Genomic DNA, 144179 nt, shown 5'->3' with positions numbered 1-144179 from the left:
CAACTAGGAGACATAACAGTAATTTTATTGAACTATAAAAAGTTAAGACTGCCACCTAGCTCATTCGGCCTCCTTATATCTTAGAGTAAATACGTCAAGAAGAGAGTTACAGAATTGGCAGAGATGACTGATATGGACTACCAATGGAAAACTAGACTACCATCTACAATGGAAGTAAGTAAGCGTATGTCCAGAATACAGGATCTCATTTAGGTCTTGTCTTAATATTACCATGTCCTGTGATTAATCTCAATGGCGAGCTCTAACAACTCAATCTGGGGAAGACAAATAAAGGTAGAGACTTTTCAGGAATAAAAGTTGTGATTACCACACCAGCTAAAGCAAGAACTATAAGCAGCTAAGGATCTTGCTGAAGGCAAATTAATACAGAACGAGTGGGAGAAGGTAATTATGAACACTAGCTATGACCACATGACCAGTTATAGAACAGAAAGAAAACTGTAACTGTCATGAGTATTTCCTTCTTATGTTATAAATAAATGTGTATTTATATACATGTATTAATTATCTATCTTTGTTTTCTTTCTTCTCTTGTTTCTTTATCATGTAACATAAGATGGGTTATTTTAAATATGTTTTTAAGAGTTTTAGTTTTACATCATATTAAGTTGCAGGGCATCAGGTGAAGATTGAACATCACTTAAAGACGACTTTTCCTGAAGACGGTAGTGGTGTATTTTCAGTTGTATACAGGTTAGTTATATCATATTAGGCAGAATCATTAGCTTCTCCTTATCTTTATTTGTAGATTGTCATTTAAGGAGATGCATATGAGTATCAAGTTGAAAAGGGATGGCCTGGTGATGGTTAATTGTAGGTGTCAACTTGACTGGACAAAGGGATGCCCAAAAGCTGATAAAACATTTTTTTTTTTTCTGTGTTTCTGAAAATGATTAGCATTGAATCAGGAGACTAAGTAAAAACAGTCCACCTTCACCAATGTGGGCAGGCACTATGCCATCTGTTAAAGGCGCAAATATAACAAAATCTCAGAGCAAATTTCCTCTTCTCTTTTCTTGACCTGTGACATCCACCTTATTCCCTTAGACATCAGAGGTGCTCATTCTTCAGCCTGTGGATTCTAAGACTTACAACCCTACCCCCAGTTCTCAGGCCTGTGGCCTCAGATTGGATGACACCATTGTCACTCTTGTTCCTCAGGTCATTGGGATCGAATTACACCAATGGCTTTCCTGGTTCTCCAGTTGGCAGACAGCATGTTATGAAATATTTTGGCCTCTATAATTATGTGAGCCAATTCCTACGATAAATTTTCTCTTCTCTCTCTCTCTCTCTCTCTTTCTCTCTCTCTCTCTCTCTCTCTCTCTCTCTCTCCCTCCCCGCTCCATATTGGTTCTATTTCTCTGGATAATTCTGACTAATATACCTTTGTTGAGGAGAATGTAATGCTCAGGCATATTTCAAAATGATTACTTTCCCCTCGTTCTGTCAGAACCATAAGGAGATTTTTATCTTGTCTTCACAGTCTCTTATTTTATAACAGCCACACTAACAGGGCTGAGGTCATATTCCATTAAGGTTTTAAGTGAATTTTCCTAATAAGTAGTGTTGTGGAGCCTCTTTATTATAACTCTGTTGGCCATTTGTATATATTTTTGGAAAAAAAAATGTCTATACAAGGCTTTTGTCTACTTTTTAATATTTATTTATTTTTTCTTTTTTTCCTATTGAATTGCTATTTGTTTTGAAAAAAAGTATATACACACATGAATGATTTGTATATTTGAGATATTAACTCTTGGTCATATATATTGTTTGCAAACATTTTCTCCTATTCTGTAGGTTGCCTTTTCATTTTTTTATTATTTCTTTTCCTGTCTAGAAGCTTTTAGTTTGATGTAATCCCATCTACTTTTGCTTTCATTGCCTATGGTTTTTGTGTCATATTCAAGAAAACATCACAAAGACCATGTCAAGAAGCTATTTTCATATGTGTTCTAAGAAATTTATAATGTCAAGTGTTACATTTAAGTCTTCAATCAATTTTGTGTAAATGTTTGTATATGGTGTAAGAATTCAATTTCTTTATTTTTGTATGGAGGTCCAGTTTTGCTGATACTATTTGTAGATAAGATTATCTTCTACGCATTATGTATTGTTGGAACCTATGCCAAAGATCGGTTAGTCTTATATTCATGAATTTATTTCTGAGCTCTATATTTTGTTCCATTGGGCTATGTGTTTGTTTTTACACCAGTACTATACTGTTTTGATTACTGTAGCTCTGCAATATAATTTGAAATCAGAATGTATGATACCTCCAGCTTTGTTCTTCTCAATATTGTTTTGGCTATTTGTGGTCTCTTGTGGTTTCATATAAACTTTTGATTATTTTTCAATTTTTATAAAATGTCATTGAGATTTTCATAAGGTTAGCATTGTATCTGTAGATTGTTTTGGGCAGTATGGGCATTTTATGTGTTTCAATCCATGAACACAAAATGGCTTTCTATTTACTTACAACATCTTTAATTTCTGTAATGAATGGCTTGTAGTTTTCATTGTACAATATTTTTATCTCCTTGATTGAAACTATTAATAAATACTGTATTCTTTCTGATGCCATTGTAAACGAGATTGTTTTCTAAATTATCTTTCTGAATAGTTCATTGCTAGTATATATAAACACAACTGATTTTTGCATGTTAATTTTGTGTCCTGAAACTACTAAATTTCTTTGTTTTAACAGGTTTTTATTTTTGGTAGAGATTTTAAGGATTTTCTACATATAAGATATCATTTGCATACAGGGATAATTTTAGTTCTTCTCTTGGAATATGGATTTTTTTTCTGTATCTTATTTCTCTGGCTAGGATTTCCAGTATTATGTTAAATAAAAGTGGGAAGAGTGGTCATCCTTTACTTTGTCCTCATCTGAGAAGAAATATTTTCAGCTTTTTTTCATTACCTATGATATTAGCTGTGGGTTTCTCATTTATGCCCTTTATTATGTTGTGATACATTTCTTCCATATCTAATTTGTTGAAAGATTGTATTATAAAAAGTGTTGATATTTGTCAAATATTATTCCTGCATCTGTGGATATAATCATATGATGGTATTCTTCATTGTAAAAATGTGGTTTATCACACTGATTGTGTATACTGAAACGTTCTTTCACCTCAAGGACAAATCTTACTTGGTAAGTGTGTACAATTCTTTTAATGTGATATTGAACTTGGTTTGCTAGTATTTTTTGATGGTTTTGCATATATATTCATCAGGGACATTGACTTGTATTTTTTGTGTGTGTGGTGTTTTTGTCTGGCTTTTATATGAAGGGAATCCTGAACTTGTAAAATGAGTTTGGAAGCATTCCGCCCTCTTCCATTTTTTGTTAGAATTTGAGAAGGACTGGTGTTAATTATTGTTTAAATGTTTGCTAGAATTCACCTATGAAGCTCTCTGGCCCTTGTGTTTTCCTTGTTGAGAGGTTGTTGATTAGTAACTCAATTTTCTTAAAAGCCATAGTTCTGCTCAGGTTTTTGATCTCTTCATGATTCAGTCTTGGTAGGTTATATGCTTCCTGGAATTTATCCATTTCCTCTACACAATCCAATTTGTTGGTACGTAATTCCTTATAGTAGTCTCTCAGAATCCGTTTTATTTCTGTGGCATCAGTGGCAATGTATCCTGTTTCATTTCTCATTGTAAGAGTATAGTTTAATTGTGGAGGAGGGAAAAGGCAGGAATGACAAATCTTGAAAAATTATTCTAAGAAATATATAGAATAAAATGAGAATAAAGACTTAAAATACTTTACAGAAATGTATTTTGGTTTTATTATATCAACATATATAAAATACTTCTTTATAATATTTTATAGTCTGAAAAATAATATTGAATTTACTATTTTCTAACATTATTAATCCTCTTAAGAAACATGTTATTTGCATTTTTTGCATGGTTTTGGTAATGAAAAATGCGATATTGCCACTCCTCATGTTTCTAGCTGACTTCCACTGACTTTTATTTAGACAAGGATCTTTCAAGTTTTTTTAAAATTTGTCTTTTAGAAAAAAATCTCAAAAGAAGCAAAAATTCAAATAACATCACAAAACTAGAGAAATAAAATCATTGAGGGTAAATCTAACAAAATTAGAGAATCTTACAAAAGACTTACTAGAATATATTAAACTGTGTAAAACACCTTTACTTTTCATCATTGTGATGGTTAGTATTGAGTGTCAACTTGATTGGATTGAAGGATGCAAAGTATTGTTCCTGGGTGTGTCTGTGAGGGTGTTGCCAAAGGAGATGAACATTTGAGTCAGTGGACTGGGAAAGGCAGACTCACCCTCAATCTGGGTGGGCATAATCTAATCAACTGCCAGCACAACCAGAATAAAAAGCAGACTGAAGGATGTGAAAAGGCTTGTCCAGGTGAGTCTTCTGACCTCCATCTTTCTCCTGTGCTGGATGCTTCCTGCTCTTGAACATCAGACTCCAAGTTCTTCAGCTTTGGGACTCTTGGACCTTCGACCACAGATTGAAGGCTGCACTGCTGGCTTCCCTACTTTTTAGGTTTATGGCACTTGGACTGGCTTCCTTGCTCCTTAGCTCGTGGACGGCCTATTGTGGAACTTCACCTTGTGATTGTATGAGTCAATACTCCTTAATAAACTCCCCTTTATATAGACATGTGTCCTATTAGTTCTGTCCCTCTAGAGAACCCTAACAATCATACTATGCTTTTTGGAAATATAACGAGAAAAGTGAATATAAGCCATATTTGTTTCATTTTACGATGAACAGAACAAAAAGTTAAAACTTAACCTATAATTTACAATTGGAGTGCTAATGGGTGGCAACCCATTTTTGAAGGCTTTTAATTGAAATTGTTTTATCAATAAATATATTTTTACTTACAATAAATGACATTTCCTAATTTATACCCCTTTCTTCTTAACATGTGTTGCAGCATTTATTAACTAAGAGTTACTATTGACATTGCTGCTTGACACTAATATTTGATCTTCCATTTTAAGACACAAGTATCATCCTTATAGAGCCAAGGTGCTTGTGTGTTCTTGCCAAGATATTCTAGAATAAATGTTTTGTCATCTTCAATGTATACAAAATTTTTTTTAAATATATAATTCAATTTATAGCTTTTTAAAATAAGTGAATAATTTTTGTATAAGGTTAAAATGCTAATTAAGAGCACATTTATATATCAAATACTGGAATAACTACCAAATATTAATGACTAAGAAATATTTTTTACCTAAAACATTGTTGACTGAAAACTTCAAAACTAATTTTATCTAGTATTCTGAATTTCATTTATTTTATATTATCACACATCTAGCTCATCTATAAGCATTCTGTACCAGATGTCTCCAATTGAATTGAATTGTATATCATTTGTAAAATTAATTCTAAATAATACATACACAAATGACAGATTTTAAGGGTAGAATGGAAGAAAACTTATGTTTATTTGTGTTTTCTTCCTCTGGAGTAAATACAGATAGTGAATAAAACACAGTGAATAAACACCTGAAATAAAACGTTATTTTTTGAGAGCGTAGATATAAATGATGTAATGCAAATCAAACTAAAGTTTCATCCCTTTACCTCTCAGCATATATTGGAAATGAGTGAGATGAAGAAATTATTATGTATCTCTGAAAGGAAATATCAAATGTGTGAATTATTAAATATGAGCAAGATTTACCTCTCATTAAATATTTTCTAAATTTCTCTTGCTAGCATTTTGGTTTTTTGAAATCCTATAATATTTTATTAGAATTTTACAGTTTTAACCACATAATGCCTGCCTTTATGATTGCTCAAGAACATGCCCTATCTGTATTTCAAGAATGAAAGCTTACTTAAAGCAAGGGTCAAGTCTCACACACACTTTTATTTCCAATTTAGTACTTGAATTTTTATAGCATTCTGAAGAAACTATTGTTTTTGCACAAAATTATCTTTTTGATTATTGTAGTTTTATTGTCTTTTGGGTTCTATATTCTATCATCAGGCTTAAAGCAAAAAAGGGACTCTTTCACTTTCACCCTACTGCCCCCCAAAAAGGGAAAAATCAAAGGAAGATGAGAAGCCAACAAAGAAAAACTGTGAAAAAAATAAAGATAAATAAAAATTATATTACTGAGAAATTCTAATATGATATTTAAGCAAAGCTAGTTAAAACAGGACATACAAAAGTGTAGATACTGTCTGATTACATTTTTATGAAACTCTAGTAAAGGCATAACTTATCTATAGCGACAAAAATCAGTTCAGTGTTTACATAAAGGATAAGTATAAACGTAAGGGAATATTTTGGGGTGATACAAATTTTATATATATGATGATTACACAGTGCATATATTTAAAGTGGGTGCGTTTTATTGTAGTAAAATTGCACCTCGATGCATTTTATTTTTTAAACCTAAACAGTCTAAAAATAGTCATAATAAAGTTGCTTATCTGTTTTGGCTCAAGCACAATAAAATTCCAGTGTTGTCATGATTATTTTGAAATAATCACCCTCAAAAGACAATCAATAAAATTAAAGTGACCAAATTTTATCTCTATCAAATACAAAATAATCAACGGAAGTACAAGAGCAGATAGATTGAATAATAGAACAGAGTAAAATACTGAGAATATTGACATGAGAAAAGACAATAATTTGGTAGTAATTATATAGTCCTGAGAAAAAATAAAATATAATCTTAGTCCATTTCTAACACCAAAAGTAAATGCCGAATATATACAAGATTGAACTATTACAAATATAATTAGAGAAGTAACAGCTCTTGCAATGCTAGAATCAGAAACCTTTAAAAGTATGACATGAAAGCAAAATACATTATTAAAAAGTTATAGATTTGAATGTATTAAAAATATAATAAACTTCGGTGATACACCAAACAACACAAGTAAAATGGAAAGCAAACTGCAAAATGGAAGAAAAAGAAGTTCCAGCAATTTGACAGGAAGTTAGTATCTTGAACCACAAGGAATATGTATAAATCAGTTTAAAAAAAAAAAAAAAAAAAAAAAAAAGGAGGGCCTAACATTTCAATACAAAAATTTTCAAAAAGGCAAAAAATACATTGAAGAATGTTTTTATTTTCAAGATGGCTGTCCAGGGATGTTTGATGCCAGTTATCCTCAGAAAGAAGGAACAAAATTACAGGTGAATAATCATGACCCAAATAGAATACGAAGGGGAGACTGCTGGATCCTAGTGGAGAACTCAAGGGAAGAAGTGAAGGCACAAAGAAACAAAGAAGGAAGAGACTGGCAGAGATCATCTAGGAACCATAAGAGACTCGGTATTTCATTGAAAGTATAGGTGCAGATGTTTTTGACTCTTCTCACACCTGTAGCAGACTTCAGGTATCCAAACTGACAGAGAGCTCCTCTGTTCTTGTGAATTCAATCACTGTGGTGGACAGTGATTTGGGAACTTCTTGAAGGCATTACACTGGACTACCCACTTGCACCAGGTTTCTCATCCTGTCTCAGGTTCCAAGCTGCAGTAGCAAGGTGTCGTACTGGGGATGCAGCCATTGAGGAACTATGTCATAACCAGGAAGCCTCAGTTCTCTCAATTCTTTTATCTACACATTACCAGAACCCCTGCAGACATGACCCAGCACTCACTCAGATTGTGGCAGCCACACGAGAGTGACTGGACCCAGGGGAGCTGCAGGGTTTTAGATGACAGGGACTGTTGCTCCTAAGAGAAGGGAGAAAACAGTGCACCAAGGAAGCACCCATTGGGACAAAAGAAAGCAAAGAAGTCACTTTCCTGCAACCAAATTCTTCCCCCTTCTGAGCTGAGAGTGACTGCACCACTTCCAATGGGGACTTAGGCACTGTGCTTAGGTCTGCAAGAAAGGAGTGTGATTCCATCTCAGTGACCCAGTGGCCTCAGTGCTCGGGCTAAGGTATGGAGAGGAAGACTTCTCCACCTTGCTCACCATTGCAGACACAGCCATGTTTGCTACCCAGGGGAAATTGGCATGGACATGCCAGAATATGGCCATTCAAGGGCTATTGGAGTGACTGCATCCCCACTGATAGTGTTCCCACTGAGCACTGGCCTGCACAAAAGGTGAGCCCCCTGCCCCTCTCTTCATGGAGCAGCAGCATTCATTCTTGCAGTGGAGAGCAGGAGACCCACAAAGCTATGTGTTTTGGGCTAAGGGAGAAGGTCCTGTACAAAAGATGTCTCAACAATGAGTCAAGGGTCAGGTGTCTTTCATGGCTTTTGGCAACACTGCAGCCTGGAGATAGACAATGGTGTATGCCCACTCTGAGTGCCTCAAGCACTGGGACATGGTTGTGACAAGGAAGCAGATTACATTCTTACCTGCCAAGGCCATGGAGCTAGAATAGCCACCTCCCTCCCTGTGTGGTGACCTTGGTGCATTACGTCAGGCACTGTCCTTGGTGACCACATCAGGACTGGTACTTGTGCCCGCCATTGGTGTATCTAAGAGTGGGTGTGACAGAAAAACTCCACCCACCTTTGCCCCCCTAAAGGGACTGAGTAGGAAGCTTTGGCCACTGTGCATTCCACAGATTGTCCCATTGCCTGAGGCTACACAGAGCTTCTCTCAGTAAATAATAATCAAGCATATATCCTTCTGTGTCTGGTGCAGCTGGCTCTTACCCATAAACACCACCTACTTGCCTGGAGATTGAACTGCACAACCCAGTACAAAATCTGTTGACACAAATACACAGCAATGCGGAATGAGATAATCTTCCTGAGACCTTCACCAATTTGGCTACGCAGGAGGCAGTGAACATGTTCACAAACCCAGCACAATGCTACTAAAACCAGAATTTGAGGAAGCTAACGCACAAAGGCTATCTATAACCAGGAACCTCATTCAGAGTCTTTCCTTCTGAAATAACCCTGAACCAAAGCCAAACAACGCTACACACATATATTGTAGCCACATCCTCAAGGAGAAAAACAAATCATGTTCAAATGCAAATAAATTCAAACATAATAATAAGAGATAGTTTATCCAGAAGAAAGTTAATCAGAGAAACATTCTGGAAGCATATAAAAAATAAAGTGTTGCAACACCCCCCAAAGAATCAGACCTCTATATGAATGGATACTAAGCAAAATGAAACTTTGAAATAACAGGTAAATAATTCAAAATACGGATTTTAAAGAAACTCCAGGAGATACAAAAACAGTTGGAAACCAACAAAAGAAAAAAAAAATTCAGATACGAAAGAAAAATTTACCAAAGAGCTGGATATTAAAAGACAAACCCAATTTCCAGACATAAAAAAAAAAAAAAAAATTAACTGGGAATTACATAGTCTCACTGAAAGCTTTAAAATACACTACATCAAGAAGAAAGAATCTTAGTGCTTGAAGACAGGTTTTTCTCTTTTTTTTTTTTTTATTATACTTTAAGTTCTAGGGTGCATGTGCATAACGTGCAGGTTTGTTACATATGTATACTTGTGCCATGTTGGCGTGCTGCACCCATCAACTCGTCAGCACCCATCAACTCGTCATTTACATCAGGTATAACTCCCAATGCAATCCCTCCCCCCTCCCGCCTCCCCGTGATAGGCCCCGGTGTGTGATGTTCCCCTTCCCGAGTCCAAGTGATCTCATTGTTCAGTTCCCACCTATGAGTGAGAACATGCGGTGTTTGGTTTTCTGTTCTTGTGATAGTTTGCTAAGAATGATGGTTTCCAGTTGCATCCATGTCCCTACAAAGGACACAAACTCATCCTTTTTTATGGCTGCATAGTATTCCATGGTGTATATGTGCCACATTTTCTTAATCCAGTCTGTCACTGATGGACATTTGGGTTGATTCCAAGTCTTTGCTATTGTGAATAGTGCCGCAATAAACATACATGTGCATGTGGAAGACGGTCTTTCAAAATAACCCAGTCAGACAAAAGAAAAAAAGAATAATAAAAATATAAATGAAACCTTCAAGAGGTGTGGGAATTATGTAAAACATTCAAACCTACAATTCATAGAAATTCCTGAGAGAGAAGAAAAAGTAAAGTGTTTGGAAAACCTATTTGAGGAAGTAATTGAGGCAAACATTCTCATCTTGCTAGTTATTTAGACATCCAGATGCAAGCGGTACAGAGAACTCAAAGAGGATACATTGCCAGACAGACTTCATCAAAACATATAGTCATTGGACGATCCAAAGTTAACATGCAGGAAAAAATACTACATTTACCAAAAGAGAAACATCTAATCACCTATAAAGGAAATTCCACCAGACTATCAGCACACTTTGCAGTAGAAACCTTACAAACCAGAAGAGATTTGGGTTCTATTTTCATACTTCTGAAGAAAAACACTGGCAACCACATATTTTGTATACTGCTAAACTAAGCTTCATAAATGAAAAAGAAACAAAGTGCTTTCCAGACAAAAAGAAATTCTGAGAAAACTTGTCACCACTAGACCAGACCTATAAGAAATGCTGAAGGGAGCTCTAAACATGAAAACAAAATGTCAGTACTTGCTATGTTAGTCTGTTTGTGTCACTATAAAGAAATAACTGAAGCTGAATAATTTACAAAGAAAAAAAGGCTTATTTTGCTCATGGTTAGTTGGAATATTCAAGCATGGCACTAGTATCTTCTCAGCTTCTAGTGAATCTTCAGGAAGATTTTACCCAGGGAAAAGGTAAAGAGGAAGGAGTTGTGTCACATGGCAAGAGTGAGAACAAAGAGAGAGAAGGTTCAAAGCTCTTTTAAATAATCATTTCTCGTGTAAATTAATAGAGTGAGAACTCATTCATTGCTGTGAGGACAGCACCAAGTCATTCATGAGAAGTCCGCCACTATGAACCAAACAGTTCCTACTTGGCCCCACTTCCAAAATTGGGTATCACGTTTCAACATGAAAGTGACACACATCCCAATAATATTATTTGCTATCATAAAAACACTTAGAAGCATAAAGATTATAGTTCTTACAAACAATTACAATTAAGGCTACAAGTCAACTAGGTAACAACATTACAAAAGGAAAAAAAACCATATATATCAATATTAACTTTGAATGTAAATGGATTAAATGTTCCACGTAAAAGATATGGATCAGCAGAATCGAGAGAAAAAGACAGGATGCAACCATATGCTTCTTATAAAAAATTCAACTAACTGAAAAATATACTTACACATTAAAAGTAAAGTGCTTTAAAAAGACATTCCATGCCAAAAGAAAGTGAGCAGGAGTAGCAATACTTATATCAGACAAAACAGACTTCTAATAAACAACAGTGAAAAAACACAAAGAAGACCATCAAGTGGTAAAGGGATCAATTTACCAAGAAGATATAACAATCCTAAATTGATATATATCTAACCCAAGACCATCCAGATTAATAAAACAAATTGTTTTTTTTTTTTTTCTTTTTTTATTATACTTTAAGTTCTGGGATACATGTGCAGAATGTGCAGGTTTGTTACATAGATATACATATGCCATAGTGGTTTGTTGCACCCATCAACCTGTCATCTACATTAGGTATTTCTCCTAATGCTATCCCTCCCCTTGTCCCCCACCCCCTGACATGCCCCGGTATGTGATGTTCCCTCCCTGTGCCCATATGTTCTCACTATTCAACTCCCACTTATGAGTGAGAACGTGTGGTGTTTGGTTTTCTGTTCCTGTGTTAGCTTGCTGAGAATGATGGTTTCCAGCTTCATCCATGTCCCTGCAAAGAACACAAATTCATCCTTTTTTATGACTTTATAGTATTCAATGGTGTATATGCACCACATTTTCTTTATCCAGTCTAACATTGATGGGCAGTTGTGTTGGTTCCAAGTCTTTGCTCTTGTGAATAGTGCTGCAATAAACATATGTGTGTATGTGTCTTTATAGTAGAATGATTTCAAATCTTTTGGATATATACCCAGTAATGGGATTACTGGGTCAAATGGTATTTCTGGTTCTACATTCTTGAGGAATCACCACACTGTCTTCTACAATGGTTGAACTAACTTACACTCCCACCAACAGTGTAAAAGCATTCCTATTTCTCCACATCCTCTCCGGCATCTGTTGTTTCCTGACTTTTTAATGATCAGCAATGTAACTGGTGTGAGGTGGTATCTCATTGTGGTTTTGATTTGCATTTCTCTAATGACCAGTGATGATGAGCTTTTTTTCATATGTTTGTTGGCTGCATACATGTCTTCTTTTGAGAAGTGTCTGTTCAGTTTTCTCCCACTTTTTAATGGGGTTGTTTGTTTTTTTTCTTGTAAATTTGTTTAAGTTCCTTGTAGATTTTGGATATTAGCCCTTTGTCCAATGGATAGATGGCAAAAATGTTACCTCATTCTTTAGGTTGCCTGTTCATCCTGACGAGAGTTTCTTTTGCTGTGCAGGAGCTCTTTAGTTTAATTAGATCCCATTTGTCAATTTTGGCTTTTGCTGCCATTGTTTTTGGTGTTTTAGTCATGAAGTCTTTGCCTATGCCTATGTCCTGAATGGTATTGCCGAGGTTTTCTTCTAGGGTTTTTGTGATTTTAGGTCTTATGTTAATTTAGGTCTGGAGTTAATTTTTTAACTTTAAGTTCAGGGTTAAATGTGCAGATTTCTTATATAGGTAAACTTATGTCATTGGGGTTTGTTGTACAGATTATTTCGTCACCAAGGTATTAAGCCTAGTACCTGTGAGATATTTTTCCTAATCCACTTTTTACTCCCAACCTTCACCTTCTGATAGGACCCAGTGTCTGTTTTTCCCTTTTATGTGTTTATGTCTTCTCATCATTTAGCTCCCACTTATAAGTGAGAACATGCAGTATTTGCTTTTCTGTTCCTGTGTTAGTTTGCTATGGATAATGACCTCCAGCTCCATTCATGTTCCTGCAAAGGACATGATCTCATTTCATTTATGGCTGCATAGTATTTCATGGTGTATATGTACCACATTTTCTTTATTTGGTCTGCAGTTGATGAGCTTTTATGTTGATTTTATGTTTAGTTCTGTGAAGAATATCATTGGTAGTTTGATAGGAATAGCAATGAATCTATAAATTGCTTTGAGCAGTATGGCCATTTTTAAAGATATTGATTATTTCTATCCATGAGCATGGGATGTTTTTCCATTTGTTTGTGTAATGTCTGATTTATTTGAGCAGTGATTGGTAGCTCTCCTTGTAGATATTTTTCACTTTTCTGATTAGCTCTACTGTCAGGTATTTTATTATTCTTATGACAATTGTAAACAAGATTCTGCTCTTGATTGAGATCTCAGCTTGACTGTTGTTGGTGTAAAGAAATGCTAGTGACTTTTGTACATTGATTTTGTGTCCTGAGACTTTGCTGGAGTTGTTTTTCAGATTAAAAAGCTCTTGGGTGAAAACTTTGGGGTTTTCTAGATACAGGATCATATCATCTACAAACAGGGATAGGCTGATTTCCTCTCTTCCTGTTTGAATGCCCTTGATTTCATTTTCTTGCCTGATTCCTCTGTCCAGGGTCTCCAATACTATGTCGAATAGGAGTGCTGAGATAGGGCATCCTTTTCTTTTGCCAGTTTCTAAGGGGAATGCTTTCACTTTTTGCTCATTCAGTATGATATTGGCTGTGTGTTTGTCATAGATGACTCTTGTCATTTTAATGTATATTCCTTCAATACCTAATTTATTGAGAATTTTTAACATAAAGGAACATAGAATTTTATTGACAGTCTTTTCTGCATCTGTCGAGATAATCATGTGGTTTTTGTCTTTAGTTCCATTTATGTGATGAATCACAATTTTTGATTTGCATATGTTGAACCAGCCTTGCACCCCAGGGATAAAGCCTAGTTGATTTTGATGGATAAGATGTTTTTGTGCTGCTGGAATTGGTTTTCTAGTATTTTGTTAAACATTTTTGTATCTATGTTCATCAAAGATATTGACCTGAAGTTTTATTTTCTTGTGTCTCTGTCAGGTTTGGTATCAGGGTGTTGCTGACATCATAGAATTAGTTAAGGAGGAATTCCTCCTCCTTAATTTTGTGGAATAGTTCCAGTAGGAATGGTACCAGCTCTATACATCTGGTAGAATTCAGCTGTGAATCTATCTGGTCCTGAGGTTTTTGTTGGTTGTAGGCTATTTATTACTGCCTTAATTTCAGAACTCATTATTGGTCTTTTCAGAGATTCCGTTTCTTCCTGGCTTTGTCTTGGGAGTGTATTTGTGTCCAAGAATTTATCAATTTATCTAGATTTTTTAGTTAATGTGCACAGAGGTGTTTATAGTATTCTCTGATGGTTGTTTGTATTTCTGTGAGGTCAATGGTGATATCCCCCTTATCGTTTCTGATTGCGTTTATTTGATTCTTCTGGGTTTTTCTTCTATTAGTTTAGCTAGTGGTCTATTTTATTATTTTTTTTCAAAATCAACAGCTCATAGATTTATTTATATTTGAATCTCCTTCAGTTCAACTCTTATTTTGGTTATTGCTTGTCTTCTGATAGCTTTGGGGTTGAGTTTCACTGGGTTCTTTAGTTCTTTTATTTGTGATGTTAGGTTGTTAAATTGAGATCTTTAAAAGTTTTTGATGTGGGCGTTTAGTGCTACAAATTTCCCTCTTTTTTTTTTTTTTTTTTTTTTTTTTTTGATGGAGTCTCATTCGGTTGTCGAGGCTGGAGTGTAGTGGCGTAATGTTGGCTCACCGCAATCTTCACCTCCCAGGTTTGAGTGTTTCTCCTGCTCCAGCCTCCAAAGTAGCTGGGATTACAGGTGCCCATTGCCATGGCCACTACCATCTGTGGTTATTACTTTTTTTAATTTTTAGTAGAGATAGGGTTTTTCCATGTTGGCCAGGCTTGTCTCAAACTCCTGACCTCAGGAGATCCTCCCACCTAGGGCTCCCAAAGTGCTGGGATTACAAACGTGAGCCACCTTGCCGGGCCAGATTTCCATCTTAACACTGACTTAGCTGTTTCCTAGAGGTTCTGGTAGATTGTATCTTTGTTCTTATTAGTTTCAAAGAACTTCTTGATTTCTGCCTTACTTTCATTATTTACCCAAAAGTCATTCAGGAACAAGTTACTCAATTTCCATGTAATTGTATGGTTTTGAGTGAATTTCTTAGTATTGATTTTCAGTTTGATTATGCTGTGGTTCAAGAGGGTAGTTGTTATGATATCAGTTATTTTGCAATCATTGAGGAGGGTTTTATGTCCAATTATTTGATTGATTTTAGAGAATGTGCAATGTGGTGATAAAAAATGCATATTCCATTGTTTGGGGGTGGAAATTTCTGTAAATGTCTCTCAGTTCCATTTGATCAGTGCTGAGTTCAGCTCCTAAATATTTTGTTAATTTTTTGCCTCCATGATCTGTCTAATACTGTCTGTGGGTTGTTAAAGTTTCTCCCTATTATTGCGGGGGCAGGAGTCTCAGTGTCTTTAAAGGTGTTTAAGAACTTGCTTTATAAATCTGGGTGTTCTTGTGTTGGGTACATATATATTTAGAATAGGTAGGCCTTCTTGTTGAATTAAACCCTTTACCATTATGTAATGTCCGCTTTAAAAAAAATCATTGTAGTTTAAAGTCTGAATGAAACAAATGATAGAACTAAGAAAAGAGATAAATATCAATACAATAATAGTGGCAGACTTCAATCCCCACTGACAGCACTAGACAGATTATCAAGACAGAAAATCAACACGGAAATACTGAACTTAAATTGGCCTCTAGACCAAATTGACCTAACATTTACAGAATATTCTACCCAACAACCAAAGAATATACAATCTCCTCACCAGCACATGTAACATTTTCCAAAATAGATTGTATGTTAGGTTACAAAATAAGTCTCAATAAATTTTTAAAAATCAAAATTATATCATCTCATATCATAGAGAAATGAAAGAAGAAATCAATTCCAAGACAAACTTTCAAAACCACACAAATATATTAAAATTTAAAAACTTGGTGCTGAACAATGTTTGAATAAATAAAGTAAGAGGGACATTTTAAAAATTATAACATATAAAAATAGAGAAACACCATATCAAAACCTTGGAGATACAGCCAAAAGCAATGCCAAGAGGGAAGTTTGGAGCATTAAATGCTTATATCAAGAAGACAGAATGATCAGAAATTAATAACAGCATGTCACACCTCAAGGAACTAAAAAAAAAAAAAAAAAGTAGAAACCAAATTCAACGCTAGCAGAGGAAAAGGAATAAATAACAAAGTTCACAGCATCACAGCAGAACTAATTGAACTTGAGACCAAAAAACCATACAAAGTATCAATTAAACTAGTTTATTTTTTGAAGTGATAAACAAAATTAATTAAATGCTAGCTAGATTAAAAATAGAGAAGATTCAAATATGCACAATTAGAAATGAAGAAGATATTACAACTGATACAACAGAAATACGAAATATTATCAGAGGCCAGGCTCAGTGGCTCATGCCTGTAATCCCAGCACTTTGGGAGGCCAAGGCGGGCAGATCACCTGAGGTCAGGAGTTTGAGACCAGCCTGGCCAATGTGGCAAAACGCTGTCTCTATTAAAAAGACAAAAAATAGCCAGATATCATGGTGGGGGTGGGCACCTGTAATTCCAGTTACTCGAGAGGCTGCGACAGGAGAATTATTTGATCCTGGGAGGCAGAGGTGGCAGTGAGCTGAGACCATGACATTGTACTCCAGCCTGGGCGACAGAGCAACACTCCATCTCATATATATATACATATATATGTGTATATACATACACACACACAATGTGTATTATATACATATATGTGTTATATATAATATATTATATATAACACACATATATTATATATAATACACACATATAATGTATATACACATACATTATATATATTATATACATGTATGTGTATATATCTCTATGGTCATGAACTAGAAAATTTAAGGAAACAGCTAAATTCCTGGAACACATAACTTCTCAAGATTGAATCAGTAAGAAATAAAAATTTTCTATAGACTAACAATGAATAGTGGGATTGAATCAGTAATTTAAAAATCTCCCCACAAAAAGGAAGCCCAGGACCAGATGGATTCACAACCTAATTCTACCAGAATTACAAAGAAGAACTGGTACCAATCCCATTGTAACAGTTTCGACAAATTAAGGAGAAGTGAATCCTCCCTAACTAATTATATGCAGCCAGTTTCACTCTGATACCAAAGCCAGGCAAAGAAACAATTAAAGAAAACTGCAGACCACTACTCTTGGTGAAAATAGATGCAAAAATTCTGAACAATACATGAGTAAACCAAATCCAATAGCTCATCAAAAAAAGTAATGCATCACAATCAAGTGGATTTTATCCTAGAGATGTGAGGGTGGTTCAACATATAAAAATCAATAAATGCAGTTCACCACATTAACAGAATTAAGGACAAAAGCCGTATGATCATCTCAATAGATGCAAAAAATCCTTTTATAAAATTCAGCATTACTGCATAATAAAAACACTCAACAAACTATGCATAGAAGAAACATAACCCCAAATAATAAAAACCATATATAATAGACACATAGCCAACATCATAGCAAAAGCTTTCAGCTGTTCTTCTTAGAAATGAAAAAAGAAAAGGATGCTCACTTGCACCACTCCTAATACAACATAGTACTGGAAGTCCTAGCCAGAGCAATCAGTTAAGAGGAAGAAATAAAAGGCATCCAGATTGAAAAGAGAAAGCCTAATTATTTCCGTTTGCTTATCATATGATCTTATACCTAAAAAACTCTAAAGGCTCCATCAAAGTACTCCTAGATTTAATAAATGAATTTAATAACATTTCAGGATACAACATCAATGTACAAAAATTAGTAGCATTTCTATACACCAATACTGATCAAGCTGAGAACCAAATCAAAATGTCAAACCTAATTACAATAGCTCTAAGAAAAAATAAATATCTAGGTATACATTTAATCGAGGAGATAAAAGATTGCTGCAAGGAAAACTGTAAGAAAGTGATGAAAGAAATCCTAAATGACAAAGACAAATGAAAAACAAAATCCCATGCTCATAATTTGAAGGAATCAATCATTAAAATGACCATATTCCCCAAAGCAATTTACAAATGTAATGCCATTCCTATCAAAATACTTATGTCATTTTTCACAGAATTAGTAAAGATCCAAAAATTCATAAGGAAAAAAGCCAGAAAAGCTAAAGCAATTCTAAGCAAAACGAACAAAGCTGGAGGCATCACATTAACTGACCTCAAATTATATTAAAAGGCTATAGTAACCAAAACCACACGGTACTTGTACAATAATGGACACATAGATCAATGGAACAGAATAGACAACCTAGAAATAAAGCCACATACCTAGAGTCTATTGATCCTCAACAAAGTTGACAAAATCACAGAGAAAGGAAAGAACATCCTATTCAATAAATGTTGCTGGGAAAATTGGCTAGCCATACACAGAATAATGAAACCGGATCTGTAAAACAAGGTCTTTTACTTTGTTGATTGTTTCTTTTGATGTGTAAAAACTTTGTATAAGCAGCTAAAAAAATAACATATAAATGAGCTCTAATACATTTGGCAGCAAACTTCTCAGTGGACACCTTAGGGGCCAGAAAAGAGTGAGTCGACATATTCATTGTGCTGAAGGAGGAAAAACAAACTTTCATGCTAGAATAGCACATCCAGCAAAAAATAACCTTCAAACATGAAAGATAAATAAAGACTTTCCTAGACAAGCAATAGCGGAGGGATTTTGTCAACACTGGGCCAGTTCTACCAGAAATGCTAAAGGGAGTTATTTATTCTGAAAGAAAAAATGATCAATAATAAATCATCTCAAGATGTAAAACTCATTAGTAATACTAAGCACACAAACAGATACAGAATATTCTAACACTGTAACTTTGATGTGCAAACTACTCATATCTTGAGTAGGAAGACTAAAAGAAAAACCTATCAAAAGTAATAAGTACAATAACTTTATGAGATAATAGTATAAAAATTATAAATAGAGATAACAAAATGTCAAGAAGTGGGGGGATGGTGATGTTAAAGTTTAAAATTTTTAATTTTTTTTTTGCTTTGTAAATTTTTTTGTGTGATTCAAATTAAGTTGTCATCAGTTTAAAATATTTGGTTGTTAAATATTATAGGAGAGCCTCATGGTAACCTCAAATCAATAATCTACAATGGATACACAAAAAAGCAAAAAATTAAAACATACTACTAGAAAATCACTTCACACAAAGAAGAAATATTGATATATTCTGTGAATTTAGTCCATCACTAAATTTTTGTGATTGACATATGCTGATGTGCATTACTATAGTTTAATCATTTTAATTGTTTTACAATATTGCACTATATTACTTTACCACAATTTCTTCATCTATTCCATTTTGGTAGATATTTGGGGGTTTGCTAGTTTTTACTTTTGGCTTTTTGTTATATATTTCTTCTTGAGCACCTGTACAAATGCCACCTGAGACATAAGTAGAAGTAACATTTTTAGGGCATGTACATATTCAACATTACTAAAAAAAAAAAGTTTTTCTAAAGGTCTATACCAACTTAAACTCTCAACTGAAGCATATGATAATTTTATCTACCATAGAAAAGCAGACAATTAGTGTCTTTGTTTAGTCTTATTCTTGTTTGTTCAGTGTTAATGTTTGTTTAATGTTAGTTTCATATTAGTATCTTTGCTCAAACTTAGTGTTATGGGCTAAATTATGTACCCTTGAAATTTATGAGCTAAATTATACACCCTTGGATGTTGAAGTGCTAACCCCCAACACCTCATAATGTGACTGTATCTGGACATAGGGTCTTTAATAAGAAAATTCAGATAAAATGAAGTCATATGGATGAACTGTTATCTAATATGACAGGTATCCTTATAAGAAGAGGAAATTAGAACATATATAACACACAGAAGAATGACTATGTAAGGGCACAGTGAGAAGACCACCACCTGCAAGCCAGAGAGGCCTCAGAAGAAACCAAATGTGCCAATAACTTGATCTTGGACTTCTCACTTTCTGAATTGTAAGATAATAAAATCAAGCTATTCTGAGCCACCTAGTCTGCAGTATTTTTTATGGCAGCCTCAGCAAATTAGTACACTTAGTGTTGTCTGAATTTTTTATTTTCATTATTCTAATGAATGTGAAATGGTGTCTGATTTTAATTTGTATTTTCTTTCTGACTAATATAGTTGAGCATGTTTTCAAATGTTTATTGAACACATATGTCTCTGCTTATGTAGGAAGCCCTTTTGTCACTTTTGTGTATTGCTTTATTGGTAGATTACTCATCTTTACCTATTGGTTTGTAGGGGTTTTTTTGTAATTATCTCAAAACATATTCTGAAAAGTAAGCCTTTGTCAAATGATATGTATGATAAATATGTTTTCCCTGATGATTTCCCTGTCATGGAATGCCTTTCCACTTTCTTTGTCACTTGCACCTTTTTATCGTGTGTAAAATATCTAGTCATAGAAATATCATCATGCCTTTTTCTAAAAGTTTTCAAGGACTATTCTTCTATGTTGAAGTACTTAATATATCTATAGTTGTATTCTGTGGAGGTATAAAATAAGAATTCAGTTAATTTTTTTTTTCTGTGTAGATAACCACTCATTCCAACACCAACACCACATATTAGTTTTTATACAGGTGTTGATTAAATTCTGCACTATTTTCCTGCATTTATTTATTTGCCAGTAGAATACGATCCTATTACTATGGCCTTATCATGGGCCTTAGATGAGCCTTAATAATGTCTTGATAGCTGATAGGACAAGTAGAAATAGTCCCTTTACTGTGCTGTTATTGAAGAATAGCATTGCTACTCCTAGACCTTGGCTCTCTTAAGAGAGTTAAATAATCTGTAAAATTCCACTAAAAATACTAAAAATCTTGTTCAAATTTTGATTTGAATTGCCCCAAAACACAAATCAATATAATAATAGACTTCTTTGACATATAGTCTATTTTATTCATGAACATAATGTATCTTTTTATTTAGTTCTTTTAATATTCTAAATAATTTACATTATTTTCTATGTAAATATATTATAAATCTCAAAATTTTAACATATATATGCGATTTTGTTGGTATTAAAGATTGAGGCTTTTAATGTTTTTTGTTGTAAAAAATTGCAATTACCTTTTAAAAAATTACACTGTCTCTGTTCATTCTACCAAACACTTTGTAAGTATTTATCAAAGTCAATAGAAACGATCATATAATCTGGAAGGCAGGTCACTTGCAATTATTTTTTTCCTAATCTTTATCACTTTAAATTTTCCTACTTCATTTAATTGTTTTGACTGAATATATGTTCTTCTTTAAGGGGAATAAAATATGTGTGGTGAGGGGCATTCTATATTCAATTAAGATTTGGAAATTCTGTGTTAAACAAATGAAAATATTCCAGGCAAATTTTCTAAAGATTATTTCAAAAGATAATTCTTTTAGAAACAACAGATTTTAACCTGCTCTCTCCTCCACCCTTGGAGAGGCATATTAAAGCTTCTGGGAAGTCAAGCAGAGAAATACAAATATTTAACTATATTTGGCTTATTATTTACCAAACTTACATGACCATGACATCCTGTCTATGTCTATGGAATCTATTACTGTTTCACCCAGTTATATTTCACTGAACAAAGTTTGGAAATGCTCTAAATAGCAAAACACTTATTGAACTTACAAGGTCAGATAACCTGTCTCTACCACAGTAATGAAGGAAATAATTTCTAATCTATGATGCTGAGAAGAAAGTCCTTGTGAGCCCTATAGTGCTGTAATGTGAGATGTTGGTTCCATATTAACTGTATGACTGGATGATCTCTGGAAATGGGGAAAATAAATTAGATATGCTGTTCTGCAGGACCTTGAAAATGTAGGGAGAATTTTGAAAGGCGAGCATTTGAATATTCCTTTATGATTATTAAACATGTCTAAAATAATTGATACTAGGTGGTATGATCACAACTCAGACTTCTGTGATTGCTTCCTACATAACAATAAACAAAACATTCTTCTACATTAGCAAATTTACATTTAAAAATTGATATAATTTCTTGATCACTTAAGTGGCAAATTGTGATAAAATTCAGGCAAATTGTCATTAAAATTTTGCACAACAATTTTTAACTGGCTACCTAATGGTTAGTCAATAAAGTTTAGTGCACATTAGTATGTCTCTAAATTTTGTTTAGCTTTAATTAGTATGTTTCTAAATTTAGGCTTAGTTTCCAATGTGAAGATACATGGCGCTAATCTTTTGGAAAGCTGTAGAATGGTGAAATATAAGGCTTTCCAATGCAGAAAAGTAAGAAAATCTTCTGCCTAGTATTAATAATTTTCTATTCAATTCTGGAAACTCTACTTATTACTAGTTAAAATATATACTACCCATGAAGGACTTAAAGCCCAATGTTCTGTTATGTTTTGCCTAACTTTTAGATAGCAGCATTCCATATTGGTTAAGAAAAAAAAATGTAGACTGTTTTGGCCACTGGGAGAAAAGTTTGAGGACAGATACAATGCAAAATTCTTGTTCTGACAGGAAGGCATTGATTCATTCCTGATACTTTCTATATAAGTCCAGCTATGAACTCTGAAATAATGTAAAAACCAAACAGAGAAGAATGACACAAATGGTAAGCAGAAGGAATAACGGTTTGGTGCTTAAGGATAAAAATAACAAAACTGAATTAAGGACCCAGCCACAATAAGTGGCTTGGCCTTGGCAGCTTTGGGGTCACAATAGGCCTAACATGTTCCTCCCTGACAAAGAGACACTGAGGTAAATAGTGGGATCATTCAGAAACTAACATGCTACAACAAGTACTAAACCCGGGAAATACTACCTGTTACTCTAAGGCAAGGAGGTTTCCACCACAGTGAGAGTCTCACCGGAGAAGCCTCTTTCCTCACAAGCTGTAGACTTTCTTTCACATCAAGAGATACTAAGGCAGCCTAACCTGGTGAAATCAGTTGAGTTCTCTCAGGCAACATCAGCAAAGACCACAGGGAGCCGGAGTACCATCAAATCAACCAAACAGATCAAAATAACACTGCCGATGTCTGAAAACTAAGCTGTCACTGGAATTACATCCCACATATGTAAACTCGGGCCTTTATGCTAAATGTGACTGTTAAAATTGAAACAAATAAGAACCGGGGGTTTTTTACATAATAGACACAATTTCCAATGTATAATTGAAAAAAACCTATTATACCAATAAATACAAAAATCACAAATTTAATGAAAAAAGACAACTGACAACAATATTAAGATGAATCAAATGTTGGAATTATCTGACAAATATTTTGAAATAGCCATAATAAGAATGCTTCAACAATTAATGACAAATTTTCTTTAAACAAGCCAAAACATTAGAAAATATCTACAAAGAAATAGAAGTTACAAAAAAGAATAAAATGAAAAATATAAAAGTAAAATATTATAAGTGAAGTTTAAAATAAATTAAAGAATAACAACAACCAAAAATACCTAATTGTGCCCTGAATGGGCACAATAACATAGTAGAGATGACAGAAGATAAAATCAATAACCTTGGAAACAGGTCAGAAGAATTGACCTGAAGAACTCAGGAGACTTAGACTAAGGAAAAAATAAGAAGGACCATCAACAACTTGTATGACAATAACAAAGCACCTAACATTCATATAATTAGAATCCTGGAAGGAGAGTAGATAAAAGGAGAATTGCAAAAAACATGTGAAGAAATACTTAGCTGGAAATTCTCAGTTTTGAAACAAACAACCAACAACAAAAAACCATACAGATTCACAGAGCTTAGCAACACCTAAATAATGTAAGCTCACAGAAGTACACATCAAGAAATATTAGATTAAATCTCTGAAAACTAAAGATGAAAATAAATTGAAAGCAGCAAAGACGAATTACACATTAACTACAGGGGAAGAAAACACTTCAACTAAGCATGGATTTTTTAGCTGAAACTGATTTTTTTAATGCTGAGAGAAAATAATTAAAACTCTGAAATCTAAATATGATAAAACTAAGTAAAGGGAAATAAATAATTCTCATATAAAGAAAACTAAAACAGTTTGTCACTAGCACACGTATCCTTAAAGATGGGCTAAAGAATAATCTTCAGACAGGACGTTATTTTAAAAAAAGTACTCTTGTAGCATCATGCAAGAGGAGGAAACAATGGAAAGAGAAAAAAAATTGACATACAGGCATGGTTGCAGGCATCTGTAATCCCAGCTACTCAGGAGGTTGTGTCAGGAGAATCGCTTGAACCTGAGAGTCAGAGGTTGCAGTGAGCCAAGATTATGTCCCCTGCACTTCAGCATGGGCAACAGAAACTCTGTCTCAAAAAAAAAAAAAAAAAAAAAAATTGGCACAAAAATATTTTTTCCTTATAAGTTATATAAAATTTATTTTTTTCTGAAAAATCATAACATGATCTAATGTTATGAAAATAATCATTAAAAGTGAGACAATAAAAGGAACTTAAATAAAAGTAAGGTTTTCACACTTCAGGTGAAGAAATAAAATATTTATGTTAGTAGACTGTAATAAGTTACATGTATAATTCAATACCTAGAACAATGACTAAAAAAAGTATATACTAACTTATTTGCTTAGGAATTCTATATAAAATAATGTTGGGATCCTCAAAAATATTCAAGCAAGCCCAAGACAATTAAGACAAGGTAAAATTGAAATGAAAAACAGAGGTAACATAAAACAAAAAATTAAGTGGCAAACTAAAACACTAACACATCAATAATTACCTTAAATATAAAAGATCTAAATTTACTAAACAAAAGACATAAAGTACTAAAATTAAAAATGTCTTCTCTATGAAAGACACTGTTAATATAATCAAAGGAGAACCCACAGATTAAAAGAAAATATTTACAAAGTATATATCAAGTAAAAAAGTTATATTCAAAATATACAATCCTTACAACTGAATAATATAAAACTAAACAACTTAAATACAAATGAGCAAAACACATAAAAATCAGTATTGTTTCTCTACACTAACAACAAGCCAAAAAGGAAATTAAGAAAATAATTCCGTTTACAATAGCATCAAAAAGAATGTAATATTTAGCAATAAACTTCATCGAGAAAGCAAAAAACTTGTCCACTGAAAACTACAAAATATGGTGGAAAGAAATTAAAGAAAACAAATAAATGGAAAAAATCCATATACATGGATTGGGAGGATTAATATTGCTAAGATGTCAATACTACCCACTTCCTATCAAAATCTCAATGATGTTTTTCGACAAAATAAAAAAAAATTGATCCTAAAATGCATATGTAGCCACAATCAACCCACAATAGAAAAAACAATTTTTAACAAGAACAAAGTTAGAGGTGTCATGTTTCCTAATTTTAAAACTTACTACAAATTTACTGTAATCAAAACAACATGATACTGGCATAAGGACAGGCATGTAAACCAGCAAAATAGTACATAAAAAGTCCAGAAACAAATCTTAGGCTTATAGTCAAATTAGTTTTGACAAGATTACCAAGATCATTCAATTAAGAAAAGAATAGTCATTTTAACAAATGGTGCTAGGAAAACAGTATCCACATTTGAAAGAATGAAATTGGACTCCTACACTACACCATATATGAAAGTTGATTTAAAATGTGTAATGGATAAGAGGCCAGACAAGCCTGCAATCCCAGCACTTCAGGAGGCCATGGCGGGTAGATCACTTGAGCCCAGGAGTTTAAGACCAGCTTGGGCCACACGGCTAAACCCTGCCTTTACAAAATTACAAAAGTTAGCCAGACACAGTGGCACATCCCTGTGGTTCCAGCTACTGGGGAGGCTGAGGTGGGAGGATTACTTGAACCCAGGAGTCGAGGTGGCAATGAGCCTTGATGATGCCACTGCACTTCAGCCTGGGCAACAGAGTGAGACCCTATCTCAAAACAGACAACAATAACAACAACAACAACAAAAATGGGTCAGAGACCCAAATGTAGCAGCTAAAACTATGAAACTCTTAGAAGAAAATACAGGGAAAAAAACTTCACGGTATTGGATCTGACAGTTATATTGGATATGGCACAAAAAACACAACAACAAGTTAAGTTGGACTTAATCAAAATTTAAAACTTTGAACATCAAAGGAAAGTATCAACTAAGTAAAAAGGCAACCCAGAAAAACGGTGAAAATATTTGCAAATCATATATATATAAAATAAGAGATTAATATTCAGAATATATAAAGAATTACCACAACTCCACAAAAACTAAACATTTCAGCTCAAAAATAAATAAAGGATTTAAATAGACATTTATCTAAAAAAGATACAAGATAACCAATAAGCACATGAAATGATGTTCAACATCACTAATCATTAGCGTGTAAATCAAAATCACAATGAAATATTATTTCATATCTATTAGGATAAACATTATTAAAATATATAAAACCTAGAAAATAATAAGTGTTGCTGTTGATGTGGAGAAATTGCACCACAATGCATTGCTGGTGGGAATGTAAAATGGTGTAGCCATTGAGAAAAACAGTATGGAAGTTCCTCAAATTAGTATACATAAAATTACCATATGCACCATCAATTCAAATTCTGATTATATATCCAAAACAATTGAAAGTAGCAACTCAGAGAATTGTATGCCTATGTGCACTGCAGCATGACTCACAATTTCTAGAAGGTGAAAATAACCCAAGTATTTACCAACAAATGAATGAATAAACAAAATGTTACATACACATAATAGAATATTATTCAACCTCAAAACGAATAAAGTTTTAATACATGTTACAAATGAATAAACCTTAAAAAAAAAAAAGTGAAATAATCCACACACAAAACAGCAAATATTCTATGATTCCACTAAAATGAAATATCCAGAAAAGGCAAACTCATACAGACTAAAGGTACAATGGTCATTGCCAGGGACTGAAAGGAGGGGGCAATAGGGTTATTGCTTAATGGGTATGGATTTTCTGTTTGGGTTCTTAAAAGTATTTTCAAAATAGATAGTAATGATAGCTATACGGCATTAGTAATATAATCATTGTCACTAAATTTTACCCTTAAAAATCATTAAAATGCCACATTTTGTTATGTGCATTTTCCAAAATAAAAATAAATTTTTAAAATTTATAAACCCTATACTCTAGTTCACATAATCATGTCCACAGGGGTACATGTTATTAATTTGGATATTGCTGTACATATATAGTGAAATCAAACAATTAAATAAATGGATGTCATAGCATGGGAGCAAGGGTTTTCACTGAATAGAAGATTACAGAAAAACAAGGTGATGATCCATTTTGTAACAAATTGGAATTGGAAACATCAATATGAACTCATGTTTAGCTTGATATAGAAAAAACATGGAGACATATGGAAATATAAATAGACATGTGTATATACAACGGTTAGCATATCCACCCATTATCTTGTTCTGTGTCTTAGTCCATTCCAGATGCTATAACAAAATACCATAGGCTGGGTGGCTTATAAACAATAGAAATTTATTTCTCACCATTCTGAAAGCTAGTGAGTCTAAGATCAAGGCACCAGAAGATTCAGTGTCTAGTGAGGGCTCTTTTCTCATAAATAACCTTCTTTTCAGTCTAATCCACATGGCAGAAGTGGCAAAGGGTCTCTCTCAGATTTCTTTTATAAGGGCATTGATCCTCTTCATGAGGGCTCTGTCCCAATCACCTAATTATTCTAAAGTTTCCTCCTTCTAATAGCATTACCTTGGGGGTGAAGATTTCAACAAATAAATTTCAGAGGGGCATAAACATTCAGTCCATAGCAATCTGCCACCAAAAAAGGCCTAGAGTCAATAAAATTCCAGTAGCAATTAGCATACATGTCACTTAAATTTTATTTTTTAATACATTCCTCAAGAAAAAAAAAAAAAAAAAAACAAGGAAACTTGGAAAAATGACTGAATTTAGGGCTTGGGCAGGAAATATAGAACACGAGCTTGCAGCATCAAGTAGTGCCAAAATGTAAACAAGTGCTTTACAAAGTCTATGAAAAGTCTATGGATGCAGGTATGTCAAGGACACAAACACCAATTGAAAAGTTTCTGATTGCCAAAATAGTAACAATTAGAGCAACAAGAGAAAGTAGTATTGGATTAGATCTCAAGTATAATATAAATAGACAATTTTCCATACTGAAATACATGAAGTATTGAATAAATCAATAAATGTGGATGAAGGACAAGTTTTAATTGCAGAATTCCAAAAAAAATTATGCAGATGTAACTTCCCACTCCTTAAGCCACATAGTAACTTTCTAACAAAAAGGAACAGAATGAAAGAGTAGAAAAATGCAAAATCAAAGAGTAATTTTACAGACAGGAAACCTGACATACATTATCTCAGCCAAGTGATTAAGTCAATATTAACAGTCATAAATCTCATTGATAGTATTTATTTTTGATATGATGTGGTGAAGTGTAACATCATCTCCATGGAATTCCTCCCAACAACTCATAATCCCCAGTCTTATTATAATAAAAATATCAAATTCCAATATTGGAACATCCTACAAAATACCCGATAAATACTTCTGAAAATTGCCAAGGTCCTCAAAACCAAGAAAAGTCCAAGAAACTGCCACAGCCAAAAGCTACCTAAGGAGACATGGCAAACAAAGCAATATTATATCCTGGATGAGATCCTGAAGCACAAAAAAAGACATCAGGTAAAAATGAAGGAAATCTAAACTATGGACTTTAGTTCATAACAAGAAGTCAATATTAGCTCATTTAGTTTAACAAATACACTAATGTAAATTATTAATTATAAAAAATGGGTCTGGGATATATAGAGATTATATGCTCTATCTGCTCAATTTTTCTGTAAGCCTAAAACAATTTTAAAAAATGAAATCTATCAAAAAGAACAAACACAGAGATTGGTAAAGTAATTTTTAAGAAACAACCAAATACATGCTTTTTAAAAAATTATTTCAAATTTAATAACATAGAAAATTTAAAGAGAAAGAGGAACATATATACAACACTTTACCTACTAACATCAGAATACACATATTTTTAAGTGACCATGAAGCATTCACCAACACAGAAGATATTTTGGGCCATAAAACTGAAGTCAACAAATTTAAGAAAAAGTTATAAAGATTTGTTTATTTGATCATAATGGTATCAAACTAGAAATCAATACCAGAAAGACAAAAGAAAATATTTAAACACTTGAGGATACTAAATGACACATTTCTAAATAATTCATCTCTCAAAGAGGAAATTACAAAGAAAAAAATATATAGGGGTGTGTGTGATTTCAATGAAAATACAACATACTAAAACTTGATATATGTAGCTAAATCCATGTTGACAGGGAAATTTATCTTACTGAATGCTTATATTAGAAAAATAGGAAAGTTCTTAAGTCAATAGTCTAAGTTCTAAGTTACTACCTCAAGAAAGTAGAAAATGGAAAGCAAAGTAGGCAGTATAAGCAGAAAGAATGAAATAATAATAATATGCACAGAAATCAAGGCAAATAACAACCAGAAAATAATGAAGCAAATAAATATAGTTATTTTTATATTAATAATATTTAGAAACTTCTATCAAGGCTGATAAAAACAGAGAAGATCCAAACCACCAACACCATAAACGAAAATAAAGAGAGAAGTCACAAACCACCAACATCATGAAGGAAATGAGGAATATTGTAACAGTTCCTGAATAAAATAATAATTAGAAAACACTAAAATTAATTTGTACTCATAAATTCAAGACCACCTTTGTACTTGTGAATTCAAGACCATGACTAACAAAACAAGACCAAATACATAACAATATTCATTCTACAACCATTAAAGAAAGTGAATTAATAAGTATAATGTTCCTGAAAAGTTCGTCTTTAGCACCAGGTGATTCTACTTTTTCAAATGTTTCAACTAAACATTTATAGGAGAATTCATTTCAACTTTAAGTAATCTTTTCCAGAGAAAGTAATAGAAAGAAACATTTCATTTTATGAGATACATACTATCCTGATACTAAAACCAGACAAAAACTATACAAAAATGAAAAATTTAAGATTAATATGCCTTATGAATATAGACACAAAAACCTTTAACAAAATATTAGTGAATGAAGTACAACAATACACAGAGTTAACACAATGACTGAAAAATTTATTTCAGTTAGACAAGGCTGGGTAAACAGTCAAGAATCATTCTACATAATAAATCTTATCAACAGTTTAAGGAAGAAGAAAACTCATGTGTATCAGGGGAACCCACCCCCAATATTTCAACGTAGGTTCTTTCTGTTTTCCATAAGTGTTAGCTGGCTGAGAAATAAAGAGAGGCAGTATAAAGAGAAGAATTTTACAGCTGGGCCACCGGGGCTGACATCACATATCAGAAGGACTGTGATGCCCACCTGATCCTCAAACCAGCAAGTTTTTTATTAAGTGTTTCAAAAGGGGAGGGGGTGTAAGAACAGGGAGTAGGTACAAAGATCACATGCTTCAAAAAGCAAAAAGCAGAACTACTAGTAAGGGTCTAACAAAGATCACATGCTTCTGAGGCAACAGGGCAAAGGGTAAAAGCAGAACTTCTGATAAGGGTCTATGTTCAACAGTGCACATATTGTCTTGATAAACATCTTAAATAACAGAAAATAGGATTTGAGAGCAGAGAACCGGTCTGACCACAAATCTACCAAGGCAGAATTTTTTCCCACCCTAGTAAGTCTGAGGGTAGTGCAGGAGACCAGGGTGTATCTCAGTCCTTATCTGAACCACATAAGACAGACATTCCCAGAGTGGCCATTTATAGACCTCCCATCAGGAATGCATTCCTTTCCCAGGGTATTAATATTAATATTCCTTGCTAAGAAAATAATTTAGCAATATCTTCTCTACATGCACGTCCATTTATAGGCTCTCCACAAGAAGAAAAATATGGGTCTTTTTGCCCGACCCTGCAGGCAGTCAGACCTTTTGGTTGTCTTCCCTTGTTCCCTAAAAATTGCTGTTATTCTGTTCTTTTTCAAGGTGCATTGATTTCATATTGTTCAAACACACATGTTTTACAATAAATTTGTACAGTTAACACAGTTATCACAGTGGTCCTGAGGTGACATACATCCTTAGCTTACAAAGATAACAGGATTAAGAGATTAAAGTAAAGACAGGAATATGAAATTATAAAAGTATTATTTGGGAACTAATAAATGTCCATGAAATTTTCACAATTTATGTTCCTCTGCCATGGCACCAGCCGGTCCCTCCATTCGGGGTCCCTGACTTCCTGCAACACAAGCAATATATAAATTGGTACAAAAAGGTATTTTATGTAACTCAACACAATTCATAACACAAAGAAACAAACACTCAGCAAGTTAGAATTAGAGAGAAAACTTACACATCTTGATACAGAGCATCTACAAATGCTAACATCATTGAAGCATCATATTTATTAGAGCTAACATCATACTTAATTGTGAAAGGCTGAATACTTTCAGGGAAAAGGCAAGGATGTCCATTCTCATAACTCGTTTTCAACATAATATTAGAACATTTGGCAAAAGTAATAGGAAAATGAATAATAATAATAGATATACAAACTGGAAAAAAAAGAAATTTTTATTTGCATATGCATGATTGTAGATGCAGGGAAGTTCAACAAGTCCACCAAAGAAAAGTTTAAAAATTACTAGAACTAGTAATTGAGTGTAGCAACACTGCAGCATACATGATTACTACACAATAAATAACTGCATTTCTATATACCAATAGTGACCACATGAAAATCATCTTTAAAACTGAAATATCATTTATAATCTATCCAAAAATATTAAATACTTAGGTGGAGACTTAGCAAAACACGTAACTGTTTTTCATGCTGACAGTTACAAAATGCTGATAAAATGACATAAAGAATTAAATAAATGACAAGACATACCATGTCTATAAAATGGAAGACTCAGCATGCTAAATATGTCAATTTGACACCCTAAATGATTTATAAGTATTTTCCAGGAAAAATTCTAGCAAGATTTTTTTTTGTTTTTTGTTTGTTTGTTTTTATGTGTGTGCTTTAAAAAAAATCTTACTCTAATATTTATATCAAGAAAGTGATTCCAGAAGAAATGATGGAGTTAAGTCCTTCAAAAATCTGTTTCTCCATAAAAACTAAAACAAGAGCACTGGAAAAAAATGGTCAAAGTCAACTACTCAGAATTCTGTAAATTAACCAAAGGCTAGCAACATCCAAGGGACACTAACTCAATAGAAACACCTACAACTCAATAAGGGGAGCAAGCTTTATGGCATTTTTACTCTCCCTATTTCTATTCCACTTTCCCCAGTTCCATGGTGGCCTTGAAAACCAACAGTCCCACAAATAGCTAGCAGCCTAAGAGCAACTGAAAATAGTAGAAAATGTTTGAAGCATGCAAAAGCATCATTTCTGAAGAACTGTCATTATTTGACCTGTTTGGCAGTATACATAATGCCTCAATTTCAGAGCTTGTCTTTATTTGGCCTAATATCTCATTCAATGGAAATAGTCTTTCTTCCAAGGGAGTTCGTCAGAAACAATTAATAAAAATGGTTTAACATCCCAGTATTTTGAGATACAGATAACAGTTGGGGCAAAAAGAATGAAAAAAAAAAAAAAAAAAACTTAAAAAGAAAAGCTGAGAAATCAAGATTTACATTAGGGGCTTTGAAATATTCTGACATATATATGGGAATCCAGAAGGACACACAGACATAAGACTGTGTGTATACACAGAAAAGGAAACAGAAAATCCTCAACTTTCACCTCTATGTTGCCTTGAGACTCTGTGTAAGTAGAAAGTGAAGGAAAAGGCAGAGCTCCCAACTATACAACAGAATGTCAAAGTTATGGTAAAATATGAATGCTGAGTGCTCAGGGTTAGGCGATTATTGATTCAAAATTTTTACTGAAATGTCTCTTTAATCATTAGCAGGACTCTAAGCTACCTGATGAGAAAGCTTAGTGGTCACATGCAACAAAGAATGCAGATTGTCTTCAACCATTTGCACAGGAAGGATATGAACAGACATTTCTCAAAAGAAGACATTTACGCAGCCAACAAATATATGAATAAAAGCTCATCATCACTGGTCATTAGAGAAATGCAAATCAAAACCACAATGAGATGCCATCTCACACCAGTTAGAATGACGATCATTAAAAAGTCAGGAAACAACAGTTGCTGGAGAGGATGTGGAGAAATAGGAATGCTTTTACACTGTTGGTGGGAGTGTGAATTAGTTCAACCATTGTGGAAGACAGTGTGGCAATTCCTCAATGATTTAGAACCAGAAATACCATTTGACCCAGAAATCCCATTACTGGGTATATACCCGAAGGATTATAAATCAGTCTACTGTAAACACACATGCACACATTTGTTTATTGCAGCACTTTTCACAATAGCAAAGACTTGGAACCAACCCAAATGTCCATCAATGATAGACTGGATTAAGAAAATATGACACATACATACTATGGAATACTATGCAGTCAAAAAAAATAGGAGGAGTTCATGTCCTTTGCAGGGACATGGTTGAAGTTGGAAACCATCATTCTTAGCAAACTACCACAGGAAGAGAAAACCAAACACCACATGTTCTTGCTCATAAGTGAGAGTTGAATAATGAGAACATATGGACACAGGGAGGGGAACATCACCCACTGGGGCCTGTTGGGGGGTTGGGGGCTAGGACGGGGATAGCATTGGGCAAAATACCTAATGTAGATGACAGATTGATGGATGTCGCAAACCACCATGGCACGTGTATACCTATGTAACAAACCTACACTTTCTGCACATGTAAGCCAGAACTTAAAGTATAATAATAATAATAATAATAATAATAATAATAAAGCTTTAGTCTGGGTGGCTTTTAAAAAACAGAAATGTATTTTTCACAGCTCTGGAGGCTGGGAAGTCCAAATCAAGGTACAAACAGATTTAGTGTCTAATGAGGGACCATTTTTCTTCATAGATGGCAACTTCTTTCTGTGTCCTCCCGTGATAGAAAGGGCCAAAACGCTTGCCAGGATCTCCTTCATAATATCACTATTTTTTTTCATCAGCATTCCACCTTCATGACCTAATTATGACCTAATATTTCAAAGATCCCACCTCCTAACATCATTGCATTGGTGATTAGCTTGCAACACACGCATTTGATGGGGGGTAGGAGGGACACAAACTTTCAAACCATAGCACAGACCTTAATGGATTAATTTAGGAAAGTCACAAAGACATAAACAGCAGCAGCTGCAACAAAAGCAATAATAACAAATTGCAGCAACACCAAACACCATACCTAGGTAAAAAGAATGAAACTGGAGGAATCATATTACCTCACTTCAAATTATACCACAGATCTATATTAACAAAAACAACATGGTACTGGCATGAAAAACACACAGACCAATGGAACAGAATAGAGAACCCCAAAACAAGTCCACACACCTACAGCAAACTCATTTTTTGAGAAAGATGCCAAAAACATACACTGTGGAAACAGAATTATCTTCAATAAATAGTCCTGGAAAAATTGGATATTCATATGCAGAAGAATGATACTAGACCCCTATTTCTCACCACATACAGCAATTGAATCACAATAGATTAAAGACTTACATTTAAGATTGAACCATTAAATTATCATAAGAAAACATTGGAAAAAAAATCTGTGCTACTATATGATCCAGCAATTCCATTGCTGGATATGTACCAAGAGAAAGAAAATCATTATATCAAAGAAATATCTGCACTCCTATGTTTCTCAGAAAACTAAAAATTGAGCTACGTTATGATCCAATAATCACACTACTTAGTATATACCCCCAAATTGGAAATCAGTGTATAAGAGAGACATCCACAGGCCTATGTTTGTTGCAGCATTGTCTACAATAGCTAAGAGTTGGAAGCAACCTAAGTGTCCATCAATAGATTAATGAACAAAATATGTGCTGTAATACACAATGGAATAGTATTCAGCCATAAAAAAGAATGAAATTCAGTCATTTGCAACGACATGAATGGAACTGGAGATCATTACATTAAGCGAAATAAGCCAGGTACAGAAAGACAAACATTGCATGCTCCCACTTATTTATGGGATCTAAAAATAAATACCATTGAGATCATGGTCATAGAGAGAAGAAAGATAGTTACTGGAGACTGGGAAGAGTTGCAGGGGTTTGAGGAAAAGGTGAGGATGGTTAATGAGTACAAAAAAGAGTAAATAAGACCCACTATTTGATAGCACAGTAGTGTGACTATAGTCAATAAAAATTGTATATTTTAGGATGAAGCTGGAAACTGTCATTCTCAGCAAACTATCGCAAGGACAATAAACCAAACACTGCTTGTTCTCACTCATAGGTGGGAATTGAACAATGAGAACACTTGGACACAGGAAGGGGAGCATCACACACTGGGGCCTGTCTGGGGTAGGAGGTGGGGGGAGGGATAGCATTAGGAGATATACCTAATGTAAATGACGAGTTAATGGGTGCAGCACACCAACATGGCACATGTATACATATGTAACAAACCTGCACACTGTGCACATGTACCCTAGAACTTAAAGTATAATAATAATAAAAAAAGAATAACTTAAAGAATGTAATTGGATTGTCTATAACTCATAAATGTTTGAGAGGATAGTTACCCCATTCTTCATGATACGCTTATTTCACATTGCATGTCTTTATTGAAACATATCACATACCCTATAAATATATACATGTACTATGTACCTACAAACTTTTTAGAAAATAATAATTTTAAAAAATAATGGTATTGGAAAATGATATATGAAGGATCTCTTTTTTTTTTTTCTAGCTTGGCCTGATTATTAGGTAAAGTTCTGAGTTTTCTTTCATGTTGTATTTTTAGGGGGTGAGGGGGTTGGAGAGACACTATAATTTACAAATAGTAAAATATACCCTCTTCACTATAGAGTTCTATGATTGCTGACAAATATATTCAATCATATAGCCATCAGAAAAGTCAAGATACATATTTGTTCCATTACCCTAATACATTTTATTTTGCTCTTTGTAATCAATTCTTACCCCCAGTACCTGACAACCACCCATCAGGTTTCTCTTCCTATTGTTTCATCTATGGAAGAATGTCATATTAATGAAATTATATATAATATACACTTTTAATGCATGTTTTTGTTTTACAGAATACATTCGAGATTCATCCATGTTGTTGAGTAAGTATTCATAGTTGATTCCTTAATTGTCGAGTAGTATTCTGTTGTATAGATAGATGTACTGTTGTCTGCTTATTCATTAACCCATTAAGGAGAATTTTGTTTTTTTCTATTTTCTGGCAATTATGAATATAGCAATTGTAAAAATTCTTGTACAGTTTGTTTTTCATGTGTGAACTTAAAATCTTATTTCACTTGGGAAATCACCTAGCAGTAAGATTACAAGGTAACATATTAAGTGTATGATTAATGTTCTGAGTAATTACTAAACATTTTTCTCAAGTAGCAATATAATCTTGCTTTCCCACCAACAATATATGAGAGATCCAGTTGTTCTGTATCTTCATCAACGCTTGGTATGTCATTTAGAAAAATGTTTTTGCCATTGTAATGCATGTTTGGAGAAATCTCATGTTTTTTCCCTGGCAATTCCCTGATAAGTAACGGGGTTAATTTTTCACATTCTCACTTGCCATATGAATATTTAATTTATTCAAGTTTTCATTGATACGTATTGTCCTTTTTTGAAAAATTGTTGTTTACTCAATATTGAGATTTGAATGTCCTTTATACATTCTGGTTATATGTCCTTTATCAGATATATAATCTGAAAATTTCTCCCAGAAAAAGTGTGACTTTTCTTTCCATTATTAAAAGTGTATTTGAAAGAGCAGAAGTTTTCAATTTGGATACTGTTCAATTTACCTAGGTTTATTCTTCTGTGAAAGTGCTTTTTGTAAAATATGCAATATATATATTTTTGTAACCCCAAGAGGTAAACATTTTCTCTTATATTTTCACCTTGAATTTGTCTAGTTTGCAGTTTTATATTTAGGTCAATGAAACATTATGAGCCAGTTTTTGTATATAATGCATTTTTATTAAGTTTTATTTTTATTGGTACTAGAGCAACTAAACTTCCATAGGAAAAAAATATGAACCTTGAACTAAACCTTACTCCTCATGTAAAAATCCATTCAAAATAGATTATGGACCTAAATGTAAAACACACACCTGAAAACTTTTATTAAAATCATAGTAGAATATCTTTGGGCCCCATGGCTAGTCAAAGTGTTCTTAGATTTTATAACAAATCCAAATCCATAAAACATTGCTACATTGGACATAACTAAAATCAAAACTAAAAACATTTGCTCTTTGAAAGTCCATGTGAAGAAGAAAAGACAAGGAACAGACTGGGAAAAAATATTTGCAAACCACATATCCAAAAACAGCAGCAACAAACTTGTATCTAGAACCTATAAAGTACTAATAGCACAATATTAAATAAATAACCCAATCATAAAATGGGTTAATAATCTGAATATACACTTCTCCAAAGAGGCTCACTATATAGTATTATAAACACACAAAAGTATTTTCAACATCATTAACCGTTATTGCCACCAATTCTCTTTACCATAATAAAAGCTTCCAAAGCTCAAGTTAATGTTCAGATAGCTCCTAAAACAATTGTTTGAAACATCATAGTTAAAATCTTTTAAAGCTGGCAAATTAAATATTGTAAGTGTACAAAAAATATTCAGAATATAGTCCAGAGTGGCTGATCATTAACACTGCTAAGTTTGAAAAATTAAATTTCTGTGAAGCTCCATTACTTTGGTTTTCTTAATATCATCAGATATTCAATGTGTCTTCATTTGAAGAATTGAAGCCTATCTCCTACTTAATTAGAATTTTTAAGCAAGAAGTAGTAGAATAAATATTTTTATAAACTTGATAACTTAGAGCAATTTTAAAAATAAAACATTTCTATATATTCTGCATCCAGCTTCTCCTATAACTAGCATCTTATATTAGAAAAATAGATTTGTTATAATTAACAAACTAGCATTGATATCTTATTAACTAAAGTCCATATTTATGCACATTTTCTTAATTTTTACTTTATGTCCTTTTCCTATCTTAGATTCCTAAACATAATACCACACTATATTTAGTAGTCATGTCTCCTTTGGCTCCATGCAGCTATGATGGTTTCCCAGATTTTCCGTTTCTGTTCTGATGACTTTGACAGTTTTGAGGAGTTCAGGTTATTTTGTAGAATGTTCTTACATTGCAATTTCTTTGATGTTTTTCTCATTAGACTGGGATAATTGATATTTGGTTGCAAGATCACAGAGATTAAATGCCTTTCTCATAGCATATCAAGAATATATGCTATCAATATGACTTTTTAATGTTGATATTAATCACTTGGCTATGGTAGTTTGTCAAGTTCCTCCACTGTAGTTCCTTTTTTTAATTCCTTCATAATGTGTATGTTTTGGAAGAAAGTCACAATGTAAAGACCACATCTAAGAAACTTAGAGATGAGCTCTGCTTCCTTAAGGTGAAAATATCTTAACGAATTATTTGTAATTCTTCTGCAGAGGAGATTTGTCTATTCTCCCATATTTATCTATTTAGTCATTCATTTTTAATATCTGTATGGACTTGTAAATATTTATTTTATAATTTTAGCTATAATACAATACTACTATATTCATTTTGTTTGGTCTATCATCAATATGATGTTCTTTGTAAGTTTTCCTATCTGCCTTATTAGATAAAGGATGTTTCCCTCTGAGATGATTTGGATCTGTGTCCTCATCCAATCGCACATTGAAATGTAATCCCTATTGTTGGAGATGGGAAATGTGGAAGGTGTTTGGATCATGAAAATGTGTATCCCTCATGAACAACTTAGCACCATCCCCTCAGTGATGAGTGAGTTCCCACAAGATCTGGTTATTTAAAACTCTGCAGGATTTCCCATTCTCTCTTTGGCTCTAGCTCAAGTCATGTGATGTGCCAGCTCCCACTTTGCCTTCCACCATGAATAAAGGCTCCCAGAGGCCTCACCAGAAGTCCAGCAGATGCCAGCACCATGCTTCTTGCACAGCCTGCAGAGCTGTTAGCCAATTAAATTTATTTTCTTTACAATTTATCCAGTCTTGGGCATTTCTTTACAGCAATGCAAGACTGGGCTAACACACCTTCTATTCCTGATTTTTGAGTTTTTAGTAATAAACGGATATTAAATTTTGTAAAATGAATTTAATATATAGAGATATGATTTTTCATATTTAGCCTGCTAACAAGATAAATTACATTGATTGACTTATGAATGTAAAACCATACTTGCATTCCTATAATGAATCAGTTGTGGTATATTACTCTTTTTATATCTTACCATTTTTGAATTGCTAATACTTTAAAGGATTTTTGTATGTACTCTATGTTCATAAGATATGCTGGTAGTTTTTTTTAACCCTAAGTGTTATTTAGAGCTATATTCTCTATTTCATAAATAGTTGGGGTTTTATGGCCACATTTCAGTTACTGATTTCTAAAGTAGATCTGTTACGGTCTGACAATGTACTTTACATAATTTCTAGCATTTTCAACTTGCAAATGTTTATTTTATGGCCTATACTGTGATGTGTCTTCATGAGTGTTCCATCATGATGAGTGTTCCATCTGCACATGAGAAGAATGTGTGTTCTTATGATGCTGCACAGAATATTCTATAATGTAAATTTGTTGATAGTGCTGTTCAATTTATCTTTAGCCTTATCATTTTCTGCCTGCTCTATTTGTCATTTACTGACAAGGGAGTGTCAAATTATGCAACTGTAATAGGATATTTGTCTATATCTCCTTTCAGTTCTATAAATTTCTGCACATATTTTGATGCTGTTTTTTTAGGTGCACATCCTTTTATGATTATGTCGGCTTTGATAATTGATCCTTTTTTCATTATTTAATGTTTCTTTTACTCCTCATACTCTTTTTTGTTCTGAAGATTGCTTTGTCTGAAATTAATAGAGGTAATTCAGCTTCTTTATATGCTTTATGTTTGCATGATATATCTTTCTTCATCATTTTATTTAACTTCTATAAGTCTTTACATTTAAATTGGGTTTCTTTTACACAGCATATAATTAGGTATTATATTTTTTGTTTCGTTTTCTTGATATGGGTGTTTGGTCCTTAATCTAATCTATAATTTATTATTTTTATGCCATTTAATTAACAAATGTGCATTTTTGTCTTTATTACATATGTATGTCCCCATAAACAAATATTCTATTAATTTGTGTGTTTTAAGTTTTATATGTTGCTTCCTACTCTAAGTACCCTTTTGAAGCTTTGCTTTTCACTTAACATTATCTTTTCTATATTTATCCCTCTTGATACAAGTAAATCATCTGAATTCATTTCTAATATTATATACTATTTTCTTATAAAAATAAGCTATCTCTAAGTCATCCATTTTCCTACTGGCAGAAAGTTAATTTATTTACACTTTATTTGATGATATAAACAAGTGCTAAAGTAAATAATTTTCTTCATATGTTTCCTGGGGTATATAAAATAGAACATATCTGATATAGACATTGAGAGTTGAAATTGTCTGGTCATGAAATACTCACATTTTTAATCTCACAAAATATTGCTAAATGGCTCCCCAAAGTGATCATACCAATTAAAACTCTAATAAGTGTTGTTTGGGAGTGTTCCTAACTCTACATCTTTCCCTACACTCGTGTTTATCAGTTGATCATTCTTCCCAAATTTCTTTTTTTTCTTTTAATTCAACTTTTTATTAGATACAGGGCACACATGTGCAGATATTTTACCTGGTTATATTGCACCCAGGTAGTGACATGTTACCCATTAGATAGTTTTTCAACCTAGCTCCTTCTTCCCACCGTCCCCCTCTAGTAGTCCACAGTGTCTGTTGTTCCCTTGTTTGAGTCCTTGTGTGCTCAATATTTAGCTACCACTTATAACTGAGAAAATGTGTTACATATACACCATGAAATACTTCACAGCTATAGAAAAAAATAAAAGCATGTCCTTTGCAACAACATGGATAGAAGTGGAGGCCATAATCCTCAGTGAATTAACACACAGGAACAGAAAGCCAATTTCTGATTTTCACTGGTGTATTTAGACTATTCAGGTATAAAGCGATTCCAAACATGTTTGGAATAAAGTATATACACTATCTTTTTTTTTTTTTTTTTTTTTTTTTTGAGATGGAGTTTCACTCTTGCTGCCCAGGCTGCAGTGCAATGGCATGATCTTGGCTCACCACAACCTCTGCCTCCCAGGTTCAAGCAATTCTCCTGCCTCAGCCTCCCGAATAGCTGGGATTACAGGCATATGCCACCATGTCTGGCTAATTTTGTATTTTTAGTAGAGACAGGGTTTCTCCATGTTGGTCAGGCTGGTCTTGAACTCCTGACCTCAGGTGATCTACCTGCCTCAGCCTCCCAAAGTGCTGGGATTATAAACGTGAGCCACCACGCCCAGCCTATTATCTTTATGCTTTGTATTAACTACATTTGCTCTTTCTTTGTTTTAAATGTTTCCTTCTCTGGCTCTCTCTGCTATTTATTGAGCATTTATTATGTCATTTTTTTCTATACTGACATATCATTTATACTTCCTTTTCATCTTTTTTAGTGGTTTCCTGAGGGTTTACTATATACAGTTTTAAACAATCTAAGTTCCTCTTTAAATAATACTATTTCATTCCAATATAGTGCAGGTAATTTATGATATTCTTAATTCCTCTCTCCTCTCTTCTAACACAGTCATTATTCATTTTATTTAAACATATGCTATAAATACTCAATACATTGTTATTATTATTGCTTTAAAATTTTCATTATCTTTTGGGAAATTAAGGAAAACATAAAAGACATTTTACCTTTATTTATTTGTTGTGCTCTACTCTTCCATCTTTTTGTGTATTCTCAATTTTTCTGACCTATATAAATTTCTTTCTGTGAAGAACTTCCTTTAACAATTTTTGTAGGGCTAGTCCACTAGCAATATATATACATATAAATATAAATATGTATTATATGTATATATAATATAAATATATATAAATATGTATATATATTTTTTTTTTGAGAAAGGCTTTTTTTTTTTTTTCAATCTTAAAGTACATGTTTAGCTGGGTATAGAATTTTTGATTGGCAGAATTTTTTTTTTTTAATTTTAAAGATTTTATGCCATTATTTTGCTGTTGACATAATATCTGATAAGACGTCTTTGACAATTTTTATCTATTTTTTGGTATGTGTGATAATTAATTTTACGTGTCAGTTTGGATGCTTCTTTGTGCCCAAATATTTGGTAACAGATTATTCCAGGTATTTTTATGAGGATTATTTTCCATCAGATTAGCATATAAATTAGTCAACTTTGAGCAAAACAGATTTCGCTCTGTAATCTGGGTGGGTCTCATCCAGTCAGTTAAGAACTGAATAGAACAAAAGTACTGACTTCCCCCAAGCAAAGAGTAATTCTGCCAGTAGATATCCTTTGGATTTGAACTACAATGTTGGTTCCTTCCTGGAATTTTATTCTGATGGCCTTCAGACTTGAACTACCTTATTTGTTCTTCTTTGGGTCTCCAATCTGCCAATCCATCCTGTAGATTTTGGATTTGCCAGCTCCCATATAATAATGTGAGCCAATTTCTTAAAATAAACTTCTGTATCTCTCTCTCTACACAGAGAGAAAAATAGAGCCTATTGGTTCTATTGCTTGTATTTTTCAGGAGAATCCTGACTAATACAGTGTGTATCTTTTCTTGGTGTTCTCTGAGCTTCTTAGATTGGTGTATTGGTGCCTGTCACTAATTTAACATTTTTCAACTACTATTTCCCAAATTTTTATTTCATTTTGTTTTGTCTTTTCCGTCTAGTATTACAATTTTGCAGATATTTTCCCAGAGTTCTTGAATGTTCTGTTCTATTTTTGTCATTTTTTAATTCAATTTCAGTTTGAAAAATTTCTATTGACCTGTCTTCAAATTTACTGACATTGTATTTAGCTGTGTTGGGTATACTGATGAACCTATGGAGATCATTCTTCGTTTTTGTTGCTGTATGTTTTTAAAAAATAATTTCTAACATTTTCTTTTTATAATTGTCATCTCTCCTCTTATATGACCCTACTGGTTTTGCATGTCCTGTACCTTTTTCATTAGAGATTTTGACAAGGTAATTAATAATAATCATTTTAAATTTCCTCTCTGATAATTCCAACATCCATGTCATAAGTGAGTCTGTGTCTCTTTAATACTTTATCTTCTGGCTATGTGTTCTTTGTTTATTTGTTTGCTTCTTGCCTTTTGGGCATGTCTTAGAACTTTTTGTTGAACGCTGAAGATATCATATATGTTAGTAGATGTTTGGTATACATGTTAATCTGGCCAAGAGTTGTGTTATGTTTGATGTTTGTTGTAGCTATGGACACTGGAAGCTTCATATGTCTCTAGTAATCATGTTTTTTTCTCTCATCTTGAATTTTGGGCTTCCTAGAAAGTTTTATCTATTTATTTTTTCTTTTAGCTCTTTCAGTTGTAATCCACTGTGACCATTATTGGAGGCATTACTAGTATGGTGATAATATAGGAAAGGAGGATATAAGGCATTCTCTAGTTTTTATTTTTTATTTTCAGGCTTTGAAATGCATAGTAAGCTGTATTTCAGAGCTGTGACTTTTGTAATTCGTGTTTCTTTTTTTTCTTTAGGGGTAGACTTTTTTTCACCCTGCCGCCTAATTCCTTCTCTAGCGGCAATAAAGAATCTCAGTGTTCCCAGTGTATGTTATTAAAGTTGTCTTCTCTATAGATTCAGGCTTTTTTATCTCTTAGGTGAGACACTGTTTGGGTAGGATAAAATTTCCTTCACCCAACTGAAATGGGATTTTACTGGTGCCCTCTGACAATGTCCAGCCCCCCTAGGGATTAATCCTTTTGTTCTGAAAGGAAACCTTCATCTTCCCTTGGTAGAGTCACAAAGGGAGCACTCTTAGGATTTTTCTAAATCCACTCTATGAAAGCCTGGTGGAGTTTCTGTAGGAAAGCCTACAGAAATGAGGGGTATTCCTATGACTGCAGCCTCCAGAAGCTAGCCCACATTTGGGCACCATAAATTCATCAAAATTTCTGGTTTAACATTCTTACTGACTTCTAGGGTGTCTGGCAGTGTCTGCTCCAGATAAGAAAATGCTCACATACTTTGTCCTTCTGAAAATAACTGTTTCTAAATATTTCAAGGAAATCTAGTAACTTCTGTTCTCTGATGAGTCCAAAGGTGTCAATTGATTTTCAGTTTTTCCAGCTTTTCCTTGTTAAAAATGAAAGTGACAATTCTAAGCTCTTATGTGTCTTAGCTAATCTATCTTAGATTTCTGAAGTATCCAAACATGTTATTAGCAATGATATGGAAGGGAAGTTCTGGGAAAGGAATGGCATGATCCCTTTAAATTATATGGAAGGGGGGAAGGGTGTGGTCCCTGGCTAGGACTCCACACCCAGACCTGCGGCCACTGACCTACATGAGGACAGGCATTTTTGTTTTCCTGTCCAAATGTTGCATTTCCCAAGACCACCCTGGCCTTCCACACCCCCATCCTGTGCCTGTAAAAGCCCCAAGATGCTAGCAGGAAGACACACAGGTAGCTGGATGTCAAGAGGAGCCCATCAGCAGAGGAACACATGGGTGGCTGGATGTCGAGACGAACACCCTGAACATGTCGGCAGGCCCCCGACCAACAGAACAACACAGAGTTTGGCTGGGGCAGTTGAAGGAGAGCCCAGGCCTCCAAGTGGCCTGACTCTAAGGGAAAATCTTCTCCCTTCTGGCTCCCCCATCTGCTGAGAGCTACTTCCATTCAATAAAACCTTGAACTCATTCTCCAAGCCCATATGTGATCCAATTCTTCTGGCACATAAAGGCAAGAACCCTGGGATACAGAAAACCCTCTGTGCCTGTGATAAGGCAGGGGTCTAATTGATCTAACACAGCCATCTATGGATGGTTAAACTAAAAGAGCACCCTGTAACACACACCCACTGGGACTTCAGCTGTAAACATTCACCCCTAGACACTGCCATGGGTCTCCCTGCCCATCTGTATGCTCCCCTGAAGGTTTGAGCAACAGAGCACTGAAGAAGCAAGCCACATCCCCATGTCATGCCCTGCAAGAGGGACAAGGGAACTTTTCCCATTTCAGCAACATCATTTATAGATGCTCATACATGATATATATGTGATATATAATATATAATATATATAATGTTGCAAATTATAAAATATATAAAATATATGTAATTACATTAAGTAAAATTTCCTGACAAATATTTAAAATTCAGATAATAGAAAGCATCCTTGTCTTTTTCCTAAATATAGTATATTTTCACCATTTCTCAGATAAGAATTTTGTTGGCTGTTGGTTAGTTATTCACCTCAAGAGAGTTTAAAGTTCACAGTAGGCAGAATTTTCTATAGTCTTAGTAGGGCTGCCCATCTCTGAGGATTGACATCATTTTCAACATGATTTACGCAGCTAGCATAGACATCCACTTGCTTTTTGTAATGTAGTCCTTCCTTAGGATGAACATCACATCAACCTCTTAGAAAATATAGGGGCTAACTCAGAGTTCCTACTCATGGAGAGACCCTAAAATTATACTAATAATTAGAATAATTATTCATCTCCATGTAAGTGACAATAGAGAGAATTATCTTTATGACTCTTGTCCTTGCTTACTTTGATGATCACGAGTGCGCTAAGACTTCAAATTTTTCTATCATAAAATGGATCAATTCTTATCTTCACATGGCAGTGTATATACTATAATATGTACCAATTTTCAATCTATTCTCAATGCCTTAAATCCTCTCACTGTGCTCTCTAATGGAAAAAATGCCTCAATGTTTTCCTGGATGTCTCCATTACCTTCTTAAATTTTCTGGATGTCTCCAGAGGACAGTGTTTCTCCCAGGAGCTAAGTGAAAGAGATTCTATTATCTCACATTCTATGAACTAGTGGGCCTGAGAATACATTGTCTTAGTTTTTTCTTGCCAATTCTGGACCATTTCTTCCCTTCTAATTTACAAAAAGAAAAAATATCCTTTGGATTGCATGCCATAGTATACTATATATTATATAGATTGATATGTTGCGAGAAGTCAAGGATCCCAAATGGAGGGGCTGGTTGAAGCTGCGGCAGCAGAACATAAATTGTGATGATTTCATGGACATTTATTAGTTCCCCAAATTAATACTTTTATAATTTCTTACGTCTGTCTTTACTGCAACCTCTGAACATAAATTGTGACCATTTCATGGAAATTTATCACTTCCCCAATCAATACTCTTGTGATTTCCTATGCCTGTCTTTACTTTAATCTCTTAATCCCATCATCTTCGTAAACTGAGGATGAATGTGGCCTCAGGACCCTGTGATGATTGCGTTAACTGCACAAATTGTTTGTAGAGCATGTGTATTTGAACAATTTGAAATCTGGGCACCTTAAGAACAGGATAACAGCGATTTTCAGGGAACAAGGGAGATAACTTTAAAGTCTGACTGTCTGTGGTCTGCACAGAACAGAGCCATATTCCTCTTATTACCAAAAATGGGTAAGATAAATATCGCTCAATTCTTTCCCCAGTAAGGAATATTAATAATTAACAGCCTTAGGAAAAGAATGCATTCCCAGAGGAGGTCTCTGAATGGCTGCTCTGGAAGTGTCTGCCTTTATGCAGATGTAGATAGGGATGAAACACACCCTAGTCTCCTGCAGTGCCCCCAGGCTTGCTAGGATTAGGAAATTCCAGCCTGGTGAATTCTAGTCAGACCAGTTCTCTGCTCTTGAACCCTGACAATGCATGCACAGCAGGACATGGAAGTTCATTAGTGATTCTAGTTTCACCCTGACCTCCTGATCTCACCATGACCTCCTGCCTTGTGATCTTTTGTTGCCCTTAAAGCATGTGATCTCTGTGACCCACACCCTATTCATGCACTCCCTCCCCTTTGAAAATTACTAATAAAAACTTGCTGGTTTTATGGCTCAGGGAGTATTACAGAACCTGCTGACATGCGAGTTCTTCCCAGGACACACAGCTTTAAAATTTCTCTCTTTTGTACTCTTTCCCTTTATTTCTCAGAGCAGCCAACACTTAGGGAAAATAGAAAAGAACCTATGTGAATTATCAGGGGCAAATTTTCCCCAATAGTTATAGTATTACATTTGTATTAGTCTGTTCTCATACTGCTGTAAAGATACTACCCAAAACTGGGTAATCTATAAAGAAAAGGGGTTTAATTGATTCACAGTTTTGCATGACTGGGGATGCCTCAGGAAACTTACAATCATGGTGGAAGGGGAAGCAAGCACCTTCTTCATAAGTCGGCAGGAGAGAGAAGAGTGAGTGAAGGAGGAACTTGCCAAACACTAATAAAGCCATGGGATCTTGTGAGTACTCACTGCCATGAGAACAGCATGGGAGAAACCACCTCCATGATCCAATCACCTCCCACCAGGGTCCTCCCTCAACACCTGGGGATTACAATTCAAGATGAGATTTGGGTGAAGATGCATGAGCTAACTGTATCACTATCTCTTATATTTTTATTTATACACAGGCTAATTATTTACATTTCTTCCTTCAGAACTTTACATCTGACTTAATTTATCTCCAACACCACTCTTGTCAGTTGTCAGGAATGTTAAAATTAAAAAAAAAAAAAAATCGCTCAAACTGTTCTCTCAGTTTCTTGACTTCATTAGTGTCAGTGATCTTGTCTTTTGCCCCACCTGTGACACCTCCACCTATGATCACAGACATTATTATTTTCATTAATCACATTTACAAAATCTCAATTTCAATAATTATATTCACTAGTCATAACATCCTATATTTCTAGGTCATATCCTCCAGCATTCCTTTCCAACAATTATTTGATTCTATTGGAATCAAACTTATTTACATTACCACCTTATCACTTTTCAATGTTTTCTGCATGTTATTATTTTCCCTTATTACCCACTTTGGAGTTCATGTTCTTTCATTGCAGTCTCTGTCTTGCATGTACGAGCCACTTACCTGTTTGTTTCTCTCTTGCTTACACTTTTTATCTCTCTATTGTAGTTACCTGGCAGACCCTCAACTTTAGCTAATCTAACTCTCTACTTAGTCTATACCTATAACAAAAATAACAGGTATGGAAAAAGAAAACAAACAAACAAAGAAATAACAATAAGAAACTCAAGCTGAAAGATCTCAAGTTAATTTATGACCAAAGAAATAAAGTGAATTTTCTTTTTTTTTTTTTTTTTTGAGACGGAGTCTCTCTGTGTCGCCCAGGCTGGAGTGCAGTGGCCGGATCTCAGCTCACTGCAAGCTCTGCCTCCCGGGTTTTTACGCCACTCTCCTGCCTCAGCCTCCCGAGTAGCCGGGACTACAGGCGCCCGCCACCTCGCCCGGCTAGTTTTTTATATTTTTTAGTAGAGACGGGGTTTCACCGTGTTAGCCAGGATGGTCTCAAACTCCTGACCTCGTGATCCGCCCGTCTCGGCCTCCCAAAGTGCTGGGATTACAGGCTTGAGCCACCACGCCCGGCCTTAAAGTGAATTTTCCTGCTGCTTAGCAATCATACTATCTGTCCTGAGTTAAATTCACTTGTTCTTCAAGACAAACATGGGGTGTATAAAAACTAAACTAACATGTCCAAATAGGTATCATTGAGTATCTAGGTTATATGTGAACCTGTAAATTCTAGTTGGCAGAATAACTATCAGTTAATTTTAAATTTATAAATGTTCATATAGAGTGTTCATGTCACAGAGCAGATGTCAAACCCGTGGTTTAACACTTCCTGGAGATTTTCGTAGCATATTGCCATTGATGGTTGAAATCAGACATTTTTCATCTGCTTCCAGTTTCCTATAACTTGTAAATTATAGATTGTACAAACACAACTTCTTAATGCACTTCCACAATAAAAAAAAAAAAAAAAAAGCATGCATTGTGATACTGAGGATCTGCTTGATTACAACTGAGGAGTGTCCAATCAAAGCTTTGAACAGACTGACTAATCCTGCACTATGTAGGATGCGCATTAATAATTTGTAATTAATGATGGAAGTGAGACAGTCTAATACTGTTGTAAACCAAAGGTGTTAAAGCCTTCTTGTAGCTTTGCATCAAAGTTAAAGGATTCCATCATCAAATCCATATTTGTTACCCCTGTCAGAAAGGTTCTCCATGGGGGAGGTGGCCAAGATGGCCAACTAGAAGAAGCTAGTGTGCATGGCTCTCATGGAGAGAAAAGGAAGGGCTGAGTAAATACAGCATTTTCAACTGAAACATCCAGGCATGCGCATAAGGACTAATCAAGAAAACAACTTGACCCATGAAAAATGGAGAAATCAAAGAAGGATGAAGGCCCACCCAGGAGCGACATGGAGCCAAGTAACCTCCCCGACCCAAGGAAGTGGTGAGTGAAAGTGTGACCACAGGAACCCATGCTTCTTCCACAGATCGTTGCAACCTTTGGGTCAGGAGATTCCCCTCATGAACCAACTCCACCAGGACCTTCAATCTGACACACAGAGCTATGTGGAGTCTCAGCTGAGCAGCTGGTCAGGCACGTGCTGAGACCCTGGAGCCTTAGATACTCTGGCTTTCTGGGCTTCCCAGAAAAATTGCCTGCAATTCCAGCAAAGTGAAAGGTTAGACCCCTGTATATATCCCTAGGAAAGAGGCTGAATCCAGGGAGCTGAGCAGTGACTGTCCGCTGGTCCCACTAACAAGACACCTCACAGAATAAAACTCTGGCTTGGAATTTCAGCCAGCCACTGATAGTAATATTGCAACTGGGATGGAGCTCCTGGGGGTAGGGGTGGACCACCCTCTTTGCTGTTTGGGAGACTTAGCCGTTCCACCCTGTGGGCTTTGGAGAGTCCAAGCTAACCAGGAACAGGAGGGATCCTACAGCACATCACAACTGCTCTACGAAAATACAGCCAGACTGACTTTTTAAGAAGGTCCTCTATCCCATTCCTTTTCAGTGTACAGGACTCCCAACTGGGGTCTTTAGCCACCCCCACTGGTGTTCTCCAGTTGACAGAGATTTGAAGCCTCTCTGGAATGGAGCTCCCAGAGGGAGGGGTGAGCTGCCTTTTGTGCTGTTTGGGCGACTTAGCTATTCTGGCCTTTGAACTTTGGAGAGTCCAAGGTGACCAAGGACTGAAGCGGACCCCCTGCACAGCACAACTGCCTTATGAAAACGTGGCCAGGCTGCTTTTTTAAGCAGTTCCCCAATTCTGTTTCTCATCATCAGTGGGGCCTCCCAACCGGGATCTCCAGCTATCCCTACCAGTGTTTTTTGGCTGACAGGCGTTTCAAACTCTCCGGGGATGGAGCTCCCAGAGGAAGGGTGAGCCGCCATTTTCGTTGTTTGTGTTACTTAGCTATTCCAACCTTTGGGCTTTGGAGTGTCTACGGTGACTGGGGACTGAAGTGGACACCCAGTACAGCTGCTCTACCAAAACATGACCCGACTGCTTTTTCAAGCTGGTCTGCCAATCCTGTTCCTCCTCACTGGGTGGAAACTCCCAACCAGGGTCTCTAGCTACCTTCTACAGGTGTGTTCAGGCCAAAAACAGGTCCGGTGGGGAAGGCTGCCATCTTTGCTGTTACACTGCCTTCACTGGTGACACCTCCAGGTATTGGAAAATCTAAGGTGACTAGGGACTGGAGTGAGACCCCAGCATACTGCAGCAGCCCAATGGAAAAGTGACCAGACTTAAGTGGGTGCTTGGTCCCACATCTCCTCACTGGTGAGGTCCTCCATGCCTGGGCCTCCAGCCACCCCCACCAGAACTACTGAGCCAGTAGCAGCTGAGAAACTTCCTGGACAGAGCCTCCAGGGGCAACTGAAAACCTCTCTGCCATGGCCTCTGGAGTGAAATGGACCTTTCTACCCTCAGACTAACAAAGGAGCAAAGATCCTAGGTCCTTTATTCATACCTCCAATGCACTACGGTTAACCCAAGGAGAGGAAGCCAGTCCAGGTCCCACAGGTCCCACACTTGTGTGTGTGTGTGTGTGTGTGTGTGTGTGTGCGTGTGCATGTATGTGTATACACAAATACACACACACACACAAAGACACACACACAAACACACAACGTGGAAAGATTAAATAAAACTAAATTAACTATTACATCACTTGCTATCACTTTTTAACGAGAAATTTGAATTGTATTCTCTTAATTTCTAAATATACATTAATATCAACCATATATAGTTAATATATATAATATATAATAATATAATTTTAAAGTTAATATATAATTTTAAAATACATTACTAAAATACATATTTTGTATTAAAATGCATATTATTGTATTGTAATAAAAATATACATTGTTATTAACTATACGTGTGTGTGTGTTTGTATATATATGTGTGCTGGATTTCTCAGTGTCTATTATTTCCATATTTTTTCCATGTGCATCCACTGCTTAACTCCCACTTAAAGGTGAGATTATGCAGTATTTGTTTTCCTGTTACTGAGTTATTTCATTTAGGTTAATGGCCTCCCGCTCCATCCACGTTGCTACAAAGACAGTATTATTTTTTATAGCTGCATGGGATTTCATGCTGTATATATACCACATTTTCTTTACACAATCAACCATAGATTGACACTTAGGTTGATTCCATGACTTTGTTATTGTGAATAGGACTGCCATAAACATATGAATGCAGATGTCTTTTTGGTAGAATGATTTCTCTTCCTTTGGAGAGAGAAGCAGCAGTGGGGTTGCTGGGTCAAATGGCAGTTCTGTTTGTAGTTCTTTGAGAAATCTGGATACTGATTACCTTAGGGGTTGAACTAATTTACAGTCCAAGTAATGGTAAATAAGTGTCCCTTTTTCTCTACATCCTCATCAACATATTTTATTTTTTGAGTATTTAATAATAGCCATTCTGACTCTTATGAGATGGATTTCATTGTGGTTTTAATTTGCTCATATATGATGATTTGTAATATTGAGCCTTTTTTCATATATTTGTTGACTCGCTATATGCCTTCTTTGAGAAGTGTCTGTTCATGTCCTTGCTCACTATTTGATGAGATTATTCGTTTCTTAGTGATGATTTGTTTAAATTCTTTATAGATTATAAATATTAGTCATTTATCAGATGCATAGTTTGCAAATATTTTTTTCCATGCTGTAGGTTATCTATTTAGTCTGTTGTTAGTGTCTTTTGCTGTGCAGAAGCTCTTTTATTTAATTTTAATTTGTATATATCTACTTTTGCTGCACTGGCCTCTGATGCATTAGTCATAAATTCTTAACCTAGGCCAATGTCCAGAAGACGTTTTCCTAGGTTTTCTTCCAGAACTTTTTGATAATCCAGTCTAAAATATAAACTTTTACTCCATCTTGAGCTAATTTTTCTATTCGGTGGGAGATAATCGTCCAGTTTCATTATTCTACGTTTAGCTAGCCTGTTCTTCCTGAGGCATTTATTGAATAGGATGTCCTTTCCCCAATGTTTACTTTTGTTTACTTTGTCAAGAATCTGTTAGTGTCTGGTTTCTTTTTCTATTCTATTGATTTACGTGTCTATTTTTGTGCCTGTGCAGTGCTGTTTGGGTTACTATCTCCTTGTAGCGAAGTTTGCAGTCAGGTAATGTGATGTTTCCAGCTTTGTTCTTATTGCTTAGGATTGCTTTGGCTATTTTGGGCCTTTTTTTGTTTCCATATGAATTTTAGAACTGTTTTTGTCTAACTCTGTGAAAAACAATGTTGGTATTTTCATAAGAATTGTATTGAATCTGTAGAATGCTTTGGGGTGTATATTCATTTTAATGATACTGATTCTATTCATGGGCATAGTATGTTCTTTCATCTGTGTCATCCACAACTTATTTCATCAGCATATTATAGTTTTCCTTGTATAGATCTTTCACCTTCTTGGTTAAACGTATTCCTATATATTTTTGTGGCTATTTTAAATACGATTGATTTATTGATTTGGTGCTTAAATTGAACATTGTTGGTGTATAGAAATGCAACTAGTATTTGTGCATTAATATTGTATCCTAAAACTTTGTTGAAGTTGTTTATCAGATGTGAAAGTCTTCTGGAGCAATCTTCGGATTTTCCAGATATAAGATCATCTGATCAGCAAGCAGAGATAATTTGATTTTCTCTTTTCCAACTTGGATGTCGTTTGTTTTCCTGCCTAGTCTCTCTGGGAAGGACTTTCAGTACTATCTTGAATAAAAGTGATGAGAGTGGACATCCCTGTCTTATACTAGTTCTTAGGAGGAATGCTTTCAATTTTTCCTCATTAAGTATGATGTTGGCTGAGGGTTGTCATACATGGCTGTTACTAATTTGGAATATATTCATTTGATGCCTACGTTGTTGAGGGTTTTTATCATAAAGGGATACTGAATTTTATCTGCAACTATTGAGATGATCATGTGCTTTTTGTTATTTCTGAATATGTTGTAAATAACACATTTTCATATGTGGAACCATCATTGCATTTCTGGGATAAACACCACTTGATCATGATAAATTATTTTTTTTGTGTGCTGGTAGATACTGTTTACTAGTATTTGGTTGTGAATTTTGTGTCTATGTTCATCAAGAATATTGACCTAGGCCGGGCGCGGTGGCTCAAGCCTGTAATCCCAGCACTTTGGGAGGCCGAGACGGGAGGATCACGAGGTCAGGAGATTGAGACCATCCTGGCTAACACAGTGAAACCCCGTCTCTACTAAAAAATACAAAAAAACTAGCCGGGCGAGGTGGCCTGCGCCTGTAGTCCCAGCTACTCGGGAGCCCGAGGCAGGAGAATGGCGGGAACCCGGGAGGCGGAGCTTGCAATGAGCTGAGATCCGGCCACTGCACTCCAGCCTGGGCGACAGAGCGACTCCGTCTCAAAAAAAAAAAAAGAATATTGACCTAAAGTTTACTTTTGTGTTGAGTTCTTGCTAGATTTTGGTGTCAGAATAATACTTGTTTCATAGAATGAGTTAGGGAGGAATCTCAACTCCTTTATTTTTTGTAATAGTTTTAGTAACATTCATATCAGATTTTGTTGTACTTCTGGTAGAATTTAGCTCTCGATCCATATGGTCCTGGGCTTTGTTTGGTAGATGTTTTATCATTGATTCAATTTTTCAATTTCATAATTCATTATTGGCATAGAAGATTCCTGGAAACATGCAAACTTCCAACATTGAACCAGGAAGAAATAGAAATCTATGTCTAATCTATTTCTTCCTGGTTCAATCTTGGAAGGTTGCATGTTTCCAGGAATTTTTCCATTTTCTCTAGGCTCTCTAGTTTGTGCATGTAGAGATGTTCACAGTAATCTTTGATGGTGTTTTGTATTGCTGTGGTATCAGTTGTTACATCACCTTTATTATTTCTAATTGTGCTCATTTGAGTTGCTTTTCTTAATCTAGCTAGCTGTCTATCAATTTTGTTTATACTTTCAAAAACACAAACTTGTCATTTTGTTGATCCTTTGTATTATTTGTCCTCAATTTCATTTAGCTCTAGTATGATTTTTGTTATTTTTTTCTTCTGTTGTCCTTGGGTTTGAATTGTTTTTGTTGTTCTAGTGCCTTGAGGTGTGATATTAGGTTGTTAACTTGAAATATTTTATCTTTTTGAAATACAAGTTTAGTTTTATAAACTTTTCTTTTAATACTACTTTTGCTGCATTTGAGAAGTTTTGGTATGCAGTGTCTATATTTTCATTCGTTTCAAAAATTTTGATTTTTGCCTGAATTTTATTGTTTACCCAAAGTCATTCAAAAACAAGTTGCTTATTTTCCTTGTTCTTGTATGGTTTTGAGGATTCCTCTTGGTATAGATTCCTAGATTTATTCCACTGTGGTCTGAGGATGTAGTTGATCTGATATAGTGATAGATTTTTTTAAAGTATATTGAAACTTGCTTTATGGCCAAGTATATGATTAGTTTTGGGGAATTAATCTGTGAATTTTCATCTGTGCGTGAAATCTGTAAATTGACTATATTTCATGCACAGGTTAGAAAAAAGTATATTGTGCCATTGTTGGATGAAATATTCTGATTTATCTATTAGTTTCACTTGGTCAAGAGTACAGTTCAAGACCAGAGTTTGTTACTTTTCTGCATCAAATATTTTTCTACTGCTGCCAATGAAGTATTGAAGTCCCCTCTATTATTTTATGAATGTCTATCTCTTTCCTTAGTTATATTAGTATTTGTTTTATAAATCTGGCTTATTTGGTGTTGGGTGCATATATATTTAGAATAGATAAACCTTCTTGTTGAATTGAACCCTGTATCATTACAGAGTGCCTTTTTTGTCTATCTTTACTGTTGTTTGTTTAAAGTCTGGCTTATGTGGTGTGATACAAGAATAGCAACCTTGCTCTGTTTTGTTTTCCATGTATGCGAAATATATTTCTTCACTCATTTACTGTGAGTCTGTGGATGTCATGACACTTTAAGTAGGTCTCTTAAAGGCAACATATGGTTGGGTCTTGTGTGTGTGTGTTCTTTTAATCCAATTTGTCATTCTGTATCTTTTAGTGGAACATTTAAGCTATTTACATTAAAGGATAAAATTGATATGTGAGGTTTTGTTACTGTTATAATGTTGTTAGCTAGTTGTTAGCTAGTTGCTGTAGTCTCAATTGTGTAATTACTTTATAGGATCTGTGAAGTTTATACTTACATGTGCTTTTCGATAGAAGTATGATCTTTTTATTTCCATGCTGAGAACACATTTGAGCATTTCTAAGTGCAGTCTAGTGGTGGCATGGTGACAAAGTGTTTCAGTGTTTCCTTGTATGGGAAATACTTTTTTTCTGCTTTATTTATGAAGCTTTGTTTGGCAGGGTATGAAAATTGGGGCTGGCATTTCTGTTTCTTTAAGAAGGCTCAAAATAGAACAACACTCTCTTCTGGTTTCTGTGGAGAAATCTGTTGTCAGTCTGATGGGATTATCTTTGCATGAGATTTGTCCCCTTCTCTATCTGCTTTATGATTTTTTTCAGTAAGTTTGACCATGGATAGTCTGGATGACTATATGTCTTGGTGATATTCATCTTGTGTAGTATCTTGCAGTTATTCTCTGAATTTTTTGTATCTGGATGTTTATCTCTCTAGCAATATTAGGATAATATTACTAAATTGTTTTCCCAAATATGTTTTCCAAATTGCTTACTTTTTGTTCTTCTCTCCCAAGAATGCATATAAATCATAGGTTTGGTCACATCACATCATTTCATATTTCTCAAAGGCTTTGTTCATTTTTAAAAATTATTTTAAAAATATTTTCTGATTGGATTAATTTGCAAGACCAGTTTTCAAATTCTGGAATTCTTCTGTTTGATCTAGTCAACTTTTGAAGGTTTCAATTCTATTTGAATTTTCTTTAATTTTTTAATTCCAAAAGTTCTATATTTTTAACATAGCTATCTCATCTTCCTTATCCTGAATCATTTCTCTGTTTTTTTGTTGTTTGTTTGTTTGCTTGTTTCTTTTTAACGTTCTATTTCATCTCCTTGAGCTTCAATATAATCCATATTTTGGATTCCTTAGCTCTCATTTCAGAATTTTCATTTTGTTTAGGATCTATTGTGAGATAGATAGTCCAATCTGCTGGAGATGTTGAAACAGTCTGTCTTTTTGTACTGCCAGAGTTCTTGCAATGATTTTTTTTTCCTCCTCTGAAGCAGTGTCACTTCTCAGTTTTGTGTTTGCTATCATTTGGATGGGACCTTTTTATTATTTATTCTTTTTTCCCTTGAGGTTATTACTGTGGTGTATCTTGTGTAAAATCTTTTGGTTTTATTTCTGGATGCTTTCAAGGTGCACAGGCTTTGCATTGATTCCTTGGTTGTGGATAGCTCTTTTGCAGTATTTTTCTCAAATGCATCTTGTCGTAGCAATGCATTGAACATATGATCTATCTCCTGTGGGTCTGAGAATGCAGAAATCTCAGGAAGCTTATATCATACACTGACACTATATCCTTTCAGTAGTAAGTTTTGTATTTGGCAGTGAAGCTTACTCTCCAGTACAGTAAATGGAGCTTTAGAGTAAGAGCCAGCTCGCTCTCTCGTAGCTTGATAATAAGCATGAGCATCTACCTTCCCGGGGAGCACTGAGGGGGAGATCATGTTGGAGTGCACTAAAGTCTCCAGGATAGGAATAAGAGGGTAAAGTCTACACCAGCTTCTCATCCTGGGCAGGCAGAAGCACAATCTGTTTCCCTTAATAGGGCTAATGACCTTCAATTCATATGGATACTGTTCTTTGGCTCCGAGTTGAAGTGTGACTAGAGTCTGAGAAGTTCCCCTCTGGCAGCGACCATCAAAACAAACTCGAGGCAGAGATGCATCCCTCAGTCCAGCACAGAAAGCTCTGTGACTCGTCTGCCTGCTGTTGCCAGGATTTTGTTGCTCTGTGTAGAAAGAGGAAGATGGGCCTCATCTTTTGTGCATGCCCACTCAGTATGGTCTTACTTGCAATGGGAGTGCAACCACTGTATAAAGCAATGGGAAGGTTGTCTCCAAGTAGACTCACATCAAACCCCAGTGTGACAGCCTCTACTGTGTCTGTGACAGTGGATGAGGCAGCACAAAATTATCCGTTCTCCACGTCTGTTCCCAGTCACTGGTGCTGCCACCCTCAATGATCGGTGTTTTGTTTACATTTCCTTTGTCCCAAGATGGCGTTGATGGTTTATGCTCTCCCCGCTCCATAGGGGTGGCCCCTGCTGAAGGCCATTATGCAGGGATTATGCAGCTCCTCAGAGACTCGGCAGTCTCCTCTCATTGCCAAAGTCAGAGCAAGTCTTGGGGTATGTTTGCAGGATATCTGGTGATGCAGTGATATAAGCACTGAGGTTCCCTAGACAAAACAGTGGCTCATATTGGGTACACAAGCAGTATGTCTCTGACCATCTCGGTTCAGCCCTGAGAAGACTGTGGGTGCATTTGTGTGAACTGACCGCACAGTGCTCTATCCCTGGCAATTTCTCAAAGAGCCACCAAAAGCATTGCCCAGCGTAACTAAGACAGAAGGCCTGACAGTGGTCAGCAGATTGTTGCAGGCATGAGGAAAGTACAGAAGCACCCCAACCTGTCCTTTTCATGGGGCTCTGAGTTCTTTGGGGGATTAATTTTGCAATATACTTGCTGTTTTCCTTTTAGGGACACCAGCTGTTTCCCCTGGGCCCTCAAAGAGATCCAGGCCTTCTTTCCTCAGCTATCCATTCAATCATGGCTGTTGATTTGTAACTTTGATTTTTCTGAGGAGACCTGGAATCTGACATCCCTAATCAGACATCTTGAAAAACAAACAAACAAACAAAACAAACCTGTTACATGTTAGAAGAACAGTTTTTCCAATTAAAGTAACTAAAGTATTCTTAATTGCCAGTTTTCATATTATTTCTTTCAGAGCTTTGAATATTTCATACCATTCTTTCCTTCAGAGTTTCTGTTAAGAAATCCATTGATAGTATTCAGGACTCTCTTGTATGTCATGCAGTTCTTCCCTCTGGATCTGGATTTTTTATCCAAATCTCTGGATTTTTTTTAATCCCAAAATTTTTACTCCTTCAGTGCTGGGCAGAGTCTACACCCATGAACTCAGCAGGAAGCAGTTATAGAAGACACATCTCCATCCTTTTGCAAACCCCTTGAGTTTAAAAACAAGTATCTAATCTCTGAGTAGGAAATGAGGTAGAAGGCAGGATTTTACTCTGAATCAGACTGAAGACTGGCTGAAACGGGGAAGAGGCACTCAAAGCATATCTTCATAAGACTTGCCCGCCAGTGCCATGTCAATTTGCCATTGCCATGGCAACACCCGGAAGTTACATCTCCACTCCATGGGAATGACCTTGAAATTATCAACGGTTTTGTAGAAAATTCTGAATAACCCACCCTTAATTTGCATGTGATTAAAAGTTGGTATAAATATAACTGCAGAGCTGCCCCTGAGCTGCTGTTCTCATTCCACTGCCTGTGGTGTAGATCTGCTCTGCAGGAGCAGTCATGGAGCTGTAACACTGCCACCCTAATGAAGTTGTTTTCTTTACCACTGGCTCACTCTTGAATTATTTTTTAAGTGAAGCCAAGAATTTTTCCATTCGAATCCCCAACTTTTTGGCTCACCTGCCTTACTTCACTATAACAAAGCACTAAAAACTGGGTAGCTTAAAGGACTATAATGCATTTTTTTCACAGTTCTAGAGGTTAGAAGTGCAAGATCAAACTATTGGCAGAACTGCTTTCTGCTGACTACTGTGAGAAAGAATTTGTTTCATGACTCTTGCCTAACTTATGATGGTTTACTGTTGATCATTGGTGGCTCTTCACTTGTAGAAGCATCACTCATATCTCTGCCTTTATCATCACATGAAATTCTCCTTGTGTGTTATCTAGGCCCAAATATTTTTATAAAGGACCCCAATCATGTTGGATTAGGCTATCAACCTACTCCATTATAACCTCATCATAACTAGTTACATTGTTAATCATTGTGTTTACAAATAAGGCCACATTTGGAGGTACTGGGAGCTGGGACTCCAACATAAAAATGTTGGAATAATTCAATTAATAAACAGGCTATTTAATTACTTCATAAAAAGAAATGATAGCCATGTATATTGCTAAGAATGAAATAATTATCCTTATTGTTCTTGAAAAAATATGTTTCCTCTACTATTGTGCAATCAAAGTAACTATTATCTCTTTTATCTTTGTTTTATGTCAGAAAGAAATTATCTCCTTAGCATCAGATTAATGAATGTCAACATTATATTTTACAATAAATGATTGACAAGGAGTTCAAATACATAGTTTGAGAAATGGTATAACTGAACAGCTGTATTTTTCAGAAACTATAATGAATAAAAGAAAACAATCATTTATAAAAAAAAATTGTTCTATATTACATCCAGAATCTATTAGTAACTTAAACAACCCAACAAGCAGAAAACAAATAAGTCCATTAAAAAATGGGCAGAGCACATCAACAAATGATTCTCAAAAGAGCACATACAAATGGCCAACAAACATAAAAATACGCTCATCATTGCTAATCATCAGAAGAATGCAAGCTGAAACCACAGTGAGATACTGTTTCACAACAGTCAGAATAGCTTTTACTGAAAAATAAAAGTAAATAAATAAATAAAGATGTTGGCTTGGCTGCAGAGAAAAGGGAACACTTATACACTATTGGTGAGAATTTAAATTAGTTCAGTCACTCTGGAAAGCCATTTGGAGATATCTCAATGAACTGAGGGTTGAACTACCGTTCAACCCAGCAATCCCACACCTGGTGTATACCCAAAGTAAAATCCATCATCCTACTAAAAAGACACATGTATCCATATGTTCATCATAGTGGTATTCACAGTTTACAAAGGACATGAAATCATCCTAGTTGCCCATAAATGGTGAATTAGAAAAGGAAAATATGGTATATATACATCATGAAATACTATGCAGCCATAAAGAAGAAATAAGTTATGTCCTTTGCAGAAACATAGATACAGCTAGAAACCATGATCTTAAGTGAACTAATGTAGAAACAGAAAACTAAATGCCACAAGTTCTCACTTATAAGTAGAAGCTAAACTTTGGACACACACAATCATAAAAATGGGAACCATAGACGCTGGAGATTTCAAGAAGATAGAGGGAGGAAATCAGATAAATGTTGAGAAAAACTACCTATTGGGTACCATGCTCACTACCTCAGTAATGGAATAATTTGTACTCCAAAGCACAGCATCCGACAATATACCATTGTAATAAAGCTTCACAAATACCCCTAATTCTAAAACAAAAGTTGTAAAAATATTAAAATTATGAAATCTATTCTTTTAGCAACAAAAAGGTAAAAATATTTTAAATAAAAACAAGTTAAAATCCAAACTCAAAAGACTTAAAGTAGTTGAATGGATATTTTAAAAACAAACAAACAAACCTATGTGCTGTCTAAAAAATCCTTACGTGAGATATAGGGACTTAGGCTGAAAGAGGAGGAATAGAAAAAGATATTCTATACAAATATAAATAAAAGAAACGAGAGTGGCAATACTTATATTAGACAAAATAGACTATAATTCAAACACTGTAACAAGAGACACAGAAGGACATATAATGATGAATTCCTCAGGAAGGCCCAACAATTATAAACATGTATGTACATCTATTCAGAGGAACAAAAAATATCAAACAGACAGAATAAAGATATAAATAAACTGCAATACAATAATAATTGAAAACTTCAATACCCCACTTTTAATAACAAATACACGATCCAGATAGAAAATAAAGAAATAACAGACTTCAAATCATTAAAGACCAAATGGACCTATCAGCCAATCAAAACATTACATCCAACAGCAGAAAAATTCACATTCTCAAAATGTCTTAACAAATTTTAAAATAATGAAATCATACTAAGTATCTTTTTCTCCACAATGGAATTAAAGCAGAAATCCATAAGAGAAGGAAAATTAGAATACTCAAAATATGAGGAAATTAAACACATAATTCTGAACAATCAATGGGTCAAAGAAGAAATAAAAAGAGAAATCAGAATACCTTAAGATAAATTAAAATGTAGATACGTAATACCAAATCTCCTGGGATACAGCAAAAGCAGTACTAAATGGGAAGTTTGTTGTGGTAAATGCCTACATTAATAAAGAAGACTGCCTCTGATCCAGGAGTCTTGTAAAAAATAAAAAAGGAAGATCAAAAATTAACAATCTAACTTGATACCTCAAAAACAACAATAACAAAATAAGTCAGAAGTTAGCAGAAGAAAGAAAATAATATCTAAAACAATAATAATAATAATAATAATGAAATAAAAATTAGAACAAATCAATGAAACAGAGTTTTTTTTTTAAATCAACAAAATTGACAAACATTTAACTAGACTAAGGAGAAAAGAGATAAGACTAAAATTAATAAAATTAGAAATAAAAAGAAGATATTATAATTGTTACCACAGAAATAAAAAAGAATCACAAATATTGGTATGAGCAATTATACAATAAGAAATTAGATAACTTAGAAGAAATGGAGAAATTTCTAGAAACATACAACCTACTAAGACTGAATTCTTAAGAAATCAAAAACCTGAAATGACCAGTGACAAATAAGGAAATTTAATTAGTAATCAAATACCTCCCAACAACAACAAAACAACCTCAAGACCAGATGACTTCATGGATGAATTTTATCAAACATTTAAAGAATATATAAAACCAATCATACTCAAATTCTTCCAAAAAATTTAAAAGGAGGGAACACTTTCAAACTCATTTTATAAGTCCAGCATTATTCTAATATCAAAGTCAGACAAAGACACTACAAGAAAAGTAAGCTTCAGACCAATATTTCTGATGAACATATATGCAAAAACCCTGAAGAAAATACAAGCAAAGCAAATTTAATAACATATTTAAAAATGTACACTGTGACCAAGTAGAATTTATCCCTGGGTTGCAAGGATGGTTAAACATACAGGAGGACATTAATGTGATACATCACATTAGCAGAATGAAGGATAAAAACCTCATACACATCTCGATAAATGCAAAAAAGTGTTTGACAACATTCAGCACACTTGCATCACAAAACTTAACAAACTACATATAAAAGAAATTTATATAAATGTAGGAAAGGCCATATGTGACAGGCTCTCAGCTAACATCATACTTAATGTTTAAAAACTGAATGCTTTTCCTCTAAGATCAGACACATGACGAGGATGCATACTCTTGCCACTTCCATTTAGCATAGCACTGTAAGTTTTAACCAGAGCAATCAGGCAATAAATAGAATGAAAAGCCATCCAATTTGGGAGGAAAGAAGTAAAATATTCCCATTTGCAGATGATATGATCTTATATGTATGTAGAAAACCTGAAGATTCCACTAAAAAGACTACAGAACAAATTCAGTAAGGTTGCAGGACCTAACATCTACATACAAAAGTTAGTTGCATTTTATACACTAACAGTAAGTTATTTGTAAGAGAAATTATTAAAATAATCCCATTTATAGTAGTGTCAAAATATTTGTGTATGAACTTAAACAAGGAGGTGAAAGATTTTGAGACAGTCAGGTGGGAAGGTGTGGCTGGAGAAACTCCAACCAGCCTGCCCACTGAGGTGGAGTCTTGGAATTTCACCACTTTGGCAGCAGGGAGGAGCCTGGCCCCTCCTCTTCCAGTGTGGAAACTGAGATTCAAATGGCCTGGCTAGAAGCACTCTAGCAGGCACTCCGGCCTTGTGACATTCCCTATTTCCCCCTTTTCTTCCTTTTCACCCAATAAAACCCTGCTTTACTCATCCTTCAAACCGTCTGCAAACCTAAAATTCTGTGGCCATGGGACAAGCAAGGACCCTATCTTTAGCTGAACTAAGGAAAAGTCTTGCAATATTTTTGGTGCACAATGTGGGTGCTCGAGAAGCAGCGCGTCAACGGGGACTCAAAATCTCTCACTGTGGTTTTTCAGCCTTTTCATCCTTGGATTTCTGAGCTTACGGAGAACTGCACCCCCACACCCTGTTGCTCCTGGGGGTCAGCCAGCCGCTCCCCACTCCAGGCCGTGGCTGGGTCACATGGCCCAAGGGTCCCACGCAGCTGGCTGTGCTGGTTCCCAGCCTCAGGGCTGCCTCAACCTTCCACTTCCCCAGCCAAGAGGTTTTACTTCTCCATCAGACAGTAATTAAACTTTTCTCCCTGGTGGAGGAACCAGTTGCATAAGGGTAAGAGGTTCTTCCCCAGGCATTTTAAAACTGGTTTTCTTTCCTCTTCTCCATTCCGCCCGCAGTTAAGTTTATTATTATTATTTTTTTTCTTTTAGGATGCATTTTACCAGGCCATACCCCACTCCCCACTCCCAACCCCACCAACTATCACTGTGTGTATTCTCTGCAAAGTCTTCCTTGTGAAATCAATGCTTCATCTTGTTTTACATGGGGAGGTCATGGCTTGTAACTCCAGTGGCAAGGCTTTGTTTAGCAATCCTGCCTTAGGAAGTAAGTTTCTTTCTGGTTTGATATCCACATGTTTTCCCAGCCCTGTCTCTTAGAGGCCCCCACCCAGCAACTAGGTTTTCTTCCGCCTGTGTGTGTACTCTGTGTGATACCTGTAAAAAGAGATATCTAACTAATTTGGCCTAAAGAAAGACAAACGCTTGGATCTAATATTTTTTACAGGGAAGTTAAAAGCTGGAACCTTTCAGTTCATGTAATTTTAATCTTAGAGAAACAAAAACAGCCCTAAAGATTATTGGTAAAATGCAGGTCAGATGCAAGATTTGCTCAGTGTTTTGAGGTTACAAACTGCTTTTTGGGTTTTAGGAACTATTTGACTTGCTGGCTTCACGATTGGTAAGGCCTGGAGACATATGGAATTAACCACGCCCTTAACTAAGAAGGCAAACCTTGGCTGCAGTTAGCACACAATTAAAGCAACTTACCAAGTTTTACCTTAAAGTTAAAACTTGCTAGGAGTTAATTGAAACTACTAGAAATAGATTTACATGCAAGTTGGCTAAGAACAATAAAATGTATTTTTTAGTAAAAGGTTATAAGAAGGCATGGAAATGTAAACTTTTGCCTTGGGTTAAAGAACTGTTTTGAGTTAAATTAGGAAAAAGCCGAAGGTTTAAAGAAGTGGTGGAAGAATTGTGGGAATTAATCTTGCCAAAGAATTTCTCTGTGTGAACACATTGACTAAATTCAAAAAAGGGTATTACATGGTTTTTCTGTAAATTGAGCATTAAAATAAAAGCATAACAAGGTTTTCCTAAGGTGCTAATCTGTTCTTTGGCAAAGTTTGTAAAGGGTTATGAAAGGTTTTTCCTTCTTTAAAATTTCTGAGTCATTTTATCAAAATAAATAACTTACAGTAATCTGGAATTCTATTTCTTAACATCAAGTGTTTTAAACTTCGAAAATTTAACAGCCTTCCCTAAATCAAACTTGAGTCACACAATTGTATTCTGTGGCACCTGGCTTTTTGGATACTTCAGAGGGCCCCTGAAGTGCCCAGAAAAGAGAGGTAAACAGGATTATTTGACACATTTAAGTACACGGGATGGCCAAAATGATGCTCAATCTTCTTTAGGTTATATCTTGGTGAATAATGCTAATATATGTTTCAAAAATGTATGGCATTTCTAAAATTCTAATGTCTGAGTATATGCTATTGAAAGGTGAAGCAAGCTGGGCTTCTGGGTCGGTTGGGGACTTGGAGAACTTTTGTGTCTAGCTAAAGGATTATAAATGCACCAATCAGCACTCTATGTCTAGCTAAAGGAATATAAACACACCAATCAGCACTCTGTAAAAGTGCACCAATCAGCACTCTATAAAATGGACCAGTCGGCACTCTGTAAAATGGACCAATCAGCAGGATGTGAGTGAGGCCAAATAAAAGAATAAAAGCTGGCCACCAGAACCAGCAACAGCAACCCACTTGGGTCCCCTTCCACTCTGTGGAAGCTTTGTTCTTTTGCTCCTCATAATAAATCTTGTTGCTGCTCACTCTTTGGGTCTGCCCTACGTTTATGAGCTGTAACACTCACTGTGAAGGTCTGCGGCTTCACTACTGAAGTCAGCCAGACCACGAACCCACTGAAAGGAAAAAACTCTGGACACATCTGAACATCTGAAGGAACCAACTTTGGACACACCATCTTTAAGAACTGTAACACTCACCACAAGTGTCCACGGCTTCATTCTTGAAGTCAGCGAGACCAAGCACCCACTGGAGGGAACCAATTCCGGACACACTATCAGTCATAATTAGGGTTTTTATGTTAAGTTATTGTAAACCACGGAGATAACCAAACTTTTTTTCAATCGTGTATGTAACTGTAACTAGCCAGGCATTTTGCTATTCACAGACAATTGTTGTTTTAATTTTTTTCAAAGATGATTTCTAATGAGCTATAGAACTATAAAAGGTGCTCTCAAGTACAGGCTTCTGGTAACTTCTAAATCATAATATTGGAATAAAGGAAAATGTACAGGACTCAAGAAGAACTGAAATGTTCATGAATATTGAGCAAAACAAGAGTTAACTAAATGGACTGAACACAGAAAGCTGAAGAAACCTTTTGGATATTTGGTTTGAATATTGCTGAGCCTTGTTTGGTTTTTCATAGTGAAGGAAGCTTATTTTGAACTATTTACAACCTTTAATAATTGAGTAAGATATACTCCTATGAGCAAAATTTGAAGCATGTTTGTTACTCTCTGCCTGGTTACTCTAAAATTTAGAAACTCTTTCTGAGTATTCCTAACTTATGGCAATATAATTGCATCAGTGCACTAAGAATTCATTTTTCTTTTGGAACAGAACACAATTCGAGAAAGTGATCATTTTACGAAGTCTTAGATTGGAAGTGTATGCTTCCCTTTAAACAGTCAAGCTCAACTTACAGAGTCAATAGAAGCCCAATGGGGAAACTGGCCTCATACTCTTTTCTACACAGTCCTTGTAGAGGGTTCCTGACTTGTTATCAGTAAAGAATGCTAGTTTCCAACAGGTTTAGGAGCTCCAAGTTTATCTTGGAACCTTAAGAGGTGAGGATCACCCTACTTACAGGTATTTGAAGATACAAACCCATGGTTGGGCTTGGCTTTAAAAGCTCTTATTTGAGATTCCTTGTGGAGGAGAATTCAATCAAAGCTAATCCAAAAGGCCTATGTAGAAATAATTATTCTTGCTGCATTTTATGCAAATAATCAGACGAAGTATAAGACTAAAGTCTATTTAAATAACTCAGTCCTATGATCATTTGTGTCTTAACAAAAATGAGGACTGGAGAGAGAGACATTATGTTCCAAAACTTATCATACATTTGTCACTAAATTCTAAACTCATTAGCTGTTTTTAAGTTTTTGCCTACATTTTAGATTAACGCTGCTTGTTCCTGTGAACCTATCAGCAATCTCCAGCTGCAGCTCAGAAAGAACAAAAGGGATGGGTAGTGTACAAATCGGTGTCAATATTCTAGTTCTGAGCAATTATCCTGCAAATTTTGCCAGGTGATAGACTAAATAGGGAATAAATAGGGTGTCCATCACCTACAGGTTTCCTTCTGGGAAAGTAAAACCAAGGAAGCTAACAAAAGCCAAGCACCATGTACCCAAATCCGAGCAAGCATAACTATAGCTATCAGTTATCTGAGTGTGTCAAAAGACATTCTTTCCTTTCTCTTGTTGGGGGAGGATTCAGTTCCACAGTTTTACCGTAGCGTTTAGCTTATCATAAGGAGTCCATGCAACCACCACCCACCCCCTGACGCCCCCACCCCAAGATATATTTTTGTCCCAGACTCAATTCCAAGCTTCGGGTCAAAGCCCTAGGAAAGAAAATTGGACCTGAGGGATCCAGAGGCAAATGACCGAAGAGATTACAAGGCACAGTGCAGGTGAGTGTGGCTGGTTCCTGCTGATGAAGCCCACCCCAAACTTCCTGTTTTATGAATAAAAACCATGTTAATACACATGGCATAAATGAGGTCTAGGGAACTCTAAGGCTATTGACAGTAGGTTGGAAAGGGACACAGGTGAGAGTGGATAATTCTTATTCTCTAGGTCTCCCTGCTTCTTGGGTGCAAGTCTCATTGACATCTATGGCAGCACCTGCCAAGGTCACTGGAACTTGGGGATACAAGGACAAAAGAGGGAAAGAGGACACTCTTCTCTCCCTCCCTCATTTACCCCCGGGTATCTGCTAGGAAGAGAAGGGAACCAGGCATGCCTGCTCCCCTCTTTCTAGATAGGTAGCTGTTCATCTTCAGTCTGTACCCTTTCAAATGCATCGTGAGCCCGTGTGGCTCCTTTAAAAAAATGCCATCTTTTTATTCCTTTCTCCTCCTCAGTCCTCTCTTCACTGATAGATAATTGTTTCTCCATACTATGGTAAGCTCCCTTCAGATGCATCCTCCAAATTGGAAAGAGTTAATTTCCCAAACATTAAACTGATTGGATTAAGATTGGGCCCAGGTGAAGGGAACCCAGAAGCCTAACATGCCAGCAAAATGGTAGTTGTTTTTTTTTTTTTAATTTTTTTTTTAACCAGTAGGGCTTTTGGCCTCCCTCTCCTTGTGCAAACTGGTAAAAGGCTTCAAGATCTTTCAGCTATCCTTACCCCTTCTCTTGTTTTGTTTTGATACGTGTTTTCTAATAACCTGGTTCATCTGTTCTTGCCTTCAGGACATCACACTCAAAACAGTCATGCAACCTGAGCCTCTGACAATGGGATCAGTTTGTCATTCTGCTGGGATCCTTTAGATAGGCCTTTGAAGGAGCTCTGACTACCATTTCCCCCAAACAGCACCCTCTGTCAGCTGGAAGCAGTTAAGATCATCTTTGTCTTTATTCCTAATCTAAGGGCAGTTAGATGCACTTCTTTAGAGGGGGAAATGAGACAACCAGTTGGAAAGGAGTTCCTGGAGAAACTCCAGCTAGCCTTCCCACTGAGGTGGAACCTCAGGAATTTCATGACATTAGCAGCAGGGAGGAACTTGGCCCTTTCTCTTCCTGTGTGGAAACTGAGATTCAAATGGCCAGGTGGGAAGCACTCTAGCAGGGACCCTGGCCTTGTGAGAGTCCCTGTTTCCCCCTTTTCTTCCTTTTCACCGAATAAAACCCTGCTTTACTCACCCTTCAAATTGTCTAAGAGCCTAAATTTTCATGGCCGTGGGACAGACAAGGACCTCGTCTTTAGCTGAACTAAGGAAAAGTTCTGCAACAACTTGTACACCAAAATCTATAAAACATTGATTAAAGAAACTAAGGTAGACACCAATAGAAAAAGATCCCATTTCCATAGATTGACAGAATTAATATTGATAAAATATGCATACTTCCAAAAGCAATCTACGGATTCAATGCAATCCCCATAAATATCCCAATGAAATTTTTTACATAAATAGAGAAGAATCCTAAAATTCAAATGTAACCATAAAAGTCTGTAGATAGTCAAAACAATCTTGAGAAAGAAAGAAATCTGGAGGTATCACACTTTGTCATTTCAAAATATAGAACAAAATTACTATAGTTACAACTGTGTGGTACTGTGTGGCATTGTGTGGTACTGTGTGGTATTGTGTGGTACTGTGTGGTACTGGCATAAAAATAGACATATAGTCCAATGGAAGAGAATAGGCAGCCAAGAAATAAACTCATGTAAATACAGTTTCCTGACATTTCACAAGGGTGCCAAGGTTACCTAATCAGGAAAAAGTCACTGTATTCAACAAATTCTGTTGATAAAATCATATTTACATGCAGAAGAATGCAATTGAATACTTTTTATTATACCATATACAAAAGTGCACTCAAATGAATTAAAAATCTAAACAAAAAACTAGAAACTATAAAGCTATGGTTTTACAGAAAACATTGGGAAGAAAAATGTAGAGAAAACAGCAGATTCGGAGCCACTTCAGTTCTTGCCTCTTCAGAAGAAAGAATTCAACTGAGGAGCATAAAGCAGAAAAAAAGACTGAGTCAAGTTCCAGAGCAGAAGTGGAAGTTTATTTAAAAGGGCCTTAGAACAGGAAAGAAAGGAAGATGCACTTGGAAGAGACCCAAGTGGGCATGTGGAGGGAAAAGAGAAAGTCAAGTGCCCTGTTCAACTGTGATCCTAGGAATTCTATAAGTTCCCCTTTTTCACATGATTCTTCCGTTAGGGTGGGCTTCCCACATGCCCAGTACTTTCCTTACTCTTTGGAATTGAGCGTGCGCAGTGTGTTAAGGGAATTATGAGCCTGTCCATCTGAGGTCTTCTTCCCCTTTCTGGTGGAATGTGCCCCCAGAAGATCATACTTCACCATTTTTGTCTCTTAATGCTCTTGCCCAGGAAGTTGCTTCTCCCTTGGGCCTGCATTCAATTAACATTTTGATATTAACAGGTTTGGACCATCAGGAAATGACCTTCCTCTGGCACTACCAAATTAAAGAGGCAATGCAATAATTTCCAGACCACCACCTGACAGGAGAGGGGGAGAGCCCTCTCCTGCCCCACTCATGCCTAACTATCTGTAGCAATGTCACTAATTATCAGAGAAATGCAAATCAAAATCACAACCAGATACCGTCTCATACCTCTTAGGATGACTATTATCAAAAAAATACCAAAATATATCAAGTGTTGTTGAGGTTGTAGAGAAGTGGGAACACTTGCACACTGTTGGTGGGAATATAAAATGTTGTTTCTGATATGAATAGTAGTTTGAAATTTCATAAAAAGCAAATATAATGAAACAACCATATGATACAGCAATCCTAGTTCTGGATACATATCCAAAAGTACTGAAATCAGTATCTTAAGGTTATATCTGCACTTCCAGGTTAATTGCAGCATTATTTACAATAACTGATGTATAGAAACAACCTAAATGTCTATCATCAGATGACTGGAAAAATAAAACATAATATATATGTACATTTCAGCATTAAAAAAGAAATTCTGCCATATGTGGCAACATGGTGACCCTGGAGGGCATCATACTAAGTAAAACAAGTCATCTACAGAGGGATAAATACTGCATGGTTCTTTTTTCACTTATATTTGCAATCTAAAATAAACTTATAGAAGCAGAGAGTAGAATGGTGGTTGCCAGAGGCTGGGGAGAAGAAAGATAGGGAGTCCTTATTTAATGGCAATAATGTTTGCTATGCAAGGTAAATAAGTTCTATAGATCTGCTCCAAAACATAGTGCCTACAGTAAACAATACTGTATTTTACACTTAAAACAGTTCTTAAGAGGGTAGTTTTCATGTTATGTTCTTCCCACACGTGTGCACGTGCACACACATATGTACACACAAACAAGAAACATGAGGAAACTTGGGGAGGTGATGAAGACTTTTATTATCTTAATTGTTGTGATGGTTTAATGGGTGTATGTATATGTTCAAACTCATCTATTTATATAAATTAAATATATGAAGTTTTTGGAAATCAATTATAACTCAATAAAGCTGTTAAAACAAACAAACCAACCCTAGGTGATGCCATGAGATAAAAAAGAAGTGATATTGCTCTGACAACATAGGAGCTCTGTGATGGCTTTGGGAAAAAAAAAAAAAAAAAAAAAAAAGCCTTTGCAAAAAATGTCCAGTAATTGACAATTTTCCCTGCTATATTCCTTCTGAAGCAGTTATGCCTGTGTCAATGTCTGTGCAACTTTCAGAAGCTTGTAATTTCACTTACATTTTGTCTCCATCATTTTGAGGAAGCAGAAATAATCACATGCAGCAGCAGGAGTGCTGTGGAAAGTATAATGTAACCTATCATCACAATAGGAAAACAACTAAAAGAGAATTGCAAATGAAGTTTTGCGCGCTCTCTCTCTCTCTCTATATATATATATATACACACACACACATATATGCATTAGATATAGCTATATATAGTTATGTAATACCCCATTACATAAGAAAAAACCATGTATTTTTGTATTACTAGGGTAAATAAGCTAAGAAGAAACAATGAATAGAAGGAAGGAAGGAAGAAAGGAGGAAGAGAAAAAGAAAAGAAATGAGAAACAGAAGAATGCAGCCAAAAGAGTCTAAGATGTCAACAGAGTCAAACTATCAGATCCTTTTTCAAGGTTTATGGACATTTACAAGGTGACTGATAAGGTGGGTTCATTGCGTCAAGAGTTAGTAGAAGAAAAACTCTTTAACTGACTCCTCCATTAAGCCTATTCTAAACCATTCTTTCACTGGTAACAAATAACAAGGGACAAACTCTAGACCATTTTGACCCATAAGGCTGTGCTTTGGCCAGAGATCGGGGCAGGTATAATTAGAAATTCCAAATCTCTTTCAATACATTTTTCCCTCATGTCAACTATTTTAGAATTTCAATGAATAGCTCTATGTTTAAATTTCAAATCCCACAGCACTGCTTTAATAGAATCATCTTGCAAAAAGTTAATCCCATTCTTCCCTTTACTTGTCAAGTGTAATTATACAGTTTCTCTAAACAGAGAAAATTACTATGCATGTGGTCTGTCAATTTCAGGGAAACAGTGAGCTCAATTACTCTTGTATAATAATTTATTTGCAACTACTCTTCATTATGTAGCCCTTATCAAACATATTTTTAAAAATGGTTATTTGAACTCCTTTTCAATGACCCCTTCCCATAAATTAAAAAGAACTTTAACCTAATTTTAAATTAAATGATGAGGTAAAGCTTTTAATCTCTTTATTTAAAAAAAGTAGTCTAGAGGGCCATAATCTTTTTGCACATTACCGTGACAGTTGGACAAATGTACTGCTATTATATACTACAGTTTTCATAGTAAAGAGGACAGTAACAGTAACCTGACAAGGAGTCATTACAAACAAGGTGATTTGGCTAGTGATTCCTCATCACTTTTTAATTGATAATTTAAAATGTTCTGGTCTCTGGGCTCAGTTCAAAAGTGGAAAAGGCCAAATCTCAATGCGTGAGCGCAAAGAAAGGCACATATGAGTTTAATGAGAAACAAATTGCAAGGCAGTCAGGAATATACAAGTGAACTCAAAACAGGTTATTCCTCTTGTAAAATGGTATAGTGGAAAGAGATTTTCTTAAATCTAACCAAATGTAGGATGGGACTCCCTCACTGCATTCTGAGGAACTACGGAATTCAGCTTATGTTTCACTTGACAACTGGTAAAGAAGAGGGAAGGGAGTGGAAATACTATCTCCTCCCACCCCGCATCAATTGTTGGCAAGATAGAACCAACTAGGAATGTTGAGTTACTAAGTTAAGCAACAGCAGGACGACACTATTTTCCTTAAAGCCGAAGGGGAAAAAGGAGAGTATAGTATAGTAATATCAAAGCCCAACAGGAGTCAGATTGTAGTGAACAACTGTAAAGCAATGAGCAATTTAAAGGATAGCATCTCCTGTTAAAAAATGTAATATGGAGGCAACAATGGAGCAGGTAAAAAAATACTGTGGTATAATAAAAAATATATTTGGTCTTTGTTTCTGGTTTTAGGAGCTCCTTTCTCTCTGTGCTTAACCTATGGGGTTACTGCCCCACAGGGTACTGCCACTAACAGAAGTTAGTGATAGAATTGAATTGAATTTTCAAACACTAGATTGGTATTGGAGAATTGCAGAAATGGTGTCGAAAAAATACCTATATTTGTTGTCAGAATAAAATCATATATTTGGTGTCAGAATTGATGTCAGAAAACATTTAAAAAAACCCTCATGGCCTCTTTTTTCTCATTATCTTATCTCTTGCTTCTGTCTTCCTCTGGCTTAACACAACTGGGAACAAGACCAGCAAGGTAGCCCAGGTAGGATATTCTGACGTGGATGTTGCAGGAAAGAAATATATCATTTCTTCTCATGTTAGGTTTGTGACTGAGGCTCCTTTACTAAAGGGCAAACTAACATGAGAAAAAGCTATAAATATATTTGATATAAGTTTTACATGACACAGGAATCCTTAGAAATAAAGACCCAAAGAAACAGGTAAACCTGTTGAAGAGTGATGAAGAGTGGACAGTCATGAAGAAATACAATTGGAGCCTGTGGGGTTTTAGAGACAAGAGAGAAAATGCCATGGTTGGCGAACTGAAAGATGTTAAATGTGAAGAATACAGAATACAGAGGGTATTGGTGGGGACAGTGACAAGTGAAGAGATTGAACATATAAATGATGCAAAGATTATTAAGAAGCCTATAGAACTTGTTATAGAATTTAGATTTAATCATGAGAATAATCAAAAGTCATGGAGGAGTTTTTAGTAGATGTAGTAATAATCACATTTGCCTTTTAATTTGTCAAAATTTCATTTTTTTCTTTTTTGTTTTCTTATTTTATTATTTTAACAAATATCAATAAATGTCAATTGATAAACTACTATGTGCCAGACACTAGGTGCTGAGAATACAGTGTCAAACTAAGCTTTAGAGGATGAATTATAGGGAGCAACACAAACAAAAAGACTAGTTGTGAGGTCATTCCAATAGCCCAGTTGAGGTTTGTTAGTGGCTGATAGGATGACGTTTCTGGAAATATAGAAAAGTTAAAGGTTCTTCATGGTATTCAGGAGATATGTTTAAAAGAAATTGGTAAGTGATTGGTTGAGAAAGATGATGATGGAGAAGGAGAACTTAAGAATGGCTTCCAGGTTTCTGGTTTTACTAGATAGATGTAGACTGGTATCTTTCATTGAGATGGAGTGTTGGAGTATAAAAAAATTTAGTTTTAACATCTTGAATTTAAAATGCAGATCAGACATGTAAGAGAAGGTTAAGTGGCTCTAAAAATATACAGATCGAAAGCTTGAAAAACATCTCTTTCCAGCTAGTAATTTCTAATAATGTTACAGTTTCTTTTTAATCTTTGGAAACTGTCTCTCCGGACATTGTAGCTCAAATTGGTTAGGTTTACCATGCCTAGCACACCTAACAAATTATGTGGTATGTGCCACTAGTTGTATTGCATTAGTTTCTATCTTCATCAGAATCCTCTTACACCATTAGAGGTATGGATGAAAAGGGGGATTTCACTTATGTTGACACTGTATTTGATGTGACATAATGATGCCTCTATTTAATTCTAGTATTCTTCTAAACAATGGAATAGGATGCCGTACCCTAAGAGAACTGACATTAATTTCCTAAGCACTTCCAAAATATCATCATTGCTCTTAAATAGTGTACAGTTCCAGGAGACCTGGAATATAATAATTATTATATTCTATAGAATTCATGTTTTAGCGTAAAACACTAATTTTAATTTAGATTTAATTTTTATATATTAATTCACTTATTTTTCTTTATATTATTTGATCACCATTGGAAAAAGAATTCTTCACATCTGTTTTATTTAGCTACAAAATGTTGGGATTATTCTGAAAATTCTTGAATTATATCTTTACCATAACCATAACGCTAGCATTCATTATCTGAGCTGCAAAAATAAAATATTAGTATCTGCTTGATAAGTGAAAAGAAGAATGTTTAATGTTAGAACTTAAAAGGGTTGGAAATCTAAATTTTATTGGTTGCCTTGTTCCAGGAACTTCTGACGTGCCATTTCATTAAATCCTCACAACAAGCCTGAAAAGTAGTTTCCCTGTCCCTTTTACCAATGGGGAAACTATTTCAGGCTACATTCCTGATGACTCCCACTTGGTGAATCTATGGACACTTTAGTAGTTATTCCAATTTCAAAAGTCTATTGTAGCAGAAACTATCTGTTCTGTTTCCACAGCCTGACTTCCAGCATCAAACACCTGCATTTTGTCAGATGGCTGCCTCTTGCTAGTAGAACCCATTTTGTCCACGTGCATGGCTGACCAGAAGCACCTGGGAATGAATATTTTCTATTGCAACTTTGTTAAATGAAACATATCTTTTCTTTTCTTTTCTTTTCTTTTTTTTTTTTTTTTTTTTTTGAGACGGAGTCTCGCTCTGTCACCCAGGCTGGAGTGCAGTGGCAGGAGCTCAGCTCACTGCAAGCTCCGCCTCTGGGGTTTACACCATTCTCCTGCCTCAGCCTCCCAAGTAGCTGGGACTACAGGTGCCCGCCACCTCGCCTGGCTAGTTTTTTGTATTTTTTAGTAGAGACGGGGTTTCACCGTGTTAGCCAAGATGGTCTCGATCTCCTGACGTTGTGATCCGCCCGTCTCTGCCTCCCGAAGCATATCTTTTCTTATGAGATAGCAGCATATAACTGATATCTTGGTAGTACTTCATTTCCAACAAATCAGCTTTTTTTTTTTTTTTTTTTTTTCCTTTTTAGTTCTTCTTTACAGATGAGGTAAGAAAACTAAATATTACTTGAAACTTTAGGGAAAATGAGTGATACAAAAAGAGAAGTGATAAAGAAAATAACTGATTATGATTATTTAAAAACAAGTTTATAAAACTTGGCCAAGTGCTCATGTACTTAAAATTTTTAAATGTAAATTTCAATGTCAATTTAAAATTTAAATTTTAAATATAAATTAAATTTAAAAATGTAATTCATGGAAAAAGTAAAAAACTGGCTTATTATGAATTATTAAATAAGAATGTCTGTGGATTTTTTAAAGATATCTCTGGGATTGAGCTTTTTGCAAGCAAAATTTAATACATGCTTTGCTTTAACTTTTGAAGAAGTTAAAAAGTCACCAGATTCTGGCCGGGCGCGGTGGCTCACACCTGTAATCCCAGTACTTTGGGAGGCCTAGGCGGGCGGATCACGAGGTCAGGAGATTGAGACCATCCTGGCTAACACGGTGAAACCCGGTCTCTACTAAAAAATACAAAAAATTAGCCAGGCGTGGTGGTAGTCCCAGCTACTAGGGAGGCTGAGGCAGGAGAATGGTGTGAACCTATGAGGCGGAGCTTGCAGTGAGCCAAGATTGCGCCACTGCACTCTGGTCTGGGCGGCAAGCAAGACTCTTATCTAAAAAAAAAAAAAAAAAAAAATCCTGATTCTAATTGTCAATCAAAAACTTTCCAGCAGTACACACTGCTCCATAGCAGTACCCGCCCATGGCGGGGAAGGAATAAATGGTGTCTGAAAATAAAGCAGTTTTATGATTCTTAAAATCCATTGAATTTTAACACAGATGCAAAGAAAACATCACTTTCACCCTTTTGTTTTAGTCTTTCATGCTTAAAACACGCTATGTTAAATTGCTTGAATGGAAATAGATAGAAAACTCCCTGACATTTTTCAAGCTATTGAGCTGGATGAAAAGGTTTTGTTTTCTCTGGAGAGTTTTCATGCCATCTTTTATGGCAACTGCTGCGAGTAAGAACCGACATGCAACTTTTTCATGTCATCTCTTGATCGCTCTCAAAAGAGTTCCACTCAATTGCAATCCTCCATAACCTTTTGTATAATCTTCATGATAGTGTTCACCTCTGTGAAATATTCAATTTGTGAGGCAGGTGGGAAAAAAGAAGGTATTTGCTGCTAACTACTAGTAACTATTCAAAAATAACAAAAGGGCTATAAACTCTCTGCTAATTTTATGGCATTAAATCAAAATTAACCCAGAAGTTGAAACTGTTGATTGTCATGACAAGTTTTTCAGTTCCTAAAATTATTGTTTACAGTAGTACCATTGTTAGACTGCTTTTTAATGACATATGTGTTTTTGTTTATACACGGCACTTATACAAATGACTCACAAGTTATTATAATATAACTTAATATAATATATAATATATAATTTAATATAACTCAAGTTATATTAAAAGTTATTATTTAGAATGACAAAGTTATTCTATTAAAAAGAGTTTTCCTATTTTAAAAAAAACCTATAATGGTGCTTCATTTTCATTTTGCATTTATATTTATGAAATTCATTATACCTTTGAAGTTTATGATTTTGTTCATTTAAAATCTCCCTATTAGGAAACTGCTTAATAAATTCCAAATGCAATTAGAAAGCAAAAATTTTATAATTCTAATTAGACTTAAAGCTATGATTTTATTTTTATTGTTAAATAGAAGTAAAAGTCAATTCGAATATAGGAGATCCTGTCTTATGTATAGAACCTTCTGCCGTAATTTTGTGTCTGTAGAAACCTATGGTTTAGTGTACCTTTATGGATCATTTATTTAAATTTCAATTGTACACTGTAATTTTCAGAGATTGAAGTGCTGTTAAACATTTTCATATAATAAGAAAGGCACAATGAACCTAAGACCATCTTGAGGATAGTGGTTGCAGATTTGCAGATTTCAAATTCAAACTACTGTGAAATGTAGTTTATTGTGTAAATGTATCAATGTAACCTAATTCCCATAATCGTATTATAGAGTAACTTATTAAAAGCCTACTTACACTACCATGGCACACTATTACTTGCTCACATAAAGTATTTTGCTATTATAGTCAAGGTATATTAGTACATTGCATTTTCATATTTATTTGGACAAAGGCTAAAAACAGTAAATATTTTTATACTGATATTTAACCCTTAGACACAGTTCCGTGTTTAAGTGAGTAAGAGTTTGTCTTACTGTAAAATTATAAAAAAAAAAAATCCAAGACCAAGCCTGATCTACAGCTTGCAATGGGAAATAGCAAATGCCTGTCTGAGGGAGGATGGAGGATGGGAGATGTGGGAGTCAATTATCAGCTCACTTCAGAATAATTACTTTTCCTCTCCGAGTTTTTTGTTTATCATAACCATTGCTTCAATGCCTTTTAAAATATGACATTTGTACCTCATTTGATTTATCCAATTGTTGCAATAGGAATTTGGGCCTTTCACCATATACTGTATCTTATTTGAAACTAAATAAATGTAGCTACATTTGAATGTGCTTTGTTTTACTTAAATATACCTTAGGGAAATAAAAATGCAAAACACAAAATGAGGGAAGATATTTGCAACACACATATTGCAAATGACTAATATCTCGATTATATAAAAAAGAAGGCTAAAAAAAGGCAAAGAAAATGAAGTATTGGAGAGTAAGTGAAACAATTGGAATTTTCACAAAGCACTAATGGAAGAATTAACTGCTATAGTCATTTTGTTAAACTACTTTGTATTATCTACTAAAGCTTAACATGTGCACATCCTAAGACCTAACCATTCCTACATACCCTTTCACTGCCTCTTTCAGTGATACAACGTTAAAAACAGGTACTGCGTGTGCTCACTTGATTTTTGTCTCTTATGAAGGTTTCTTTTGCGTATATATTTGTTAAATTGGTGTCCTTGCAAGAGAGGCAATCAGTGGACCCTTCTATTCTGCCATCTTGCTCTGCTTCAAGTCTCACCTTGAACAGTTTTTGACCAATTTCAACCCAAGTAGTATCTCCAGCTCTGAGAAAGTTTCAAGTTGGCTAGATAAAAACAAACAATACTAATTTTTTGAGAATGAGGTAGTACGTTTCCCTCTACTACTAGAAAACCAGTACCAAACATTTCTTCCAGGAATGCGGCCTATTGTCTTCAAGGTCATCACCAAAGTGAGTAGTAGAGAATGGTACCAAAGTAAATAAAAATGCCACAAAGCTCTTTTACCAAGACTCAGCTGTTATTATTTTCTTCAATAGGCACTCCCCTGGTTTCTGTAAGTTTTTATTACATTTGGGAGTTCTGAGAAAGTTGATTCTGATTATTTGTGCTAGCTTGTTCTCTGCTTTTTGAGTGGGATGGAATTTTTGTGTTTCCTTTTTGGCTACTTTTTTCTAATATCATGTTACCTTAATAAATTAAAAATAGTAGAAATCATATAATATATGTCCTTAGACCACAATGGAATTAACGTTTAAATCAATAGGACAAAAGCTGAAAACTTTTAAAATATTTCAAGATTAAGTACTAAACTTTTAAATAACAAATGTGTCAAAGAAAAACACACAAGGCAAATTAAAAAAAAATATTGTTAGGTAAAACAACAGAAAAATACAACTTATAAAAATTTGTGGAAGGCATCAAAAGCAGTGAAGAGTGGAAAATGTATAGAATTAAATGCAGAAATTAGAAAATAACAATCGTCTGAAATCAGTAATCAAAGTTCATCTTATAAAACTAAATAGTAAAATGACAGTGATAGCCTAAAGAAAGTAAAATAATAAATGACTTAAAGTCTATAAATCAATAAAATTAAAAGCAAAAATAATATGTAGAAAAAGGCAAAAACAAATCTGGTTTTTGAAAAGATAATACAATCTTTTAACCTCTAGCAAGGCTAGCCAAGAGGAAGAACAAAGAAATAAATTAACAATATTTTTTTAAAAATAAAGTCAGTCTGCTAATCACAAATAATTGACAGTAACTCCCAAGAAGCTATAAGCAATTGTCACATTGTCACAAAATATACTGTTAATATACAAAATTTGATGCCTAGGAATACATCTAACCAATAAGGTTAAAAAATCTACACACACACACACACACACACACACACACACACACACACACAATAAAACATTGCTAAAGAAGTCGTAGGTGACATAAACAAAAGGAAAAGTCTTCTGTGTTCCTGGATTGGAAGAATTAATGACATTAAAATGTCCATACTGTCCAGAGCAACTACAGATTCAACACTATTCCTATCAAACTACCAATGTAATTTTTTTTCACAGAATCGGTAAAAACTATTCTAAGATTCACAGAGAAACAAAAAACAGCCCAGATAGCCAAAGCATTCATGTAGAAAAACGTCAAAGCCAGAGGCATCACATTACCCAACTTCAAACTATGCTATAAGTCTACAGTAACCAAAATACCACAGACACCTATAAGAATGGAAGATAATATGTAACCCACAAATAAAACTGCACACCTACATTTATTTAATCTTCAACAGTCAATAAAAATAATCAATGAGGAAAGGACTCCCTATTCAATAAATATTGCTGGGATAGCTAGCAAAGCATATGCAAAAGAATTAAACTGGACTCCTACATTTCACCATATACAAAAATAAACTCAAGATGCATGAAAAATTTAAATGTAATACCTCAAAGTATGAGAATCCTAAAACAAAACCTAGGAAACACCATTCTGGATATAAACTTTGGGAAAGAATTTATAACTAAGTCCTCAAAAGCAAATGCAACAAAACCAAAAAATGGACAAGTGGCACCTAATTAAAGAGCTTATACACAGCAAAAGAAACTATAAACAGAGTAAAGAGACAACCTACAGAATGGGAGAAAATATTTACAAACTATACATCTGACAAAGGTCTAATATCCAAACTTTATAAGTTATTTAAACAACTGAATAGGCAAAGAATAAATAAACCCATTAAAAAATGGACAAAAGACATAAGAGAAACTTCTCAAAAGAAGACATACAAGTGGCCAACACACATATGAATAAATGCTCAACATCACTAATCATCAGAGAAATACAAATCATAGCCACAATAAGGTACTTTTTAATACCAGTCAGAATGTCTGTTATTAAAAAGTCAAAAAACAACAGATGTTGGTGAGGCTGCTGAGGAAAGGGAATGCTTGTACGCTGTATTAGTCAGGGTTCTCTAGAGGAACAGAACTAATAGGATATATGTATATATGAAAGGGAGTTTATTAGGGAGAATTGGTTTGTATGATCACAAGGTGAAGTTCCAGAAAGGCCATCTGCAATCTGCAGAAGAATCCAGTGGTGGCTCAGTCCAAGACCAAAAGCCTCAAAAGCAGGGAAACTGACAGTGAAGCCTTTAGTTTGTTGTTGAAGGCCCAAGAGACCCCGGCAAACCACTGGTGTAAGTCCAAGAGTCAAAAGGCTGAAGAACCTGAAGTCTGATGTCCGAGGGCAGGAGAAACAGAAGTAAGCATCCAGCAAAGGAGAAAGATGAAAGCCAGAAGACTCAGAAAGCCAGTTTATATTCCACTTTCTTCTGCCCACTTCTTTATAGTCCTTCTGGCAGCCTATTGATAGTGACCACCATGTTTTAGGTAGGTCTTCCTCTCCCAGTCCACTTATTCATATGTCAATCTCCTCTGGCAACATCCCCACAGACACACCCAGAAGCAATACCTTACCAGCTAGGCAGGAATTCTTCAATCCAGTCAAATTGATACCTAATATTAACCATCACATACACCATTTGTGGGAATGTATACTCGTTCAGACTCTTTTGAGAGTAGTTTGGAGATTTGCCAAGGAACTTGCTATAATTTGACCCAGAAATCCCATTACTGGATATATATCCAAAAGAAAACAAATAATTCTATCAAAAAGACACATGCAAGTGTATGTTTATCACAGCATTATTCACAATAGCAAAGACATGCGATCAACACAGGTGTCCTCTAAGAGTGGATCGGATAAAGAAAATGTGGCACATATACACCATGAAATACAATGAAGCCATAAAAATGATGGACATGGATGCATCTGGAGGCCATTATCATAAGCGAATTAGCACAAGGACAGAAAATCAAATACCACATGTTTTCACACATTTAAGTGGGGCTAAACATTGGGTACTCACGAGCATTAAGATGGCAACAATAGACACTGGGGACTACTGCAAGGGACAATGGTTGAAAAACTGTTGGGTACTCTTCTCAGTGCCTGGGTGATGGAACCTTTCATACTGTAAACTTCTCAGCATTACGTAATATACCAAGGTAACAAACCTTTTATGTACCACCTGAATCTAAAATAAAATTTGAAAAACAAAACAAAAAAATGGAATTTTTTAACAGAAATGAACACTTGGAATTATATGTAAAAAATATACTTTGCTTTATAACTTAAAAACAATGCAAAATCACCTAGGAGCATATTTAATAAAATATGTATAGTACTTGTACACAGAAAACTACAAAACTCTAATGAAAAAATCACAGATATAAATAAATGAAGAGATAGTTCATATTTATGGATTAGAAAACTCAACATTGTTACGATGTGAATTTTTCCCAAATTGATGTATAGCTTTGACAACAATGTGAAATAAAATTTCAGGAAGATATTTTGTGGTTTTTGAAAAATTAATATTAATGTTTATATGAGATGGCAAAGGACTCTTTTTTTTTTTTTTTTGGAGGTGGAGTCTTGCTCTGTTGCCTGGATTGGAGTGCAGTGGCCCAATCACGGCTCACTGCAACCTCTTCCTCCTGGGTTCAAGTGACTTTCCTGCCTCAGCCTCCTGAGTAGCTGGAACTGCAGGCATGTGTGACCATGTCTGGTTAATTTTTGTATTTTTAGTAGAGACGAGGCTTCACCATGTTGGCCAGGTTGGTCTCGAACTCCTAACCTCAGGTGATCCACCCACCTCAGACTCACAAAGTGCTGGGATTAGAGGTGTGAGCCACCATGCCCGGCCAGGACTCTTAATAGCCAACAAAATCCTGAAGAAAAAGAAAAAAATTGCAGGTATGACATACCTAACTTCAGGCACAGTATAAAGATACTGTAATTGAGACAACATTTCATTGGTAAAATAATAGATATATAGATTAATGGGACATAATAGAGAATTCAGAAATACACGCATAGAAATATAGTCAACTGGTCTTTGTCAAGAAAAAAGGAAATTGAATGGAGAAAGAATAATTTGTCAACAAAGAGTCCTGGAATAATTGGACATACATTATGTAAGAAAAAAAAGTAATCTAGGCACTATCTTTATGTCTTTCACAAAAATGTAATCAAAATGAATCAGACCTAAAGGTAAAATGCAAAGCTATAAAACTGATCGAAGAAAACAAGAGAAAATATAGATGACCTTTGGTTTTATATGATTTTTTTTAGTCACAACACCAGAAACAGAATTCATAAAAGAAAAATTGATAAATTGGACTTTATTAAAATGTAAAATATCTGCTGCATAATTTATGTGGTTCAGACATTGAAAGGAGAAGTTAAAAACTAGAAGAACAATATATCTAATAAAGGACATGTGCCCAAAATATACAAAAATGCTGGTAACTGAACAATAAGAAGCAAACAACTCAATTAGTAAATGGGCAAAAGACTGTGCAAACATGCCATGAAAGAAGATGGCAAATAAGCAAGTGAAAAGATGTTCCAGTCATATGTAATTAGGTAAATGCAAATTAAAAGAATGGGATACCAGTGTACACTTAATAAAATAGCTAAAATTATAAAACTGACTATACAAAATGTTGACAAGGATGTTGCTGTGGTTTGAAAGTTTGTATCCCTCAAGATTCATGTTGAAACTTAATTTCCAGTGTAACAGTATTAAGAGGTGGGGCCTTAGGATGTTATTAGGCCATGAGGGATCTGCCTTCACAGATGGGATTAGTGTTCTTTAAAATAGGCTTGATGTAGAGACTATGGCCCCTTTTATTTTTTTATTTTTTTGCCCTGCCATACCTTCTGCCTTATGAAGACACAGCATACAAGACACTATATCAGATGCAGAGACCAGGGCCCTTACCAGGCACCTAACTTGCCAGTTCCTTGATTTTGGACTTAGCCTTCAGAACTGTGAGGAAATACATTATTACTTATAAATTACTTACCCAGTCTCAGGTATTTTGTTGTAGCTCCACAAATGGACTAAAACAAATATTGAGCAATGGGAATTCATTTTTTGTTTTCTTTTTTTTTTTTTTTTTAATTATACTTTAAGTTCTAGGGTACATGTGCACAATGTGCCGGTTTGTTACATAGGTATACATGTGTCATGTTGGTTTGCTGCACCAATCAACTCATCATTTACATTAGGTATTTCTCCTAATGCTATCCCTCTCCCAGTCCCCCACCCCCTGACAGGCCCCAGTGTGTGATGTTCCCCACCCTGTGTCCATGTGTTCGCATTGTTCAAATCCCATTTGAGAGTGAGAACATGTGGTGTTTGGTTTTCTGTCCTTGTGATAGTTTGCTGAGAATGGTGGTTTCCAGCTTTATACATGTCCCTGCAAAGGACATGAATTCATTCTTTTTTATGTCTGCTTAGTATTCCATGGTATATATGTGCCATGTTTTCTTAATCCAATCTATCATTGATGGACATTTGGGTTGGTATCAAGTCTTTGCTATTGTGAATAGTGCCACAATAAACATATATGTGCATGTGTCTTTATCGTAGAATTATTTATAATCCTTTAGGTGTATGCCCAATAATGGGATTGCTGGGTCAAATGGTATTTCTAGTTCTAGATCCTTGAGGAATCGCCATACTGTCTTCCACAATGGTGGAATTAATTTACACTCCCACCAACAGTGTAAAAGCATTCCTATTTCTCTACATCCTCTCCAACATCTGTTGTTTCCTGACATTTTAATGATCGCCATTCTAACTGGCATGAGGTGGTATCTCATTGTGGTTTTGATTTGCATTTCTCTAATGATCAGTGATAATGAGCGTTTTTTCATATGTCTGTTGGCTGCATAAATGTCTTCCTTTAAGAAGTGTCTGTTCATATCCTTTGCCCACTGGGAATTCTTAATCATTGCTGGTGGGAATGCAAAATGGTTCAGCTAGTTTGGAAGACAGTGTGGCAGTTTCTTACTAGTCTAAAAATAATCATACCACACGATCTAGCAATGGTGCTCTTAGGTATTTATCCAACTGAGTTGAAAATTTATGTCCATACAAAGAAGTGCAAAAAATGTTTATGGAAGGTTCATATATAATTGCCAAAAATGAGAAACAAATAAGATTTTCTTCAAGATATGAATGCATAAACAGACTATAATACATCTATAGGTTGAAGTATTATTTGGCAAAAAATAAAATATATTAACTATAAAGCAACCAAAAGACATGGATAGACCTTAAAAGGATAGTATAGTATAAAATAAGTCAATCTGAAAATGCTTTATACTTTAAAATTCCAATTATGTGACACTTTTTAAAAAGCAAAACTATAAAGACAGTAAAAAGGTTTATGGTTGCTAGAGGGTTTTTGAGGAAGGTAGAGAAGGCAAAGGTGACAAAAAGCGAAGTTTTAGAGAGATAAAATTAATTACTGTGATACTGTAATAGTCGACACATGCCATTATGTCTTTGTCAAACCCATAGAACTTTATACTATATAGAGTAAACTTTAAATGTATGCATATATAAAAATAATTAAGAAGGTCAGAAGGACTGGGAAAGAATGCAGACTGTAACAAGATCTAACTGTATTATCAATGTCTGAAACAGGGTAGAGGAATAAGGTACTGACCTAAGTTACTTAGAAAATGAGCAGAGAATGCAAAGCTAAATAAGAAAATGGACTTGCCGGTAAGTACTGTACTCTTGTTAACCATGTTAATATTCATAGGAGTGTGTATTAGTCCATTCTCACATTGCTATAAAGAAATACTGTGACTGGGTAATGTGTGTGTGTATATATATATATATGTGTGTGTGTGTGTGTGTGTGTATGTATATTTATATATAATATATATGTGTGTATATATAATATATATTCAGGTACCTCACAATTATATATATACAATTATATATATAAATTACAAATAGATATGTGTGTGTATATATAAACTCTCTCTATATATAAATTATATATATATATATGTAGTTTAGTTTGCTCATGGTTCTGCAGGCTGTACAGGAAGCATAGCAAAATCAGCTTCTTGGGAGGCCTCAGTGAACTTACAACCATGGTGAAAGGCAAAGGGTAAGCAAGGCATCTCACATCATGGAAGCAGGAGCAAGGAGTAGGGGTGTGCTACACACTTTTAAACAGCCAGATATCAGGATAACTCACTCACTATCTCTAAGACAATACTAAGGGAAATGGTGCTAAACCATTCTTGAGAAATCTGCCTCCATGTTCTAATCACCTCCCACCAGTCCCACCTCCAACAATGGGGATTACAATTCAAATAATATAATATTTAGTAGGGACACTGATTCAAACCATAATGTTCTGCCTTTTGCCCTCCAAATTTCATTTCCTTCTCAGATTGCAAACTACAATCATGCCTTCCCAACAGTCTCCCAAAGTCTTAACTCACTCCAGAACTAACTCAAAATTCTAAAGTCCAAGTTCTCATTTAAGACAAGGTTAGAAGTCCCTTCCACCTATGAGCTTGTACAATCAAAAAATGTTAGTTACTTCCAAGATACAATGGGAGTATAGGCACTGCATAAATACTTTCTTTCAAAATATGAGAAATCAGCCAAAAAAAAACAAAAAAACAAAAAACAAAACAAAACAAAAAAACAAAAAAGAGGGGACTCCAGGCCCTATGCAAGTCCAAAATCCAGCAGGGCAGCCATTGAATTTTAAAGTTCCAAAATTATCTTGGAACCCATGTTTCATATCCAGGGCAGTCTGATGCAAGGAGTTGGCTCCCGCAGTCTTGGACAGCTCTGCTCCCTTGGCTTGACAGGGTTCAGTCCTTATGGCTGCTCTCATGGACTGGTGTTGAATTCCTGTGGCTTTTCCAGGTGCATGGCGCACCTTTCAGTGGCTCTACCATTCTGGGGTCTGGAAGATGGTGACCGTTTTCTCATGGCTCCACTAGGCAGTGCCCGAGTGGAAACTCAGTATGGGAACTCCAACCCCACATTTCCCCTCCACAATTTCCTAGTAGAGGGTCTCCATGAGGGCTCTGCCCCTGCAACAGGCTTCTGCCTGGATATCCAGGCTTTTCAATACATGTTCTGAAATCAAGGCAGAGGCTTCCAAGCTCAACTCTTGCACTCTGTGCACCACAGGCTTGACACCACTTGGAAGCAGCCAAAGATTATGGCTCGCACCCTCTGAAGTAGTATCTTGAGCTGTACCTTGGCCCCTTTGAGCCACAGCTGGAGCTGGAGTGGCTAGGATGCAGGGAGCAGTGTCCTGAGACTGTGCAGGGCAGCTGGGCCTATGGCCTGGTCTACAAAACCATTATTTTATCCTGGACCCTGGGGCTTGTGATGGGAGAGGCTGTCATGAAGATCTCTAAAATGCCTTGAAGGTCTTTTTTTTTTTTTTTTTTTGTCTTGGCTATTAGCACTGGCCTCCATTTTACTTATACAAATTTCTGAAGCCTGCCAGAAATGCTTCCCAGAAAATGAGTTTTTCTTTTATGCTACATGTCCAAGGTGAAAATTTTTTAAACTTATATTCTGCTTCCCATTTAAATATAAGTTCCAACTTCAGGTCATTTCTTTGTTCATGCATATGAACATAGGCTGATAGAATCAGCCAGAGAACATCTTGACCACTTTGCTACTAAGAAATTTCTTCCACCAGATGACCTAAATCATCACTCACAAGTTCCAAAAATCACTAGGGCAAGGGGCACAATGCCTCCATGTTCTTAGCTAAAGCATAACAATTGTGACCTTTGCTCCAGTTCCTAATAAGTTTCTCATCTTCATCTGAGACCACCTCAGTGTGGTCTTTATTGCCCCTATCACTATCAGCATTTTGTCAAAGCCATTCAACAAGTCTCTAGGAAGTTCCAAACTTTCCCTCATCTTCCTGTCTTCTTCTGAGCTCTACACACTCTTTCAACCTCTGCCTGTTACCCAGTTCAAAAGTGGCTTCCACATTTTTAGGTACCTTTATAGTAACACACCACTCTTGGTACCAATATTCTGTATCAGTTTTTTCTCATATTGCTATAAAGAAATATCTGAGACTGGGTAATTTATAAGGAAAAGAGATTTGGTTGGCTCATGGTTTTGCAGGCTGTACAAGAATCATAGTAATATCAGCTTCTGGGGAAGCTTCAGGGAACTTACAATCATAAGCAGAATGTGAAGGGGGTATGAGACATCCTACATGGTGGTGGCAGGAGCAAGAGAGAGAAGGGGGAGGTGCTACACACTTTATACAACCAGATGTCATGAGGACTCACTATACCAAGACAATACCAAGGTGGATGATGCTAAACCATTCACTAGAAACCTGCCTCCATGATGAAATCACCTCCAACCAGGCCCACCTCCAACATTGGAGATTACAATTTAACATGAAATTTGATGAGAACACGTTAAAACCATATCAGGGTGTTAGCCAACAATTCTGATACTGCTATACATGTATATTAAAATTGAACAATTACATAACTGTGTAGCAGATGGTGGGAGTCAGGTTGTGCTTTTGTACTGGAAAGTTATGGGAAAACAAGAACAGGCTGAAATAATCCATATGGTAATGCATTAGAGTTGGATGCATCAGAAAATAAACATGTTTAACTAAATGTAGAGACAGATGGTAAAATAGAGACGTATTTATACATATGTGTATATAAATAAGTTAGTATACACATAAATAGTTCTTTGCTCTGTCAGCAGAGTGCCTAAAAGATATAATATCCTAGCAGCAACAAGACAGCTAGGGCCTAGGTCTTGGTTCCATTTTCTCTTCAAAATATCCGGGACTTCTTTGAGAAATGGCTGATACTAGGATTGCAGTAGGAAATATAGAAGATGAGCCTAAAGATTTGAGTAGTGCCAGAAAATATGGGTGTGTTCAAAAACAAAGTAACATTGATGGAGTTATGTCAAAGGGATACAGAAGTCAAATGAAAAAGCTCTAAGTAGCCAAACTTGGCACAATTTAATCAATAGAATAAATAAAGTAGTACTGCAGTATAATACAAAGTCTAAAATAAACACCTATGAGTTCAAACAGAAATAAATGAATTATTGAATAAATTAAAATTTGGGGAAAGAGGCAAATCTTCCATCTTGGAATCCAGATGATTTATGTAAACAGTGTACTCTAAAGGAAGTAGAAGATAACTTCCCATTCCTTAAATGTGGACTGCATATAGTTACTGTTCTCTAGAGTGTACTATATCTTAAGGAAATAAAATGAATTTTAAAGTGGAGAAACCTTAAAACTAATACTTCAGCTAGGTAATCAAGATCAACATAACTACTCATAAATCAAGTACATACCTAGATATAATATGAGAAAAATTCCACTTTGTCCTGTGATGTTTTTCTTCTAAACCCGTAACATCAATCTATTCATGAAAATAGAATCATGGGGAATAAAACATCAGGAAAATTCTAATAGGGGAACATCCTGACCAGTGGTAAAGAAAAATATATGCAAATATTTGTATTAGAGTTTTCCAGAGAAGCAGATCCAATAGGATATAAAGAGAGATGTGTAGAAAGAGATTTATTCTGAAAGATTGGGTCATGTGTTTATGGGGAATGAGAAGTCCTCTGATCCTCCATCTGCAGTCTGGAGGCCTAGGAAAGCCAGTGGTATAGTTCCAATTCAAGTCCAAAGGCCTGAAAACCAAGAGAGCTCATAGTGTAAGTATCTTCAGTCTGAGAGGGAATGCCTGAGATCCAGGGCACTGATATCCACAGGCAGAAGAAGATGGATATCCCAGCTCCTGAACAGTAAATTTGACCTATCTCCATTTTTTTTTTTTTTTTTTTTTTCTTGTCGTTGTTCTTTGTAGGCCCTCATTGAATTGAATGAGGCCTGCTCACATTGCTGAGGGTAATCTTTTTTTTTTTTTTTTTTTTTTTTTTTTTAACGTAGTGTACTGATTCAAATGATAATCTCTTCCAGAAATACCTTTATAGACATGGCCAGAAATAATGTTTACCAGCTATCTGACATCTATTAGGCAAATCAAATTAACACACAAAGTTAACTACCACACTTTCTAAAACCACAAGGAAGAATGTATTCGGGACTATTGCAATAAATGTCAAGATCATCACGATAAGGGAGAGAGATTGATTTCAGCTCTGCATATAGCTTAGATATCTGGGAAGTTATAGCCAGTGAATCGTTAAGGGGTCAAAAGATGAAGAATTACCACAAAAGACAATAGGAAAAAGATATTTTTGCTAAACCAATTTAAGATTATTGCTGAACGCAGGGCAATGTGACAAATATCAAGAGTGGGAAACACTTTCCAAAGTTATTTAGGAGTATTTTTGCTAAAACTAGGCTGTGCAGACCTGACCAGGATGGGGGCCAAGGTTGAGGCCTAGTCCAGAAGAAAGCTCAGAAAAACCTGACTGAAGTTTTATCAAGAAGAGAGTCTGTTACCAGTGCTCCTATCAAAGTAATAAAAAATAAAGTCTGAGACAATGTTAAAGCCAAGAGTAACCTAAGGATACAAGACAATCAAAGCTAATGTGGTATCCTGAATGGAATCTTGAAGTACAAAAAGGCCATTAGGTAAACACTGAGGAAATCTGAATAAAATATGGAATTTGTTTAATTCGTTAATTTAAAAATGCACTCACACTAATGTAAGATATCAATAATGGAATTGTGCAAGTCAGGGAATGGGGAGGTATACAGTTAATCTCTGTTCCATTTTTTTTTATAAATCTAAAGCTACTCTAAAAAAATAGTCTATCAAGTAAAATGAAAAAAGAGAGAAACATGTATTTATGCCCTACTAACCAACTGATGGGTCTCCCGGGTATAACTTTATTTGGAACAATTAATTAACAAGCCATTAGTATGCCTAGAACTATTCAAGGTTTTATGGAAGATTCTATAGACATACACTACGGCTTCTGCCCTCAGGAAGATTGAAATCAACATATCCTCATTATTCACCTATAGACTGTGGATGCAGCAACAGACCTAAGGAAATTAGGAAAGTTTGCCCTTAGACTTCCTGCCCTTTAGATGCCACTCCCCCTACCACCATATACTAGTCCACATACATGCCTATTTCTTCTGCTTTTTCTTAAACATTATCTCATGTTGATGTTCACTCAAGTCGACATTCTCTGAGACTGATTTATGTAGGATTTGATACTGTCCTTTCTAACTCTTGACCTTCATTCTCATACCTGGTTACACGAGCTTCTTTTCCACTTTAAGAAAGGTAAGGTACACCAGAAGTTGTCTTTACTACGGAGATGTGCTGCTTTCCCCAGTGCTATATTCTGGACACGAAATTTTAATTTGAAAACTTTTTATGACTCTCATCTACATTTCCCTCTACTGTTGCTTTCCCCTCCAAGCGCGACTCTTTGATCTTGCAGAGGTAAGAATGTCTTACTCTAGGTTAAAATAAAATAAAGCAAAAATCCAGCTCATGTTAACGTCTTAGAGTAATGACAAAGAAATCATCCCCTGCCAGGTAACAATGCAATTTAGATAATGACTTTTTAGAGACAGTGCACCTACTTTTATTTAATGCAGAGAAATTACCAGACTAATGACTGGACCCATTCCATATTTAGATACAAATACATGCCATCGTGTTACCATGACCTACATTATTTACTACAGTAGCATGCTGTATACGTTTATAGCCTAGGAGCCTTAGGCTATACCATCTAGCCTAGGGCTGTAGTAGGCTATACCATCTAGGTTTGTTTAAGTACACTCGATAATGTTCACACGATGAGAAAATTGTCTAATGACACATTTCCCAGAAATTATCCCCATTATTAAGTGATGTGTGACTATACTTTCCTTTATCTACACCATTTAGCTGAATGCCTACTCCACATGTGCACAGGAACAATTACTTATGAAAAACAGTAAAATCTCTGAACTTGTATATTTAGATATATCTAATATTGAAGAATATGTGGAATATTTAATTTTCTTCTAATTGGCAGGTTCAAGGGAGAGTAAATTATTTGTTCTAGAGAAACAAGTCATTTAGCTTTGTTTCCTTTGTTAGGGTAATGTCAATTTTTAGCTATTTCATTTATACTAACATTTAATTTTAAAAATTACATTAGGAACAGATGACTGAAGACATCAGGGTCATAGCCGTGTTTTTAAAATAAATAAAAATAACACTCTAAGTTTGTAGTTTCTGGGTTGGTTTGTCATTGTGACAAGATGATATCATCTAAAAAAAAAAAAAAAAAAAAAAAGCTAAATCGGCTTCATCTCCAGGGAGCCTTCAAATAGATATGCATGCAAAAAGGGTTTATATTCTCCTTTAGTGCTCAATCTAGACTGGCAGAGTATATGTAGCAGGGTAAACATCAAACACTGAATAAAATACATTTTATTTTATCTTCAAGAATGAGGTTAAATTCAAAAACTTGTCTTATCTTCCCTGCCTGATGAAGCTAAATCTGCAAAAACATTTTAAATTACAAAATTAAAAAAAAAAATTGTATCTGACATTAAACACCTATTGAGCTGGAGACATTTTCTTTTTGCTCAAAGAAAAATTAGCCACACACTGCAGCCGCTTTTTTTATGAAAAGCAAAGACGAAAATCCAAAATCATGAGGAAAAATAATGATTAAGCTACCAAAATAGTTAATGTATAATTGGTAGGTCAGCTTCTTCAAAGAAATACCTGTTCGTGTAATTATAAAATTAATGAAGAACTTTCTATTTTGAGAAACACGTTATTACTTTACAACATTATTCTACCTCAACTCATGTAATAAAGCCACATAGTGAAGTTGATTTCAAAGAAACAATTTTCTTAGCTTCTCTCAAGATCTTTAGTTGTAAGATAAGAAAAAGGGACATGCCACAATGTAAGGATTGCCCGGGCATCACAACCAAGTATGTACATAACCCATGATCCCAGTAAGAGATAATTTTTACTATCAAATCACCATTCCTTGTCTTCAGATCTTAAATAAATGGTGGTGTATTCTGGAAAAATCTTTTACAAATAATTGGTTCTTGGCTTCTCCCAAGAAGGAATTCAAAGGTGAGCTGGTGGTAGAAGGAAACACCTTTATTGAGGTAGCAGTGTTAGGGCTCCATAACTCCTGCAGAGCAGGACTACCTCACAAGCAGTTTATCTAGAGTAGCAGCTCAGGGCAGTTCTGTAGCAGCTTTTATATCCATTTTAATTACATGAAAATTAAGGGGTAGGTTATTCAGAAATGTCTAGAAAAAGAGTGATAACTTTTGGGTCATTGCCAGGGAAGGGGTAAACTCATAACTCTGGTGGGCATGTCTTATGGAGAGGTGCTTCGGATTCTTCCCCGTTTCTCAGTCTGGTCCAGAATGGAGTCCCACTTCCTATTTCTCTTTCATTCAATTTGCTATGTCATCCCCAGAGAACAACCATACTAATAATATAAAATATTTTTAAAAGCAGACTTTTAACAACAGTGTTTCAGCTTTCATAAGTTAGTTACATTCAGCCCACACTCAGTAATTTTTCCACACCATTTTTCTCTTTAAAGCTCACTTACTGTATTTATAGATTGCCACTTCTATTAGATATTAACTTCTAAGGGCAGGGCTTGTATTTTATTCATCATTACATCTCCTAAATCTGTAGAAGCAGTGTTTTATGCACAGAAGGCCCTGAATACGGCCGGGTGTGGTGGCTCACACCTGTAATCCCAACACTTTGGGAGACCAAGGCAGGTGGATCACGAGGTCAGATCAAGACCAAGACCATCCTGGCTAACATGGTGAAACTCTGTCTCTACTGAAAATACAAAAAAAAAATAGCTGAGCATGGTGGTGGGCGCCTGCAGTCCCAGTTACTCAGGAGGCTGAGGCAGGAGAATGGCGTGAACCCAGGAGGTGGAGCTTACAGTGAGCTGAGATGGCACCACTGCACTCCAATCTGGGCCACAGAGCAAGACTCTATCTCAAAAAAAAAAAAAAAAAAAAAAAAAAGCCCTGAATATTAGTCTCTTGTACTAAACTTGACTGAAAGAGACCAACATATATCAAAAATATAATACAGGCATTACTAGTTAAAGGTGGAAAGCAAGAGAAAGGGAAGGGTAAAGTATAGTTGGAGGGCAAATTATCTATCTATCTATCTATCTATCTATCTATCTATCTATCTATATGAATAGTAAAAATAAAAAAAAGTAGGAGAAAGGAGACATTAGATGAAATGACAAAAAGAGGGAGGAATTTCAAAAACCTATTAATTGAATGTCAGACTTTAATAAATGAACTTCATTGTATTATCTTTTTGTTGTATAAGTAGCTATGCTGTTCCTACTGTGTATCAGGTACTGTTCTAGGTGCTGGTGATTGGTTTTCAGTAGCTGACACTTGTACAAGAGATCAAGCAGTGAAAAACAAATACGAAATAAATATTAAAAATTAGACAGAAACAACTTACATGTAAAAAATGATGGTAAATGATACAATAGACCGATTGGAACCCTAAGAGTTAGTGAAGGACCATTTGAGGAGGTGATATATATCTAAAATCTAAATGACACTAAGGTCCAGCAGTGTGACATCAGGGAGAAGACCAGTCCAGAAGTGGGAACAGGTAGTTCAAAGAGTATAATATGGGAACTCAGGTAGTATACTTTTTTTAAAAAAGAGTATTGGTATTCCTGAAGCAAAGGGGTTAGTAGAAAAGTGGTTCAAGATGAAGTTGAAGAAGGAGGCAGAGGCCAGATCATGGGGTCAAAGTAGGTAATTTGGTTTTTATTCCATAATAAAGGGAAGAAAACAAAGGATTTACATGGCCATTGTGTTACACAATTCCCAGGGATACAATTCACCTAATATTTCTATGAATGTTTCCCCATGGAGATTATGGTGTAGCAGGCAAAGAAGTCCAAAGTAGACCAGTGTAGTATAAAATTATCTTGAGCTTAAGAAAGGTGAATGCATAAAAATTTTGATCTGCCTAAAAGCAGAGCCTCCCAAAAGGATGCAAAGGAACCCAATTGTCATAAATCTCCTCCCTTGGGGCAACCAAGGAAGACTGACTCATCATCAGAGATGAGTTATTCAGAATTCTATATAACTTTACATCACGCCCAAACAGACATGATAAAACGGTCATATTTATTCCATCTATACTCCTAAGACCCCTTTGTTTTTCCTAAAAATTATTTGTTTTTCCACAAGTGCACTATACCTCTCCTATTTCACCTATTAAGAAGTCATTTATTTTTCTGTAAGTGCCCTTCTCTCCTTCCACTTTTCCTATTAAGGCGGTATAAAAAGCCCCAAATTCTAAATGCTTCCTTGAGTCACATTTTTCTGTGAACTCTCATACATAGTACAGGATTAAACCTGTTTTTTCTCTTGCTGATCTGTCTTTTGTCAGCTTACATTGCAGGCTCCAAAGTATAAAGCTAAGAAGGCAGAAGAAAAGTTTTTCTTACGGACACAGTCCCGGTAAGCTTGGGCATGAAATGATCTGATTTATGATGATTTTGTTTTAAATGTATTTGCTGTTGCTCTATGGAGAGCAGCTTATAGGAGAAGAAGCAAAGAGACTATGTAACAGGATATGGTCGAGAGAGAAATAATAATAGCTTAGGCTAGAGAGATAATAGGGAGGAAAGCAGCTAGAATTTTAGTATGTATTTTGGATGTAGAATTAACAAAATTTACAGATAAATTGGATATAGAGAGATAGAGAGTAAGAAAAAAAGGAATCAAAGTTTTTTTTTTTTTTTAACTTTACAAATAGATTGAAATCTAGTTTCATTTATTGAGATGGGAAAGACAGAAAGATAAATTAATGGAAGTAAAAGGCCTGCTACTTTGGTTATTCAGTTTGTCCCCTGCATGTCCCTAGAGAAGCACCATTCTCAGCTTAGGCATTGCATATTTTGATACTTGTTTGGGAAACTTTTTACAGATTGCAGAGAAGTGTCCTATTTGAATACTATCTGCATATTATACTTTTCTTATAATTGTAATAATGGTATCTTAAACAGGATTCCATTTTTATAATTCATGTAAAGGGGCAGGATAAGAGAGTTGAAATCAATAGTTTTGTTCTAGCCATATTCAATGTAAGGTATATAGTAGGTATTCCAGGAGAAATGTCAAATAGGAGGATGGATCTTAGAGCCTAGAGTTCGGAGAATAGATAAGGGTTAGACTTACAGTTCTGGGAATCACTAGCATCTATAAAGCATTTAAAGCCTAGAAAACAGATAAAATTACAAAGGGAGAAAATACAGGTAGAAGTGATATATTAATCATTTTTTATCTCTTAACTTTCTCTAATTAAAGAATAAAATTCTGGATTTAGAAGGTAACCCAGAGGACATCACCATTCCACTCTAAAATTCACGAATCATCATTATAGCATTCCTGAGATGAAATCATATAATCTTTGAATATTTCCAGGTATAAGGAGTTTGCAGCTATGCATGGAAGCCCATTCCATCATTGAATTATTGGAATTTTAAAAAGACATCCTCACTTACAAGTTCTGCACTGATGACAGTAGACATTTTCTGAAATGCTCGATATAATCAAGCAAAGAGATTTTGATAAGCTTCCTGGAATTGGAGCTCCTCATCTTGCTCCAGCAATCTGAATTAATGTCTCCATAAATTTACCATCAGTAAATAATGTAGCATTAGAAAGACGCTGACTTACTGTATGTTTTTATGAGATTCTAAACATATGTAATAATATTACACATTTTTATTATCAAGACTTTATTCAATAAGGCTATTCTTTTACTCACTCAATATATTTCAGAGCTATGCCTTATAATGATTCATAATACCCAGTCAGATATAAAGTACTCTGTGAAGAAGTAGTAGTGTTCACTTTGTTGTAAAATTGCCTTTTGTTATCAAGAGAATATGCCTGCATTAAAAACATGTAAGGAATTTTCTCCCCAGGTGTTTGGGTTCAGGAATAAATTTTATATAACTAAAGTCACTCAGGGCAGAGCATTTGGAGCTTGCTCAGCAACTGCTGCTGCCCTGAAGCCAGATGCATGATATGAATGACCTATGCAGGTTCACTGCATTTGGCTGCTCGTACTGTGGCATAGAACAACTACAAGGGCACTGCTCCTATACACTGTGATGTTGTGATGTGACTGATGATCCTAGAGTTTTGCAACACAGGAGCCCTGGTCCCAAAAAGTAATCAGTCTTCCTCAGACCTAAATATTGGAAAAGGCAGAGAAGTGGACAATAATAACAATTAGTGCCAAATTTTATTGAACAATAAAGGAAATGCTTTACCTTGACATTTTTTTTGACCTTCATAGCCATCCTGTGGAGTAGATAATATTTTCTGTTTCACAGATAAGGAAAGTAACAAGTACAAAATGACACATTCCTGTTAACAAGTTGTTTACATTCAGTAAGCATTCAGTCTTTTAGGAATCATCACAATGCAATTTATTCCTCTTCAATGCAAAAACCTCTGAGTCATCTTTGACTACTTCATCTCTTTCGCCGTATTTAGTAAGTTATCAGTTCTTATCAATCACACTTCCAAATGTCTATTATTCTTCTCGTTTCTGTCTACCTTCACTGTCACTGTCATAGTGTTATTTTTTTCCCAATTTTTTTTAAGCCTTCTAACTTGTCTCTGTCATTAACTTTTCCACCTCCAAACTATTGCAGGAATACCTAGTTTTATTGCACTTCATTTTATTGTACTTCACAGATATTGCATTTAAAAAATCATATATATGTATATATAAAGACATTTTACATATTTATGGGCTACATGTGAGTTTTTTTACATGTATAGAATGTGTAATGATCAAGTCAGGGTACTTGGAATATCTATCACCTTTATTATTTATCATGTTTCTGTGTTTGTATTATTTAAAGTTCCCTCTTTTGGTTACTTTAAAATATACATAATACTGTTGCTAACTATAGTTATCCTAACCTGCTATCAAACATTACAATTTATTTCTTCTATCTAACTGTACTTTTGTACCCGTAGCTAACCTCTCTTCATCTACTCTTCCCTCCATTAAGCCTTCCCAGTCTCTCGTAAGTATCACTCAATTCTCTATGTCCATGTAGTTGTCTTTTTACTTCCCACATAAGAGTGAGAACATACATTATCCGTCACTCTGTGTCTGGTTTATTTCACTTAACATAATGACCTTCAGTTCGATTCATGTTGCTGAAAATGACAAGGCTTCATTCTTGTTTATGGCTAAATAGTATTGGTAAACACTAAGTTTGATTTCCCTGTGAGTGCAGGTATCTCTTTGATACGTTGGTTTCCATTCCTTTGAATAAGATACTCAGTACTGACTATGTTGGGTCATATAGTAGCTCTCTTTTTAACTTTTTGAGAAATCTTCATACTGTTTTCCATACTGGTTGTGCTAATTTACAGTCACACCAAGAGTGTGTAAGAGTTCCCTTTATTAGGCATCCTCACAAGCAGCTGTTATTTTTTTTTTGCCTTTTTAGTAATACTCATTCTAACTGGTGTGAGATGATATTTCGTTGGGATTTCGATTTGCATTTCCATGGTGATTAATGATGTTGAGCATTTTTCGAATGCCTGTTGGCCATTTTAAGGTCTTCTTTTGAGAAGTCTATGCATGACACATAGCCATTTTAATTGATAGAATTTTTTTTTGTTATTGTTTAGTTGTTGAGTCACTTGTTGGATAAGTAATTTGAAAATATTTTCTCCTACTTAATAGGTTGTCTCCTCACTCTGTTGATAATTTATTCTGCTCAACCAAAGCTTTTTAGTGTAATGTAGTCTCATTTGTTTTTATTTTTGTTACCTGTTCTTTTGAGGTCTTATAAAAAATTTTGCCTAGACCAATTCCTGAAGGGTATTCCCTATGTTTTCTACTGCTATAGTTTTGACTTTTACATTTAAGTCTTTAGTCCATTTTGAGATTACTTTTGTATGTGGTGAGAGATGGGGTCCAGTTTCATTCTTCTGTATCTGGTTATCCAATTTTTCCAGGACCATTTATGGAAGAAGGTGTTCCTTCCCCAATGTATGTTCTTGGCAGCTTTGTCAAAGAACAGTTGCCTCTAAATATGTGGATTTATTTCTCTGTTGTCTATTCTGTTTCATTGGTCTGTATCTATTTCTATACCAATATCATGCTGTTTTGGTTATTTTATTTTTGTAATCTGTTTTTAATTCAGGTATTCTGATGCCTCCAATTTTGTTTTTATGCTTAGGATTGCTTGATTCTTCTGGCTTTTTTTTTTTCAATATAAATTTTAGGATTTTTTTTCCATTTCTGTGAAAAATGATTTTAGTATTTTGATATGGATTGTATTGAATCTGTAGATTGCTTTGGGGAGTATGTTAATTTTAATGATACCAATTTTGATACACAAGCGTGGGATGTTTATCAGTTTGCTTGTGTCCTCTTTATTTTTTTTCATCAGTATTTTGTAGTTTTCCTTATAGAGAACACGCCACCTCCATTGTTAAATTTATTCCTAGGTACTTTATTTTCTTTAACATTGTAAATAGAATTTCCTTCTCGATTTCTTTTTTGGATATTTAATTATTGCTGTATGGAAATGCTCCTGAGTTTTAATGTTAATTTTGTATCCTAAAACTACACTGTATTTATCACTTCTAAAAGTTTCTTGGTAGTCTTTTCATTTGCGTAGACATACTATCATGTCGTTTGCAAAGAGGGACGGTTTTATTGTCTTTTTTCCAATTTGGATGTGTTTTGTTTCTTTTATTAGTACATAGAAACTGGCCATGTATTTAACTTTTTTATTTTTAAATTTTCTAATTTTATTATTTCAATAACTTTGTGGATACAAGTGGCTTTTGGTTACATGGATGAATTGTATAGTTATGAAGTCTGACATTTTAGTGTACTTATCATCCAAGTAGTGCATACTGTATACAATACGTCATTTTTTATCACTCACCCTTTCTGTCTCTCCCTTCTGAGTCTCCGTAGTCCATTATAGCCATCTGTCGGCCCTTGCAAACCCATAGCTTAGCTTCCACTTATAAGTGAGAACATTCAGTATTTGAATTTTCATTTTTGAATTACTTTACATAGAGTAATGAGCTCCAGTTCCGTCTAAGTTGCTGCAAAAAGCATTATTTCATTCTTTATTATTGTTGAGTAGTATTCTATGGTATGTATATATATATCACATTTTTTTGTCCACTCATTTGTTGATGGGCACTTAAGTTGGTTCCATATCTTTGCAAATGTTAATTGTGCTGCAATAAACATAAAGTGCACATGTCTTTTGGATATGATGACTTCTTTTCCTTTGGGTAGATACCAAATAGAGGTATTGCTAGACAGAATGGTATATCTACTTTTAGTTTTTTGATAAATCTCCGTACTTTTTCCCATGAAAGTTATCCTAATTTACATTCCCACCAGCAGCATTCCATTTTCCTCCCATCCATGCCAACATCTATTCTTTTTGACTCCTTAAGTAATAGCCATTCTGGCTGGGGTAAGGTGGTATCTTATTGTGGTTTTAATATGCATTCCCTAATAATTAGTGATGTTAAGCATGTTTTTATATGTTTGTTACCCATTTGTATATCTTTTTTTGAAAAATGTCTATTTATGTAATCTGCCCAGTTTTAGATGGGATTACTTGTTTTTTTCTTGCTGGTTTCTTTGAGTTCCTCGTAGGTTCTGGATATTAGCCCTTTGTTGGATGCATAGTTTGCAAAGATTTTCTCCCACTTTGCGGGTTGTCTGTTCACTCTGCTGATTATTTCTTTGACTGTGCAGAAGCTTTTTAGTTTAATTAGGTCTCACTTATGTATTTTTATTGCATTTTCTTTTGGGGTCTTAATCATAAATTCTTGGCCCAGGCCAATGTCTAGAAAAGTTTTTCCTTGGTAATCTTCCAGAATTTGTATGGTTTAAGTCATTGATCCATCTTAAGTTGATTTCTGTATAAAGTGAGAGATAGGGATACAGTTTTATTTTTCTACATGTAACTATCTGGTTTCCCAAGCACCATTTATTAAATAGGGTGTCCATTCTTCAATTTATGTTTTGAGTGATTTGTTGAAGATTAGTTGATTGTAAGTATTTGGCTTTGCTTCTGAGTTCTCTATTCTGTTCCATTGGTCTATGTATCAACTTTTATACCAGTACTATGCTGCTTCATTAACTATAGCCATGTGGCATAATTTGAAGTCAGGTAATGTGATTGCCTCTGGATTTGTTCTTTTTGCTTAGGCCAAATCAATAACTAATTTCCTTTTACAATAGTTGCAAAAAATACCTAGGAAAATTATTAACCAAAGATGTGAAAGTTTTCTACAAGGACAACTACAAAACACTGCTGAAAGTAATCATAGAAGATACAAACAAATGGAAATGCATCACATGCTCATGGATTGAAAGAATCCATACTGTGAAGATGACCATACTGCCCAAAGCAATCTACAAATTCAATGCAATTCCTATCAAAATACCAACATCATTTTTCACAGAATCAGAAAAAAAAAATTCTAAAATTCATATAAAACTAAAAAAGAGCCCTAAAAGCCTTGCATTTTTTTTTTTTTTTTTTTTTTTTGGCCTGATTTCTTCTAGCTAGCACTTCCAGCACTATGTTAAATAGCAGTGGTGAAAGTGGGCATTCTTCTCTTGCTCCAGTTGTTAGAGGAATTGCTTTCAACTTTATCCTAATACAATATTATGCTACCTGGAGCTTTGTCATATATGTCCTTTATTATTTTGAAGTGTGGTTATTCTTGGTCTGATTGTTGAGAGAGTTTACCATGAAAGGTTGTTAAATTTTGTCAAATGTTTTTTCTTTGTCTGCTAAAAGGATAATTTTTTTCTTCAGTCTGTTGATGTAATGTACCATGTTTACTGATTTGCATGTGTTGAACCCTACTTGCATCTCTGAAATAAATCCCACTTGATCATGATGTACTTTTTATTGACGTGAAGTTTGATTCAGTTTGCTAGTATCTGTTGAGTATTTTTCCTTTTATGTTCATCAGGGATGTTAGCCTTTGGTTTTCTTTTTCGTGATGTCTTGATTTGCTTTTGGTATCAGGGTAATGATGGCCTCATGGAGTAAGTTAGAGAGAATATCCTCCTCTTCAATTTTTAGAAATAGTTTGTGTACATTTGGTATTATTAATTTTTCTTTATATGTTTGGTAAAATTCAACAGTGAACTCATCTAATCCTGGACTTTTCTGGGGAGAGGGGAGATTGTCTGTTACTAACATAATTTCATTACTCATTACCAGTCTGCTCACATTTTTTTTTTTTTTTTTGATCCGATCTTGGTAGATTGTTTGTTACAAGGAATTTATTTATTTTCTCTCAGTTTTTCACTTTGTCAGTTCATAGTTGTTCATAATAGACTCTGATGTTCTTTTGTATTTATGTAGTATTAGTTGTAACATCTACTTTTTCATTGTTGATTTTGTTATTTGGGTATGCTTGATTAGTATTGTTAGCAGTTTAACAATTTTGTTTATCTTTTCAAAGAACCAACTTTTCATTAATTATTTGTGTTTCTTTAGTCTGTGTTTTCTTTAGGTTTCCTCTGATCTTTGTTATTTCTTCTGTCAATTTGGGATCTGGTTTGTTCTTGCTTTTCTAGTTCCTTGAAATATGGCATTATGTTGCTTACTTGAAATTTGTCTTTTTTTTAATTTGTTTATTGTTATAAACCTCCCTTTAGCACTGCTTTTGCTGTATCCCACAAATTCGGTGGGTTGTGTTTCCATTTTCATTAAATATATTTTTTAAAATTTCCATCTTAATTTCTTCATTGGCCCAATGATCTTTTTAAAGAAGATGTCGTTTAATTTCTATGTATTTGTATAATTTCCAAAGTTCTTGTTACTGATTTCTAGTTTTATTCCATTGTGGAATGAGAAGATACTTGATATAGTTTTGTTTTTTTTTTTTATATTTGTTAAGACTAATTTTGTGGCATAACATATGATCTATCTTGGGAAACGTTCCATGTATTCATAAGAAAAATGTGCATTCTGCAGTTGTTGGATAAAACATTCTGTAAATGTCTGTTAGGTACATTTTCCCTGAAGTCCAAGTTAACTTCAATGTTTCTTTGTTAATTTTCTGTGTAAATTGTGCATCAAATGCTGAGAGTGAGGTACTAAAGCCTCCTATTATTATTGTATTGGAGTCCTTTTTTTTTAGATCTAGTAATATTTACTTTTTAAATCTGGATGTTCCAATACTGGCAGCATATATAAAAATAAACAACAAGAAGAATTTTGGAAACTATACAAATACACAGAAATTAACATGCTCTTGAAAGAGATTATTGGGTCAAGAAAGAAATTTAGATAAAAATGGTAAAAAATTAATATAAATGAAAATGGAAACACAACATACCAAAACTTGTGGGATACAGCATAAAAACACATAAAAAGATAAATTTCAAGTATGCAATCTAATGAGGCATCTCAAAGAACTAGAAAACAAGAACAAAAACAAACAAACCTCAAATTAATGGAAGAAAATCAATAGTAATCAGAGGAGATCTAAACAAAATACAGACTAAAAATTGAATTATGTCCTTTTGCTGGATTAATACCTTTATCATTATATAATTATCTTCTTTGCCTTTTTTAATGTTTTTGACTTATAGTCTGTTATAGCTGATATAAATATAGCTATTCCTGTCCACTTTTGGTTTCCATTTGCATGGAATATCTTTTTCCACCTCTTTACTTTTAGTCTCTATGTGTCTTTACAGGTAAGGCACATTTCTTGTCAGCAGCATATTGTTGAACTATTTTTTGTTACCCATTCAGCTAGTCTATGTATTTTAAGTGGAGAATTTAACCTTCAAGGGTATTATGGATATATGAGATTTTTTCAATTCATATTGATAACCATTTTTTACTTGTTTCATATATTCTTTTTTGTCTTTTCTTTTCTTCTCTTATTGTTTGCCCTTGCGGTTCACTGTTGTTCTGGGGTGGTAACATTTGAGTCTTTTCTTAATTTCTGTGTTTACTTTACTAGTGAGTTTTATACTAACATGTTCTTGATGGTAACCATCATCCCTTTGCTTTTAGAATTAAAACCCCTTTAAATATTTTTTATCAAGTCAGCCTAGTGGTGATGAATTTCCTCAGGATTTGCATGTCTTGCAAAGTCTTTATTTCACCCTTACTTATGAAGGGTAATTTATCTAAATATAGTGTCCTTTGGTGGCAGATTTGTTTTTTTCATTCAGCACTTCGAATATATCATTCCATTTTCTCCTGGCCTGTCTGGTTTCTGCTGAGAAGTCTGCTGTTAGTCTGATTGGAGCTCCTTTATAGATGACTAGTTGTTTTTCTCCTGCTATTTTTAGAATTGTCTCTTTGTCATTGCCCTCAGACAGTTAGACTGTAATGTCCCATGAAAAATACCTTTTTGCATTGTATCTGTTTGTGTATCGTTGAGCCCATTGTATCTCAATGTCTACATCTCTTGCTACACATGTAAACTTATTATGTATTATTTCATTAAATATGTTTTTGAAAACCTTCATTTTCTCCTCCTACCTTTGTATCTTTGAAGATACTGATAATTCATGTATGTGATGGCATTATGGTGTCTCATATATCAGGAAGACTTTGTTAATTTATTTCTTCATTATTTTTGTTTCACTGTGTTATTTCAAAAGATCTTTGCGCAGGTTATGAGATTATTTCTTCTGCTTCATTTAGCTTATTTTTGAAGATTTTGAGTATATTTTGTTCTTTATTCAAGGACTTCTTCAATCCTAGAATTTCCATTTGGTTCATTTAGATAATAGTTTCTTTTTTGGTAAATTTCTAATTTATATTATGCATTGTTTTTCCAATTCCTTTGATTATTTTAAGGAATTATGTTTTATCTTGCTGAGCTTATTTAGTACCATTTTTAATGCTTTTTTTTCTGGAAGTTTGACAATGTTTTTATTGAGATATATTACTAGGGAACTATTGTATTTCTTTCCTAGTATCACATTTTCTTGCTTTTTCTTGCTTTATTGGGCTTTACATTGATATCTACACATATGATGTAATAGTTGCTTCCTCCATTTTTTTGAATTTGCTTTCATAGGAGAGGACATTTTCCCAAAAATGGACCAATAGTGCCAGTTGAGCAGGCCCCTTTGGCTTTGATTCTAGGTGTGTGTGCAGTTGTGTAGTCTGCACGTAAGTTTTTCTACTATAAACAACCTCAATGGTACCTGTGATTTCTTCAGTGGTCTACAGTGTGGCTATTAATGGAGGCTATGGTAAAATTTTCCTGGGGATGGAGATACTAGGTGGGCCAGTCTTCAGGCCCTAGTGATAGCAGTGGAGGGTTGAGTATGCCTGTTCTTGGGCCCCAGGACAGTACACACTGTTACCAATGTTAGCAGCACCAGCCAAGCCAGTTCTTGAGTCTCAAAGAGGTATCCTCAAATGTTGGTTGTGGCAACAGTGGGCTCGGTGAATGAAAAGCTTCCCTGGTCCCTGGGCAGCTAGTTCGATGTGGGCAACGGCAGTAGTAGTTATAGGAGGATAGAGTGGGTAATGTGCGGTATGTGCTGGTCTTGGCAATTGTTGCAATGCAGGTTCAACACCCAAAGCCCTGGACAAGTAGTTCTCATGCTTGCCCACTCTAAGCAGCAGCAACTCTAAGCATGACAACACCATGTAAAGGTGTGGAATGGCCCCACTCTTTATGAATGAGCCAAAGCACAGAGGCCATGCCACCAGTGGAAGGACTGCCACTACTCACAACCCCAGGCAGGCAGCAATTTTGCTCATTCACCCCAGTCCTTGGTAGCAGCAGCAGCAGCAGCTGTGGCTGCAGCGGTGCAGAGAAGAAAAGGTGAGGGGGGTGGGCAGGTACTTATCTTTACGGAGGAGACTGAGCACAGAGGCCACTGTGATGGTTGAGGTAGAGTCAGTTCCTCCAGCCTCAGAGTGTCAACTCTCAGATTTACCAACCTGGGTTCCTACTTGCAGCAACTGCTGTGGCAGAGTGCAAAGTGGGAGAGGGGATCATACTGTTTGTTGCCAGTCCAAGCAAAATTCTTTGCCACTGCTGGGAAAAGCATCTCTTTTCACAGCACCAGAGCTCTGGGGCTCTGGAAAGCAAGTGCTTTGGTCACCTTTTGGTGTGTTGCACTGTCCTATTCTCAGGAAATGGTACTCCCTATTGACTAGAGTCTTGAGAATCATGTGACACCTTTGGGTTCAGCCAGCGCTGTGCCACTGTAGCTCTCTGAGTTTACACTGGGGGATATATGTTGGAGCTCCCAGAATGTGGAGATATGGAGGCTGTGACTCCCCAGGGCAGGATGCAGTCCCATTATGGCTATGCTCTCACAATGGTGCCCTAATCCAACCACATAGGTGTCTGGGGTGTGAGTGACCAGGCACACATCCCCTGTCTGGTGTAATGCTCTTACAGGGTCTCCAGATTACTGACAATGGTAGTCAGGGTTTCTGTGGGTAGCAGAGCTCTCCTGTTGTTTGGATTGCAACAATTAATGGTGGCGATGCGGACTACTAGCATTTCCTCATTTACTCTTTACCTGCAAGAGCAAGCTCCTCTAGGCTCCAGCCAATGTCAGCTGAGCTGGCTACTGACATCCATCTTTTTCTGTGCTTCAGGTGTTTCCCATGACTTCTGTGCTGGACTCTAGTGTCCCTCTCCTAGATGCTCTATTTGTAGCATAATTGTCTATTCATAGTTTGGTTCTTTGTGTTCTGGAAAACATAAATGTCTAATGTCTCTCATCAGGTATTGTGAACCAGAATAAATATTGCATTTTTAAAAATGGAAGATCTATGTCAATCCTGCATCGAGCAATGTTATTGGCACCACACTTCTAACAGCACGTGATCACTACATCTCTGTGTCATGTTTTAGTAATTCTTGAAATATATTAAACATTTTTCATTATTACTAAATACGTCATAATGAGCTATGCGTGCAGTAGTGTACTCAGTGATCTTTAATATTATTATTATTATTATTACTGTTTACAGGCACCATGAACTGCACTCACATAAGACAGTGAACTCAATCAATAAATGCATGTGTTATGACTGCTCCATCAACCTACCACTCCCATTTCACTTTCCCTCTGTTTAGTCGTCCCTCTTCTCTGAGAGACAAGAATATTAAAATTAGGCCAAGTAATAACTCTAAAATGGCTTCTAAGTGTTCTGGTGGGAAAAAAAAAAAAAAAACAGTAACATATCTCCACTTTAAATGAGAAACTAGAAATGATTAAACTTAGTGTGGAAGAAATATTCAAAGCGGTCATAGGCTGAAAGCTGTGCTTCATGCACCAAACAGTTAATCAATTTGTGAGTGCAAAGGAAAAGTTATTGAAGAAAATTAAAAGTGCTACTGTAGTGAATGCACAAATGATAAGAAGGCAAAACAGCCTTATTGCTGATGTGAAGAAAGTTTTAGTAATCTAGATAGATCAAACTAGCTATAACATTCCTTTAAGCCAAGCGTAATTCAGAGAAAAGCCCTCTCTTTAATCCTATAAAAAGCGAGGATGCTGCAGAAGAAAAAGTTTGAAGCTAACAGAGTTTGATTCTTGAGATTTAAGGAAAGAAGCCATCTCCATAAGGCAAAGCAGGAAGGGCTGATGTGAAAGCTACAGCACATTATTCAGAGGATCTAGCTAAAATAATCGATGAAGGTGGCGACACTAAACAACAGATTTTCAGTACAGACAAAATAGGGTTATATTGGTAGAAGATGCTATAAAGGGCTTTCATCGCTAGGGAGAAGTCAGTGTCCGGCTTCAAATCTTCAAAAGGCAGGCTGAATCTCTTGTTATGGCCTAACGCAGCTACTGACTTTAAGTTGAAGCTGAATCTAATTTGCCATTCTGGAAATCCTTGGGTCTTTAAGAATTATGCTAAATCCACTATGCCTGTGCTCTATACATGGAACAATGAAGCCTGGGTGAAAGCACACCTGTTTACAGAATTGTGTATTAAATATTTTAAACTCACTTTTGTGATCTACGGCTCAGAAATAAGATTTATTTCAAAATATTACTACTTATTGACTATGCACCTGATCACCCAAGAGCTATGATGGAGGTGTTCATGGAGATTAATGTTGCTTTTATGCCTACAAACACAACATCTATTCCCTAGCTTATGGATTAGGGAGTAATTTAAGCTTTCAAATTGTATTATGTAAGAGATATATTTTGTAAGGCTCTAGCTGCCATAGATGTTGATTCCTCTGATGGACCGGGGCAAAGTACATTGAAAACCTTCTGTAAAGAATTCACCCTTCTAGATGCCATTAAGAACATTTGTGATTAATGAGGGGAAGCAGAAACATCAACATTAACAGGAATTTAGAAGATATAGACTCCAGCCCTTATGGATGATTCTGAGAAGTTTGAGCCTTCAGTGGAGAAATTAACTTCAGATGTGGAGGAAATAGCAAAAGAACTAGAAGTGGAGCCTGTAGATGTGATTGTATTGCTTTAATGTCATGACAAAACTTGAACAGATGAGATGTTGCTTCTGATGGGAGAGCAAGGAAAGTGGTTTCTTGAGATAAAATCTACTTCTGGTGAAGAAACTGAACACAGTGAAATGACAACAAAAGTTTTGGAAGGTTATATAAACTTAGTTTATAAATCTGCAGCATAGTTTGAGAGACCATTTACTTCAATTTTGAAAAATAGTCTATAGGTAGAATGCTATGAAACAGCATTTCATGCTACAGAGAAATCTTTCATAAGAAGAAGAGTTAATTGATGTTGCAAACTTCATTGTTGTTTTATTTTTAAAAATTGCCACAGCCACCTGACTTTAAGCAATCACCATCTTGAACAGTAAGCAGCCATCAACATCAAAACGAGACCTTGGACCAGCAAAAAAATCATGACTCACTGAAGGCCCAGATGATCACTAACATTTTGTAGCAGTAAAGTATTTTTAATTAAAATATATACATTTTAGACACATGCTGTTGCATACTTAACAGACTAATGTATACTACAAACATAACTTGTATATGCATTGGGAAACCAAAAAAATGTACATGGCCTACTTTATTGTGATACTTGCTTTATTGTGTTGGTCTGGAACATGACCAAAGGCGAAGAGGAGCCTGCATGTACGGAGATCACATGACAGGAGAGGAAGATAGAGAGAGAGGGAAGGGAGGTGCCAGGCGCTATTAAACAATCAGCTCTCACCAAACCTGCAATATCTCCTAGGTATCCCTGTGTCTTTGTTCTGTACGAGTGATTGCTCTAAAATAAATATCTGAATTTCAGCTGTGTGGTAGATTGAATGCAGCATAGGTCAGTGGTTCTCAAAGTGTGGTCCAGGACTGCCAGTCGTTCACAACATAAATTCAATGAATCTGTAAGGTCAAAAGTATTTTCTGTTACCACTGGCATACTTAGTCATTGGCCAAGAGCAGCCTAAGGAATGCAAAATTTTAGCACAATGTAAGTGGTGAATCCAGAGGTGTGGCAACATGGAATATCAGTCAACTATGCTCCCTGGAGCTGGCCATCTGAGTAAGAGATTTCCATGGCCACTACCATAGGGGTGGGAGACTATGCATGTGCTAAAGAACAACGGTGTGCCCTTAGTGTGTGGTGATGATGGTGGTGGTAAGTGAACAATAGGCTCATCTTCCATAGTAAGTAGTCATCACATTATATACAGTGCTGAAAATCAAGGAATAATAGTATAAGTGTGTTATTATGAAACCTAGTAGTAAATACCACAATAACTAGCTAAAATAATTTTTGGTGACCACCTACAGTAAGTTTTTTAAAACATGTATGCCTATAACTTCGATATAGAATAAATAAAACATATTTGGACAGGTCACCTACTAGTGGAAACCTCTTTGGTGAATTCCCATTACCTTGAGAATAAAATCTGAACATATTGAAGGCAATGCATGATGATCTATTTCCTACCTCCCTTTTGAGACATTCCTTGTATTTGTTCTTCTATTGTCTAAGCTCCAGCCACTCTGGAATGACCTAACCCTCAAAACACACATTTTTTGGTAACATTAGCAATTTGGACATATTATTTTTTTGTGCTGAACTGTAGTATATAAAACAAAAAGGAGGTTTTCTAGTTGACAGAGGAGATTCAATATTTTGAATCCACCAAACTTGATTTGAATCCACCAAAACTTACCTTAGTACTTGTTCATAGAAATGTAATGCTCTATCACACATTATTTGTAGAACTCCTGTGCTAGGCACCTAGCAGTGTCAGAGAACTCAAAGAATGTGCACTAAATAGACTACCTAGAACAATCCTGGAACATACAGAAGCAGAGCTTTGGAAACCCAGAAACATAATGCTTTTAGAACTCTTAGAATATTTTCTTTATGTTCTTCCTATTGTACCATTATTGTCTTAACCTGTTTCTGTTGCTGTAAAAGAATACCTGATACTTGGTAATTTATACAGAAAATATATTTGTTTGACTAATGGTTCTGCAGGCTATACAAGAACTATGGAGACAGCCTATGCTTCTGGTGAGTGGTGCAGGCTGCTTCCACTCATGACCGAAAGCGAAGAGGAGGCTGTAGATGCAGAGATCACATGGCAGGAGAGGGATATAGAGAGAGTGGGGAGGGAGGTGCCAGGCTCTATGAAACAATCAGCTCTCATGCGAATTAATAGAGAGACAGCTCAGTCGTTACTGTGTGGAGAGCACGAAGCCATTCATGAGGAATCAGCCACCATGACCCAACCACCTTCCACTACGCCCCACCTCCAATACTGGGGATCAGGTCTCCACATGAGTTTTGGAGTATCCAAACCACAGCAATTACCTATAAAATAAGGTAAATACTTAAATATTCCCTTACCATCTTTCAAGTTCTAAAATGTTTGAGTCTGTGAATGTTCAAACTATGTAAAATTAAACACCTCAAATGGGTACGAAAATTTATTTTCCTTCTTGTAATGGCTGCAGAGTGATCCATTCACTTATTAAGCATTATTTAATACTTTATGATGTTAATTGAACTTTACTAGGTACTAGGGATATGATGTAAATGAGGTGAGAACACAACGAACTTGCCAAAGAGAAGCTCCAGATAGAGCAAGAAAGAACGGCAAAAAGTTGCAAATATATACACAGATTAAGCACTCATGTTCATATATGTATAGTCCGTTCGTTTGTTTGTTTGTTTGTTTGTTTTTGAGCCGGAGTTTCGCTCTTGTTGCCTAGGCTGGAGTGCAATGGTGCAATCTTGGCTCACTGCAATTTCCACCTCCTGGGTTCAAGCGATTCTCCTGCCCCAGCCTCCCAAGTAGCTGAGATTACAGGCAGGAGCCACCATGCCCAGCTAATCTTTTGTATTTTTAGTAGAGATGGGTTCCACCATCTTGGCCAGGCTGGTCGGGAATTCCTGACCCTCGGGTGATTCACCCGCTTCGGCCTCCCAAAGTGCTGGGATTACAGGCATGAGCCACTGTGCCCGGCCTCATGTTCATATTTTAATCAAACCACAGGCATCATTGTTCTCTCAAGTATAAAATCATTGTTCTCTCAAGTATAAAAGCAATGACAAAAGAAAACACAAACATGCACACACACAAACACACACACACATGATTATCAATATAATCAGAAAACATCTCGGTTTTTATGAAGGTTTGTTTGAACAGGGAGCAACGTGTCAGAGAACATATTAGGTGAAGTGATCTTTATAAGTAAAGTCATTGTTACAAAAGAAAAAGCAGTGCCTATGGGATAGAAAGGATCATGGTCAACTGAAAGAGAAGAGGTATGCATAGAAGTAACAAGGAATGTTATGGAGTGAAGAAGATAGGAAGCAGAGGAATGAGAGCATTTAATTGAAGGAGAGCTTTAGATGTCCAGATTAGTAGGTGAGCTTTGACCTTACTATCAACAGGTAATCTCTCTAATTTTGTCACATCAAAGAAACCAGTTAGGTTTTTGCAACAATGTGGGGACAAGTCTAAGTGAAAATGGCATAGAAATGGAGAACAAAGAAGAAACCAAACCACATTTCAAGGGAAGAATTCCTTTACTCAGTAAGTGATTTAATACGGTAAAAGAGAAAAATTAACAAATTTCCAAGGAGGTGTTCTCTGAAATCAAGAGGAAGATAGTACCAATGGTTACATTCGGGGATTTAAAAGGGGCCAGATTGGTAGGAGGGAAGAAGAGGTAAGATCATTAAGCTAATTTTCAGGTTTTAACAGAGCCACTAGTCTTTTTTTTTTTTTTTTATACTGGGTACAGCTAAGTGAAGATAGAAATATAAGTAAACATCTACACACTCCACTGACCTTAAGAGTTAATTAATTTAAAAACATACATTACCGGCCGGGCACGGTGGCTCACGCCTGTAATACCAGCACTTTGTGAGGTCAACGCGGGCAGATCACGAATTCAGGAGATCAAGACCATCCTGGCTAACAAGGTGAAACCCCGTCTCTACTAAAAATACAAAAAATTAGTGGGCATGGTGGCGGGCACCCGTAGTCCCAGCAACTCGGGGGGCTGAGGCAGGAGAATGGTGTGAACCCAGAAGGCGGAACTTGCAGTGAACAGAGATCTTGCCAGCACACTCCAGCCTGGGCGACAGAGCGAGACTCCATCTCAACAACAACAACAACAACAACAACAACAACAACAACAACAAAAAGACACATTATGTTCTTACTAAACCTAACAGTATTGAACTTAAATTATTTTTGTATTTGATGTTCAACCATCTTCAAACTGCTTAATAAACAGCAAACATGGCAAGTGCTGCCTAGATTCCTCACTAAACTTGCAATATAGGAATTAGTTATCACACAAATACTATTATACAGCTTCAGATTACCATTTTAAAGAGAAAAGAAGATTTTTATTTAGAATCAAATCTTCTATCATATTATTTGTCATGGCTTTGGGGCTGTATCTGAGAAAAAATGAAGCACAATTTTTTTTTTTTAAATATGCATACAATTTTTTTTCTTTTTTTTTGAGACGGAATCTGGCTCCGTCACCCAGGCTGGAGTGCAGTGACACGATCTCTGCTCACTGCAAGCTCCACCTCCTGGGTTCACGCCATTCTCCTGCCTCAGCCTCCCGAGTAGCTGGGACTACAGGCGCCCGCCACCACGCCCAGCTAATTTTTGTATTTCAAGTAGAGACGGGATTTCACTGCGTTAGCCAAGATGGTCTCGATCTCCTGACCTCGTGATTCGCCCGCCTTGGCCTCCCAAAGTGCTGGGATTACAGGCATAAGCCACCGCACCAAGCCATGCATACAAATGTTTGACAGTTTTATATTTCTTATCTTTTCCCTGAACACGCTGATGAAGTCTATTTACACTTATGTCAACGGCTGACTTTGGGGAATGAGGGCATTCATACTAAAAGAACAAAAATTATGGCATGACATGTATACACAATAAAGTTATTTTAGTAAAACATGGATATTATACTATATGAATTAAATGAAAATAATCCTCCAAACAGCTTTATTATTTCAGGTATTTGGATCTAGTTTTTGGATGCATCCAAAAAAGTTAAATATTTAACTTCCATGTTTTATTTTAAAACATTAAAATAACAAAATCAAATGGGGCCATTCATCTCAAATAGTCTTTCAGACTGAGTTGCAGTGTGGTATCCCTATTTATAGAACTAAATTATTTGCTGATACCTGGCTCTCACTCTGCAAAAACTATTCTCAGTGTTCTCTTATTTTGTTCAGTAATAAAATCTATATGCAGGAATAACCAGCACTGAGTTCATTTACCTAAAATGAACTTAAAAAACACAGTATTTGCCCCCTCCTTTCAGTATACTTGATTTTCTGATATTACTATTATTCAATGTCTGTGAACCTGCCTACTTTGAACTAAAACAGTAAAACACACTAAATCTACATTAACTAAAAGGAAAAATAAAAGCTCACCTGTGGTATGCATGTTTTCTTCATAATGTATTAATTTAAATGCAGATGACCTAAGATAATAAAAAAAGTCTTCCCCTATATAGTCATGTATATTATAATGATGGAGTGATTAGACATTGCAATTTGGGCCACATTGGGTCAAGATTTTGGTTTCAAATCTATTATCAAATTTCTGTCTTTAGAGCTTTGTTTACATTCAAATTATTAGTTGCAAAGGATTTTACCTGACTTAGGGTTTAATAGAATAAAGAAGAAACTGAATATGTTTAGTAGTTATGGATGCAAGTCTAACAATTGATAGAATTTAACCACAAATCCTATACTGCCCCTTAAATACATAGAAGGTAACTGAATTGCAAAATAAGGGCCCCTAGAAAATCTGACTTTATAAAAGAATAATGAGGACAAGTCACTGGGAATATCCCTTAATGTGATGTTGGAAAAGCAGCAGTAGTGTTTAAAGTCTAAAGCACAGAACCTTCTGATATCTTTTTAAAGACACAGTAATTTTTGCAAGTATATAGAAATCTATAGTTTCTTCATGTTTTTTATATTGTTCTAAAAGCAACAACTAGCCTTGTTAAATACTAAATATTTTTATCTACATCAATTGAAAACAGTCACCATATATAAATCAATATTATATATTTTACTCAGACATGTTAAGAATCTAACTGTGATGTGAACAAATATCTTCTGCGTGAGGTCTCTGTATCAAAAAATAATAATTTATATATGCATATTAAGAAGAGGAAATTCACCTTTAAGGATATGTTTATAGGAGAAATACAATTCAGGACAAATGTTAATAACATTGAATACTTTGTTTTCAGCTCTTTAATGTTATCTATAGTTGATGTTAATGATTGCAGCTTTGTGTGTTTCTTTTATCTTTGATCTTTGTTATTGGTTACATACATTCATCTGGGGGTTAGCCTTTTACCTCAGAGAATCTATCTATCTCACTGTTTCTGTGTGCATTTTAAGATCACAGAAGCAAATATAATTGGTAGTAGATTAGGTTCAATTTATAATCTATATTTTTCTACTAATGCATCTTAGTATAATATTTGCGACACAAAGGGTATAAAAATAAAAACTTAAATTTTAAAATTGTCTTTTTGGGAGAGCATGAGAAAGATTTTGAGGTGATGGTAGTATTCTGTATGTTGATTGTGATGATTGTTATACAATCTATACATGTTTGTCAAAGAAAAGCTAGAACTGGATAGCAGTTAAAGCAGTAGAACATATTTTACCCAGAAACTACTGCAATAAGGGGAAAAAATATCTCAGAATAAAACTGGAATCAATTCTAAATACAATAAAGAAAAGTGGAAATGTACAGTCAAGAATGTAGGGGAGAAGGTGTAGTTGCAAAGAAATTACTAATCGAAGACATCAGGAATAAGGGAGGATTCTGGCTAAACCTACGTAACACAATTCCAGGTGAGGTCAGACTAGCCATCAGATATCATTTGGAGGATTGTGGGGGATGAGGAACACAATCAGATGTACAGTAGGAGATTCTGGCTAAACTAGCTTAGCAGGATTCTGGCTAAATTTGGACAATGCAGAGAAGAACATGAAAACCCAGGAGTCAAATCCTGGTTGGGAGGACTGTTCAGAGAAGCTTGAATGGAGTTTTGTCAAGGAGACTCTTATTGAATATCAATCAAAATTTAATGTGCAATAATTTGAAAAATAAAATAAGTTTTTAAAAACCTATTTTATGACTTTTATTTTGTTTATTTTATTTATTTTGAGACAGTCTCACTCTGTCACTCAGGCTGGAGTTCATTTTTTTTATTTTTAAAGGAATATATATTAAAGCAACTTTACAAATTCAGATTTACAGGGAATTAAGTGTTCACATTAGTTCAATAGTTTAATATTCTGATATACTTATGAATAACTAGAAAATACACCTATACAACTTTTTAATGGCTCTTGTATTTCTTGAACGAACATGACAATTTTCTTTGAGAATTTATATCATCAAATAATTTCCCTGATATTTATTCTCTTTTTCTAAAAAGCAACTGAACAGCCAAGATAAATAGTAACTTTCTAATAGTTTCTAGCCACGTAATCCCAAATATTATATAATGTATTTCACACACACACACGCGTGTGTGCACACACATATATATGTATATCTATATATACATACAATATACAATATAATTTCATAATATCTGAAATGTTAAGAAAACAGAAATAAGGCTTTCTATTAGTTGAAAGACAAGTAAAAAAAATCAGTTGATCTCAAAACAGAAAAGAAATAGTTGAAAAACAAATATTTTAGTAGTAAAATAGCATAGTTGGTTGGTTGGTCAACAAACAAATGTACACCAATCACTAACTTTTCTATGTATCAGAAATAATCGGTAGAAATATTAACTAGGGAAATAGCACATTAGTATAAGAACAAAATATGTTATCTAACCAGATGGCATCTTAAATAAAAATATGTAAAACCTAGTTGAGGAAAACTCAAAATTAATTTGTAATTTGGAGACATGAATATGTTTTAGACATTTAAAAATGTTATGTAAAGATATGCAATATTTATTAACTGAGAATTAATGAAAACTCTTACTGTAAGAAGTGATAGAAACACAATTTCAAAAAGTTAAGCAAAAAGTGAAATCTGTTGGTTTAGTAGATAAACTACATGGTGGAAAGAAGTGAAACTAGCCTCGGAAATTATAGGAACTGTGGACTCAAATGCCATCAGGACTCTGATTATCTTCTCTGCTTTCTCTCTGCCTGTTAGCAGCAATTGGATTGCCAATGGCACCTGACTCACAACCTTACAGGTCCAGAAACAAGGGAGGAAAGATATTTTCAGCACCAAATCTATGAAATAGATTTTTAGTTTATAAAAATGAGTGGAAATAAGGCCAGGCGTGGTGACTCACGCCTGTAATCCCAGCACTTTGGGAGGCCGAGACATGTGGATCGCAAGATCAGAAGATCGAGACCATTCTAGCTAACACGGTGAAACTCCGTATCTACTAAAAACATTTAAAAAATTAGCCAGGCGTGGTGGCGGGCACCTGTAGTCCCAACCACTCGGGAGGCTGAGGCAGGAGAATGGCGTGAACCCGGGACGCTGAGCTTGCAGTGAGCAGAGATCATGCCACTGCATTCCAGCCTGGGCCACAGACTCTGTCTCAAAAAGAAAAAAAAAAAAAAAAAAAAAAAAAAAGAGTAGAAATATGTTTGAACCACATTAATAAATACTTTATGAACTACTACTGAGACAACATGGTTGATTAGCATTAAAAAATGGAAAATTCCATTCAAATTGAAAGTACAGGCTGGTGGAGGAAAGGGGGAGGTTACCAAAATAAAGAAGCAACACATTCCTGACTACTAGGAAAATTGTGGTAATTTGGACGACAACCCCAGATTCTGATTGTTGTACAGAGAAAGATTGCATATTGCAAGTATGTTAATACTTTAAAATCAACAGCAGTAAGTTTAGTGCGATTTCAATAGGATTTTTGTTGGAAGTATGGCAGTAAGGAGGGAATTTTAATACAATTTTTGTTGAAGAGGGTGTGGCAGTGAGGAGAGAATTTAGAAAAAAAAAAAAAAAAAAAAAAAAAAGATCCTATAAGATATTTGGAGGGCCAGGTGCGGTGGCTCACGCCTGTAATTCCAGCACTTTGGGAGGCCGAGGCGGGCAGATCACGAGGTCAGGAGATCGAGACCATCCTGGCTAACACGGTGACACCCCATCTCTACTAAAAATACAAAAAATTAGCCGAGCATGGGCGCCTCTAGTCCCAGCTACTTGGGAGGCTGAGGCCAGAGAATGGCGTGAACCCGGGAGGCGGAGCTTGCAGTGAGCCGAAATCACACCATTGCACTACAGCCTGGGAGACGGCCAGACTCTGTGGCAAAAAAAAAAAAAAAAAAGATATTTGGAGGAATAACTATGGAATATAATCTTTTGTGTCATAACATCAGATCATTATGTATTCAGATACTAAGACATATGGGACACTAATATATGACAAATTCAGTGGCTGAATTTAGCAATGAAAGATAGACTATTTTATGCATTATAATAACATATATGCTTTTTAAATCTAGAAATAAATAAAGATGAGACTCTCTATCTTATAGAGGAAACAAAAATAATTTCCAGATGTACTAAAGTTTAAAATGTAAATATTAAAAAATCTTGCTGTATGAATGTCTTCTTTTGAGAAGTGTCTGTTCATATCCTTTGCTCACTTTTTGATGGGGTTGTTTTTTTCTTGTAAATTTGTTTGGGTTCTTTGTAAGTTCTCAATATTAGCCCTTTGTCAGTTGAGTAGATTGCAAAAATTTTCTCCCATTCTGTAGGTTGCCTGTTCACTCTGATGGTAGTTTCTTTTGCTGTGCAGAAGCTCTTTAGTTTAATTAGATCCCATTTGTCAATTTTGGCTTTGTAAAGAAGACATTCATACAGCCAACAGACACATGAAAAAATGCTCATCATCACTTGCCATCAGAGAAATGCAAATCAAAACCACAATGAGATACTGTCTCACACCAGTTAGAATAGAGATCATTAAAAAATCAGGAAACAACACATATTGGAGAGGATGTGGAGCAATAGGAACACTTTTACACTGTTTGTGGGACTGTAAACTAGTTCAACCATTGTGGAAAACAGTGTGGCGATTCCTCAAGGATCTAGAACTAGAAACACCATTTGACCCAGCCATCCCATTACTGGGTATATACCCAAAGGACTATAAATCATGCTGCTATAAAGACACATGCACACGTATGTTTATTGCAGCACTATTCGCAATAGCAAAGACATGGAATCAACCCAAATGTCCATCAGTGACAGACTGGATTAAGAAAATGTGGCACATATACACCATGGAATACTATGCAGCCATAAAAAAGGATGAGTTCATGTCCTTTGTAGGGACATGGCTGCAGCTGGAAACCATCATTCTCAGCAAACTATCTCAAGAACGGAAAATCAAACACTGCATGTTTTCACTCATAGGTGGAAATTGAACAATGAGATCACTTGGACACGGGAAGGGGAACATCACACACCAGGGCCTATTATGGGGAGGGATAGCATTAGGAGATATAACGGAACGTAAATGATGAGTTAATGGGTGCAGCACACCAACATGGCACATGTATACCTATGTAACAAACCTGCACATTGTGCACATGTAACCTAGAACTTAAAGTATAATAATAATAAAATAAAAAGTAAATAAAAAATCTTGCAAGAAACTCTAAAATCCTACACGTAAAATTGAAGGGTGTTGGAGTCTTCCCCAACCAAGATGAGAAAATATAAAGTTAAAAGGATACATGTTTGAATTGTATTTTTTAAGGACAACCCAGTCTTTTCTTTTGAGGCAGCCTTATCTCCTAAGGCATAACTTTATTTTGGCCTGTGAGCTCTTATTCACCTGGAGGTACTGGCTACTCAGATTGTGCTAATTTTTCAGGGCCAAAAGAACTACTTCCAGAGAGGAGGTGAACAAGTTATACTATGAAAAGCCCAGGGGCCATAAAACCATAGTTAATCATTCACCTAACCAACCATCTCTTCAGTTATGTGTTTCAATTTTAAATCCTCAGAAGACCGTAGTAGACCACTCACTGGGGGAATGGAGTAAAAGAATGGAGGCTGGTAAATAGCATTCCAGTTAGTAGCAATCTTTCACCCCAGCAGTGTTTTATATGCTACTCTGATATTAGCATTATTTACCCTTGCATTAGCAGTGTGGAAATAAATGAAGACCAATGAAAACAAACAGAGGCTGTTTAATTAGAACTTGCTACAGTAAGGAAGTCAATCAACATCACTTGATTTTGGCAGACTCAAAAATATGCAGGGAAGTGGAAAAACTATGATTAAAAAAAGGGAAAGCATCAATTATGTTCTGATTAGAGGTGGTTGGCATGAAAAAGCTAGAGGCATGCTAACTAGAAGTGGGGCATCTTAGGTGATTGATTGGTTTGGGGAGCATATTCAGCTTTCTCTTATTAGTCCCTAGTCCAAAGCTGGGAATAAAAAACAGGGAAGCTTGCAGTCACCGACCAAGTCCTGACTCTTCCGGGCCGATTGCTACGTAAGTGGTTTGACTTCCTGGGCTGCTTTCGGCAGAGGCTATAGGTCAGAGTTCTGTTTTCACACATGATCTGGGATGGTCCATTTGTCTATTCAGTCAGTGGTCTGAGTTATTGCCTCAGGATTACTGTAGTGAAGAAGCAGATATTCATTGTTCCCAAGGAAATGGCAAGGAGAATGGAAAAACAAAATTCAACAGTCTTTTTCAAAAATGTATTCATTTTCACACTCCAGTCTGAATGAGAATCATCTGATAGTCTTGTTCTAACAGTTTACTGGCTACCACAGCCAAGTGTTCCGGTCCAGTAAATGCACGGCAGGGCCCCCAAATTTGCATTTTTAACAATTTCCCAAATGACGTTGATGCTGGTTGTCTGGAATCACACTTTGAGAAGCACTGCTCAAATTTATTATTTCAGAGTTGAACCTAATGCCTCTTGCTATAGACTATAGACACATACCATTTCTCCTGCAGAAAGTTAAAACAGTCTTCTTACACCTGGGTATTTTTCTCCCTGTTGTTTCAGATTTCTCTGTTCCATATTCTTTCTATCATTTGCCAGAGTTCATATTTTGGGAGGAGAGAACCAAGAACCCGTGTTAGTAATTCTTTTGTTAGAAACCAAAACTACTCTAGAGAGACAAAAAGTTACTTCTGTAATGCATACATAGTTCTTTTAAGTTGACAAGGAAAAAATGTAAAAATCCCAATAGAAAAGAATGGGAAATAGATGACTACGCACTTCACAGGTGATCAACCCCAAATGGTAAAGATTCCACGTGAAAAACATTTTCAGTTCTAATATCTGATAAGAGATGTCCCCAGGGCTTTTTAATAATGTATACATTTTAATTATAGGAAAAAAATGGAAAAAAAAAGGTTATTTTGATAAATTTTATTTATTTATTTATGTTTGAGACGGAATCTTGTTGTCACCCAGGCTGGAGTGCAGTGGTATGATCTTGGTTCACTGCAATCTCCACCTCCCGGATTCCAGTGATTCTCCTGCCTCAGCTTCTCGAATAGCTGGGATTACAGGCATGCACCACCACACCTGGCTAATTTTTGTATTTTTAGTAGAGATGGGATTTCACCATGTTGGCCAAGCTGGTCTCGAACTCCTGACCTCAGGTGATCCACAGGTCTCGGCCTCCCAAAGTGCTGGGATTACAGGCTTGAGCCACCATGCCTGGCCAATTTTGATAAATTTTAGTAACTGGAAATGTGTAAGTTTTATGACAGAAATTACTGTGAACTGAAAGCCAATAAATCAATAAAGTGAAAATTCATATATTTTAAAATTATATGTATTTATTGCCCATTTGTATAAAGCATTTTCTAATCCCTTACTAATTTATCTATTTAAAAAATACTTATTGAGCAGCTATTATGTGCCAGTCATTATTCCAAAAGTTGGGGAAACAGTATTGAACAAAATAGAAAAATAAAATTTCTATTCAAAATATAGTGAAGAGACACAAACAAACAAATATATCTGTAATATTATAAGTCAGAAAGTGATAAATATTAGGAAGAACAATAATACCTAAAAAGACAGTGAGAGGTACTCTGAGGTGGTTATACCTGGGAGAGGAAGAGATTGCAATTTTAAATACAGTGGTCAGAGATTACGCTAAATAGGTGACATTTTGAGGAAACCTCAGACGGAAGAAAACTTTTTATGTCCTATGCCTATACAAAATATCTTAAAACGTTTTTAAAGTTACTTTTCACTCCATAAACACATAGTACATTGGTGAATGATCATTTGAGGCATTTATGTACCTCTATCTCAACCAGTAGGCAGAAAGTTACTTTTTTTCTGATATAGTGTATTAGTCTGTTCTCATGCTGCTAATAAAGACATACCAAAGAATGAGTAATTTATAAAGCAAAGAGGTTTCATGGACTCACAGTTCCACATGGCTGGGGAGGCCTTACAATCATAGCAGAAGGCGAAGGAGAAGCAAACACATGACTTTACAGGGCAGCTGGCACAAGCACATGCAGGGGAACTACCCTTTATAAAACCATCAGATCTCATGAGACTTATTCAGTATCACAAGAACAGCACAGGAAAAATCTACTCCCATGATTCAATTACCTCCTACTGGGTCCCTCCCATGACACATGTGGATTACGGGAGCTACAACTCAAGATGAGATTTGAGTGGGGACACAGTCAAGCCATATCATATAGGGAGGACTTATTTTGCGTGGGACTTTCATCTTCTGCTTTTAAGAAACAGAAGGAAGATCAGAGCATTTTTCTTGAATTTGCTGTTTTTTAAGTGCCTTTAACTGAAATTGCCAGTATGCCAGAGTGGAATATTTTGGGATGTTGTATTCTGTCATGAAGTAGGTTGTACCTATATTATTAACTATATTTTATACATTTTATAAAGTTATAAAATGAATACATTGAACATTTAAGAGATTAATGACTTGGCCAGTGTTAAAAACATAGAAAGTCACAGAGCTTGAAATTTGAATGATCAGAATTAGAAATAATTGGCCGGGCGCGGTGGCTCAAGCCTGTAATCCCAGCACTTTGGGAGGCTGAGACGGGCGGATCACGAGGTCAGGAGATCGAGACCATCCTGGCTAACACGGTGAAAGCCCGTCTCTACTAAAAAATACAAAAAACTAGCCGGGCGAGGTGGCGGGCGCCTGTAGTCCCAGCTACTTGGGAGGCTGAGGCAGGAGAATGGCATAAACCTGGGAGGCGGAGCTTGCAATGAGCTGAGATCCGGCCACTGCACTCCAGCCTGGGCGACAGAGCGAGACTCCGTGTCAAAAAAAAAAAAAAAAAAAAAAAGCTGACCCTAAATTGAGTGCTATTTCCAATAATGTCTAAAAAAGTGATTGTATTATTTGTCTAACTGAAGGAAGTGTATAACTAGCTAAACTACTTCTTCAACACTTATTTAATTTCTATTCAAATCATTACATAACATTGTCAGTGCATTTATCTGGAGAATTTTTCTCGCTTTGCACTGTTTGAGAGAAATGAAGGGATTTTCCTTATTTTATTCCTTCAGTCTTTCAATACAGAAAGGACGTTGTTATGGAAAACAATTTGCCTGAGAATACGATCTTCTGAGGCCAAAAACTTTGCTGAAGGCACTGTAGGAGTGAAACCTCCACCTAAAACATAATTTTCAATGAGCTTTTACTAGCCCTGTGTACATAAAAAGTTCTCGAAGCTAACAGTGAATATGTAATCTTGCCAATGGTGTTCTGTAGGAAAAACAGCATATGTTAGCAAATATATTATTATACAGTCAGTTAAAGTGGGTAATTAAATTATTATAACAATTATTGTTTCACACGTAACTTCTGATGTCAAAATACAATGCTTTCAACTAAAAGAGAAAACTCAGTAGCTATTATATTAACAATCATTGCTTACACAGAAAAAGCATCTCTTAGTTTTATACTTAGTACAAGATCAGAAATACCATACATGAAGTTTCTGCAGCTTTGAAGAATTTTTTTTAATTTTATTAGAATTATCTCAATTAGGAGGTTTTAAATTTAACGCGTGGACATATTTTTACAATTGCAGTAGAATGACTAATGCATTTCTTAAAGTATACAACGTAATTAAAAGTTACTTTACCCAATTGGTAATATAGACAAAATTTCAAATTTTGATGTCATATTTTTGCAATAAATAAAGTATCATAAATCAACATAATAAAGAATAGAATATAATGCCACAAATTATTTTATTTTTTTGCATTAATTTGAGATGTTTGATCATCAGCTGATTATATCCAGCTTATCAGTCCTGCCATGCTTCTGATAGATAAGAAAAATAACTTCAGTTCTAAATCTAGCTCGATCAAGTTCATTTATCCCTGTCATTCAGTCGATGTAAGAGGAGAAAAAGTCTGAATTAAATCCAATTTTCTGACTTAAAAGTTATTTTATGACTCACATCCACCTCTTCTCACAGCAAGTGAATTGGATGTTAGTCATAATGACCTTTTTAAATGTAACAACTTGAAAGAGTTGAACTTTTTAAATCAACTTCATAGTTAATTCCCAAGTATTGTATTATCTGTCCAATGGAGAAATTAAGAAAATTTAGGCTTCCTGTACAGGGGTAAAGACTGTTCACTGTCTAACTTGTGAATTATGCGCTTGAAATCATTTCCAATAAACGGTATTTACATTTAACTAATCATTTCAGTAACAAGAATGCTGCCTGTTCTTCCGTAGCCTTATACTCCTCAAGAACATTTTATCTAAATAAAGTTTATATTGGAGGAAATTAAAGTGTTTTTACCTAATCCCCTTTCCTCAGTTTCCTAATCTACACATTGAAGATAATAACAGTAACTAACACACCTGTAAACAACTTAAAACTGTGCCTAATGCACAGTCCGCATTCAATAAATGCTGGTATGTAATATATTGCAGTCTAGGACAACAAAACAGTTCCAAGAAATCCTAGATTCTTCTTACAGTTTGTATAACTAGACTGGAGAGGTGTATCTTGGGGGCATATTCAATTAATACAACAGGAAAATATTTTCAATAGTGACTACATTTTCAATCAAAATGGGAAATACGTAGCACACTAGTCAACACTAGCCACCCACCCAACTATCTATGTTCATGTAACTTTTCTCTATTTAGAGAAGACTTGATCTCCAACCCTTATCTCAATGTAGCATGCCGCTACCATCTATTTGAATGTGGAACACAAAAACAAATCTGTTTTCCATCTTTGACTTAAATGATCAAATGGTAGTATGGAAAATTAAACACACAAAAAGAAAGCCATATATCTAGGTAGCAAATATTAATGATCCATTAATAAATGTTATTATTTATTAATAAATGTTATTAATTATTTATTGATAATTAATAAATGATATTAATTATTTATTGATAATTAATAAATGGTATTAATTGTTTATTGATAATTAATAAATGATATTAATTGTTTATTAATGGATTCATTGCAAGACTCCCTCTCGACAAACACTAATATAAAGGTTTTAAAGCCTTTGGGAAGAGAGATACTTCAGGTTGAACAAAGCAAGGAAAAAGGGAAGATAAGAGAGAGAGAAAAATAGCAGTAGATTAGTAAGGGGTGTCAAAGAGAAGCCACATACATAAATTCTCTGGAACAGAATATGGCACTCCTTTGGGATGTTCTAAAAGTTGTTTCAACTGGATTGAGATGAAGTGTCTAGTAGTAAATATTTCAAAAGGATACACAGTTTATTACCTGGGAAAATATTCTGTTTGTGTTTTCTTATGACATAAAATTATTATCTTACCACTGTGACCAGCAATTGTCTATTTCATGTCGGTTTGTGTTTGTTTTGTTTTTCACATGAGTTTTCTGAGATCTAGTGCATGATTGCAGGCTAAAACATGAACCAAAAAAACTTTAATTTAATTGGCATAAAATGTTCAATGTAATGTGCAGGAAAATTGTATTCTACAATAGTTTTGTTGTCTCAAAAGTTATGCAATATAAACTATTTGAAATTCATCCTTACCAACTTATGCAAAGTGTTTTCCTGTATTCGTTCACCTTTTAGGGTATTTTTAGCTTTCTTTGTTTCATGCATGTTTCACAATCATTATTCTAACTGAAAGGTTTGTGAATATGAGCTCGAAAAGAATGAAAAATATTGGGAAATAGTGCACGGAAGGTTGATATAGAGGGAAAAAAGTCTATTTCATATTTTTGAATCAAAGAATTATAGTGGCCTACTTTATAATAGATTTTAATTTCTATTAGGTGACATTTCCAATGGAAACAAAATCTTTATAAGATAACAACAGTTTTGTTTGGTCTTGTTTTTTTAGAAAAGAGAATCAGCGTTGGAGTTAAGCAGACCTGGGTAAGAATGTAAGCTTTGGCACTGAAAAGCTCAATGATATGGATAAGTTATTAACTTTCTTTTAGCAACATAATTGTAAGGAAGGTATAATAACTATAATTTTTCCCATCTGAAAATGTGTTTTATTATTTATATAAGATATGTAAAACATTTTATAAACATTCATCTTCTTTTGATATCAGATTTCAGAAGGAAACAGAATCTAGGGAACTCCACTGATGATAACAGGTGAAATGCTAACGTATGCAAAATTAGGGAAATACAACCTATATACAAGCAAGACAGCTTTAAAATCCTATTGTTCGATGATTCTGTTTGCTTGGAAAATGTAAATCTGACTCATGGTGCATCTCTATTACAGATGTATGAGCAAATAAATGGGCTAAGAAAGAAAAAAAGATAGGCCGAGCATAGTGGCTCAAGCCTGTAATCCGAGCACTTTGGGAGGCCGAGACGGGCGGATCACGAGGTCAGGAGATCGAGACCATCCTGGCTAACATGGTGAAACCCCGTCTCTACTAAAAAAACGAAAAACTAGCCGGGCGAGGTGGCGGGCGCCTGTACTCCCAGCTACTCGGGAGGCTGAGGCAGGAGAATGGCGTAAACCCGGGAGGCGGAGCTTGCAGTGAGCTGAGATCCAGCCACTGCACTCCAGCCTGGGCGACAGAGCGAGACTCCGTCTCAAAAAAAAAAAAAAAAAAAAAAAAAAGAAAAAATAATAATAAAATGTTGGCTGATTATTATCAGGGTTCTGTGGAATAAGTTTGTTTCATGTTTGTTTGGCATTAAAACAGAATGCCCATCTCTGCCTGGGTAAAATTTCCATTAAATTCAACAAACATTTATTAAATATATAAATATATATTTAATAATATATAAATATAAATATATATTTAATAATATATATAAATATATATTTAATAATATATAAATATATACTGTGGACAAAAGCACTCTGTGAGGCAACTGTAGAAAGGAGGAAATGAACAGTAGCTCCTCAGAGCCTATAAACTTTGTCAGTTTATGATTATAAAATTCTCAACAACCTAAGTCAGAGTCTATAGAATGCATATTTTTAGTTTGGCTCAATATGAAATACAGTTTAAAAAGTACTTATGATCCTGTCTTCTATATCATAAATGTACAGTTGTCCTTTGGTATTTATGAATAATTGGTGCTAAGGCGGCCCTCAAGTAATAAAATCTGTGAATGCCCAAGTCCTTGTGTAGAATGATGAAGTATTTGCATATAGCCTATGCATGTCCTCTCATATGCTTTAAATAATCTCTAGATTACTTAAAATACCTAATACAATGCCTACACATCACGTCATTCACATGGATTCAAGATAGTACTCAGAGTGTGGCAAATTCAACTTTTGCTTTTTGGAACTTTGTGGGAATATTTTGCTGGATATTTGTTTTTCTGATTTGGTTGAATTCACTGATATGAAACCCATGGCTGCAAAACCCATTCATACAGAAGGCCAACTGCATATGTTGTTTGTGAGCAGTATGAGTATATAAATATATATATGTGCAAATATACATATCATATAATTTCTCCTTTGCACATATATCCAAAACTGCATGTATATAATTTCTTCATATATATGTATAATGTATACAATTTTGATATTTTACAAAGTTTCTTGAATTTTTAAAACATAATAATTATAGCACATGACTATTTCCATAGTTCAATGTGTCTTGGAATAATTAAGTTTAATTTTTCAGTCTTCGGCATAGGATCGTGTGTCTTTGGCCCTCTTTCACGATAGTTCAGATAATTTTTTCTCAATAGCACTTGTGTGCTAGAAAGTGTATAAGTATGTTAAGTCTTAAAACCTTCTTGAAATGTGGGCCAATAATGTATAGAACTAGTTTTATGTCATATTTAATTAGAATCTTAACTAGAATTATGAGCTTTATCAGATCACTCCAGCATCAATTACTTACTGCATAAAATTACAGAGTCAGAACAGGTTGGTGAAAGCACAAGTAACCAAATAAAAAAATAAATAAATAAAGCTTTATTGAAGTAAAAGCCATTTATACTACAAATAAGAGCATCTAGAGAATAAAAAGACAATCTACACAATGGAAGGAAATATCTGTAAACCATACATCTTATAAAGGTCTGATATACAGAATATACAGAAAACTTATAATTCAACAATAAGTAGTCAATCCAATAAAAAACAATGAACAAAGTGTTTTCCTTCAAATAAGCTATACAAATGGCCAATAAGCCCAAAATATAAGCTTAATATCATTAGTCATTAAGAGCATGCAAAGCAAATCTACAATGCAGAACTTCACAGTCATAATGATGAGTCTAATTTTAAAAAATTATAATTGGTTTTTGAAGATATGCTGACGTTGGAATGCTCATACGTTGCTAGTGAAAATGGCAAATTTTGCAGCCACTTTGGAAAACAATTTAGTAATTCCTTAAAAAGTTAACCATAGAGTTCCCATATTGCCCAGCAAGTGTACTCCGAGGTATATATGCAAGAGCATTGAAAACATATTTTTACCCAATATCTTTATACACAATTATTCATAGCCACATTATTCATAAGAGCAAGAAAGTGGAAATAACCCAAATGTCCATCTAAAGAATGGATAAACAAAATATTTTATTATACAAACCATAGAATCTTAATGATAAAATGGAATGAAGTACTGACAAATGCTACTACAAGAATAAACCATAAAAATTTGTGAAGTAAAATAATCTAGACACAAAAGGCTATCTAGTCCACTTAGCAATTTACATGAAATGACTGGAATAGGCAAATCCATAAAAACAGAAAGTAGATTAGTGGTTGCCAGGGTCTGGGTGAGGGTGAGAATGGCACCCACTTTACTACTAATGGGTAAAGAGTTTCTTTTTGGGATGATAAAGGTGTTCTGTTATTAACTTGTGATTACGACTGTACAACTTTGTAGATATACTAAAAGCCACTTAATTTGTACAGTTTAAAAGGGTTAGTTATATTGTATATGATTTATATCTCAATTAATATAAATAAGTTGGTTTTCAAAATCTAACAGCAGAAGCCTTCCGATTTTTAATCAGACCTTACACAACCCTCCAATATATGCGGAAACAAATAAAAGTTGAGCTGCTCTTTTTGAAGTGGGAGATGTAGGATTCAGTGCTATCACACATGGCTTTTCCCTAGCCCACTAGAACAACCTTTTATATAACAGCAAAAAATGCTGAAGTCTCACAGAGTTTAAAAACTATTGGGTAGGCTGGGCGCGGTGGCTCATGCCTGCAATCCCAGCACTTTGGGAGGCCGAGGCGGGTGGATCACGAGGTCAGGATTTCAAGACCAGTCTGGCCAAGATGGTGAAACCCTGTCTCTACTAAAAATCAAAAAAAAAAAAAAAAAAAAAAAAAAAAAAAAAAAAAAAAAAAAAATTCCAGGCGTGGTAGTGGGCGCCTGTAATCCCAGCTGAGAATTGCTTGAACCCGGGAGGTGGAGGTTGCCGTAAGCCGAGATCGCACCACTACACTCCATTCTGGGCGACAGAGCGAGACTCCATCTTAAAAAATAAATAAATAATAAAAATAAAAAGTATTGGGTAAAATGTCTTTTGAAGTCTCTTGTAGCTCTCAGAATCTGTTCATATAAATATAGTCTAGTTAGACAATTTCAGTTTAGTTAACAACTCACTTAAAATGCAGTCTAATTCACAAGGTCACCAAATGCCTAATTTAGAAACAATTGACAACCACTTCATATGTGAAAAATAACATAAGAAATGCATAGAGTGATCTAACATTGTTTTAGTTTAAACAGTCCACACTTGAAAACATTGAACTTCTTCCCACTTTAATGAATCATCCAAAATAAATATCCATTTTTTCTAGGTCATTAAATTATATTGATGTCATAGGAAATATATGTGGAAAATTAAGTGAAAATAATTGTAAAAAATATGCATATACATATATGTGTATATATATGGTAATAGAGTTCTAACTGTAATATATTAAACACTTAAATCCATTAATATTATTTAATTTATAAAAAAGACACGGGCAAAACATTTGAAGAGCTTTTTCATAATAGATGTTATACAAATAGCCAATAAGCACTATATAGTGGTATTTGAAGGTGAATTCATTTTTTTATGTTACTTATATTTAACTTTTAGGTTCGGCAGTACATGTATAAGTTTGTTATACAGGCAAATTATGTGAGGTGGGGGTTTGGTGCACAGATAATTTCATCGCCCAGGTAATAAGTGCAGTACCTGATAGGTAGTCTTTTGATCCTCACCTTCCTCCCATCTTTCACCCTCAAATAGGACCCAGTGTCTATTGTTCCCTTCTTTGCGTCCATATGTACTCAATGTTTAGCTCCCACGTAAAACGTAAGAATATGCGGCACTTGGTTTTCTGTTCATGTGTTAGCTCACTTAGGATAATGGCCTCCAGCTCCATCTATGTTGCTGCAAAGAACATACTTTTATTCTTCTTTATGAGTGTATAGTATTCCACAGTGCATATGTACCATATTTTCTTTATGCAGTTGACTGTTGATGGGCGTTTATGTTGACTCCATACCCTTCCTATTGTGAATATTCCTGTGATTAATAATCATATGCACGTGTCCTTATGGTAGAATGATTTATATTCCTTTGTATATATCAAATAATGGGATTGCTAGGTCAAATGGTAATTTTGTTATAAGTTCTTTGAGAAATTGCTAAACTGTTTTCCACAAAGGTTAAACTAATTTACGTTCCTTCCAGTTGTATATAAGTATTCCATTTTCTCTGCAACTTTGTCAGCATCTGTTATATTTTTACTACAATTACTACTAATTGTAGCCATTCTGACTGGTGTGACATGGTATCTCACTGTGGTTGTGATTTGCATTTCTCTAATGATTAGTGGTGTTGAGCATTTTTTTCATATGCTTGTTGGCCATACATATGTCTTCTTTTGAAAATTATGTGTTCCTGTCCTTTGCCCCAGTTTTAATAAGGTTGTTTGTTTTTTGCTTGTAAATTTGTTTAAGTTTCTGATCGATTTTGGATATTAGGCCTTTGTTGGATGCATAGTTTGCAAACATATTCTCCCATTCTGTAAATCATCTGATTACTCCGTCTATGATAGTTTCTTTCTCTGTGCAGAAGCTCTTTAATTAGGTCTCATTTGTCAATTTTTATTTTTGTTACAATTGCTTTTGGAGTCTTCATCATGAAATCTCTGCAAGATCTTATATCCAGAATGGTATTTCTTAGTTTATCTCCCAGGGTTTTTATAGTTTTGGTTTTACATTTAGATCTTTAATTCATTTTAAGTTGATTCTGGCATATTGTACCTTTGTTCTCATTAGTGTCAAAGAACTTCTTGATTTCTTCCTTAATTTTATTGTTTACCCAAAAGTCATTCATGAGCACGTTGTTTTTAATTTCCTATTGTGAATATTCCTGTGATTAAGTGATTTAAGTGTCTTAAGTGATTTTCTTAGTATTGTTTTGGGGTGGAGAGTTTTGTAGATATCTATTAGGTCCATTGGATCAACTGTTGAGTTCAGATTCTGAATATCATTGTTAGTATTCTGCCTCAGTGGTCTAATACTGTCAGTGGGGTATTGAAGTCTCCCACTATTATTGTGTGCTTATCTAAGTTTCTTCATCGGTCTCCAAGAACTTGCTTTTGAATCTGGGTGCTCCTGTATTGGGTGCATATATATTTAGGATAGTTGGCTCTTCTTACTGAATTGAATCCTTTTACCATTATGTAATGCCCTTGTTTTATTTATTTATGTATTTATTTATTTATTTTGGTTTAACATTGATTTTGTCTGAAATTGTAATAGCAACCTCTGCTTTTCACTGTTTTCCATTTTCTTGTTATATTTTTCTCCATCCTTTTATGTTGAGTCTGTGGGTGTCATTACATGTGAGACATACCTCTTAAAGGGAGCATACCATTGGGTCTTACTTCTTCTTCTTCTTTTCTTTTTTTTTTTTTTTTAGATGAAATTTCGCTCTTGTTGCCCAGGCTGGAGTGCAATGGCTCAATCTCAGCTCACCACAACTTCTGCCTCCCTGGTTCAAGCGATTCTCCTGCCTCAGCCTCCCTAGTAGCTGGCATGCCCGGCTAATGTTGTATTTTTAGTAGAGACGGGTTTTCTCCATGTTGGTCAGGTTAGTCCTGAACTCCCAGCCTCAGGTGATCCACCTGCCTCAGCCTCAAAAAGTGCTAGGATTACAGGCATGAGCCATGGCGCTATGCCGGTCTTGCTTCTTTATCCAGTTTTCAACTCCGTGCCTTCAAATCAGGATATTTAGCCCATTTACATTCAAGGTTCGTATTGATATGCATGGATTTGATATTGTCATAATGTTTTTATTATGCAGACTTGGTTGTGTAGTTCCTTTAGAGTGTCAATGCTCTATGTACTTGTGTGTTATTGTAGTGGCTGGTGAGGATCTTTCCTTTCCGTATTTAGCACTTCCTTCAGGACCTCTTGCAAGGCAGGTCTGGTGTTAAGAAATTCCCTTACCATTTCCTTGTCTGAAAAGGATGTTATTTTTCTTTCGCTTATGAAGCATAGTTTGGATAGACATGAATTTCTTGGTTGGAATTTATTTTCTTTACAAATGCTAAATATAGGCCCCCAATCTTTCCTGGCTTGTTGGGTTTCTGCTGAAAATTTAACTCTTAGCTGGGTAAGCTTCTCCTTGCAGGTGACTTGCCCCTCCTCTCTAGCTGTCTTTAATATTTTTTCCTTTCATTTTTACCTTGGAGAGTCTTACGACAATGTGTCCTGGGAATAGTATCTCACAGAAGTTCTCTGCATTTTCCGAATTTGGATGTTGGCATCTCTAGGGAGGTTGGGGACATTTTCAGAGACAATATCCTGAAATCTGTTTTCTGAATTGCTTGGTTTTGCTTCCTTTTTCAGGGACACCAATGAGTGGTAGATTTGGTCTCTTTACATAATCCCATATTTCTCAGTGGTTTTGTTCATTCTTCTTCGTTGACTTTTCTTTATTTTTGTCTGAATTAGCTGATGTTTCTCCTGTCTGTGTCTAGTTGGCCAGCTTGCTCTACAAACTGAAGGTGAATTTAGATTAGCTAAAAAATGTATATTTTAAATTTCAGCGAAATAACTAAAAAGTTAACTTGATTTTTTTAAGAGAAGAGATAAAATAAGATCGCTTAAAATTTTCAATTAAAATCAACTAAATCTGAAAAAGGAACATGAAGTATAATCTGCTTTACTCAAAGTCTACCAATTTAAATGTTAATCTCATTTTTAAAATATTCACAGAAACATCTAAAATAATGTTTGAATCAATAGCTCAGTACTATAGCTTAGCCAAGCTGACACATAACAGTAACCATCATAAACTGTATGAGCTCAAATTTGATAATTTAGATAAAATGGACCAATTCCTGTGAAGACACATCCTACCAAAAACCCTCACATGGAGAAATAGCCTGAATAACCCTAGTGGTTAAATAATATAAAATTTTAATTAACAATATTCTAAAAAAGAAATTACCGGGGTCGGATGTTTTTACCAGTGAAATCTACCAAACGCTTGAGAAAGAAATGATACAAATCCTCCACACTATCTGCAAGAAAATAGAAGCAGAGAGCATACTTCCCCACTCATTCCATGGGGTCAGCATTACATTAATACCAAACTCAATTAAAGACATTACATGAAAGGAAAACTATAGACCCATATTTTATGAACATAGATACAAAAACATTCAACAAAATATTAGCAAATCAAATCTAACAATATATAAAAGAATTATACACTATAACCAGTGGCATTTATTCTAGGTATGCAACACTTATTCAACATTCAAACGTCAGTTGATGTATTCCACTACATTAACAGACTAAACAAGGAAAATCATATGATTATCTCAATTGACACTGGAAAAACACTTGACGAAACACATCATCCATTAATGGTAAAAATTCAGCAAACCAGAAATAGAGGGGAACTTTTCAATTTTATGAGGAACCATTATAAAAATTCTCCAGTTAACAATATTTAATTGTGAGAAACTATACACTTTTTCTATATGATTGGAAATAAAATTAAAATGTCAGGTTTCAAAATTCTTATTCACCATTTTACCAGAAGTCCTCATCATTGTAATAAGGAATGAAACAACAAGAAAATATATATGAATTAGAAAGAAATAAAAACTGTATTTATTTTCAGACCACCTGACAGAGAAAATATCAAAGAATCAATACAATCACTCCTGTAATTAATAAGCAAGTGTAGCAAGGTCACAAGTTATAAGATTAATATCCAAAAGTCAATTAATTTCCTATATAACAGCAATAAAAATTTGAATTTAAAATGAGAAGAAAATATCATTTGCAATAGAATCCAAAAAATTTGATACTTATCTATAAATCTAACATAATATGTATTAAATATACATGTTTAAAAGTACAAACCCTTATGAAAATTATCAAATAATATATAAATTGAGAAATATGTTGTGTTCATCAGTTGAAAGACTCAATATTGGCAAGATACCAACTCTTCCCAACTAAATCTATAGATTCAATATAATCCCAATCAAAACCCAAGCAAGATATTTTACAGATTGTAACATATTGATTTCAAATTTGTATGAAAGCACAAAAGACCTAGAAGCAGGGCAAATAAATTTGCATGCTTTTCTCTGGATAATGTGTGTGTGTGTGTGTTTTTATATATATATAAGGGCCTCATCTATGAGCCTAGTAATTAATAAAAAGAAATATTCCCTTTTTGTAATGCAAATCTTACACTGTGCACAAAAATTAATTTGAAATTATCATAGAGCTGAATGTAAAACAAAAAACTTTAAACATTCTAGAAGATAACAAGAGAAAATTTAGGTGATCTTAGGTTTGGCAATAGTCTCTAGTAAGTCTCTAGAGACATATTCATGAAACAAAAGAAATGATACAGTTGGACTTTATTGCAATTAATAACTGTTCTGTGAAAGACAAGCCACAGACTGGAAAATAATACTTATTTTAAGTAGACTACATTGTTTGTAAGCTATAATTGATGAACTCTGTGACCTTTTGTCAAAAGTGAGGCTGCTTCTGTGTGTGTATATGTATTTCTTTTTTTGTTTTTACTGAAATGCATTGTGTATATATATGATTGGGAGTACTTTGGAAGGACTATAGAATTATGAAAAATAATTAGTAGCAATTTATTTTATTGCCAAGGAAAGTATAGACAAAAAATGTTTCCTAAGTGATGTCTACTTTTTAGTCAACCTATTAGTCCTATTCATTGGAAAACCTAGCATGTAAATTTTTGTTTTGACTTGTTTCTATGCAGGATTCCTTTAAGAGAAAGCATCATTCCTTTTATTCATATTCAAATCCATGAACACTTAAATTACTCCCTATTTTACGAGTAAATAAATGCTGGATTCAATAGAAGGCTTAATAAAAAGACTATGCAATGAACAGGAACATTTATTAAAGATTGATAAATTCATCCACAGAAATACAAAATGAATTTAATGATATATACAAAAAGAAGATACTTGAGTACAACAAGGTAAAATTCATTTCCAAATTTGCAATATTTTATTTGTGCTTCTATTTTATGGGTATTCTTAACAAAAATGTTTCAAGGGTAAGAAAATCATAGATGTTCAAAAATACATTTTAAATATTGAGAAAATATGTCTATACTAAATACTAATTATTATTATTGGGTCTCTAACCAGTTATCCTCCTGTTTTCAGTTTAACAGGCTTCCAATTCTTTTTTTTTTTTTTTGAGAAGGAGTCTCACTCTGTCACCCAGGCTGGAGTGCAATAGCGTGATCTTGGCTCACTGTAACCTTTGCCTTCCCGGTTCAAGCAATTCTCCTGCCTCAGCCTCCCGAGTAGCTGGGACTACAAGCATGTGACACCACGCCCAGCTAATTTTTGTATTTTCAGTAGAGACAGGGTTTCACTATGTTGACCAGGCTGGTCTCGAACTCCTGACCTCATGATCTGCCCACCTGAGCCTCCCAAAGTTCTGGGATTATAGGCGTGAACCATCACACCCAGTCAGGCTTCCAATTCGGTATAGAAAAAAGATATGAATGAGGAAAATTATTTTATGTAAAATAAAATGCTGTACATATATATAATTTAAATGGCCACATGGCAAGATTTTTTCTAGATCTTACCTGAAATCTTTTCCACTTATTGAAGTCTGTTGATGAACCCCGAACTGTCCAACTTAGCTTGATGACACTGCTATAGCCATGACTAGGTAATATATTTTAAATTTGGGCATGTAACATACAAATCAAGAAAGCTAGATGTATAAACACCAGAGGAATTTTGATGTCATAAGCTTCAAAATTACCTCAGGTGTATGCAACCATCTTTCACACTTCTTATCTTACTGACAAACACTTTATCAACAGCCCTTAGAATGTCTGCTCCCCTAAAATGAGAAAGTTTCTGATTTTAGTCTTTTTTAAAAAACATATATAATTATAAATTTATAAAAACATTACAAGTACCCTACAACATAATACCAACATAATGCCTCACTATTGCTGAATGTATTAGTGTGAAATTTCTACAAGCAAGGGCATTTGCCTACATAACCACAATATAACCATAGAAATCAGGAAATTAAAACTGATACTTTGCTATCATCTTATGGTCAGACTTCATTCAAGTTTCATCAGTTGTCTCAGTAATATCCTTAACAATAGAAAGATCCAATTTAAATTCATGTGTTACATTTAGTTGGTGTAGGAGAGAAAACAATTTCTTTCGTTTCCTTTTTTGAACTCCTTAGTTGAGACACAAGAAAATTAATAAAAGTCCAATTAATAAAACAAAAACAAGTAAAGTTGATTAATGCGTGCTATACCCATCAAATGAGAAAGGCCACAGTTCAAAAGTATTTCTCTCTCAAAGTGGTGGCTTAACGGCCTTAAATAAATAGTATTTTAACAAAGAGCCATAAATCCTACATAGTGAGAAGACAAAGGACATAGCAGTTGCAGTCTTTTAAAGGGTGGAAAAATGCGTAAATATAGTAACATCAGTTTCCAGATTCCTCTGGTGCTTCTAGTGCCTTCTCTGGGCGGATAATGAAGTGCTGTTTTCAACAAAGAAAGATTTATGTCCTACCTGCAGGCATATTAATGCTGAGGCAGAGCGTTCCCCTGCATTTTCAAACGTCTTTAATTTAATAATCCTCAATATTTTGGAAAAAAGTATTTTTGTTTCCTTTATTGACATGTCTCTTTACTCTCCTTTAGTTTTGAAGTGTTCCTAAATCTTCCTTTGATGTTCATTACCTTTGCACATTGGAACATTACAGACCAGAAATTTTGTAGAAAGTCTTTACAGTGGGTTGCATAGTGTTCCCCCAAATTCACGTTCACTGGGGACCCCAGAAAGTGACCTTATTTGAACATAAGATTTTTGAAGATGTAATGACTAAAGGATTGAGATGAGATCATACTGGATTAGGATGGGGTCTAATTCCTTAAAAGAAGAGAAAAAGACACACAAAGACATAGAGAAGCCGACTATGTGAAGATGGTTAACAGTGGTTGGAGTGAAGGGTCTACGAGTCAAGGAACACCAAAGATTGCTTGGGGTCATTGGAATTTAAAGCAGGCAAGAATAAGTTCTTCCCTAGAGCCTTCAGAGAAAGCACGCCTGTACCGACACCTTGAATTCAGGCTTCCTAGCCTTAAGAATTGTGAAAGAATAAATTTCTTCTGAGTTATGCCATCAAGGTTTGAAAACTTGCGATGGCAGCCCTGGAAGACTAATGCAGTCCTTTAATTTGGGTCTGTGTGATTCAAGTTACACATTTTTGGCTGAAAAATTACTGAAGTCATATTTTTCTCATTCTTCTTAGTTCATCTTCAGTGCACCGAATTTTGATTTATCCCATTCCTGATAATGTTCCTTCTACTTACTTGATTGAGGTGATATCTGCCAGTTTTCTCCACTGCAAAGTTATTTGTTTGCTTTTGTAATAAACAGGTGTTTTGTGGGGAGATGGATTAATACTGTGGAAATATCTGTTTTGAAAACTTTCTCCACTAGCTTTAAAATTGTAGCTGAAATAATTATTAATATCATGGCAATAAAAAGGTGATTTTCACTTCCAATATTATGTCTACAGTTTCACTAGTTGGTCTTCTACTGTTAAAAATGAGATTTTTCCTCTCTGATTAATTTATTCATTTATTTATTTATATCACTATAGGCTCATGAATTTTTATTTATTCAATGGGTTAAATTGATTATTATCATTATTTTCTTTGAGGCTCAAATTATACCTAATTTGGCAGTGAAGCTCCTTCAAACTGGCTCCTATATTCTCTTGACATGCTCCCATCACTATTTGAGTACTTCTTTGCTTTCTAGCATAACAAAATGTTCCAGGCTCATCTTGTTTTTTTAACCCTGTCTCAGTTTTGAAATTAACCATTTTTTTCTAATAAGTCCTTCTTTCTGCCAGTGGACAATGGTATTTAGAAAGCAAGATCTGGGTGCAGGTATGCTCAATGCTATTAGGTAGCACCGTTCCCAGACAAAGGTAGGAAATATATGTATGTGCAAACACACATGTACCTAAACTTATATCTTCCTCTACTCCATCTCTTTATAGATTAAAAAAGATTAGAGTTCATGCCAATAACTTTACTTTCATTATAAAACCACAGTGTTCATTCTAATGTTCTGCCTTTTCATAACTGTAACTGCCTTTTCTGACAGTGAAAATTATGACCTCTGTTATCTTAAATATACTTACTTGTTTGCTTAATCGGCTCTCTGTATAAGCAATCGCCAATCATTGCTTTTAACATTTTATCCCTTGTCCACCCACCACACGTTCCAGCCTGTTTGCCCACTTGGGTACTGATACCACATGCTGTGGTATCATAATTTCATCATCAAATTATGATACCAAATGGCCCAGCATGTGGCATCAGTACCCAGTACCATTATGTCCTTATCGCCATGCATGGATCACAATACTCTGTCAGATCTCTGCATGGCTCTTCTCTCACTCCCCCAAATTGCACAGATGACAGCCTTGTTTGGCCCCACCTAATGGCTTTTAGATTACTTTATTCAGGAAGAAAGGCAGATGAGTTTTGGCTTTTAAAAACCTGTTCCATTCCTCGTCCGTAACTACTATCTCCTAGCTCTAGAGTCTATTTATACTGTACTGGATTGGTTTCCAGGTTGGAAATAAAACTTTTCTACTCAATACTCAATCTTGATCTATAAGAACTATTATTTTCTTTTAACATTGTACCTATATAAATATAGCAATTATTATATTTAGCAAATTCACTATTAACGTGTTTTCAAAAGCTGTGTATTTACTTACAACGGAGTTTCCATATAACCTGCTGAATTTGAGCAAATAATAATTCAGTAAACTAGTCAAGATTATTGAATCAGTATGACCAAAGCCACTGAGTAGATGCCGGTTTATATAGAAAGTTGTTTGCAACTGTAACCAAATAACCAACTTAAAAAGCGCTGTTGGACACACTACCATACTTCTTTCATATGCCTGACTCTTTGAGAGGTGATGAGTTACTAATTCTATGTACAAAATGTTTTGGGCTACTAATAAAATAGGAAATAAAGCTCAGTACCCATCAAAGGGATAAATGTTTGTCGTAAAATCTCTTTTTTGATTTCCTAAAAAAGATTAGGAAATCAAAGGTCTACATTCAAGAAAGAGTTGACAGCACAACACATTATTTCCTAACACCTAAGGGAACATCATGAGGTATGGGAGGTATGGGGGCTCTTGGTTTTCCAGGTGTAAGTATTATGTAATTGCTCATGTGATAATAGAGAGTAACAATACGTCTGCTCTGTTCAGATCATTTGTATATGTTATCCTTCTTTGCTTTCTGTCCTCAAGTTTGGCTCTCTCATTATAATACTGAAATAATTAAATCCAATATCCCATTTCCTTTCCTCAAACAAAAACAATTACAATAGCAGCAGCCCCAAATGAATATTAGTATAATTAGAATGCTCAATAGATTGAGGAGAGGTATAAAAATTGGCCATTTCATATTTTCTATATACAGATTTTTATAACTCATAAGGCTGAGTGTTACATAAAAAGGATATGGACTTTTGGATCCCAAAATATAAATCTGAATCTTCCACTTAGTATCTGTGGACTTTGGGCAAATGACCTCACATCTCTAGGTCTTGGTTTCCTCATTTCAAAAATATAACAGACAAACACCTTCCTAGATAGCGTTATTGATCAATTCAATGACACATTGCACGTAAAGTGCCAGGTGTTGCAGCCTAGTTCCTTTTGCTTAGAACTTGGGGATTACGTATATATCTAGGCCCTTGAAAAAGAGAATAATCCAGGAACAGTTTGGCTGTATTCCCATAGGGAGTGACTAACATTGCAGATTTTAATCTGCAGGGACTGCAGAAAATGAATTGCCATCCAGTTTAACATCAATATACAAATGATCCAAAAGGAGTATGGGGAAAATGAAGAACATGGTTGGAATAAAGGGCTAAAGGATAGGCCAAAAGGATTCTAGCCTTCTCCAACTTGTTTTGGTTCTTCATTTTTAGGTGTGAAAAATGACTGTATTTCCGGAAAGAACTGTCACAGATGGTACAGGAAAAAGATGCCTGGTGTAGAAAAGATAAATCAATGCCCTGGGAGAGAATTAGTAATTTAGGGAACTAGGAAGCATAAATTGACATAGAAGCTCAGTTGGTTAAACTAAATATACCCAGTAGAAATTAGACAGAAGTGTCTGTGGCATATGCACAGATTATGACTTCAGATGCCCTGAGATTGAGGCCATGATCTCATTCAAAACTCCTGTGTATTCATGAAAAAAACTGTTTAATACACTTCAAAGTTTTACTCTCATTAATTGAGAAATTGTGCAGAGATGAACCTACAGAAGGTAAACATTTTTATACCTGTGTCAGTGAATGTCTAGGGAATAGCTGAAGTGATTTGGTTTTTATTCAAATTTCAAAACTGAATTATCACTGCTACTTGTAAGTATCCCATAAAATCCTAACAGGCTCCAATAGAAGGATACCGTTCTATGAGACTTACTGCAAAAACACTCTGCTTTGGCTGGGCGTGAAGGTTTCCGCCTGTAATCCAAGCATTTCGGGAGGCCGAGGCAGGAGGATCATCTGAGGTCAGGAGTTCGAGACCAGCCTCTAGAACCCTGTCTCTACTAAGAATACAAAAATGAGCCAGGCATGGAGGTTTGCACCTGTAATCCCAGCTACTCAGGAGGCTGAGGCAGGAGACTTGCTTGAACCTGGGAGTCGGAGTTTGCAGTGAGCCAAGATCATACCACTATGCTCGAGCCTGGGTGACAGAACCAGACTCTGCCTCAAAAAAAAAAAAAAAAAAGAAAAGAAAAGAAAAACCACTCTGCTTTAATGTGCTCACAAATTAGTTAGCGCTGCTTCTAGCGGTGTTGCCTAAAAACATGGTCCCAATTCAGTTCCCAAGAGCAGGTTCATGGATCTCATGCAGGAAGGAATTCAGACCAAGTCACAGAGCACAGTGAAAGAAGCAATTTTATTAGAAACTATTCTGATACAAAGTGGGGAGTTCTCAGAAAGTAGGAAGAGGAACACCCCATCTTTCGTTAGTGCTTCTACTTAAAAGAAACTATAAGGATATATAATTAAACTTGGAATGTGTCTATGTGCTCACTAAAGTTAGGGGCTATTGGTATTACCAATGACTATACTGATGACTATTAATCTTTTAACCTAAGCTTGCTCATTAATTTATCTTTAAGTACAGAAGGTTACATTCTTAGGACATCTGGACACTTGGCAGGCTTGGTGGGAGATGCTCTGTATGTCCACAATTATTCTGTCATTATCAATGGTTGTCAGCTTGGAATGTGGCTATTTATTAAACCAGAGGCCTGGTACTTAGGGGTTCCTCTAACAGAGCTATCTTGTTTATAACCTAATTTACATTCAGGGAACAGTTCAAGTACAAGAGAATTGTTGGTAATTATGTACTGAAATCAGTTTCCGTTTAAGCTCAAATTTCTATCCAAGCTACACTAATAAGATTTAAAGTGAACTTGCTATTATGCAATAATCTGTTAAGTTATATATCATTTATTTTAATATTGTAGGAGATTATTAATGTTTAATGTTATAATATTTAATATATTAAAAAGAGGTAGATATTTTTGCGAGGTATATATAAAAATTTAAGTGTATACTTTCTCAAAATATATGTAAACATGAGTGACTATCTTTGAATACCTAATTATATATATGAACATATGTTCATATTAGCCTAAATGGCATGATGGATTTTTTAAGGTCTATTTATATTTGAAGTGAAACCACAAACATTGATTTTACTTACTCCAAAAAGACCTCATTTTGGTTGTAACTCAATCAGCTTGACATAACTGAAAGAGAAATTCTCAAATCTTTAAAAAAAGCAAGCATCAACGGAGGAACATTTTGGGATAAGAAACATTGTTTGATCAACAATGAAAATGCTTTCACAACTGAAGATTGTGCCTGAAAAACACTGAACATATTTGAAGACACTTTTGCAATGTAAACACACTTTGAAATGATGTTACATGTTTCTTCAGAAAGCATTCATTAGGCTTACACATCAAAGGTTAATGTCAAGGGTATGGAATCATGAAAAGGAGGAGAAATGAACTATTGAATTGAAAAGTTGCTAAAGGACAGAAAACAAAGGAAAGCGATAAGTGGAAATTTAGAGCTGAAAATTACTTTTCATTGGATATTGGAACCAAAAAAAATTAATCTCAGGAAGGATTTCTGAGATTTTCTAAAACATATTTCCCAAGTTGCAATATAAATTAATTTGAAAAGATGAGGGAAGCACTCACTTTTAAAGAGACCCATTTACCAAATATCTTTAACATGTTCTATGATCTCAAATTTGAGTTTTTACGAAATTATTTTGCACTCTGTTTATGTGGCTCCAGTAATAAAATACGAAAGTAAACGGTTTAGTTATGTCTGAATGCAAACAGAAGACTGTACTAAAATGATCCCCAGTACCTTTCTAGAAGCCAGTGTACTTGTCCTTCTTCACCTCACTATTGTCCTCATATTATTATTAATACTAAGAGTTTTAAGATACTGAATTATGTGCAGTTTATGGACTGTACCTATCTTTAATTTGATTGTTCATGTATGAAACAAGGAGTTGGACTGGATGATCTTTATATTGTCTTCTATGCCTTAAAAAGTTACTGATTTTTAATTCTAGTGAGAATTTATGAACAAATACCGAAGGATTAAGACAAGTTTTCTACATTTTAAATTGATAAAGGTGAGAAAGGCATAAAAAGTGTGAGGGTTCAAAACAGAAACATTTATGCTGCTTCATTTTAAAAGCTCATTCTCCTTAAATTTGAAATAATCTTTGTAATTAATTAAATCAGAGGTACCATACATTTCTTGAGGAAACTGAATAAAATGATTTGTATAAGTATTAATAAATATGAATTTGATATCTGATGAAATCTCATATATCTTGGGTTATAGAAAAATTTTTTATCAACTGCTCATTTATTTTTATATAATAATTATCCAATAAATATCATAATAATTCCTTTGCAGCTTTAATTTCTTGACCAAAATCATGACAGACTAGGGATTTCCTTGTGAAAACAAAGTCGGCTAGATACTTCTCTACACAAGTTCACAAGAAAAAAAAAAAAAGTCTGCTAGATTCCAATTATAATTCTGCAGAGATCAGGATTTATTTTTCTTAAGAATGAATGAATAGGCTTTTCATCTTACCTACACTCATTGAAGAATAATTCTCTTGGAAATTATATGCACCTAAATATTTTATAGAGCAACAAAAAGAAAACAAAAACTACACCTTAGAGAGGAAAGATACAGAGTAGCTTCTATGAATATTTAATATTTGTGAATATTAAAATTGTCAACAAGGTACCAAATATGTAAGGTACACTGTGCTAACCAAAAGTTGATTATCTTGTAT

This window comes from Macaca mulatta, chromosome X, assembly GCF_049350105.2.
Source record: "Macaca mulatta isolate MMU2019108-1 chromosome X, T2T-MMU8v2.0, whole genome shotgun sequence".
Taxonomy (NCBI): domain Eukaryota; kingdom Metazoa; phylum Chordata; class Mammalia; order Primates; family Cercopithecidae; genus Macaca; species Macaca mulatta.
The sequence above is the reverse complement of the archived record's forward strand: the minus strand, read 5'-3'. Positions refer to the sequence as shown.